We start from the raw sequence: 144179 nt of genomic DNA on the forward strand, positions 1-144179 counted from the left end.
GTGGTGGAAGCCCACAGTCAGCTGCTTTGTGTGGTGCATTGTGGGAGTGACACGCATCAAAATATAGTCTCCTGTGTGGATCTGTGCTCCTTGCTCGTTGTCTGCAACACGTGTTTCTGTAGCTACCATCCCCATTAAGATAGTGCCCTGTGCTTGTGTGTACTGTCTGCTGCTGGAGAGTGCCAAAATTGTCTTGTAAAAATCAGTCTGGGGGTCAGTGCAGCTGAGGTCTTGGAATGCATTTGTATTTGTTACATTGTAAAGTGGGTTCCCTTTAGGCAAATTCAAATTATACACCATTTTCCAGGAATGCATGTATAGCATAAAGCAAGGGAAACCTGTATTTGTCATTTATTTGTAATTTCACTTTAACTTCTACAGATCTCCTGTACCTCTTGCTTTAATTAAGTGCATTTGTTCTTAAAAATCATTTTTCAAACAGTTATTTATAAGCACAAATCATCCTGTTGTTTGTCTAGCTATGCAGGAAGTTGGACTTGATTATAATAGTAGTCCCTTTTGGCTTTAAAACCTATGATGCAGTTTTCCATTTTGTGTTTTAAGCTCCATTTGTATATATAAAACCTGGACTAGACCACGTTCTAGTCATAAATCATATACATGGAACTTAAGGAAACTGTTTATTTTAAGGCAAGTGTCTGACTTTTTAGCTTTGCATACAAGAGTAGAATGTTAACCCACAGGCACAAAACAGAAGTTAATTGGACAAACTTGCAGTGTCCAAAATAGAGAGTATGGGAAACTAAGCTGTGCAACTCGCATCTAAGTCATATTCTTCAAGGCTGAACTACAGACTGGTTAGTCTAACCTCTATACCTAGGATGTTAGTGGAGCATATACTAAGGAAGTCCATTTGCAGGGATCTGGAGGAGAAAAGGATGATAACAAGCAGCAAATATGGATTTGCTAAAAACACATTGTGTTAAACAAACTTGTTCTCCTTCTTTGACAGAGTAACTGCATGGGTGGATGAAGGGAATGCTATGGAAATAATGTATCTGAACTTCAGCAAGGCTTTTGATAAGGTCCCACAGGAACTTTTCATAAAAAATTGGAAAAATGTGGGCTGTACACAACTACTACAAGAGGGGCAGGCAATTATTTTGGGTGGAGGGCCGCTTCCTGAGTTTTGGCAAGCCATTGAGAGCCGCATGACAGGAAGCCAGGGGCAGATAAATATTAATTTTCTAAATTTTTTAGGGGCCTAACGAGCTGGTCAGAATGGTCTGGCGGGCTGCATGTGGCCTGTGGGCCGCACTTAGCCCACCCCTGTACTACAGGTGGTTAGAGAAATGGGCCAATAGCTGCAAGTAAAGGGTAATTATAAATGGATCCATGTCAGAATGTCAGGAGGTTTCAAGTGGCATCTGTTCTAGGCCCAGTGCTGTTTGGGCTGTTTTTTAGTGATTTTAGTGCTGGGATAGAAAGTTTCTTGAGCAAATTTGCAGACACCATATAATTGGGAAGGACTGTGAACATGCTGGAGGATGGGAGTGTAATTCATAACGATTTTGACAGATTGAGAAGCTGGGCTGGATCCAAGACAATGAAGTTCAATGCTGACAAATGCAAGGTGCTATACCTTGGGAAGAACAATAAAAATTAGAGCTGTCAAATGAATAAAAAAACTGATAGCAATTAGTTGTGTGATTGCAAAAATTAATCACAATTAATCATGATTTAATTGCACAGCTAAAACCGTAAAATTACGCATTGAAAAACTCAAAATTATGCAAAACTATGCAGGTACTTTGTATAGTTGGGGGGTGGGGAAAGTTTCCTTCTAATCTATGCGCATGCATGGCTGCGCACAAAAAAAAAAATCTTGTCACGCATTAACTTTTTAATGCCTCACACACGGCCAAAGAGGAGCTGGACTGAGGCTTCCTGGAAACTCGGAGCATGGTGAAGGCACTGGGAGGCACTGGGGCTGGCACGGGACATTTACCACTCCTCACCATGCCAGCATCCTCTTGGGGGCGGGGTGAGGGGGTGGAGTGGCTCCTCCCCAGTGCGAGGCAGGGGTGGGGACAGGGGCTGGGCACTACATGGGCTCCGCTAGCTCCGGAGAACTGCTTCACTCCCCAGCCCCTTCGGGTGATCTTTGCCCTGAGCCCCGAGGCCATGTGCCTCCTTGCTGCCTGGTCCACCCAGCGGCCGGATGCACATGGCTCCATGCTGCTTTCAAAGGTTACGGAGGCAATGTTGATCAGTTTTGAAAGAGTGATGAAATCTGCTAGATAGGGAAGAGGAGTAGCTAGACATATAATTGTGATATTTCTCAATAATACATTTCCCAGTGTTTGATCCAGTCTTGATTTAAATGTCCCAGACAACTGGACTGTATATAGCGACATACTATTCCATTTATTCTATTCTGTTCCTATATACTTTCAATGTTTCACAGTACCTGAGAGCTTTACAGAGTATATTAAATGATGTGATTTATGTCTGTCACATGCAATCCATTCTCTTTTACATGCTTTCCTCAGGTGGAAAATTATACATAAACTTTTCTGTTTTGGTAGGGTTTTATATTTTATTTTTTTACTGTACACTTTGTAACTATTGGAGAACAACCATTGCAAACAAGAGAGGCATGCACAAAAAAAAATCTACTTAAAATTATGCAGGTGGAAGAGAGCTGCTTAGATCAGAGGCATAAATAAAATGTTAATTTTTTTATCTAGTTTAGTGTGTGTGTGTGTGTGTGTGTGTGTATGTATATATATAGTTTAGTATTTCAAGACTCTTTTCTCCCAAATAATGTTGTGAGAATAATTTGTTCAGTATGCTGAAAGGGGGAGGCAGGACCAATTTGGGAACGGACCGAAGCAGTGCGCTCACAGACCGAAGCGGCGCACTCACGGATTGCTACACCTTAGAGGGAACACTGGTGTGGGGGGGGGAGGGTGTAGGGGGAGAATTTGTGAAGGTGTTGGGGGCTGCAGGGGTGTGCGTGGGGTTTGGAGCCCAGAGGGGGGGGGTCCCTGAATGCCCAGGCAGGATGTGAGGCACTGTGGGTCAGGAGTGAGGGGCAGCAGCAGGGCTGGGGGAGGCTATGGCTTGGGAGTGAGGGGGCAGACACAGACACACACAGAGCACCCTGCAGGTAAGTCTGTAAGAGGGGAAGGGGCATGGGGGAAGGAAGGCATGGGAGGGCAAGATAAAGTCCCCCACGGTAAGGAGGGAGTGGGGCAGGGGAAGGGGCTGGGGTGAATGAGGCCCCAGGGTTGGGGAAGGTCATGGGATGGAGTCATGGGTGGTTTGTCCAGGGCTGCAGGGGGGCGTGGCTCCCCACTGCTGTGTGCACCCCCAGGGGAGGCATGGGGAGCACTGCCTTGTTTCTTTTTGGTGTTAATGACATCATCTTTTGCAGAAGAAGCACATGTGGCTTTTTTTGTTGGGTGGGGTTTTTCTTGAGATCAAAATACCTAACCATGGTTTATCCACAGGTAGACATCAAACCATTTCAGTGTCTCTTGAGGTGATATAGCAGACTCAAGAATTTTATTCCTAACAGATTGGATGTTAATGTGATTTAGTCAATAGGAGTATGTGATCATTAATATTTCTTCCTTCTTGAAGAGCAAAAAGTGACTAAAGTGCATTTCACAGGCCAAATTTTGGCCACACGTACCACATGAACTTAGATGGACTACTGCATGCTGGGCTTGTGCTGTTCACAAGCTTAGCTGAATGCTAAATAGAAATCTACTTGAGGGGCTTGTTGGGTTGTTTTCTGTAGATTAGTTGCAGGTCACAAGCAGCTGGCAAGTAGCTAAAAAGTGCTTCATTAGAGTGGGTTGTCACTAAGTTACCCTTGTTAGAATACACCATGAATCAGTTTATTTTGGTCAGTCCTACACATGATTATGGTGCAAGGACAGTAATAAATGTATTTAAGCTTTTGAAAAGTGCTTTCCTTACAAAACCTATTCATAGTGTAGAATTTAGGATTAATTCTGGAGTAGTACGTTAACCTTTGAAACTGAATTTTTCCTGTGTTTCTTAGTAGCTTGAAAAAAATCAAAGTTAATTGACACTTGATATTTATTATTGCAATTTTGATGCAATTTTTATCCAACCTCTAGGTCATACACATCTACTGAAGAAAACTAAGCCAGTGGCCACTGTGGATAATGTACAAGTGACAGACCTAGTGGCAAAACTGATGTGGATATAGGTAAATGTTCCTTTTCATTTGCATCAACCCTTTTCTTTCTTTTACTTTGTATTGTCCTATTTTACTTGTCAGGAAAATCCAGAAGCTAAGTGATTAAGTGTAGATGCTAAGTGACTATAATGAATCACTTTGATTCTACATCAAAGAATAGTTTCAGGTGCCTCTATTTATGCAGCTCAATATGTTTCTAAGTGCTATACTAGATCTCTTTTATCAGATCAAATGAGACATTGCAGTTGACCTCGCAGTGACTCTAATTCTCAAAAGCTTGTTTGTAGTGAGATAACTGAAACAGGACATAAGCATCTCTTGATGTATTTTTTTATTGTCTAGATTCCCACAAACCTCTTTTTATTTATCTTTTACCTGTTACACAGATATTGAAAACCTCCTCTCTTCAAACGTTTTTTCTGTATATGGAAAGCCTCCCTTCAACAAGAAACAGAATACCTTGAAACATTATGGGACATGATTCAGTATCAGCTCAAGTTATGATTTAAAGCTTTCTGGCTTTGTTTCAGCTCAGCTAAGCTCAGTTTATGCTTGTGGGTTGAAGAATATATTGTTGACTAGACTATTCCCCCTTTTTCAGATGCAGTTTGACTTTTTTCCTTCAATTGGGATTAGAGGACAGCAGAGCAGAAGTCAATGTATTATGCACTGGGGCAGGCCAGCTTCTGCTTTTGAGTACTGCTGAGACTAGACCAACACAGAGTTAAATCCTGGAACCAAGAACCTGAATTTTGATGAGGTTTTAATCTTGGGTGCTCCTGCCCTGTTCTGATTGGAATACAGCTTCAGTTTGCTTCCTGGGTTATCTGAGGAGGATCGCTTCATGGTTTTGTTGTGGAAGGAGGCCCCTTAAAACACACTTTAATTTTAATAATGGCTGTGCAATGCTATTAACAGGAACAGCTGCTGAAAGTGCCGTTACTACGCAAGTTCTTCAAGCTCCTTTTCTTCAGGAAGCAACGGATCACAGTACAGATTTCCTCTCACTCCTGCAGAGTCTCCCGAGTTACTCCCTGAAGGGATTTTGCTCTTCAGTCGTTTTCACCAAAAAAAACAGACAAAGCCAGGTAATCCTGTTGAATCTGATGCTGTATTCTTTAACCCAGTGTATATCAGTAGCCATCACTTCCATGTGAAATTAAATTGCTCATGCAGCAGGTTGGAGTAGTATGCAGTATGAACAAGCTGAGGTGCTGGAAATGCCTGAGTTCTTTCCCCATTTCTGTTACTAATTCAGTGTTGCCAACATCACAATTTTTACCATGAGCCTTGTGATGTTGGTGGTCTTCCTCTATTGTAGCTTTTAGAATAATTAACAATCTTGTCCCCCCCCACCCTCCCTTGCTAGTTTTTTCCCTAAAAACTATTCAAAGGTAAACCTTAAAGGTTAAAAATGTAGAAAAGAAATAAGAAATAATAACTTAAAACAAATTACTGTGTTTAAAACAATATTTTTTCATGATTTTCTTCATGATTTTTAAATCTACTATCCTAGTTTTCTGTGGTTTGATTCATTGTTTTGGGATGCTTGCAGCTGCCGATACAAATAATCCTTTGGCTATTTCCCTAACCAAAGCCTCCCTTGGATATTTCTACTTTTATTGGTCTTTGAGAAGATGAACTAGTTAAATAACTGTCAAGTGGCATGAAAGTGAGAAGTGTTCAATCCAGTGTGCTCAACACTGTACTATTCATGTAAATACCCCTTTACTCTAGGTGGGAGCAGGCCCTATCAGGCAGGCGCATGTGAAGCAGGAGGCCACTTGATTGGTGCAGAGGGCTGGGAGCCTGGGCATAAGGCTAGGCCTCAGAGCTGAGTGAGCAGTTGCTGCGGGGGGCTGAAGGTGCTGCATCACCCAGCCGGTTGCTCCCAGAACATCCTGGAGGTACAAGGCAGGAGCTACGGGGATGGTGGAGGCCCCTGCCCCTGGGGCATGACCTAAACCTACACCCTGCTGGGGAGGATGGTGTGATGGGGCTGCTTGTGGCAGGGCAGTCCCCAGGAAATGCCACACCTGGGCCTCCCCAGTGAAGGGTGGGTACGGAGCGCCAGAAAACCTCAACCCCTGCCACCTTGCAGGTAACCCTGTGCAGGGGAAACCTTGTGCAAGGGAGAACACCTTGAAGATATAACACAGGGCACAGGCTCATGGAAATGAGGCCTGAGGCAGGGTCTAGGCTGAAGAAGGGGGCCTGAGACAGGGCCCAGGTCCTCAGTGAGGTCTGAGGCCCAAAAGCAGGGGGAGGGGGGATGTTGTGCATGTGGGATTGAGTAGTCCCAGTGTGGGGGCACGTAGGATTGAGAAGTCCCAGTGTTGGGGGCACAGGGGGCCCAGGCAGCTCTAAGGATGCCTGAGGCCAGGGTTAGGCAGGGTGAGGCTGAGTGATGGCCCAGATAGGGGGCCAGGGTATAATGCTGTAGATGTATGCCAGCTGTGAGGCATAGCACATGATATAAGGGGAGGTTTGGAACCGTGTATATGCCCTTGGTATCAAGGCAATTAAATGGGCAGCCTCCCACCTGGGAACAACATAATGATACATCAGCGGCATGGTAGGTGAGGCAGGCGGGCAGATTGCCCTAAGACAGGTGGGCAGGCCAGTGTCTAGACCGGCCCCGGGACACTCACTTGTTCCAGAAATGCACAACAATATGGGGAGAATATTTCTTGTTGTATAACTGAGAGGCAGGAATTCAGATCACCACTGCCATGAACGTGTCCTGTAGCTTGTTTAGCAAGGAATTCTGACAGGGTCTTGAGAACATTCAAAGGCATAATGGAACCCGGATGTTGAAAGTAATTATATCATGGTTTAACACCTGGAGGGGCCCCACCATTATCTTTAGCATGTCATGCTGAGCTCTTTTTGGTTCATCTCCATTAACTTCCAAGACTTGCTCTTGACTTCTACTGGGACACGTATAATTGGAATCAGGCCCGTGGAGTGGTGTTTTGCGTTGTAATGAGATTTAATGTTAAGTTGTCATTTGCATCCAAAGTTTGCTGGCTTTAACTTAGAATGAGTTATTGCTGCTGATTTCATCCCCTGATTCTGGAGCTAGCTCTATGCTAGCTGTGGCCAAAGTCAGAGCAGGCTGGAAGTTTCTTCAGTTTGTAAAACTCTGTATGTCAATGGTTAACAGCTGCACAGTAGTACTTTGGCCCAACTCACTTCTACATCCAACATTATGCTACAGCATCAGTGGTGGGTGTTGTAGAAATGCCATGCCTTGAACTACTGGGGACTGCCTCCATTCTAGGGAGAGAGCCCGACAGCTTTTAAACTCATTGGTGCCATTCAAGAGATACAAAGACAGACTTGGGTCTTTAGTCATCGTAAGAATTTGTTGATAAATCTGTCGATAAATTTCAAATGAGCAGCCCCTTCATCTTCATCTGTGACTCAAGTAATTATAAAAGCCAGGCAACAGCTCCCTCAACTGGGGAGTTATTAGAAAGCAGGTATGTGTCTGACACTGGCTCCAGGCTGGTCTAAATAGCCAATAGGGAAATCCGTGAGCCCCTACAGCCAGCTCTGGCTAGAGAAATATTTTTATTTTATGAATGGTATATTTGAAGACCTGACAGAAGGGTTGACCTGTATAATCAAATTTTGGGTGTGATGGTAACTCTTCCTGATTCGAGGAGAGGCCAGCAGCCTGCAATATGCAAGTGGCAATGTTATAGGAAAGTGTTCAAGTTGCTGTGGTTTATTAAAGATTACATTCCTTATGACTTAGCTGAGTGTTTCAGGAACTGCTACTACATAACACCACAAGCCTATATAGATCAAGTAGCACAATATGCCCAAAACATCTAATGGGGTCATTTGCAATTTTTACAAAATACTAATTTATCAAGATCCCAGACTTTTAATTACTGTTTTCATGAGAACTCGCCTTTAAATCATACAACTTTCCTAGAGTCTTATCTTACTTGATATTCCTCTCTCGGATGGGATCCATATCAATTTAAGGATGTTAATGGCAAGATTCTTATTAGAACCTTGAGCTGTGTGTGTATGAACTTCTGGTTTCCAGCCAGAAGGTCCAAAATACTAGATCATTTTCAGACTAAGACAAAAGAGGGCACAATGTAGAAAAATTGTCATTACTTTTCTTTTGGTATGTACTATCTTAGCAAGATTGATTTTTGGAGTTAATTAAAACATTCTAACAAGTCATTTCTGAAGACAATGAAAGATAAAACCACGTAAAATGAAGATCAATTTTCTACAGCTTCTGTGCCCTCTATGGCTGCTTCAGAACATTGTAGTAGACTTATTGGCAACAAGGATCACATACAATGAAGATAAAACTTTTTTTGAAAATTAAGGAACAAGACTCTAGAGCAGATTAAAAAAAATATTGGAAAATATTGAAACTATTTTTTTATACAGTAGAAGAATTTAACTTTGTACTTTATCATTTGAGCTCCAATATTGTGTTAGTATAGATATAAAAGTCAGAATACTAAAGGTGAAACAACATTTTTGACCTCATCTCAAAAATAGTTTGTGAAAAGAATATTTTGTTGCGTGAAGAAAACCCAAAGTTTTGATTCTCCCTCTGCCCAACATTCTCCCCCTATCCCCCAACTTCTTTCAGATTCAGGACTACATCAAACTGTCGAATTTAGCGCAGATGAGCAATCCAAATTTTGACCAGCTGTATGTAATAATTCCAAATCTGCAAGTGGTAAGGGGTGATTTGGGGCACTAGGGTGCCCTCAGGTCACATTTTCAGTCTTTTTCCTGCATCCAAGAAGTGTCCATACTTACATCTTCTCTGTGTTAGCTAAAGCTTAGAATTTCACATAATCACTTTTTTCCAGGAGGAGAGGTTTTAAGCATAACTTCAGATACCATATATCTCATGATAAAAATCATGAACTTGGCAAGAGAAACCTAGCTTTTCCTTGAAAGTTTGCTTAAGGCACCTGTCACTCTACAAAGCAAACTCTGTGCCAAATTTCACATTACTGCTTTAAGCATTTGGGCATTTACCAGATTTCTAGAATTTAGTTTGGCCAGTTAGGGAATTTTTTTTAACGTCATTCTCAAAAATGACAGAACTACTTTTTGTACCTTAAACACAACCAAGGACAGAAAATAAACAGAAAATCTGACCATGAATGCTTAGTTTGGCAAAGTGAAAAATAAAAATGGTTAGACAGTTGTTATATAGGGTGCCCCGTATCATTTATTCTTTCAATTTGTAAAACCCCAAATGTTTATATATTTCTGTAGCCTGACAGTAATCAAGACTGCAAGTAGTAAAAACATTGCCCACCAGACAAGAAGTTTCATCTCCTCCAGTAAATACAATAAAAACAAAAATATTGGAACCCTTATAGGAAAATTGCATTCTGAGCACAGCTCTGGCATTCATATAACCTTGCTTACCTTACTAAATAATTCTCTGTTGATGAAAGCAACAGGGGAAACAGAATGCATTTCCTTTTGCTTAACCTTGTTGGCTCTGTTGTAACAAGAAGAATAAAGAACAGCTAATTTCTCTACTATTAAAGTCAACAACCATCATATAACAGTGAATACACACAAGAATCAAATAAAGAAGATACCATTCTCCACATTCACTCTCCAGAATGGAACCACTCTCAAAGGATTTTAGATTGGTGGTAGCAAGTGGTTCATATTATATATAATTTTATCAAGTAACAAAAAACCCATAGAAATATACCTAGAGATGCAATGAAGAATCATGCTGTAAAGAAGGGGCAGGCAATTATTTCGGGTGGAGGGCTGCTTGATGAGTTTTGGCGAGCTGTCGAGGGCTGCATGGGTAGCTCCGCCCCTTGAGTTGCCCCACCCCCTGGTCGCCATCTTGGGACCAGACATCCTGCTCCCTGGCCCCTGACCTTTGCCACTGGAAGTCCCTCCCCTTGCACAACTTACCAGGTAGCAAGGGGTTGTGACCTCTCTAACATCCTGCCCCAGCAGTGGAGTTTGCGGGGCATCAGACCTCCCCCAGAACTTTCTTCCTACCTGTGCCAGCTGGTCCCAAAAGGAGGAGGCTCCGCCACCACTTCTGCTGGCCAGTGATGACCCAGTTGGGATCGCCCTGTCCTCAGCAGCACCTGGGAAGCCGGCTTCAGCCACATGCTGCTCTGGGTGGGATGGACCTGGCCAGGTCTGCACCAGCCAGGAAAAGTGGCACACAGCTGAAGTTGGCTTCCCACGTGCTGCTGGGGATGGGAGGAGCCGCTGGTTCTGCTGTCCAGTGCTGACCTGGCCGGGCTCCTCCCATTCCCAGCAGCATGTGGGAAGCTGGCTTCAGCCACTGCTGCTCCAGATGGGATGGGCCCAGCTGGGTCTGCACCAGCCAGCAGAAGCGGTGGTGGAGTCACGTGCCACTTGGGACTGACCGGTGCAGGTAGGGGGAAAATGCAGCTGACCCCCTGCCACTCCGGCTGGGCTCATCCTGTCCCGAGCAGCACATGGCTCTGCCACCACTTCTCCTTCCTGGTGCTGACTGGGCCAGAGCTGCAGCCCAGCTGCTGCTTCCCCTCCCCAGTGCAGGCCCAGCCCGACCCTGCATGGCCCGAGCAGCACAGCACAGGGAAAGCCTGCCCAGCAGCTGCTTTCCTGGGCTTACCTGCAGGGCAGAGCCCTTTCTAGTCCTGTGCAGCAAAGCAGAACCCGGCCCAGACACTGTTTCCCCTCACCGGCGCCACAGGTTCTGGCCCAGCCCCCCCGCCCCTCTTAAGCTGCAAACGTAGCCTGAGCCAGGGATGTGGCGAGGCTAGCTGGGCCAGGCTGGGGTCAGGGTTGGTTGCCTCGCAACCAGAACCCAAGGAGCCTGAGGTGCTGCAGCCGGCGGCTGGTGCCACTGGAGGCTTTTAGAGAGGCAGCTGCCATTACATGGGTTTTGAAGGGGCTCTGCGGGCCGGAGGGAAGTGCTTGGCAGCCCGGATCTGGCCCACAGGCTGTATTTTGCCCACCCCTGCTGTAAAGTCAGGCTATGTTACTCAGCATATTGCCTGAATTTCTAGTTACAGATGAACACAAGGACTGTGTAAGTGTTGGGGAATCATCTTGAGTCTGATCAATCGCAAAAAGGAGTCACTTTTAATAAGAGCAGGCTCCATTCCTTTAAAATAGACTAATGCCAGCACTGCACAGAGCTTGTTTTTAAAGCATTCAGCACTCCACAACCTTCCTTCCCATAGGGTTTTACAGCTTGTTTATCAACAAGCAGATTCCCTTCTGCCCCCAGGTATTAATGCTAAACCTACCCTCTGTTGCTGTGATGTCTACTGGAAAGCAAAAACCCTTTGGCAGGCAGACCTGCAAAGAGGAAGTAGATTAGTGGATTGATGCATTCATAGCCTGCAGCAGAGAGAGAAACTGGGAGACCTGATATCACTGAGCACTTTCTGCACATCCTTTGGTCTTCTGATTCCTAGAGCCATATTGGCACATCTGGGGCAGTCACTCACCAGCAACCTTCATATGTCAAAACAGAGAAAGGGAGAAGAAAAAGGCAATAAAAGCATCTAAGAATCTATCATTCATCCTCCATTGCTTTCTGTGTACCCATTGGCAGATGTGCACCATGAATAATCAAATGCATGCAAAGCTTTTTGATATAATGTTAGCAAAGTTTGATACATAAAGCAGCCCCAAATGGTACAGATTTCTTCTGGGAAAAGGTTGTACTTTGAAGAATGGAAAAACTGATGGCTCTGTTGCTTTTGTACATCTATAGTTTACATTACTCAAATGAATTTCTCCAAGTTCTATAATTTGGAAACTGGCATGCTTTACGTTTAGAATAAAAACTTCAAATTGTGTATGTCTTTCCCACTACAGCACAATGTACAACATTGAATCCATCTGAATAGTTAACATGCTGACTCCTTTCATGTTTCCCTTAAAAATGTGAGGGAAAATTAATAGGAGGACTGAAATAACTTATAACTGAAAGCAGACTTGGCCACAGAAGTGAACATCAAAAGTGTTTAACAAATTAAGTGAATGCTGAGCAGGTGCTGAGTGCACTGCCAGGTTCCTCTGGCTTTGATGATAAACCTCAGCTGGGTATTGCAAAGCATAAGTCATGCTAGGGAGCATAAGGGTTGTCTTTCTGACAGGTTTGGGTAAGGGTTCACTTTATTCTTGCAAGCCAGCATATTTGGGGCACAGATCTTCAGCTGGGGTAAACTGAGAGCTCTATTGACTGAGATGAAACGTACAGCAATGTAGACCAATGGTTCTCAACATTTTTTACAGTCGAGACCTTTTCAACATTTAGTAGCATCTCATTTAAAACTTAATATAAACACATTATGCATATTATAATATAAACATTAGGATTATATTATACATTTGTATACCATATTTATTCAAATCTAAGATGACCCTGAACTTAAGATGACTCCTTGATAATTAGACCCTTTACATGGAAAATGTTGATATTTGTTATAATTTTCCCTGTACAGAATCTAATTATTGGAGGATTGTCTTAAATTTGTGATTTTTACCCCCCCCCCCCACAGGGGGGTGGGCATTGGGATGACAGGTAATGTGAGGAAGTTAAGCAGCTTGACCCTTGCTTGTACCTGCCCCTCTCCTTTCTCTCTGCCTCTGCTTCCCATCCTGCCTGTCCCCATCCCTGGCCCCCTTGGCCTCTGCTCCCCTCTTCCCCCTTCTTATCCTTCCTCTGTGCCAACAGGCTCTGTCTCATTTCTAACCTGGGACATGGAGCACAGAACAGCCCAGCTCCCATAGTAAATGTGCAGGATGTGCACTACTGCTATGGGGCTGGGCTGGGGCTGTGCTTATAGTGCTCCAGCCTAGAAAAAAGATGGAGCCTGCTGATGCAGAGCAAGGGCAAAATGGTAAGGTTAGGGATTATTTTGAAATGCTGAACAGATACAAATTCATGGGGCCGGATGGGATTCACCTGAGGGTGCTGAGGGAATTTGCTGATGTGATTTGCAGAGCCACTGGCCATCATCTTTGAAAACTCATGCTGATTGGGAGAGGTCCCAGATGATTGGAAAAGGGCAAATATAGCACCCATCTTTAAGAAGGGAAAAAGAAAGATCCGGGGAACTACAGACCAGTGAGTCTCACTGCAGTTGCTGGAAAAATCATGGAGCAGGTCCTCAGGGGATCCAATAACTGGGCTTATTTAGTCTAGAGAAGAGAAGGCTGAGAGGTTGTGGAATCTCCATCTTTTGGAGGTTTTTAAGACCCAGCTGGATGAAGACTTGGCTGGGATGATATAGTTGGGGATGGTCCTGCTTTGAGAAGGGGTTGGCCTAGATGACCTCCTGAGGTCTCTTCCAACCCTAATTTTCTATAATTCTATGGGATAGACCAGGGGAGCAGAGGCTAGTGGGGAGGAGGGGGGATGGAGGAAAGAGGCTGCAGGGGGGAGATGGCAGAGTGCAGAGGCGGTGGGGAGTTGCAGGGAGGAAGGCAGAAACTATGCTCTGGCTCCAACCCCATGTAGGGGCTGGACCCCAAGCCACAGCAGCTGTCTTCCCCTGCCCCCCCCCCCCACAACTTCCCCACCATACCCTCTTACATGAGTCTTAGATAAGGGGCTCTTTCCTCCATGCTGAACTGGGGAAAAAAAAGGAGTCTGGAGGTTTGGGAAGGAACTATGAGAGTGGAGGAGGTTCCTGGGGACTCAGTGTGGTGTTCAGAGCCCTGAGAGGGGGCTGAGTGCATGGGGGCCTATTGAGAGGGTCGAGTGAGCCCAGAGAGAGGGCCTGTGTTTATGAGTCCTACTGAGGGGTCTAGGTGAGCCTGGAGAGAGAGGGAGGCTGAGTTTGAGAGATCTAGGGAGGGGCCAAAGAGGGCAGACCTACAGATAAGAGAGGTCTGGCAGCCACAGGACTGACCCATAGAATCCTGACTGACCCATGTAGGGCCAGGGCCCAAAAGGGGTCAAAAGATCCAGGAGGGACCCCTGCAGAGACTGCCGGAGGAGCCTGGATATCTCAACTAGCCCAAAGCGGGGCCAGGGCCTAGGATAGGCCAAAGGCCTGTACATGACCATAGCATGAAAGGAACAGCACAAGGGGCATGTGGCCCAAGATGAAGATGCCTGATGCAGTACTATCTGAGGAGGTGGGTTTGAGAAAAGGGGTCCAAGAGAAAAAGGGCCAGGGGTGCCTATAGTTGAGATTGAACTGGGGCTAGGAGGCCTGGAAGTCTGTATCCCAGGAAGGGCAAGGACTAGGGTTGGGAGCCTGCCACCCAGGAGGGGTGTATGACATCAGGGGGGAGTCAAGGAGAGGCCAGGAGAGCTAGATCAGGATTGCCTAGAGATTGGTCCTGGAGAAGACCTGAAACTGCACCCTGTTGGGACAGGTTAGCATTGTGGGGTTGCCTGTGGAAGGGGCAGCCTCCACAAAATGTCACAGGGAAAGGCAAGCATGGGGCACCTGATAGCCTGAGCTCCCACTGCCTTGTGGGTAACCCTGAGGAGGGGGAAGGCTAAGGGAGCATGTCCTGACAGAAAAGGAAGGGATGAAGTGGCACCAGAATGGTCTAGATGCCCAGAGAGGGGCCAGGAGAGAATGGGATAATATCAGCTGAGAGGCTCAGAGTTAGGCTAAGAGAAAGTGGGACAAGATCAGTTCAGAGGCTCAGTGTGGGGACAATAACAGAAGAGTCCAGAGGCCCAGGAAAGGGCTGAGAGAAAGAGTTACTCCAGAAGGGTCCAAGGCCCAGAGAGAGACTTGGAGCAAATGGGACCTGATGGGTCCAGAGGCCCAAAGAGGTGCTGAGGAGTGAGGCTGGAAGGGTCCAGAGAAGGGACAGAGCAAGGGACCAAAGGGCCTGGTTGCCCAGGAAGGGGCCAGCAACATAAAAGAGGGAAAACATCACTAGCTGATGACATCTGCAAGGCTTGGTGCATGGTATAGGGGCAGAACAGAGCTACACAATTAGCCCATAAAGCAGAGACCGGCAAAAAATGGTCCACAGGCAAAATATAGTCCATGGGCCAAATCTGGGCCACCAGACAATTTCATCTGGTCCACAGGTGGGCATCCATCAATTAATTGCATCTGGTCCAGCCTGCTGCTGCCCCTGCTCTGCTCAGCATAGGGTCAGGCCCCACCCACTCCTGCTGGAGCAGCATGCTGTGCTCCTGGCCTCGGCCCAGGCCAGTGCACACAGCTTCCAAGTAGGGCTGCTGCAGCAGCTGCTGCTGCTGCATCCACCTGGGAAATTTCTCAGCTCCCCCAGTTTCCAGTTGCTCCTCCTACTGTCACTGCTGCAGCATTCTGGGCAGCAGGTAGGGAAGTGGTGGTGGGAGGAGGGGAAACTGTAGCTGGGTGGGAGCATGGCACTAGGGCTAGAGGGAGCACAGAGCCCTGGTCAGCAGGATCATGGGGCCAGGGCCAGCCCAATTTCATTCTTTGGAGCTCCCCGTGACTCACATGGTGCTCCCAGAACTTGTGTACTGCAGGGGGAAGCTTCACACAATGAAACAGCCTTCTCTGCTCCTTGCTATCATGTTCCCTGCAGTGTGTGGAGTGTCAGGATGCCCTGCATGATGGATCTAAGCCAGCTCAGCACTACTTTCTGCCTGAGTCCCAGGAATTGCATGTGGTGGCAGGGAGCAGGGCACTAACCATTGGTGAGCTGGTGTCCCTCCTGTGCTTGTCTCTAGTCCAATTTGGAGATATGTTATTGTCTGTGTTCAGGAATACTGATGCAAAAAACTCATTGATGAGCTCAGCTTTGTCCCTCCTATCCATCACTAATTGCCATGGCCTGTCCTGTAGGGGTCCTGTGCTACCACGCACCTTCTTTTTGCTCCCTATATACCTGAAAAGGGCCTTTTTGTTGTCTTTAATTTTTGTTGCCAGCCTGAGTCCCATTGCTGCCTTGGCCTTTCTAACGGACTCTCTGCAAGTGCAAGCCAAGTAGGTATAATCCTCCTTGGTGGCTACCCCCCGCTTCCATAGTCTGTATGCTTCTTTTTTCATCCCTAGGCTTTCCTGGATTTCCCTTGGTCAGCCAAGAGAGTTTCTTGGCCCCTTTGCCCCCCTTTATGTGCAATGGGATTATTGCCTTCTGTGCCCAAAGGATAATTCCTTTGAGGAACAACCACCCTTCCTGGACTCCCATATTACCATCTCTTCACCTCTCTGACATGGATTTTCAGTGAGGAATGGTCTCCCAGGTATTATGAATCCTATGAGTGATCATGTCAGTTCCTGGAGAAATCAGGCACTGTATAGAAGACCACACCAGAGCTACACAGACTGAGCCATATTTATGTGTCCAGTACTCAAAATATCTACGATTGGTTAGACACACATGTTAAAAACACTGGAGTCATCTCTTTGCTAATCTCCAGGGAAGATGTACAGCTGCCCCTTGTGAAAAGGTCACTTTCCTAAGGTAGACATTCTTGAAACTGGTTTAATGGCCACAGTTTGTTTTCCATTATGTACATTTCTCTTGGGGCCCTGTAACAGGGAACTCTAACCCTGCCACTAGAAAGCAGGTCCACCCCTTTAAGACCAGAACTTTCTGGGCACAGAGTGCTGGTGAGGAAGGGGTTAAATGCTGAACCTGGCCAGCTAGTCAGCTGACTGGATGGGGCAGGACTATAAAAACCCTGGGCAGAACGGCAGTAGGGAGAGCAGCAGCTGAAGGGGAAGGAGTGCCTCTGAGAGCTCCATGAAGAAGCGTGGTGAGCGGTCCAAAGGCTTGAATGGGGGGACAACAGACACACCAGAGAAATGGCAGCTGCACCACAGCAAGGATGATGGGGAACCGAAGCTCAGACCTGGTTCATGTCAGCTGACATGCTGCTTTTCTTGATCACATTTTCTGGTGGCAGTCATTCCCCTCATACAGGACTGTTTTTGTTTTTTTTTCTTTTTTTGATTATTACATAGGAAAGGTGCTTTGGGTGAGGCTATTAGGGGATGGAGGAGGGGGGACCCTGGCACCAGTGAGGGTGCAGCATTTGGGGGGAGCACAGGCCCCGGCACCAGTGAGGGTGCAGTTTTCAGGGCACAGGCTCCGGCATCAGTGAAGGCGCAGCTTTTGGGGGCACAGACCCTGGCACCTGAAGGTCGATCTTAAAAAGGCCAGGGAGGTCTGGTGCATCTGAAGTGCAGTTATATTTTGTTCTTTTTTTGGACTGAGAGGGTGTGAGTTTGGGGTTACACCCTGGTTTTGAACTTGCAGCCGCTGACTGTTGGGCCGGTGCCCAGTCCCCAGATGGCAGCAGAAAAGGGGGCCACGAGCCCCAAGACACCGGAAAAGGTAGAGCCTTGGAGTCAAGCCCTGTTTAGTGGGTTTGGACAGGGAGGCCTAGCTAGAGAAAAACAGGGGTCAGGCCCTCATAGAAAAAAAAAAAAACAACCCCCACCCAACATACCCAATGCAATAGGCAGTCTCCTGCTCGCATAATAATTTCCATCAAGACGTGGCAGACGAGTATAGGGCGGGTCATAAGAACCCCGAAGAAGGCTCCAAAGGCGCCCCACATAAGGCACAGATTACCAGGAAGATGGCACTGCCGAGGGTGACCTGTTACAGGCACTAACTTTGGACTATGCCTGCATCTCTTCCCATTACATCAAATATAATACTAATTGCACACATTGTGCCAATTAAAACATTTTTTTTTAGAAAGCAAGTCTGGCACTCTATGGAGACTGGTGTTACTTAAATTCCCAATTTATCAAATCAAGAGCAAAACCTTATAAAGGGGGATAAGGCAAAATGCCGCGTTTATTGATTACATGAATTAGATATAGAGGTTCAGACACACCACTCCTACAGACACACACAGATCATCCTACACATCATTATGCTCAGATATATACAAACACAAAACAATGATTCCGTTCAGATGTTATAGTTAACAGCACCAGTTGTTCAATGGGGGTACTGGGTGGCCAGCCCAGGCCTATTGAGAGAAGATGCAGATAGCTGGCTGGAGCAGGGTGAACAGATGCATCTGTGCTCTGAAAAAGCAGCAGTTGAGACTCACCCAACCCGATATATTCCAGAGTCCTCTTTTATGGGGATTGGCATCCTTTGTTTTGCACTTTGGGGTTTTTTCCATACCCAATTTCTGTTTTTGTAGTTGTTTCTCATCCATCTTCTGCTTATCTCAGCCTGAGGTCAGTTTGGTTGTAAAAGTTGGTATCTCAGTCTTGGAGTGTCCTTGCTGCCCATCTGGCAGGATGTGTACATTCCTCCTCTTCGTTATCTCCTTTGTGCCCTAAGCCTCAAAGGGATTCTTCAGCCATCTATTAATTAGTTTACTGACTGGTAACTTACACATTTGGCACCTTGTTGCTTACAAACACAGTTAAATCTTCTTTTCCTGTCTCTATGCCATTCTCTCATCATTCATCCTTTTACATACACTCATACATAGAGGGCATGCAGAGTTCATTCACTTATGTCAAGCAAAAGAATACAAAATTGAGTTTTCAAGTTACAGGACAAGACTAACATGGTTACAGTTCATTACTATTAGACTTTATGTTAACATCAGCTACATTAGTTCAGTTCATGCTACACTGGGAGGACTTGAATTGTTCTATTGCAAAATAGAAACGAATGACAGTGGGGTTCCTCCCGCATCTTCAAATGATTTGACCAGATGCAACTAATTCTTCTAGGATCTTTTAAAGTTAATGATTAGATAATGGGAAGTGACTTGTCTAAGTTCAGAGGAAATAGGTTTCAAGCCAGAATTAGAACTTGTCTGGCTCTGGTTTCCTGCCTAGTGCTCAGTCCATTCAGCTGTACTATTTTTTCAAAATGTAAATGGAATTGATTAAAACCCTTACCACTTTATTATCCAGTGGAGTTAGTTTGGAAAGAGTTGCAGAATTATATTAGGATTCTTGAAACCTGGGGTGCATTTCCACTTTGGGAAGCAAAAGGATGTAGAAAGTTCAGAAGAGCTTTAAAGTTCCTGATGAGGTATAAAAGTATCTTTCTAGCTAGACACTTACTTTAAATAATAACTGATATGATATGGTTAATAAAATGATGACATGGCTATATAAATGTATGAGCAAGAATCAAGATATTCTTCTATTAGTTCTGAACATACCAATCTTTTAAAAAAAAATCTGAATCCAATCCTAACTCAGTACTTTGTTTGGAAAATAAGACTTTGTGTACAGCATGTTGTCAGAAACCATTAATTAGATGCCTATAGCACAGAGGAGAATTGGTATAGCCCAGAGGAGAAATGACATAGCACAGAGGAAAATTCCATGGGTTCGATACATATGGCATAGTTTTGCTGTCAATCATTCTGGTGGCAGTAACTAGGTCATAGAGGAAAATTCCGCTATGCCTGAACCCAGTAACCAAATGCTACAATAGTGGAAAATTACAGTTTAGAAAAAAGTTCCCGCCACTCATATGCAAATTCACATTATTATTGGCCAGTTCTAAATTATTCCTACGTGGCGACTAGTGATTGGCTTGCTAGCCGTATAAGAGGTTGAAGCAGTTTCCGCCCAAGTTGGAGAACTCCACATACATCTCGTGGAGAGCTCTGAGCACACTGTGGAGCCTAGCAAACTCTGCGTGTGTCTTAGAGAAGAACTTAGGGGCCTGATCAACCTCTAATCGCTCCCCATCACCGACCTAGACCTAGACGTAACCCGACAACTGCCGGCTCAACACATTTGCAGACCGACCAAACGAACTCTGTAATTTCTGCCCGACCCAAGTTTTGTTTACAACCGTAATCGAAGCAAGCTTCTGGCCTGCACTGTACGAGCAGTGTAAATAAACAATTCTTTTTGTTCAATCAAAACGCTTGAGTACCTGATTCCACTCCAAGCGTCACAAGTACCCGCCCGCCGACTAGGGCTCCTAAGGCCCCAAACCCCGCGCCGTGGCTCTCGGCGGCGACACATGTGACATCAAACTATTTATGCTTTAAGAAAGCTCAAGGAATAGCTGTAGCTTTTTCTGCTGTAGTTGTAGCTTTTTCTGACCTAGTACATACAGTCACCTGGTACTGCTGCCTGGCAAGAATATAAAATAATTAACCTAGGTCATTTCCCAGAGATATAAGGCCCATAAACAAAAGTTAAGTATGCATTAAAAACATCTTCTCCAGAGCATGCCATTCATCTCAAAAGGAGAAAAAAAATATTTTATTTGAAATAAGTATTAGTAAGTAATTGAAAAGTGGTATAAATGTAGGGCCCTAAGAAGATCTAGAAAGATAGCTTGTGAATCTTGACAGTTACTGCTCTGGGCAAATATTCAAACATAAGTACTATCCTCCTATTTTCTTTAACAAATGCAATTTTCAGCTACAACAAATAAATGAAAGATTCATCAGTCTTTCTGATAAATACCAAAAATATACCAAGTCTACTGAAGCCAGATCTGGGTATCACTGACTGCTACAAGGCAGAGGATAGGGGATTAGATCATTTTTAAAAATATGCAAATATGTATATTTATGCAGTGGAATTGTTTTTGGATCTTCCTGCCAAACGTTTTGCAAGGAGTATCTGATAAAGCAGGTTTGCCTTTCCTGTGGTAACGGGTTAAGACCTAGCTGGGGCAGAGCCAGTCCTAGGCCCCAGCTAATGGTAAAGGATCTGGATGAGGTTGTGCTTGCATGTTAGAAGCAGCATGTGCTAATGTTAAGGAATGTTAGGTTGTTGTTCAAGTTAGCATGTGCTGTGAGCAGCTTCATGTTGGGGTTAAACCCCTCTGTAACATGCACTGCTGTGACCTGCCACTAGAGAGCAAGGACATGGCTGGGATCTGACAAGTCTGCTTGCTCAGCTCTCTTTCAGGAACACATGAACACTCCAGCCCCAGACTTGCCTTTGGCTCTGCTGTCACCAAGAAGTAGAGCTGTGCGAGGCTTCGGTAGCTGATTCGATTCAGAGGAGATTCGGTCTGATTCAGGGACTGAATCTCCAAATCTGAATCAATTCAAAGCATCCAAATCAATTCAGAAAAGATTTGGCCACTTCAGAGATTGAGCCATAGACTCCACCTGGTAAGTCTGTTGGGATTGGGAGAAGGTGGAGGGAAGGGAGGGATTGGGGCTGGGGCTAGGACAAGCTGCCCAGCTGGGGTGGGGGGGCATGTTACTTGGGGAGGGGGAAGGAGGGGGTGCAATGTGGGCATGGCAGTGCTGGGAGCGGGGACTCTGCCCTACTGCTGCTTACTCGGCAAGGGCGGAGGTGGGATGCAGGTGCAGCTCACTCCAGGCAGAAGGGGGCAAGCGGCTCTGGCAGTGGTGACTGGGGCCTCTGAGGGTTCATGTCAGAGCCCCCCCCGTGCAGCAGTCAGCCAGAGCCTGGCACCACTCAGCCCCAGCGGCCCCAGCTCTTAGACAGCGCGCGATGGCGCTGCGCCCGCACCATGGGGCAGCTTCTGCATAGGTGCCAGGCAGTGGGGGGCAAGTCCCGCTGTCCCATACTGCATAGAGGGGCTCTGCCACAAGCCCTCAGAGGCCCTGATCCCCATAGCTGCAGCCAGTGAGTGCAGGGCTTTTTTTTTCTTCTTTTAAGTGCCGGGAGGCTGGGCTGGGCAGGGAATGGGGCTGGGCAGGGCAGCCTTGGGGGCTTCTCCCATGGCTCCCCCCACCCAGGGAGAGGCAGGCACAGCAGGAGGATCCTTAGGAGAACCTTCAGCCTCCCGGCTGTGCCTGCCTCTCCTCAGCCAATCTGAATCTTCAAATCAGTGTCGAATTTCCAATTCTGATTCGGCCGAATTGAAGGGGACAGTGATTCAAATCACAGAATTGAATCACTGTCCTCCAAATCCGCTGAATCTGAAGCAAAATCGAATGTTTCCCTATTTGCACAGGCCTACCAAGGAGCACAGCCAGGGCATGAGGACAGCAGTGGCAGTGAGGGGTGACACACGTTCCTGACTGCCCGGGGATGTGCAGGGTCTGGGAGCTCACAGAGGATTCTCCTACCCCTGTAACCAGTGGAAGCCAGAGGCATGTGCATGCACCCCATCCCCCCCATCTGTGCTTATGCAGTGATGGTGGGGAGCAGGGTGCTCCCAGGCTCCATGCAGTCAGGGATACACACCCTGCTGCAGCCCCTATATCCTGGCTGTGCTACTTGGTGGCAGTAGCATCCAAAGGCAAGTCTGGGCCTGGTGGATGTCTGTATATGTGTGTCCTGCTGAGGCCCCCTGCAGCCTGATAGCTCCCTGCCCCATTTCTCCCCTCCCCTGCTTTTCCTGCATGCCCCTTCTAGGCTCTCCTGTGCTGTGGCAGCTCCCCACCCTGTGTCCCACTCTCCACCCGCCTTTCCTCACTTACCAGCCAGTGTTCTGCTATCTAGTCGGTCATTGTGGGGACACTGAAGTCCAGGAGGACAGCTAGGATGCTGGGGGACCACAAATTGGTTTTTTAACTCCATGGAACAGTGAGAAGTTATTCTAAATCATGATGCCTAGCACAACTCAAAGATAATTCTTGCCTCAAGTGGCATAACTAAGACACCTAAAGGGAACTTAGTACTAGCTAACATGTTTGAATATGCAATTATTCAAGTTTTAAGTAGCCTTAACAAGAGTTAATGGTAATGTGCAGTCTCACTGTGAGTCATTCCACAGTAAGAGGCCTCACCTAGACTGGTTACATAAGCTCAGACTGGACAGCAGAGAGTTCTCAGGGTAATAGATCAGTGATGATCACCTTGCTGTGCCACTGGCATGGTTGGAACTCTTAAACCTAACTTCATGCTTGGAACTTCTAGCTTAAGGGGTGCAGCCCCTGCCTCAGTGTCTGCATTTCAGCAGTCTGTGACTGAAAGAGGTCAGCATACACCATTGACACGGCTTGCAAAAACTCTTCCAGATCACTCAGTAGGGGGCTGGACCTTTCTAAGTGTATGGAGGCTTCAGCCAGGACACTTCCTGTTAGCAAGCTAATCATCAACCCCACCTTGATCTTGTCCATGTAGTAAGCTTAGGGACACAAGGGCTGCATCCACATCAGCATGGACATTTGGTTCCCCGGAAACAACTAGCAGCGGTGCACCTTGTGCCACTGCTAGTCATCCCTGGGGAACACTTGCGCCACATGCCCTTTGGCGCACAGCAAGTGTGGCTCTGGCCAGCCCGCTCCAGTTTTGAGCAGCACGTACTGCTGTTCCATGCACTGCTCTGCTTTTTTTCCTGTGGCCTTTTTTTACTCTTGGATATTCAGGGGTCAAAAAAAGCTCTTCACTTCTCCCTTGCAGCATGGAGAATACCTGAATATGTGGTATGGAGCACTGTAGACATGTCTGTGGTGCTGTGTACCTCATAGCCATGCTCATCTGGACATGGCCAAGGTGCACAATGGGTAGCACTAGTTCAGGAACCTGCAGAACCTTTTTTGGGTCTCCACTGAAACATTCTGGCACCGGAGCTTTAGGTTCTGCACAGGGCTGCAGGAGGCAAGGGCATTAAGCTTGCTCTTATGGCAGAGCTGGGAGAGGAGGAAAGCACCTATCTCCTCCACAGAGAGAGAGAGGAAAAGAGAAAATGACTAAGGAACTGATGTATTTGTCTGTCTATTTATTTTATGCACATTTTATTTTGTTTCATTCATACCTGTGAGGCAAATGATGTCACTATTCCATAAACAGCATGTGCCCCATGGTCCAGTTCATTCACTGGTCTAGGTCAGTAGAGCCCATTTCAAACCACAGAACAGATCAGTTAGTTGCAGCTGCCCAAAGCAATGCAAGTCCATTCTATCACCCATGCTTTTTTGTTTAAAACCCTACTTAGCCCTACTCACCCCCCGCCTCCCTGCCCTCTTGCTATTGTCATCCATAGGCAAGAGGAGCACACTGTTAAATAAGCTCTCAATGTGAAAAAAGCCCATTAGGTAAACTCCTCTGTCTTACTGATAGGGAAGGCTACAGGCCAAGAGACAATTCATGGGAAGCAGCTGAGAATTTGAATGCCCCCAAGTTGATCCAAGCCACTACACCCACCTGGAGAAGCCTGACCCAATGGTGCCCTGGGGGAAGGTAGTGACTAGTCAATGCCCACCTCAGGCAGATCTACGCCCGAGCTCTAGCTGGAGGTAATTACAGAATCAGGCTGAGATACCCCTCAGTAAGATGCCCCACCCACACTGACTACATAACTTCAGACCAAAGAACATAAAGCTGGCTGGGAAACAAACTACCTTGATGTGCTGCTGGCTTTCATAAAACCCATTAATCTGGCTTTGTGTTCAGAACCTGCAGCTGGCCTATATCCTGGTGCATGAAGGGGGCAGAGGGAACTCTGATTTTCTATCATAAAAAAACCAAATCAAATGCCAAAATATATAGGTATTTAGAATTTATGATAACATAATAAAGGGCTTAGTGCATCTGTCTATCTGTAACCACTTGGAGCACTCTGACTAGTTACTGAAACAATCAATTGGAGTGCACCAAGAGTGTTATGAACAGGAGGCCATGACGGTGGGGTGGGGCCAGAGCAGCTGGCTTCATTTCCCCCTGCTGCTTGGAGGCAGTAGTGACGCATTGGGGGGATTAGGTTTAGCAAGTTCCCCCCTCCATCCTTGCCTGCCCACCCCCCCATCATTCTTGACAGACAATTCACTTTTTTTTTATCATAATGATTGAGGCACTGGTAGACTCCCAAATTGCTTTAAAATTGTTAATATATCAGTAAAACATTGTGTTCAATTGATACCTATATATAGTGGCATTTCATTTTAATTGCAGAAAAACATGGATTTTGGGAGGTTTTATTAGAGAATTTTGGACTTGTTTTATCAGAGGATTTGGGACCTTTAAACAGAAAACCAGGATCCCTGCTGATCACTCCTGTTTCTGTCTTGGATACCAAGGCCTGGATTAACTACTTGCCTTGACCATGATCTTGTTTTGACCCTCTGCTTGTTATCTTGGACTAGGACCAGTACCCTGCTTGACCTTGGCTGCCACTCTGGTAACCCCTGACCAAGCATGATCCACTCAAGATCTATTGCCTACACCTGAGTCTCTTGCACCTGATCTTTTTTGACAAACCCCACTACACTGTAGTGCCTGAACACCTTACAGTTATTTAAACATATAACTAACAATGACAATCTTGTTTCCAAGCCGCAGAAAAACTATTTTGATAGGGTTTGTGGTCTACGTATGTGTGACAAAGCTTTACTGGATGAAAGGTAAGATGAAGTGGGATTGCATTTAGTTCTGAAAGTTATTAGCACTGTGATCATTCTCTTCTGTAGTAGGCATTAGTTACTTTAGTCCAGGGGTGGGCAAAATGGCTGATCCAGCCAGCAGCCAGACTCCATTACCCAGCAACCCCGCCCTCATGGCGGGGACCAGTCTCCATGGAAACCCCAGCCATAGCTGTGCTGTGAAAGCTCAAGGCTGGAGTTGCCATGGAGCCTGGCCCCAGCTGTGCTGGTGCGGTGTGTGGCACAGCAGGGCAGGGGGCTGCTCTGGAGCCGCCAGGATCTTGTGGTGTACCATATGGTGTCTGGCTCCAGTGGAGGTGGAGATAAGCATGCTCAGAGAGCTGGCAATGAACTGGAGAATGGACTGTCTTCAGTGGCTCCAAATTAAATAGCGAATGGAATATAAGGAGGAAGGCTTCATGAATCTTGGTACCACATAAGCAAGTGTGCTGCTGCATCTTGTACCAGCTAGAACTTTGGGCAGGGCAGAGGGTGTAGCTTTGCTTCTCAATATGAGTGCAGAAGTCATGGCAATAGAGAACCATGCTAACTGTGTCCAACAGGATGAGGCACAATATTCTGATCAGTCACAAATAGAAGTAAGTGATTTGCTGTCATTCCTATTCAGGCTTGTAGGAGCACTGAGACGTTGGAAAGAACTTCAGGGTTGTAGACCAATTTAACTGCTGCAGAGCAGTGATGCTTTAAGATCCCTCAGCAGCAGGATGCATTTCAAAAGAGGCACGTTCTTAGAAGCATTTTGTTTCACTAATAGTACCAACTCATTCTTGCCTGAATCCAACATTAGTCAATTTTGGCTAGGCATTGAAAGGCTGGGAGATAGTGTTCTTAATTTTTTTATTTGAAGGAGGATACACTGTATGGTGTTTTCACGTGTTAGTGCATCCTACGCAGCACTCCCAACAGCTATACACAGATGTTGGATAGTCAGAGAAGCAGACTGAGTTTGTGGAATTTGACCTTTCTCTTCCCCATGCAACTCCCTGGTTTCAACATCCGGTACAATTTGAAAGGCAGATGCAGAGTTTCTTCTGGAAGAGTGCTTCACACTCATGTTGGCCTTGTGCTACAGTTCTGAGGAAAGCTCTGTAGTGGAGGAATAGAGCCTGGCCCTTGGAGAAGGGTTGAGTCAACTTTCCTCATGAAATATTGATCCTGGCAAAGGAATATATTGGGAGTCTTCACTGAAGTGAAGATCTCCTTGTAACATCATGGGCATGGTGGATTCTCCCTTGTTTTGATACCACATTTTTATTTGATTTGAAGGCCTCTAAGTTCCAGAAACCTCCTACATCTGGTCAATCATTCTCATTGCCTCTCTCTCTAATTCTGCAATATCCTTTTATTAAAACAGGTGTCCTAAATTGATTATAATAGTCAACACCCTAATCCTGAAAAGCCTAACTTTTGTGTTTACCTTATTGATGGCTGCTAGACATTAAACAGAGGTCTTCATAAACAGCCTGTTAGGACTTTTTTTGTGAGCTCATGCGGTTAATTTTGAAAGTTTAAAATAGCAGTCAAAATGGCCTTTCATTTTACTGATTTGTTCAAAAATTGCAACAGGTGGGTAAGGCATAGCTTTTCTTGGCAGAAGATATGCCAGTTAGAGCCTATCATTTTGTGATCTCAACATGTTAAAGTAAATATCTGTAAACTTTTTTGGCATTGAGAGCTCCTTAACCTGACATCTCCAAAGGAAATGATTATCCGTATGTATGTTCTCTCCTCAAATAGAATTGTCTGCCTTTAAACCACACTTTTTAAAGCAGGGATGTATTTGGTATTTGGACCCAGAGAAAGAGACTTCCATCTTCAGCTTCCTCTGTGCAACAAGTTAAGTTTATTTCCTACCTATGAGGACTTTTTACCATTTCTATTTTTCCCTGAGCCTGAGGAATGGTGTGTGAGCCTGAAAGCTTGTAGAAAAAGATTTTTTTTTTTTGGTGATTCTTAGTTGGTCTAATAAAAGGTATAATCTCTGAACCAAGAGAGCTAGAGTTTTGCATTACTTTTTAAAGCAAGAACTTAAGGCTTATTTTTCTTGGTTTCCCTGCTCTTCATTTTCCACTTCTAGTTAAATGCTAGATGGGCACAAAGACTCATTAATTCAGCTTTGGTTCTAGTGGGCTGATCTGCTGAAAAGAAGGTAAGCAATGATCCTTAGTAATCACAGTTCTTTTCTCTAATGGGAAGAGAGAAGAATATGCCTTGAGTTCTTTGGGCTGATATGTCTTCATGATCAATGAGATGAGCTTGTTAAGTAACATTTCTGGAAGGATAGTAGCAGTTGAACAGTCTTGTCTTAACTTACTTCTGATGTTCAGATGATTTCAATTTAGATAATAGAGTGAAAATGAAATTCCCCCCCCCTTCTTATCTATCCTGTGTTCACAAAATAGAGTTATTCCTGAAACGTTATAAAAAATGCTTTGCTCTCCATATTTTCCATATACTTTAGAAAACGTTGTGTCTTTGATTTTCTTTTCAAATATCACTGCATGCCTCTTTTATATTAAAATTCATTACCAATGGTAACCTTCTGGTAAAAATATATTTCTTAGAAACTTTTCTGAGCTAGAAAGGTAAAAAGTCTTACTTCAGAGATGTGTGGACCTAACAGTGTGTTGTTTGTTTTAAGTGATTGCTAGCCAGAATCTTGCTACTGACCTCAAGCTATTCTCAAGTTAGACTGGAAGAAAGTGAATTTGAAAAAGTTACTGGGAAGAATGATAGTTAAGAATCCTGTTTGATTTATATATGACTGGATCTCATACACTTTTATGTTTAGCTTTGGTTTTTTAGATTAAACTTCTATTTCTTTCCTTCTGTTTAAAAAAAAAAAAATCATTCAAAGACATTCTGTTTTAAATCCCAAAGCATCACCTTTCTCTGAGAGAAATTACTTAAAATGACACATCTTTTCAAGGTCTGGGCATGGATATGGCACCAAATAGACTGAGACCTGAGGAATTTCAGAGGCTAATGGCGGCTGGGCTTATTATGGTTTTCTTCCCTTTCCCATCCTATTGATTGATTGAAAAACAGTTGTCTAGTTTTCCTTTCTCTGTGCACATTCTTCCCTAGGCATACCCCACGCCCCTCCAAACCTAATTTTCTTCTCCCTGGATGTATGGCCAGATACAAGGAATGTCCATCCTTGGGGGTTTTCAAGACCCAGTTGGACAAAGCTTTGGCTGGGATGATCTAGTTGGGGATGGTCCTGCTTTGAGCAGAGGGTTAGACTAGATGACCTTTTAAGGCCCCTTCCAACTCTAGCTTTCTATGATACTTCATTTGTTTCTCTTCTGTACATTCCTCCCTTTGGCCTAATTCTTCTGGTGACTTTGGTTTATGAAAGAGGGTTCCTGTCATACTCTTACTAAGAACAAGTGGCTATGCTGGTTTTTTTAAATCCCTGGTTAGTCTTTTAAGCCTTCAGGCTCTTTGCAGCGAAGAACTTTAGACACCTGTAAAACAGCAGGAGGCTAGGTAAATCAGCTGTCTGCAACCAATCAAGTATCTATTGTTGACCACAAACAAATGCCGCTTGGATCATATTTGGAGAACCTTTGAGCATTAAAACCTTTGAGGTTATCCACCTCAAATATTTCTGCTAAGGCCTGATCCTAGTGGAGATGCTCTGTTGCGCACAACTTCAAATAAGTGGCCATTCCGTACATGCTCTGCCTTCAATGAGAGCTTCAAAACATACTTAACCATTGCAGAACCTGGACTACTTAATTCCAATCAGTCTAACATTACCTTTCTTTTCTTACCTTTAGTGTTACTAGACAGACACAATTTTGTTCTTTACATTTGTAAGCTTATTTTTCATCTGAAGATTTTTTTAAAATTTATGTTTTAAATAGAAAAGTCAATAGCACTCCATTTAATGTGATAGCTGTTACCAGGGAACCTGAATACTTGATATTCTGTTATCTATGAATGGAAAGCACATTGTGCCAAGTGTTTTAGAAAGGTGGAAAAGAAAAATAGTTGGTGTTCTGCAGATGGAGAAATGGGATTTTGATCTGCTTGGGGAGGTCAATGAAGTGGCTTTCTCAAAGGCAAACAGCTGACCCCTGGCAAGACTAGGATAATAGTTAGGACTCATGACTCATCTGGTACCAATTCACAGGATTAACATGATAATTGCCTTTCTATTAACCTGTTAAGCCAAAATATGACTCTCTTTCAAAGAAGGAAATGCTTTTTCTAAGGCATTTAAGGTTGACAATTCCTCTTTTAGCATCATGAATGTAGCTACACAATTAGCAGGCTTATTTGTTTCCTGCTGGATGTGTAGAGCAGGGATCAGCAACTGTGATGGCCCACAGGCTGGTCTGGCCCATGGAACTGTGGCTTCTGTGGCATTCAGTACTGAATGTGTCTGGGTCTCTAGTAAAGGGGGAACTGTCCCTGCACTGCTGTCAGCCACCTGGGCTTGGTGGAGGGGAAGCTCTACCTGTGTTGTGCCACAATCAGGTGGCATAGGCTTTGGTACAGGGGAACTTTTGCCATGCCAAACTGCAGATGAGCAGTAAGGAGAAGCAGCAGCTGGGTCTTAATGACCACTGACCTACTACCTGAGCTGGGTCATTCCAGCTCCCCTGCCAGAAAACCTTGTTGACCCCTGACCTAGAGTATCAGACTTGGCTTTTCTTAAGAGTAATAGTAAAAAGTTTCCCCTGCCCCACAGGGGTGGTAAAATTCATTAACAAAACACAGCTGTATTTCAAACATTTATAAGCCCTTTCATTTTTAAAATTGTTCTGGTTGCAAAGTTCTGCCTGTTTCTTTTTCTTGTATGGGTTGTAACATTAGCAAAGGTGAAACTTCAGGCATAGGAAATCAACAAGGAGTCAGAGAGTTATTTAAATGAGGGACTGAGGAAGAACAGGCAGGTGGTGAGGAGCATTCAGTTCAGACCAAGGCATCAACAATACCAAGAAGTTCCTCCTAAGCAGTATAGAAGAAGACAGAATATACAGGTGAAGTGGGAGAGAAACAAATTGACACCCTTTCTTTACCTCTGTGATCTCAGACTAAGTTGGTAAATGAAAATAACTATCAGTGTCTACACACCAGTGTGAGAACTGGAAACTACAACCAGGGGAACTCAAATGCTTGGCAGCTAAGGAGGATGTTGATGTAATGATCATTGATGAAGTATGAAGGAATGACAGAAATGGATGGGAAACTGGAACAGCTGACTACAAATTGCATAGGCAGAACAGATTGGGTCATAAAGGTGCAGGAATAGTTTTTCGAGTTATGGAATTTAGAGAAAATACATATGCCAGGTGTGATCGCCAGTTGAACACATTTCATTGGGTATCACACCTTACAGGCACTGTGCATTATCATGCATGTGAAGGTGGAGGTCAGGTTAAGTTTGTGCATTTAACCTTAATTTTTTGCACTTATGGAACTTTGAGTGCAAAGCATTGCAACCTTTATATTCAATAGTACCATTTGGGGGTATTTTTCATGGATTTAATGTGAATTCTTGCTACAGAAGTCTATAGAGGAAGTCTGGGCTAGTGAAACAAGGTTTCTAGTCTACATATGGCTAAACCCTTTTGTTCTATATCAGGTAAAGGATTGCAGACAGTGTTCTGTATCTCTTAACTGAGTAGCTAAATCAATATTTTATTGTCAGGGGAACCCTTCTGCTTTTACCACTGAGTTTAATGAGGGCGTTCTGGCAAGAGAACTTTTACCCAGCTGAAGAGACAAAGATCTGATATTACAGTAGGAGTTGGGAGAAGGGGGAAAGAAAGGAGTGCTGATTAGACATTTTTGGGCAGAGCATGGTAGCCAGAAATGGGAGATTCTGCCATATATAAAGTCATCTTTTCAGAGATGTTCCATATCCTACAAGTAGAATAAGAGGTTGTGTTTTCTCCATGCTGCTGGGGATCCTTGCTGGAACATCTTTCTTATCAAGTTGAACCCCCTTTTTTTACTGTTAAAAGAGCAGTGAATGAGGAGAGATAAAATTGGGTTACATCTCACTCATCCAGTTGCTGAATGATGAGAATGCAGACCTCATCAGAAAAGGATGGGAGTTGAACTGAATCCTTCTCTCCCTTCTCCATAAGCCTAGTTGTTTCTTATTATTTGTTTTTAGCTGTATTTTAGAACTCTAAAATCGTCTTGGAACCCAACAGGTTTGGATAAACTGTAAATAAGCACCTATTGCTGGTATCTGGGATGGTAAGGAAAGGGAACACTCTTAACAACGTAGCTGTCCCCAGAAAAAAGAGCTGGCATTGCAAAGGCATAGCAGGGTCTCCAGCTATGTGAAATGATCTATCTTTAAACTCTATCTGTAACTGAAAATCTGCTAGAAACGAAGTCATTTTTTAAGAACTGTTAACCAAACAACAGCATTTCTAACATATCCTTCTCATATCCTGGGTAGGATGTTGCACTGAATAATTTGAGATACTGTTGCACAATGGAATTTGGAACACTGTCGGAAATTAGTCATTGTTTGCTGCTATCTGAATATTGAGGTAAACATCCATTAATTGGAGGCAAATCACTCTTCACCTCACTGGAAATTGCTCTAAAAGAGCAAGAAGAAACCAGGAATGAATGCTGTGCCCATTGCGCAGTACAACTTCCTTGCAGACTATGGCAGGGGTTATGTTTGATATTGTATAGTGCAGAAGATGCTATGTGGTATTTAGAGTAATCACTTGTGATCCAATTATCTAAAAGAAAATAAGGCTGTTGATTTAGCTGAACATAGAAATATGTGTGCTGAGTGAAATCAAGTGGAATAAAAGGAGTGGAAGCAAATGACATTGAAGAAAACACAACAAAAGAATGAATTAGCATATGGCCACGGCTTATTTGTACCATCTAGCAATTAAGAAAGAATGCCAATGAGTAATTTTGTATAAGAATGAAGTGCACATATAAGCTATCAACCATTTTGTGCAGAAGACAATGGATTAAAAAAAGAAGGCAAGAGTTCAGGAAAGGCTAAGAAAAGCAAAGACAGGGAGTATAATTGTCCTTTCACAAGAGGTTAAAATAAATATTCAAAGTACCCAAGAAATAAATGTGACTGTAGGGGCGCATCCAGATGAGCATGCATGTGGCTCTTGTGGCATCTCAAAGCAGTTTGAGATGCCACAAGAGACACGCTGGGGACAAAAAAATGTTCCCCATGCTGCATATTTGCAGTTCAGGCTCTAAACTTGATACCTGCAAATCCAGGTAACAAAAGAAAACCCATGGAAAAAAAAATCTCTCTCAAGGCAAACCAGAAGTGGGTTCTCCAGAGAGATGCTCTGGTTTCTGGCCAGAGCATCTCTATGGTGCTTTTGCTGCCTCAGAACATGGGGCACACTCCCTTAGCGTGCTGGGGTAAGCAGAAGTGAGGCAAGGCTACAGCATTACTGGGACCTGGGTGCTGTCCTAGGTAAGTTAGTGACATGGGGGTGGAGGGGTTATGGGGGTGGGTTGTGTGGGGGGTGTAAGGAGTGGTGGGGGGATGTGGGATGGTGTGAGGAGTGGTGGGGAATATGGGGAGTGGTGGGGGGTGTGGGGGATGTGGGATTTGTTGGTGGGTTCGTGGGGAGGCTTGAGTGGGATCTGCCACATGCCTGCCCCCTAACCCGCCTCATACAGTGCCGGCAGCAGCAGCAATGAGCGAGGCCATGGCCCGGGTGCAGGCACAGCCCACGGCAGTACGGTGCTGCCTGACATGGGCTTTGTACATGTTGAATGGACCTGGCCTGGCCTGCGAGTCCACGGCTTTGGACAGGACTGGGAAAGCAGTGTGCTAGTGGAGCGGGGGGGGGGGGGGGGGGCCGGATTGGGACCATTAAACACAGCCTGCATCATACAGTGCTGTGCTGCTGTGGGGCTGTGCCTGCAGCCAGGCCACAGTTCCATTTGCTGGTGCCACTGGCACCATAGGGAACAGGTGGAGGGGCAGGCATGTGGCGGCCCCTGCTCAAGCTCCCCCACAAATCAATCCCCCCATATACCCAGTGCTAGCAGCCAGCTGTGGTGTGTCCACTGCAGTGCTGCCTCACCCACGGTTTGTGCATGGAGAATGAGCCTGACCAGGCCTGGCCTGCCCCGCTAACATGCCTTTGGATAGGACTGGAATGGCTCCTGCCACCACCTGCAGGTCCTGTGCAAAGGAATGCACTAGCAGGGTGGGCAAGGCCAGGCTGGGTCAGGTTGGGCTGGGCCCATTCTCCATGAGGGTAAGGCACCTATGCGTGGCTAGAGGGCTGTGCTGATGGCCAGCCATGGCCCTGACAGCCCAACAGGCTGCTGGAGCCAGCACCAGGAGGTGGGTGGGAGAGGCAGGTGAGCATGTGGCACCCCCCCAAACCCAACTTCCCCACCCACACACTCCACACTCCCCCCCTGCAAACCCCACATCCCCCTACACCTACCCACACACACCCCATATCTCCTAACCCCCTCCTATAAACTCCATATCCCCCCACACCTACCCATACACCCCACACCACCCCCACATCCACCTACACACTGCACATCCCCCCATCATGCACCCAGCATGCCCAGCTGCCAGACAGGGCAGGAGCTATGGCTGCAGGGGTAGGTTTCCCTACATCCTAGTTAGTGAAGGTGTCAGGGGGAGCTCTAATTTTTCTATGATAAGAAAGCCAAAGCAAACATCAAACCATATAGATATTTAGAATTAATTTTATTTTGATGATCGAGGCACTGGTAGGGTTCCAGTTTGCTTTACAATTGTAAATATATGAATAGAACATTGCTCAACTGATCTAGTAGTCCTTTGTTTTAAGTGTGGAAGAACATAGATTTTGAGTTAATTTTAAAGAGTGAATTTGTGAATTTACCAGAGAATTTGCAGTTTTTAAATAGGGAACATCAGGATTCCTGCTAGTGAGGCCAGTGGCAGGACCCAGGCAGAGAAGCCTGCTTAAGGCTGGCACCCAGCTAGAAGGCAAATGAGGTGGCTGACCTCCTGGCCATTTGGGGACATGTTCTGACAGTTCAAAGTAGGACACCACTCTGAGAACATCTTCCAGGCAATAAATGCCCAGATGGCAGGGCGGGGTCACACATGGCAGCAGTGCCACACAAAGGTCAACTGTGCAGCCATGCCCCACTGGCAGCTGGCTCAGAAGTGCAGACGGTTCTGTTGCAGTGCCTGTGCTACAGCCCAGCTTGCTATGTGGTCCCTGCCCAGGTCTGGCAGGTGTGCAGACATGGAGCTGCAGGTCCAAGGGGGCAGATATCGTCACAGGTGGCAGCACTCACTGTCATACTGCTGCAGTGGGTAGAAGGTACAGGGGCCACTGTAGGTTAGGACTGCTGCAGCAGTCCAGTTGGCACAGGAGGCTGGTGTCCCCATATGTGAATTGGCCAGGCCTCAGAAACTCATGCCTATTTGTATCTTACAGTGGACATGGGATTTAAGGCCCACCAAGTTAACTAATAGCCCCACTGTGTGGTGCCAAAGGGTGAACAGTACAAGTAATAATTTTTTTTGGTGGGGGGGACAACTAAGGGGGAAAAAACAAGATAGGAGTGATGTGGGGGTAAAAATATGAAAATAAGGGCTCTGGAGGAAGACACTGAGCAGAGCACCCTGGGTGGTACCCACTGGTCCTCAAAGGCATCCAAGGAGCCGGTGGACAATGCTGTGTGGTGCTCTGCCCAGAAATATGCATGGACAAGTGACAGGAAAGTGGCTCCACACTCCCCAGCACCCCCCCCCCCCCCCCCCAGCCAGAGCCTCCTTCCTGGTCAAGTACAGGGCCCACTTGGCTAGGGCTAGGAGGAGTTTGACCGGGAGGTCCCAGGACTTGGTGGGGCCACGGATGGGGTGCCCAAAAATAAAAAGGTGGGGGGTGAAGTTCAATCAGAACCTCAGGAGGAAGTTCTGGAGGTAGAGGGGTTGCACCCCTCCATGTGCACCAGGGTTTCCCTCTGCCCACAAAAGGGGCAGGAGACCAGGGTTTCTGTAAAGCTCACCACATTACACACCTGTGGCAATGGCTCCATGGAGGAGCCACCAGCTGAGGTCCCCAGTGGCTCATGGGATGAAGGTGGAGTATAGACTCAGCCACTGAGGTGCCTCAGCTATGCCCTTATTTAGCAAGTCCCTCCACTTGGTTTCTGGGTGGGACGTGAGGGTGGCATGATGGATCATGTGGCACATGAGCATGTATAGGTGGCAGTGATGGACAGTGGAAAAGTGGACTGGTTTGGTGTCCTCCAGCCAGCTCAGGTGATGGAGCAGGTAGTGCCATGAGCCCAGGCGAGGTCCTGGTCCCACAACAAATTCTGGTGGGCTGGAGGAACGGGGGCAGGGACTGCCACCATGCAGGATCTGGTCAACAAAGGTAAGGGCATTGGGAGGTGAGGCAGATTTTACCTTCTGGACCAGGCGGGAGGTCACACGTGTTGTGGGTAGACCCATGCGCTGGGCTAGCACAGCAGGGTCCACCCATGCCTGCCTATCATAGTCCAGGAAGCCTCCAATATGGGTGATGCCACCCAGGAATAATCTTTACTGCAACCGGGGTGCCTCTGCCGTTGGTACCTCCAGCAGGTGGTTCCAGAGGAAGGGCACAATGAGGAGGTCAGCAACCTGGGCAAGTGTCACAAGGGAACTGGAGGCAGAGACCAGCCTCCAGGCTTGGAGGAGGTCCTGGTAGAAACCTGGCAGCACTTGCAGGTCCTGCAGGGAGAAGCCCCACAGGCTGCAGAGCTGCCAGTCATATTGGAGTCCATGGAAGTGATAGAGGGAGGCATGCCCCAGATGGCTCCATGCCACATGGCTACCGACACCGTATAGTAGTCACTGCAGGGCCTGAGGGTGGAACGTCAGGACATGGCTGTGCAGGCAAACCAGGCCCTGGCTGCCCTCCCACAAGGGGAGGCTCAGGACTTCTGCAGTGACCCAGTGTCATCTTGGACAGAAAAACTCTAGTGCCCATCTCTGGAGCTTGGCCAGGATCTTGGGGGGCACAGGCAGGATGTGTAAGCAGTGCCAGAGCATGGACAGGACCAGCTGGTTCAACACCAGTCGTCTTCCATGCAGGGAGAGACATCTCAGGAGTCCTGCCCATGTCTGTACCTGATCCACCACCCTTGCCTCCAGCTGGTGACAGTTTTTTGGCATGGAAGGGTTCATGGGGGACAGGTAGACCCACAGATAGAGCAGCGAGCCTGTGCTCCAGTGAATCTGGTGGAGCGCAGGTGGGAGTGATCCCACCTGCCACCTGTCACCTATCATCAGACCAAACCTCTTGACTCAGTTGACCCAGGCAGAGGAGGCGGCCAAGTACAATGCCTGGCAGGCCTCCACATGTGCCAGGTCGCCTGAGTTCTGGACCGTGAGGAGTATATTGTTAGCATATGCTGACAGGACCAGCTGCACCAGTGGCTCCTGAAGCATCAACCTGGAGAGGTGTACAGCACCTGGAGAGCCTGCACAAAGTGGGGACCAAAGCCAAAGGCTCACAGCATGCCTGTGGGCCAAATGTGAGCCACCCTGTCAAATGCCTTTTCCTGGTCCAGGGACAGGAAGGTGAAAGGCAGGCCTTCCTGGCTTGCTAGGTCCAGGAGGTCCCGAACCAGGTATAGGTTGTAAAAGATGGAATGTCCGGGCACCATGTACATCTGGTTGGGATGGATCATGTCCACCAGCACAAACCACAGGCGCAGTGGCCTTTGCTGCCACCTTGTAGTCCGTTCAGAGGAAGGACATGGGACACCAGTTTCTCAGGTCACGGGGGTCACCCTTCTTCAGCAGGAGGGTCAGCATGTCCCTCCAGCATGACAAAGGGAGTTCCCTACTTCCTTTGGATTCATCCCAGGCTGCAGCAAAGTCAGGCCAAGGACACCCCAGAAGGCCCATTAGAACTCCACAGTCAGCCCATCAATGCTGAGCACCTTGTTGCCAGGCATGAGGCGGAGCGTGGCCAAAAACTCAGCTAGGATGAGAGGAGTCTCCAGCTGGTCTGTCACCTGCACCTACCGGCAGAAGTCGCTCCCACAGGGTCTGACAGGCTTCAGTATTGGTCAGATCCTTTGTGAAGAGCTCTCCATAGAAGGCTTGTGCGCACTGGTGTGTCTCACCTGGATCCCTGAGGGAGGTGCCATCGCCCACCAGAAGGAAGGTGATGTACAGTAGGCTGACCCTGGATGCCTAGGCCCTAGCATGGCCTAGGCCTAGACAAGGTAGTGATTGCTGAAAGGGGTCAGCTGGATGCCAGAGGAGTGGGCCTGGGCAAAGCGTGGTTAAGAGATATAAATTTGGTCCAACCAGAAGTGGCAGGACTGCTCCTCCCCTACCTTTATGTAGGTAAAGATGGGGGGGATCGGTACGGCGACAGGCACACAGATATCCATCAGGGAGTATTCTGTCAGGATTTGCCTGAGGACATCCACGGCAGCCTGGTTCTGCTCCCTGCCTGACCGGTCTCATGTGTCCAGGGTGACATTAAAGTCCCCACCAAGGACCAGGCACTCACGAGGGTTGAGGGTGCCATTGTAAGTGGGATTGGAAGAGTTCTGCAGCCCCTTGGGATGGGGGTGGAGGTAAGGGTTGGGGTGGGGCTCCCTCATAAGATGGCAGGGTAGGGCTGGAGCTCCAGGGGGTCTGCACAGGGTCCCCAACCTGACTGGCCAGTTGATCAGCGGACCCGACCTCGACCCCCTCTGGTATGGGACCAAGGGGCAGCTGGTAGTGAGGTTTTTCTGAGAGTGCAGGGGAGGACATCCATCAGGCTCCAGGATCTGCCTCAGGGTCCTGGGAGAAGGGGACCTTCCTCCTCAGGACTCACTGGGGTGAGCCCTAGGGCCACTGTCTCCCCCAAATCATCAGAGGGGGAGGGCTCTGGTGACGGACCTTTCATTGGTTCAACCAAGGTCTCAGCCTCAGTGCCTGTGGTCTTCCAAGACCAGCGGAGTGGAGGGGTCTCCTCCATGGGCTCCTGTTTGGGACTGGCCAGCAGCCACAAAGCCCTCTCCACCGGCATTACCCATTTGATCTTTTTGGGGATAGATTGTCAGGCACAGCTGGGAAGGCCACCAGAAGCTGGGCTGCTCTTTTCCCCCGTGTGGTAGTCTTGAATAGGTAAAAGGGGTCCTCCACCTCAGAGGGCTCCAACTTTGCCCCGGCCTTCCTCTTGGCCTTGTGTCCAGAGGGAATCTGTGCCCACCCAGCCTTGGTGTGGTCTTCAGGTAGATAGGCTCCACTAGAAGAAGGTGAGGATTGGGGGGGCAGTTACAGTAGGGGCATGGCAAGGGGTGGGGGGCCCTGCTCCCTCTCTTCCCTTGACTGCTGCCCCCCTCCTTGGTACTCTGCCAAACATGGTTGGGGGGCGGGGTCCCCAGAGATCATGGGGGGGGCTGGGAGTTGTGGCTGAGGTGCCAGAGGGGCCTTAAGGGGAGGGGCACCAGTGATAGGAGCACGCCTCCCACCAGTGGGACCCACAGATGCCTTCCTCGCCTGGCCCATGGGGCATTCATGATGCACATGCCCCAGGGCATGGCACCAGAAGTATCACAGGTCCTCCGGTGTATAGAACACCCTCACGCTCCCTCCGCCAGCTGTATCATAACCTGACAATGGAATGAACACATGTAGCAGAGGCCGGGGTCTCGGCACCTGAGTGAGAGGGCCACCACTGGGGAGATAACCCTCCCAAAGGTTTGGAGATGGGGGAGCAGGGCCCAATTAGGGATATAGGGTGGGAAGGAGCTGAGGACCACTCGGGTCCCCAGCTCTTCTTGGGGCTTGAGGGCGATGTACTCACCCTCCACCATGAGCCCCCTCTCCACCGCCTTGTGTGGTGGCCTCTGAGGCAAGAAAAAAAAGAACCCTTAGCATGAAAGTGGGAGGCCAATCTTGGGGGGCCCTACACCCGAGTGAGGGCCTGCACCCAGGTTTCAATGTGCAGGTTCTCGCACTTGGGTAGTTGGCACTTTACCCCATGCCTGCAGGTGAGTGCCAGAAAGGGGGGCCCTGCTGCCTGAGCTGGAAAGGCCAGTGGTGAAGTGTCCAGGCCCTGCAGCTGTGGGTCACCCTGCAGCCACCTGTACATAGCTGCAGTTCCCCCACTGGGGGACCACGCTGGTAGGGCCGGGACTAGGTCCAAGGACAGGCTGAGTGGATGTGCTAGCTGGTGTAGTGCACCTGGTCCCCTCTGGCGCTGGTGGTCTAGTCTTCAGGGTGGGGCTCTTGCCCTTCCCACCCCCAGCTGTGGAGGAGGCTGAAGAGGAGCCCTTCCCACTGACCTTGCCCTTGGTCCCTGATGGTGGGGAGGGGGTCTCGGGAACCTCTCTGGGAGAGGCCTGGCCAGGGGAGACCCCCTGGCTCCCCTCTAGAGTCCTGCTTGCCCCTGCAGCGGGGGTTGCAGGGTTGTCTACATCAGGAAGGGGTCAGTTAGACTTTGCCTTTAGGGTGGGTGTTGTAGGGGCATGCGGTCCCTTGGGAGCCTGGCTGAAATCTGCCCTCATAGTGGGGGTGCAGGAAGTTCTGTTGGGGCATCTGCTCCCTCCCCCCTGAAGGTTCCTGTCCTGCCATTGCTTCACATGGAGGAGGAGAAAACAATAAAGAAAAACAAAATATACAGTGGGGCTGTGAATCCAATAGAGGCAGGTTGGAGCTACAGCCCCACAGGGGGGAAAAAATGGAAGGGCTATGTTTGGGGAAGGTGGGGGAGGGGGAACACGCACAGAAGGGCTGGGGAGATTCGAACTGACCTACTCAGCCACACAACAGCAGGGCAGGGTTAGTGGACCATGGGACTTACCACACAAGGGCAAAAACACACAGGAAAGGCTGCTGAGGCATGTGTAAAAAATGGCTGGAGCAGTGGAGCTTTGTTGAAGCTCAGTCCAGGAGCCCCTTAAGCCTCCAGCCAGGCACTCAGCAGCAGGCAGAAAACAAAGTAGGATCAGATGTGGTGAGGCAGCTGTGGGGGAGTACAGGAGCAATCAGTCAATTAGGGAGTAATCCAGTGCAGGTTTGGTGTTGGGTGGTGCAAGGTAGTGCAGCAGGGAATCTCCCTCTCTCCTGAGAGGGGGCTGCAGTAGTACAAGTGGCGGCAGCAACAGGAGCAGCAGCGGTGGTAGCAGCTGTCCTAGTCAGCCACTCAAGGCTTAGTTCAGGCAAAGGTGAAAATTGAGGTAAAGGTAGGGGTTGGCCTGCAGAGGCAGCTGGGGCAGGCAAGGCACCCTTAGGTGCTGGCAGTAATGGTGGGGGAGGCTCCCACAGGTAGTGCAGGCCTCCTCCCCGAGCTGCCCCTGACTGCAGCTTGGTGGTGGGCTGGGCAGCAGGCTGGAACAGAGGTGCAGAAGCTGGGGTGCAGTGCTGGGGCTCAGTGGGCCTCTTCACGGGGGAGTGGCAGCAGGAGCACCAGCAGCAGCCTGACGTAGGAAGAGGCATGGCCAGCTTCCTTCCAGAAGCTTCTGAGGGCAAGCTAACATCAGCAGTAGCAGTATCAGCCTGCAGCAGGAAGGGGCATGGTCAACTTTCCTCAGAAGCTGCTGAGAGTAGGCTAGCAACAGCAGCAGCAACAGCCTAAGGTAGACTTCCTCTAGAAGCTCCTGAGATCAAGCTAGCAACAACGTGGGACAGGAAGAGGCATGGCCAACTTCCTCCCAGTAGCTTCTTCCTCAGAAACTCCTGTCTATTTTAATCCTTCAAGTACTGTGGGCCCTTAGACTTTAGGAAGAAGGCCTTCGATACGGTATCCCACACCATACTGGTAAACAAGTTAAGAGGCTGTGACTTGGATGACTACACAGTCCGGTGGGTGGCGAATTGTCTAGAGGGTCGCAGTGGATGGGTCATTATCGACCTGGAAGGGTGTGGGCAGTGGGGTCTCGCAGGGCTCGGTCCTTGGACCGATACTCTTCAATGTCTTCATCAGCGACTTGGACGAGGGAGTGAAGCATACTCTGTCCAAGTTTGCGGATGACACAAAACTGTGGGAAGAGGTGGAAAGCTGGAGGGCAGGGAACAACTACAAGCAGATCTGGACAGGTTGGACATATGGGCAGAAAACAACAGAATGCAATTCAACAAGGAGAAATGCAAAGTGCTGCACGTAGGGAGGAAAAATGTCCAGCATACCTACTGCCTAGGGAATGACCTGCTTGGTGGAACGGAAGCAGAAAGGGATCTTGGAGTCCTAGTGGACTCCAAGATGAACATGAGTCGTCAGTGTGACGAAGCCATCAGAAAAGCTAATGGCACTTTATTGTGCATCAGCAGATGCATGACGAACAGATCCAAGCAGGTGATACTTCCCCTCTATTGGGCGCTGGTGAGACTGTAGTTGGTATACTGCATGCATTTTTGGGCGCCACACTTCAAGAAGGATGCGGATAACCTGGAGAGGGTCCAGAGAAGGGCCACTCATATGGTTAAGGGCTTGCAGGCCAAGCCCTATGAGGAGAGACTGGGGCACCTGGACCTCTTCAGCCTCCACAAGAGAAGGTTGAGAGGCGGCCTTGTGGCTGCCTATAAGTTCATCACGGAGGCACAGAAGGGAATTGGTGAGGTTTTATTTACCAAGGCGCCCCCGGGGGTTACAAGAAATAATGGCCACAAGCTAGCAGAGAGCAGATTTAGACTGGACATTAGGAAGAACTTCTTCACAGTTAGAGTGGCCAAGGTCTGGAATGGGCTCCCAAGGGAGGTGGTGCTTTCCCCTACCCTGGGGGTCTTCAAGAGGAGGTTAGATAGGCATCTAGCTGGGGTCATCTGAACCCAGCGCTCTTTTCTGCATATGCAGGGGGTCGGACTCAATGATCTATTGAGGTCCCTTCCGACCCTAGCATCTATGAATCTATAAGGCCCACCTAGCTAACTAAAGCCCGTACTGTGTGGGACCTATGGGTGAAAGATACAGCCGAATTCTTGGGACAAAGGCAAAAAACAGGAGTGACATGAGGGTCAAAGGGTCAAAATGTGAAATGATTGTGCCTGAGGGGGACACCAAGCAGAGACCCCTGGGCCGCACCCACCAGTCCTCAAAGGCATCCAAGGAGTCTGTGGGCACCACCCACTGGTGCTCTTCCTGGAAATGTGTATGGACAAGTGAGAGGAAAGTGGCCCTGCAGTTTCTGGGCACCTTCCTAGCCAGAGCCTCCTTCCTGGTGAAGTACAGGGTCCACTTGGCCAAGGCCAGGAGGAGGTTGACTAGGAGGTCCCAGGTTTTGGTGGGGCCACAGATGTGGTGACCACAAACAAAAAGGTGGGGGGTGAAATTCAAGCAGAACCTCAGGAGGAAGTTCTGGAGGTGAAGGGGCTGCAGCCTGGCGCACTTGAGGGTCACGTGTGCAAGGGTCTCCCCCTGCCTGCAGAAGGGGCAGGAGACTGGGGTATCTGTGAAGCTCACAACATACTGTGGCACTCAAACTCCTAAGAGCAAGTAGCCCTGAGCTGCTCACCAGGGCAGATTTTTATACTGTTGGGGCCAGCACAGGTGCAGCTTCCCATGTGCTGCTGGGGACGGGAGGAGCCCGGCTGGGTCTATACCGGCCAGCAGAAGTGGCAGCTGAGCCATGTGATGCTCGGGACAGGACAAGTCCGGCTGGAGAGGCTGGGGCTCAGCTGCATTTTCCCCCTGCCTGTGCTGGTCAGTCCCAAGTGGCACATGGCTTCGCCACTGCTTCTGCTGGCTGGTGCTGACCTGGCCGGCCTCCTCCTGTCCCCAGCAACCCATGGGAAGCTGGCTTCAGCTGTATGCTGCTTTTCCTGGCCGGTGCCGACCCGGTTGGGTGGGGCAGCAAGCGGCTGAAGCTGGCTTCCCACATGCTGATGGGGATGCCTGGCTGGGTCGGCACTGGCCAGCAGAAGCGGTGTTGAAGCCTCCTGCCTTTTGGGACCAGCTGGCACAGGTAGGGGGAAAGTGCAGCAGATGTGTTACTAACAAGTTATTAATTCAATAGAAGTAAATCTTGAAGATTATTCTCAAAAATGTCCATATTTTGTTGCTTTGATTAGTTTCCACTCTGGCTGATATCTTTTCCACGTTTGATCGGTCAACTGGCGTTATGCTTCTTTCATTCACTGATAAGTGAGTAGAAGCGAAAGTATTTATTTTAGTCAAGTGTTTGGTATTATTTCATTCTTGCTTTTATATTGTTTTTATTTTGGATTTTAAACCACATTTCCAGACCCATTTCATTGTCACTTCCTGCAACTTTATTGGTGTTAAAGGTCACGTGACGTCACTTCCTGATGTGATACTGCTTCCTGTGAGGTCTTTGAATATGGCTCGCGGGCCCACGGGGTGATAAAAAGTTCCTGATCCAGCCCCACATTCAAAAAGGTTGGACACTCCTGCTGTACAGACAGTTATAAATAGACTGGGACTGAAAGAAATGAAATGCAGTTGTTAAAGGATAACCAAGTGAAGATCAGATTAAAGAAATGGGGCATGGATCTGAGGAAAGAAAAGACCAAATGCTAACTACATATGGTTGAAATTTGCAAGCAGCACAAGAAAATCTTGAGCAAACTGTATATCAGTGAAATCCTTTTCTGTAGGGTAGCAAAGAGGAAGACCCTGGAGTGCCAATGAAGTGGAAAGAAACCTTTCCTAATAATGGGGCATTCTACAGATGATCAAGAAAAGGAACCCTTCTTCCCATCTCTACTTCTAGTTCTATCTTAAATCCTTCACTTGGACACAATCTACATACAATACAATCTTGATTAATTTAGTCATAGTTAACTGTTCAGCAGCAGGAGTCTACCTTTTGAGAGCACCAAAATGGTTAAGTTTTGGACCCCTACTGTTTACTAGTCACCAGCCTAAACAGGGTCCCTGACCAGCACAGGGACTTTGTGTAGTTGCCCAATTTCCACTGCCCTAATACCTTCCCTGAGCAAAGGCTTTGGTTGTCTCTCATGGCTGTGGTCTCAATTCAGCCATTTTTGGCTTCCTCTGTGTACTTTTGACCCTCTCCACTGGTAGAGATGCAAACATCTGTGAAGCCCCTTGGTATTGGCTCCTCTTAACTGGATTAAACTGCTCCCTGATTTCATCTCCATGTATCTACTTCCCTCTTGCTATTGTGTAAACTTGAAACCTGTCTTCTGCAGTTGAAGGTATCTGAGAATGGGCAGAGATGGTCTGGAACAGGGAGCCCTAGCCCTGTTACTAGAAAGCAGGCCATCCCCTTTAAAGACAGAGTCTTCAGAGTGCAGTCTGCCAGTAGAGCAGGGGTTAAAGGGTAGCTCTGCAGGGCAGTCAGCTGACTGGGGCTGTCCCATGACCAGGAGAGTGCTCAGGCGGGTGCTATATAAGCCCTGGGTTGAGGCAGCAGGGGTCAGCCAGGTAAAGTGGATGTGTGGGCTCCTAAATGCCCAGGAGACTGAAATAAAACAGCTCTGCAGGCTGGGGTGAAAAACAGAGCAACCTGGAGAGGAGGAGCCAGGGGGTAAGCAGACACACTGTTTCTGTTATTTTTCCTTTGTGATAGCCCCAGTGCTTAATGTTCAAACCAGAGGTCTGGGATGAGGCTTGAAGGGGAGGTTTGGAGACCTCATTAGTGCCCAGAGGGACATAACTGCCTTGAACACTGCCAGGGCAGGCTAAAGGCTCCAGTGAGTATTGAGTCATAGTGGAGCCTGGCAAATAGTGCAAGGCACAGAGTGACAGGGGCCAGAGAGCCTTGTGCCAGAGGTGTGCAGAGACAGAGGGGACAAAGAGCCCAGCAGCACAGAAGACAGGGGCCAGGGACCCAGCAACAGGAAAGGAGGGAGTGGAGCTAGTGCCTTGAAGCCAAGTCCAACACAGTGGGCATAGGATAGAAGGCCTAGCCACATTAAAGGGGCAGTGGCCTAACAGGAGTGCGGTCGTGTAATACCCGTGAGGCATGGGGCATGGTGCGGGAGTGGTATGGAGCTGTGCAACTAGACCTTAAGGCAGGAGCTCCTCACCTCTGAGTGTTCTCTGGAGCGAAGACCCAATGTGGGAAGCCAAAAGAACCAAAAGAATCAGCAAGATGTGGCAGGTGAGTGAAGGGAAGACGTCCCAGAAATGGATTAAAATAAAGGGGACTCTGGGGTGCTTCCAGGGGTTCTTAACCACCCTAGGGATGGTGCCCTGTTACGTGGTCATACCATGTCACACCCCTATGCACCCATGGAACTACACTATTCCTTTCCCCCTCTGTGCAATTAAGAAGCCTCTTCATGTGTTCAGGGCCTCTCTGACATCCTCATTACCTTCAGGTGGGCAAAAAGTATCATGTGCCTTTGTGGCTGTATGTGCCGTATCATGTGCCTTTGTGGCTGTATGGAGGCTCTCTGGGGGGGTTCTGTTTATGATGTAAGAATTGCCTGTGAGTTGTAACTTGTAAATTCTACTTGTTGTCACACTGATGTAATGGAAGAATCTAGCCCGTTATATTTAACTGTTGAATTGTGTAGATGTCACCACATAATTGTCTGGGGAAGCCATGGGAACCATAAACTGATACTCAGCGGAACTTAAAATAGAGCTAGAATGATGGCAAAAATGAACAGACCAAAATAACTCTTTTGTGTATTCTTGCATTATTCATATGTCCATTAAACAATAACAAATAATTTGCTGAACACACGCAATTTGTGGATAAATGTGTGAGTAATGCAAAAGCCACAGGCAAGTAGCTTCATACCTCTAGCTAGCTACTCAAACATGAAAAGGTATCTTCAATGCATTTTGTTCTTGTAATTGAAGTATCATTTTCCAAAGGATTCTTATTTGAGTATTGGTGAGAGGGCTTGAAATTGAGAAGGACCTACTTGGATAGCGAACAATCCTCCCAGCAGTATTAATACACGGTAGCTAACAAGTCAGAATTCATTAAGCACATTAACCTCCATTACTTTAATTAGTCCACAAACTGGCAACAACAATATTTTAAATATATATTTCTATTTTTTTTCTTTTAACTTCACCTACAAGTAGTGGTTAGGAAGTCCAGATAGCTGCATCCCCTTCTTGTCCATTTTCTCTGGTATCAAATTGAGGAGAATTCCTTGTACTGGTTGGTGAACACATGGGTCTCCTTTGAATGCCAAATTGAAATGACACCTAAATGAAAAATGCTGCTAAATAAAATTAAAAGGGTGGAATGCGACATTGGTGTGAATCTGATTTCATGTGCTGGGTTAGACACACTTGTGCTTGAGCTATGGAAAAAGACAAAGGAAAGATGACTAGAATAAATTGTCTCCTTTTCTCTGGACTTCACCATCTTTACAAGAAACCTACAGAATATTTTATACCTTTCTAGCTCTACTTGACCCAACCACTTTCTAGCTCCACATGAGACAACATTTGCATACAAGGAAACTGCATTAAATACATCCCCCAAGGGGATGCAGCTATCTGGATTTCCTAACCATGATGGTAAGTGGACACTTGTGGTGGGACACAGGACAGGTGGTCATGATTCCCTGATTAGTCGAGGAAACTTCTGTTAAGCGTATGCCATTCCTTTTGCCCTGGAAGAAAGACTAGTGGGGTCTGAATGGAGGGGTGTGGGACAGTGCTACTTCTCCTGCAATCACGCAGTGAGAGGGATTTGAGTGTGCTTGCCTGAGAGCAGGTAAGCATCAAGCCATTTATAAATTAAGAGGAGAATAATAGCTGCATGCTGAACAGTATAGCCTGCTGGATTGGTTGGATCCAGCAATGCTGGAAAACTCTCTCACAGTGCTTCCCATTTGGAAAGGGCAATTGGAAACTCAATAGTTGGTCCTGGAGAGTTAAATGAAGTGGTGTGGTTGGGTCAGGTGGAGCTAGAAAGGTATAAGGTAATCTGTAGTTTTCCTTTTGGAGTGAATTAATGAAAAAAAATTGTAGAGATGTTTCTAGCAGGAATCCAGGCAAATATGTAGTGTAGTGTCTGGTGCTGCAAGAATGCTGATGGGAATTCTCACATTGGCATACAGGCAGAGTAACCCTTGAGCAAAAGGAGCAGGAATGTGTGCTTCTACTAAAAGGGATTAGAGAAGGCCTAATTCAAGATGAAACCTCAAGTCACAGGAGAGGTAGCTTGGATATTTCAGGCCTTAGGAATGAATGAACAGGCTCGGGAGTGAAGCAATTTGCTAGTTTCCTATCAGTTACCAAGGCCAAAGGTGTTTCTGGGTTGGGTCATTCTCTGTCAAGAATGGAAGCAGGGAGTAGCCTCGGAAGCTACCTGAAGACAACCAGGAAACTCTTGGTTGGCCCAATACAGATGAATATGGTTGGTGTTTCTCTTACACTGGGCAGCTTTAACCCAAATTTCTACAACCTTGAACAGAATATGTGCTACCAACATATTATGGGATGGGACATTGAGGCAATCTGTGAGGAATGAGTACAGGAGTAAAGCTCTAGAATGGCATTATGAACAAAATAGAGGGGGCAAAAAACCTGAATTCCTTCAAGGTGGATCTTGACAAATTTTGTGAAAGGGCTAATATGATAGGATTGAAGCATGTGATGTGGGGCTTCCAGTGTTTGATGTCCCAAGAAGAGTTTAAAAGGAAGCTTGGCTTGGATGGTATACTGGTATTCCTAACGTTAGTAAGGAAGTTCCCAGTGTCTGGCTAACAGGTCTTTGTCACACATCAGATTTGGGATCAGGAAGGAATTTTCCTCAGATCAGATTGACAAGAATAATTGTTAATTTTCCTCTTCCTCTATAGCAGAAATATAGTCCTCTTCCTAAGTTTACCCAGGCATATTTTACTTAACAACTGCTCTGCTATTATAATGACATAATGGCATTTGTGTCTCCTTCTTTAGGTAGTGGTAGAGTGATGTTGTAGCTGTGATGATCCAGGAATAATGTGAGGCAAGGATTTTTTTTTTTTTTCTGGGGAGGTGGAGCAAGGCGGGGCCAGGACCAACTGATAGTTTCCATCAGCATGTTTGCCCAATATGGGCCAAGTGTTTCATAGTCCCGCTCAGTGTTGGCTGTATTTAATCATCCTCATAGTTGGTTTCCCATTAGTGAACATACGTAGCTTTTGGCAGAAGTTAAATGATAGCCATTGTATTTAATGCAGTTTCTTTGTATGTGGACATAAGACGAGGGCCTTTTTTACCCTAGCTAATTGGAGAAAAAAAGCTTGTCTTGTATTCAAGTAAATAGGGCACTTTTGTTTACTTTCAGAGGCATATTGGGTAAGCAGCCTCAGATGCTCACAAAGGCAAAGTACACACAGTCAAAAAGCCCAAGGCTGAATCTATTCAGTCTTTGCAGGTTAGTCTAAGCTGCACAAGTTAAATTGAAACAGAAGTGAACAGACTTTGATTCAGGAAATGCAGCCACATGCCTAAAGTGGCTCACGCCAGAAGCTGGGGGTGCTACAGTATGGCTCTCTGGCTGTGTTCCCTTCCTCTTCCTGCTGCCCCCAAGGTCTCTGGGATTTCCAGTCCAAAATTACAGCAGTAGGACTCTGCAGGGTTGCTGATCAATTCCTCTTTCTGCTTCCAGGTGCCTCTGGGATTTGTAGTCCACAGCTGCAGCCAGCATTAAGTTTGAGAGGGAGGAGAGGTGTTTAACACCCCCTCCCTAGCCCCAACCCCCAGCCAGAGTTTGCCTGGGGAGGGCAGTCCCCCCCTGTAGACTGGGCTGCATCCGCAGCTGGTCTTGCCTCCCACCACCTCCTTGCCATTCAGCCCTCACTGCTCCCAGCTAGGGAGCAGAGGGGTGAGGCCAGCCCTGCTCTCTGGAGCAGAAAACACAGGCCAGCCCAGCATGCTGGGCTCTGATTGAACTTGAACCAGGAAGGGGTCTTGGACAGAAGTTTCATAAACCGGTTTGACCCAAATCAGTTAAGTCTGATACTACATTCAACCAGGTTTGTCTTAAACCAGTTTCAAAGTGGCTGAAACTGTTTTATGTGCACTGAGCTTCTGTTCTGTTACAGGTTTAAACCAGTTTCTGATCACTTAAGCTGGTTTATGTGTAACTTGTGTCCTAAACCCAAAACAGGAAACAAGTTTACTGATCTATACAGCAGTTTAAAAAGAACAACTGCCACATGTAAGAACAATCACTTTTGCTTTCTACATGCACATTCTCATTGTGAGTGTCTCACTCCCTGGTCAGAGACATTTTGCTTCAGTAGTACCTCTACAGTCTGCTGTAGGCCAATCCCACCTTGTGTTCCTGAGCAGAAGGGGAAAAAAATGCTCCGCTCTACCATGCAATTACTCTCTTCTTTTTAGCTGCAGAGAGTGAGCACCTCGATTCTTCCCTGAAGCATTAGCACCTTAAGGCATAAGGCCTTCTCCCTACTTCAGTAGCATGATCCCTGCTTCATACAGGGCAATCAGTTTCCTGACCTACACATCAGATTTAGGAAATTGGAGAACTCATTATAGTGCTAGTGCTAGTCTCCATTGAATTACTTCAGTCTTTCCAAGGGCCACCCAGTTATCCTATACCATCAATACTGAGCCTGTTGACAGATATCCACCACTTTGGTAGCACTTCTACACACACCATTTTCATTTGGAACCTATTCTTCAGTGTCGCCAGCACTACCTGCTTCAGCACCATAATCTGAATTGGTTTTGACTGATAGCCACTGTGGAGTGCATCTATACATCCTATTAATGCACAGTAAATTTACTGCACATTTTTAAAAAAGAAAGGGTCTACATGTGCCCTAGGTTGGGAGCAAATTTGCTGCCAACTGGAGTGGGTGTGACCCGGGATGTTCCTGCACCCCTGCCCTGCTCTGCCCCTTTGCAGCAGCTGGGGGAGCTTCAGGCTCCCCTGGGTGCCAGCCCAGGGCTGGCACGGGGCTGGTGGACTGCTGCATCCCAGCCACCTGGAGATTGGACCCAATTTCCATGTAGCTGAAAGAAGCATCCCTGCCTGGCAGGGATGCTTCCTGGCAGCCACATGGGGATTGGGAGGGTCCCAATTTTCCATGTGGCTGTTCCTGTAAGGCAGGGACACCTCTCCCCACCCATGGACCTAATCTCCACCTGACTGGGGGGCAGCAGTTCTGGCTGCTGCCTCCCGGCCATGTAGTGATCAGGGTGTCCTGATTCTCCATATGGCAAGGAGACAGCTGTCCCTGCAAGCAGCACAGCTCTGACCACATTAAGCTTAGCCAGGCAGCAGTGGGCCCTCTGCTGCCTGGGATGACCAGGAACAAATTGTTTCCAGCCAGCATCTACACATGCCCTACTGCGTGGTAGCTAATGCACAGTTAATCTACTATGCATATTTTCAGATAGGCTAATGTGCAGTTATCTACTATTTTACTATGCAGTAGCCTACTGCATGATTGCATAGTGACACTTTACTGTGCAGTTGATTAGTCTACTGTGCAGTAAAACATCTTATATAGATACACCCTTGTTCATACTCCAGTGGTGTCTTTCTACTGTGTCTGGCACTGCCTTATAAAAGCTTGATCCGTTAGGCTTCTTTGGGTCCATTCAGGGACAGTTTCAGGGCTGACAATTGAAGGTCCTTGGTGAACTGGCTATTCTTATCCAGTCATAGACTTTTTCTCAAATTAAGTCAACAGTCCTACTGCTCCTGTGGAGGTGTCAGCCTCAGCTTTCTCTCAGATATAATCCAGGTAGCCTGGTCAAGAAACTAGGTTTTCCTCCCAGATATCTAACCCTACAGACCCTCTATAGGGACCTGGCCCCAAGAAACTTGCATGGCTCAGATAAGTTTTGATATCCAGACCTCCTGCATTTCCAGGTGAGAGATCCCAAGTGCACCATTAGTCGGGAAAGCGGGGATTTTTTTTACCTAGACCTCCCCACGCTTCATCTTAGCCTGGATGCTGGATGGTTCTTGCAAGTAGAATAAACAGAAAAGATGGACTTTATATCAGATACAGATGGTATAATAGGTAGGTTTTCTTCCTGTGTCTGGCAAAGGACACTAGCCCAGTCAGATTTTCTATCCCAGATATACTGGACTATCTGATGGAGCACAAACATCCCAATATCTCCATCATTTCCATCTGTTGTGTACAGAAGAAATTTAATGGGTTTTTGATAACCTGCTGGTTCTTTTAATGCTTATCTCTTCAAACTTGACTTCCCTTCTTCAGCTATTTACCCATAATCTGCTTCTTGACTACTAAACATCTATTTTGTTCCCAAATGGGATGAAAGAGTAAGCTCTCAGTTATGTGCAGCTAGAACACTCTTCTGTTTGAACTCATATCTATTTTTTCATATAAATATATGTCTCCTACCAGAACATCAATTCAGTGTTTTTAAAAATGGGATTAGCCATACTCTTGTGTTATGAGGCTCCGAAAGAATGGTAGCTTAAATCTACTCTTCCTGTGGGTCTGCTCAACAAAAGACCCCGAGTCACAGCACAGCAATCTCTAAGGGTCACTGCCTGTTGATCATGAAGCTAAAGAAGCAGTTTTGACTTGAATATTGGATGGTGACAGCAGAGGAGGAGGAAGGTAAACAGCAGGCTGCCACCCCCAAGAGGAGGTGCAAGGTAGTAGTGGTGGGGAACTCCCTCCTGTGGGGCACCAAGCATCCCCTCTGCTGTCCAGACCCCTTAGCCCGGGAGATCTGTTGCCTCCCTGGAGGCCACATCAGAGACATTGTGGTGAGAATTACCAAGCTAGACCAGCCCTCAGATTACTACTCCATGTTTCTCATCTACGTGGGAATGAATCAGCCAGGAGCAATCCAGACTGGATCATGAGTGACTACAGGGCTCTGGGAGCTGGGTTCAAGGGGTTGGGGGCCCAGGTAGTCATTTCTTCTGTGCTCCCAGTTGCAGGCCATGGTCCAAGGAGGGAAGGCTGCATCAAGGAAGTCACCCAATGGCTTCAACAGTGGTGTCACCAGGAGGGCTTCAGTTTTCTCAACCACAGCGCACACTTCTGGGATAAAGGATTTCTCGGAAGGGACAGCATTCACCTCGCATGAAGAGGTAAGTTCCTGTCCTCAGCCAGGATTGCTGATCTTCTAGATAGGGCTTTAAACTGAGTTCACTGGGGGACTGGGAAACACTGACTAGAGTAGGCAATGTTTTTTGGTCAGAATGCCAAAACCTCCCACAATGCTTACCTTGGACAGTGCTGGAACGCTAGCATGCCAGAAAAACAAAATGAGGGCAGGAGGTATGTGGCAGGATGCCCTGCTTGTTCCCCTTGCCCCCTACCCAGAGCCCCTGCCCTCCAGCCCTGCTGCCCATTGCCCCCCAGCCCTGGCTCTGTGGCTGGCAGCAGCTACCCAGAGCCGGGGCCGGCTGCAAACAGCTGTGCTGGGCTCCGGAGCCCAGGCATCAGATCTGTACTAGCACATGCACCTGTGCATTGGAGCAGGCAGTGAGGGAGGGGCCTGAGGCAGCACAACCCTGGTCTCTCCCCCTGCTTCCGGCACAGAGCTGGTGACTGGGCTCTGGAGCCCACTGCAGCTGTCAGTAGCTAGCCTGGGCTCTGGGCAGCTGCAGCAGTCAGACTGCAAACAACTGTGCTGGGCTTCCCAGCTACAGCATCAGCTCTGTGCCGGGAGCAGGGGAGAGACCACGGTTGCGCTGCCTCAGGCCCCTTCCTCACTGCCCGCTCTGATGTGTGGGTGCACACACCGGTACAGAGCTGATGCCAGGGCTCCAGAGCCTGGCGCAGCTGTTTGCAGCCTCCCGGCCACAGCCAGCCCCGGCTCTGGGTAGTTGCTGCCAGCCGGGAGCCTGGGCTGCTCCCAGCAGGCAGCTGGGATGCTGCAAGCCCTGCTGGGAGCAGCCTGGGCTCCAGCAGCTACCCAGAGCTGGGACTGGTCATGATGTGCTGAGCAAAATGGCCTCACATGCCATACTCGGCATGCGTGCCAGGGTTTGCCGACCCCTGGACTAGAGCTTACCTGGGGATCAACATACAAGAAAGTTCCATAGATAGGGACACTAGGGAGAACAGCTCCTGAAAGAGCTGAGGGAATAACCTTCCTTCAGCATGACAGAAAGCTGGGGGTCTCAACAGGAGGACTCAGGTGCCTGTATACCAATGCTAGGAACATGGTGAACAAGCAGGAGGAGCTAGCCCTCCTGCTCTCCGATGGGCAGTATGACCTAGTAGGAATTGCAGACACCTGGTGGGACTCCTCACGTGATTGGAGCGTAGCCATCGAGGGCTACACCCTGCATAGAAGGGACTGGGTTTTGAGGAAAGGTGGAGGTGTAGCTCTCTATATAAAGGAGAAATACTCCTCCTTGGAGGCTGACATCGGCTCCAAAAAAGAGCAGCTTGAAACCCTCTGGGTCAAGCTGTGCTGGGGTGCAGAGAAAGAGACCTAACTGTAGGTGTATACTACAGACCACGAAACTGGGGGGAGAAACTCGATCTGGAGTTTGCCCAAGAACTGACAAAAACTGTGCATGCATGGGACATGGTAGTCATGAGCAACTACAATTATCCAGACATCTCTTAGGAGGAATGCTCAGCCAAGTTGGACCAGTCATGTTCCTTCCTGACCTTCATTGAAGGGCTCTTCCTGGCTCAGGAGGTGCACTGACCAACCAGAGGTAACACTCTGCTTGACTTGGTCCTGGACAAAGGAGATGACCTGGTGACCGACTTAAAAATAGAGGGTAGCCTGGGTGACGGTGAGCATGAAACCATCGTGTTCACCGTCTGCAAGACAGACAAATCAAGGACAACAAGAAGTCCTTCTTGAGGTACATAGGGAACAGGAGGAAAACAATGGGGAGTGTGGGGCCATTGCTCAACTCAGGACAGCTGGTTACCAACACAGGAGAAAACTGAACTTCTGAATGACTACTTTGCCTCGGTGTTTCACTGGGCCATGGGGAAAATCAAGCCAAATAGGGTAGAGGATGAGCAGGGCAGAAATGACTGCTTCTTTACTGTTGCCATAGAACTGGTGTGTGATCAATTAAAGAAATTGGACATACATAAGTCAGCAGGACTGGATGAACTCCATCCTAGGGTGCTGAAGAAGCTAGCTGATGTCATCATAGAGCCCCTGGAGAAACTGTTCCCAAACTTGTGGCACTCTGGAGAGGTCTCTGAGGACTGGAAGAGGGCCAATGTTGTGCCTATCTTCAAGAAGGGGAGGAGGGAGGACCCATGTAACTAAGCCAATTAGCCTAACTTCTATCCCAAGGAAAATCCTGGAAAAATTCATTAAGGAGTCTATGTGTGATAGGCTTGCAGAAGGTAGGATTCTGAATGACAACCAAAATGGCTTTGTCCCAGGCAGGTCTTGTCTAACCAACCTTATCTCCTTTTATAATTGGGTGACTTGTTACCTGGATAAGGGAGAAGTGGTGGATATTGTATACCTTGACTTCCATAAAGCCTTTGATCTGGTATCCCACGATGTTCTTGTGAGAAAATTGGAAGATGGTGGGCTTAACTGCAAGATGGTTAGGTGGGTACAAAGTTGGCTGTGGGGTAGGACCCAGAGTGTCCTAATGAACGGATCTGTGTCATCTTGATGAGAAGTGGGCAGCAGTATCCTACTGGGATTGGTGCTTGGTCCTGTACTTTTCAACATCTTCATCAGTGATTTGGATGAGGGAGTGAAGAGCTCACTGACCGAGTTCACAGATGACACCAAGTTATGGGGAAGCGCGGTCACACTTGAAGATAGGCTACAAATATAGGCAGATCTAGACACACTAGCAAGATGGGCAAGTTGGAACCAGATGAAGTTCAACATCAAGAAATGTGAAGTGCTCCACCTGGGGACAGAGATTCCCCTGCATACCTACAGGCTTGGCAATGCCAACCTGACCAGCACTACAAATGAAAGAGATCTGGGGGTAATAATAAACCACAGCATGAATATGAGCCAGCAGTGCAACTCTGTTGCTATCAGGGCAAATAATACTATGGCATGCAACAATCGGTGCATCTTCAGCAAGACCAGGGAGGTGATTCTTCTGTTCTACGTGGCACTGGGTGAGACCCCAACTCGAGCACTGCATCCAGTTCTGGGCCCTGCACATTATCAAGGATGTGGTACAATTTGAGACTGAGAGTCCAGAGAAGGGACACCTGTATGATTTAGAGGCTTGCCTGGCAAGCCATATGAGGAAAGGCTGAGGGACTTGGGACTCTTCAGCCTGAAGAAGGCTGAGGGGGGACAAGATAACAGTTTACCGCTACATCAGGGGAGTACATCAGGGGCTCAGTGAACAACTATTCACCAGGGCACCCTTGGGGAGAACCAGCAGTAATGGCCAAAAACTCCTGGAAGACCATTTCAGACTCAACATTAGGAAAAACTTCTTCACAAGCAGGGTGTCCAGACTGTGGAATAAGCTCCCTCCAGAGGTGGTGCAATCACCCACCCTGGAAATCTTTAAGAGGAGACTGGATAGACATCTTGCTAGGGTTTACCTGACCCCACCTGTCTTTCCTGCCTGGTGCAGGGGGCTGGACCCTATGATCTGCTGATGTCCCTTCCAGCCTTACAATCTATGAACAAAATGTTTTTTTCAGAAAAACAAGACATTTTGAAATGTCTTTTATTGCTCTGGCAAAAAGCAGCCCTGAAGTTCACTGCTAGTCTATGACTTTCTCTTGTAGTGTTTCTGTAATAAATTAATTGCACTTCTATTGGATGTGAGAAAATTGCAGAGGTGGAAAGGCTGCATTTAATCAAGAAAAAAGACAATAGTTTCTTCCTATTTTGGAAGGGCTGAGGCAGAGAAGTCTGCATCTTTTCCCAAGCTCCTGGCATTATGCCTAAAAGTACCTAGTTCAAGCCCATTTGGGGAGAAGATGTCACCATAGACATTTCATGGAACTAAGTAGCTATGTCTGTGGCTTCTGCCCCTTCCTGACTTCGACTGGTCTTCAGACACTATTTCCTTGTAGCAGAAAACCCCCTTTGTACATTTTCTTTTCCTTCTGGACATTGATATAACAGAAGCCCCTTCTTGCCTGCATCCCCCCGCACCCCCATATTTTGTGCATTTCTTTTTCCTTCTAAGTATTGGCAGAGACCTAGCACACTCATTGCATGGGTTTGGCAAGGCTTGGAGCAAGCCAGAAAGCTGAAGTGATGTTCTGTAGGAGAAATATAAAAACTACATCTACATCTCAATTAAGCTCAGTGTCACCTAAAGAAAATCAAATAACTAAAATATCCACTTCGAAGACTGTAAATATATCCTGGTGCTAACCTAGCTCACTTACTGTCCCCAGTAGCCTCTGATCCTTACTACCTCACATTGCATTTTTATATATTTCTCACAGTACATTTTTATATTTCATCTGTCTCATCCTTACCATGGCATCTTGTATTTTATATTTTATACTTTTAAACCCTTATGGTATGTACTTCCTGTAAAATGAAGTTATACCCTGGATCATTGTTAAAAACTGCATTGAAATTGTAATTGTAAAGTGATAAAACCTGCTATATTGGGTGGTCCCTTGAATGAATGTGAGCATGAATTACAAACCAAGTACCTCTGACCATTAAGTGACAATAACCTAGCCAGAGAAACTTATCATTACAAAACTCTACTCTAAAAGCCATTTTAAGCTAATCAAACCAAGGAACTGATTCTTAGAACTAAGCACCCACTCTATTGACTATTCCTGTAATCCATGACAATACAGTCAATAAGTCAAGGGTAGACTCCTGAAACTTCAGGTACCAGCAGGTAGAGACCACTGTGACTAAGAGCTGTCATGTACTACTCAACCCATGTGGGACAGCGACCTCCAGATTGGGTCGCCAAGATGATGCTGGGGGATCACACAAGTCTGCCAGAAAGGGATAAAAGTCAGTGAAGCGTGACCCTCAGTGGCACCCTCTCATCCAGCACCTGACCTACCGAGACAGAAGGACAAGCAGGCAACCCCCTTTCTGGAGAAGACATCACGTTGAAGGAAGCTGACCTTTGGCAGCAGACTCCAGGGCCTCAGGTAGGTAGATATACTGACACCAGTGCTCCCACAGTTGCTACAGCAGCTACTATACGCTATACTACATGGGTGTGAGTGAGTGCATGTGTATGTGCTAAGGTGACCAGCACCACCCATGACTCAAACTTTGCATTTATGGTTCTATTGGTAACTTCACATCATGTCTAATAAACTAGAATTTATTATGATCCCATCAGTTGGTCTTTTGTAGCCAACATCCTCAACTTCTGGAGCCCACGTAGCTCAAGATCAAGTAAATAACTGGATCCATTTTTTATTGTGCATTAGTCTTCCTTGTTCCCCAAGTTTTAATGGATTCCTTTCTTATGTATTCAGTTAACATGTATGTTACTTCAATAAGGAATCTTTCAGATGTCATTTGCCTAAGGCCTAACAAAAGTTTTTGGCAACCTCCATATGTAAAGGTAAGAGAATTGCAATACTTTCTCCAATGTACACCCAACACCATCAATTAAAATGAAAGGTGACCTGCAGTTGTGTTTATATACAAAAATAATATTTCTTTTAGGCCTTTAGAAATATGGGCTAAGTGCCCTAAATCTCCAGGGAACAGAAGAGGCATTCAACACACTTGTCCATAAGATTATATTTAGTTTTGTTTTTTGAGGTGTGAGTCATCCTGGTCTGTAACAGATCACTGGCTTCAGCACTTTGGGATGTATCCTTGCTATTTCAGACTGTTCATCACATCATTTTAAGATTATTTTTAATTTAAAAACTCCCCACAACTGTAGGCAGGTGGTTTTGGTAATGGGATATGGATGGGCTCTTTCACCTCTCAACTTTTTTCTTTTTTTCTTTTTTTTCCAATTGCAAGTGACTAGAAGTTTGCCATATACTGCCTTTTCTGGTGGTCTGTGTTGTTCTTAGTTCAGTTCTTTGCATAGGTGACTGGTGCCTCCTGAGTATTGGGGGGCACCAGCGGGGCATGACTGGGGGTGGGGGGAATCCCCCAGCGGCCAGCTGACAACCGGGGTGGAGGAGGGGGTTCCTCAGTGACTGGTCTCCGAGTGAAGACAGTGTTAGTGGCAAGATCAGCACAGAGGTAAGGTATGGGTTGAACCACAGGTGACTGATAAGGGGAGCATGTGGGGGTATGTGCCTCCCCTGAGATTGGCCCCTGACTCAGCACCGTGTGAGATGAGGCAGTTTGGTTTTTTTTTGCTGCATGGGCTGCTGGCATGTTGGTGGGGGGTACAGTAAGCTGTGGCGCAGAAGTATAGGAGTGGATATGGGGCTTTTGGCCTGCCCCTGGGCCTGCCCACAAATTGTGCCCCCCAAACTCAGGAGGCACCAATCACCCCTGAGTTGAACTGTCTGCTAGCTCCTAGGGATGGCTTTCAACTCTCTACCCCAGTTCCTCTCATCTGTTAAGGTAGGTACCTATTAATGGGGTAGGCTTCATTCTCCAGGGTCATTAATCTGTTACCTTTCTGAGCACCAAGTCATTGTATAGGCAGATGGCAATCTTTCTTTGATTCGAGCCAGTGGTCAGTTTGTGCCCTGGAGCTCTATACTGGACTGGTAACACTTCCAGTTTTTGGTAAACTAGAGAGTATAAATGATAGTATCTTCTAAGGTACAATTTTGAAAGGGCTCAGCCTGACCTAACTGCTGTCCTTAATGCCAATCAATGCCCATTGACAAGAAATTGAATATTGCAAGTATTGAGCAATTTTGAAAAAAAAATCCCCCATCTCTTCTTTTTCACCTGTTTGCTACCATTGAGTTCCACACTTAATTTTCCATTCACAACTTATTTAAATTTTCTCACATTCTCCAGTGTTTACTACTTAAGTTTTGAGGGACATGTCCTGCCCACAATCTATTTATGTACTTTTCCAGAGCCAGGCAAAACAAGAACATTGATGTGGTCTGATTCTGCACCTATTGACATCAATGGGAGCTTTGACATTAGCATTAATGGGGACAAGACTGATGCTAGGACCCTGCAGACAGGTCTGTATCTCCATCCAAATGTCAACACCTGGCCAAGATGGTCCAGAACACTCAGTGGCTCCCAAAGGCAAGCTCAAAAAAATGTGCCTGGTGAAGCACCCTTGAGCCCTTAGTCTCTGGTATGCTGGAGAGTGACTGCTAGGAACAACCCTGAAGTGTTGTCTACACTGGTGCCTTCCTATGTTTTATGGCCAGGGTATCCTAAGTAGATATTTCCTTGAGTGTCCTGTGGTTTTTGCATTTTGTGATTGGGAAAAAAAACAAAACTTGAGCAGGTGATTGGCTTTCGCTCTGATCATTATTACATATCACTCTTTTGTATTTTCCCCCTTGCATTTGTTCTTTACCCTTAACTCTCTCATTAAAGTTAGCCACAATGGTGGATAATGCTGGTCCCCTGGTAAGGAGACTGAATTTCTGTGCTGCCATAATGTTCACATTTCTTTTTAGAAAAAGTTTGTCTCAGTTTGGGAGGAAAGGCCAAAACTTGAAAATTTTTCACAGAACCTAAAACTTGAAACACTTGAAAATGCTTAAAAGTGTTTTTGGAACAATTACCCTGGGGAGTGTACCAGTATATTTGGCAACTGCTGACTGAAGCTGACAAGAATCAGGTCAGTTTCTGTCGGCAGCTGCCAGAGCTTCCAGCTCTGGAAGCTTCTGTCTCATACAGACTGGAACTGGACTTCTGGCTTCTAGGCTTGCTGGTTCCCCACATCTGTAGGAGTTCAGAGATTTCTGTTGGCCCAGACTGCAGAAGTCCCTGGTCCTTTGGCTGCCTGTGTGGTAGGACAGCCCAAAACCTGCAGACACTCAGTACTGTGGAATTCCTAGCAATCCTCCAAGCAAATTGGCAGGAACCTGTGGGTCTGATGGAACCATGACCTACAACAGAATCATGTCAAAACCAGGATGATGCTATAAAACCTTCTCTGCTTTGAATTAGCATTTTCTTAGGGAAACCTATTTTTAATCAGAGGGCACTGACAGAAGTGAAATTTTGTCATGTGATTGGCTCCTTGAAAGCGCTCTGCAAGCATGTCCTGACAGAAGTGCATGGCTACAGAGCACTTTAAAAGTGCCTGATAGCACAACAAATTTTAACCCTCATGTAATGAGGGTTCAGATGAAGGCGCTCTGAAGCTGAGATGCCTTCCTTGACTTCTGTCTGATCAGGTCTGGGCTGATGCAGCCTAGCCCACCCTGGTGCTGTCTTCATGACGAGAGTGGGGACAAGGGAGGGGAGGAGCTTGTGCTGGGCTTTGCCCAGCCTGTGCTTGGCAGGCAGGGTGGAGAGGAGGGGGAGTGGATTGGAGCATCCTCAAGGCAGGAGGCTCTAATCTACCTGCCCCACTCCAGCACAGAATGGGAAAACCCCAGCCTGAGCTCCCTTCCCTTCCTTCTTCCTCCACCCATTGTGCAGACAGCACCAGAATAGAGGTGAGGGAGGCAGGGCAGTGAGGGGAGGGAAGCTGCAGATATGGAGCTCCCTCTGGATTGGATCCAAAGTGGAGCTTATTCCCTTATCCTCCCAACCCCAACACTGAACTTTTGTTGGGTTGAGGGGGTTGCTGTAATGCATGGCACTTTATGTGAAGTGCTGTGAGTTACAGCAGGGAGCTTCATGTCTGTCAGTGCCCAGAGCATTCCTAACCAGGTCTTCTCCTGTACTTTCACGAGTATAAAAAAGCTCTGTGGAGAACAGTGACTTCAGTTGCTTCAGTCTGTGTACTTGTTTTTGTCTAGCAATAGAACTTCTGTCATTCACTCTTCAGCCAGTACAATTATGCACGTACCTAGTAGGGCTGTGCATGGCTTTGGTCATTGATTTGATTCAGAGGAGATTTGGCCTGATTCGGCAGCTGAATCTCCAAATCCCAAAAGGAATTGGGAGACCCTTTAATCTCTCTGAATTGAATCAGAAGCCCCTGATTTGATTCAGAGAGATTTGATGAGTCGGCCATAGACACAGCTTTATATGTTTTGGGGTTTTTTTCTACATACCTCAAGGTACCAGGTGTGACTCATGTCCACTTCTGGGTCCACCACCGAGCACATGGGCAGGGGGCGTGGGGGTGGCTCCCCATGCTCCTGTGGGACACTCTATCCGCCCCAGCATCTCAGTGTTCACGAATCACACCTGGTACTTCAAGGTATGTAGAAAAAGCATAAAGCTGCAATGGTCGAGTTGCTGATTCTCCAAAGCAGAATTGAATCTTCTGATTTGGATTTGGCCAAGTCGAATCGGGACAGTGATCTGAATCAGCAAATCAAATCACTGTCCCCCAAATCAGGCCAAATTCGAATTGAATACAGCCCACTTCACATACCCCTAATACCTACTTATCAATACTCATATGTTTTCCACCTTAGAACAAAACCTTTCACCCTAAAACACTGGCCATTGAGAAAGGAGGAGGCAGGTCTGTGGCAAAGGTGCATAATGCATTGTTTGCTGTCAGAGCTGGCATTAAAGATGCATGAATGTTTTCTTTTACATGGGGGGCTGAGAACAATTTGTTTGTGTATGTATGTATAAAATGTAGTTTTGTGTGGGTTTTTTTGTTTGTTTTTTAAAAATTATGTTTACAATTATAAAATCAACAGGTTACCACATGCTAGAATTAAGGCTGTCACTTCATTATCTTAAACCAATTTTGTTTTTGTTTTTTTGTTTTTGTGCAAGTTGTGACTAGAGTTGTGTACATCACTGATTGTTCAGTTCTTTGAGCACACCAAAGAACTTAGAAACACTTTTCACAAGTACCTTGGTCAATCCAAAATAAAACATGTAATGTGGAGAAAGAGAAGATAGTTTTGGGATCATTATAGAGCTAAAAAATAGTAGCAATTGCTTTGAAATGATACATCAAAATGTGTTTTTTTTTTTAAATATTGAAATCAAATACCTTGACTTTTTCACTTCTCCAGTTACTATTCATTTTAAATGATTTAAATAAGATCACTACAAATTGGAAAGTTGCTTCAATCAATCTGCATATGTTCTCCTTTTCTCAAGCAAGTAACCCCCAAGTTGCCTAGTTTTAATTTTCTTAATTTTCTGGGTGCCCAGCAAGAAATTCTGATGACTGTACTTGCACATATGAAGTGCCATAGAAAGCTAAATACTCTGAACAATCGGGTCCTGAGGTGTCTCAGATTTGGAACCTCAAATTAGTGGACACTTTTGATCTTAATCTCTCTGTGCCACAGTACCGCATCTGTAAAGCTAGGATACTTCCATCTCTTCATCTTATGGGGGAGGTGTACCCATAAATGAAGTCCTCAGACTACTACAAGACTAGCATAATAGAAAAGCCTAAAAGGAAAGTAATAAATCGGAGGTCAGAAGCAGATATAATAAATAAGGCCTATAGCCAGCAGGTAGGCTTCATAGCGGCTCATTAAGTGAGCAGTATTCATTCTGTGCACTGAGGCAGCGGTCCTGTAGAAGAAATAGTACGGAGTCATATAGCAAAAGACTATATCTTATGTGTACATGTTAGGGGTCCCCATTAAGGTTGCATAGGCAAACTTTATTCTGGCATTTTCTAGCTTTTGAACGTTTGCTTTTTCTACTTTAATGTTCTTCTAACATACCATTGGAGCTGGTACATGGAGCTCTGTCTCAAGCTGAGTAATGGATGGCATAAATCAGTAGGCTCTGTATTTATGGTTTCCATCCAGTGTATTTTATGTGGGGCAACCCTCACTGAAACCACAACACTGGCTGTCTGTCTTAAGACCTTGAACAGGACAACCCAGGTTGCCTACCTTTCCCACCTTGTTCTCTGCTCCAGAGGCTTTCTGTGGCTTTGCTGTCATTTATTAGTCATCAGCTGTAGCTTTTTCCCAGTCGGGCAGACTATCAACTGCTAACCTACTGCCAGTTCTCAACCCTTGAATGCTGAGCACCTCCTTACAGATTTGCCATAATTCACCCATTTTCACTCTTTTGGTGGGTAAGAACTGGAGATGGGGAGATACTTGGCCTGTGGGTTTCACAGATGTTTGACAGCAAAACTGAGCAGGTTCAGGAATCTGGAAGGCCATGTATACTAGGAGGCACTGATTCTTCTGTTTGCCCCTACTGTTTCCCAAGCCTGACCTCATCTTCCTTTTTGTTCTTCAAACTGTCCCTGTCCTAGTCCATTCTGTTCTCCAGTTATGGCCATTCACCCCTGTCTTCACTCTTCTTACTAGTGTCAGACTCCATTTCTCAGGCTCCTTATTCCACTCCTAGAAGTCGTCCCATGTGGACATTCAGAATATCTGATGAGACATCCTCAGCTTTTTTCCTTCACCTCTTCCCCATCTTCTGTCAGCTCTACAGCCTGGAACCCAGGGCTTTGGCCTGACTAGGATAGTCACCTACCTGAACCTGCCACACTGCTGCTATTTCCAAAGGCTGGATGAAGCCTCCCTAAAATCTGCATCAGCAGCTGAGTCTCTGCTCTCCTCCTGATACCTGAGTGGCTGGGAGAGAACCAGGAAGTGTCTGGGCAACAGGGTTTCTTCTGATCACATGCTGGGAAACTGCTCATATCTTTGTAGCAAGAGAGTTTTGATCTAGGTTTATAAATAGGTAAGAGTGACATCATTGAGCATGCCAGTAAGTGTTGTCATCTGAAGGCTCCAGAAAAGTAACTTTTTGACCTGCTGGCTTAGATTCCCAGTTTGGACATGTGCAGTGATGAGAATGGGCTCCTATACATGTGTGGACCCTGCTCCAACGTATTGGATTTCCAGCTCATCACAGCAGACTGGATTAATTGAGTCTGCTGGAGTATGGAAATTGATGCTGTCTGGCAGCCTTCCCCATTGTGTTTATCAGCATCCCTGTGCATCTTTGAGCTGAAAAAATGGTGGTGGGGCACTTTGAAATAAAACAGTCTATGACCACCACCATATTTTCAGCGTGGGGACGCTGATACACGTGAAGCATGGGCACTTTTAATTAGCGCAGCTTGCTAATTAAAGTGCCCAGCGCTGTGTCTCAATGCACATGAGGCGCATAAACACCCCAGATTCTGGCGCTGAGGTGTGTGTGTGTGTGTATCCTGTGCAGTTCGTTTGGGTGATTCGGTGTCCATGTGTTGGATGTTCTAGTGATGAATCTGTGGGCCGAGTGGTGTGTGTGTGTATTGTATTCATGTAAGATTTGTATTTGAGTACACTTGAGTCTCAGTAAGACTGTGGCTCAAAAGTCCAGTCATTTAAGAGATTTTCCAGCAATTTATATTTGGATTTTGACCTTCAGAGTGCTTATTGGAGTTATTACTGGATTGCCATGCTAATCTGTTTGCTGCCATTGCTGTTTGTAATTGTGTTTGGTGTTCCTGGATTGATATCTCTACTGTCATCCCGTTGCTGTGTGAAATACATTGGTAAAGTATAAATTGTATTTGTGTATTTCTTGTTGTCATTGTTATTCACCCTTCTCCCTTGTAAATATTCCCTATAGTTAATTAGTTTGTTCAATAAATCCTGTCTGTACCACACACACACACACACACACACAGAGTCAAAGTTAAATCCTGTACCTAACAATCAATGTGGTAAAATCTAGAGCTGGCACATCCACCTCTGTATTGAGAGTGATCCTGGCACTAACTTAACCCTTGCAGCCTATCACCCAGCGGGTCCTTTCCTAAATTTATTTCTTCCCACTACTCCTTAATCACGTGGTTCCTTGACTCTGCTTTCTTGTAGATTTCACTCTCTGATTTGATTTATTAGTTTCCTAACTTGGCTCAGACCATGGATCTTGCTTGTCTGTTGACTCCCTGGTTTTCTGACCTGGAACATCCTTGGATTTGTGGCCATGTCCACATGAGCAGGGGCATGTATTTGGAGCAGGACAAATAGTAGCAGCACAAATTTGTGTTACACTGCAGCACAAAGTAGCATGCCCCTTCTCATGTGGTTTGCAGTGGGACACATTATCTGCTGCTCCATGTACTGCAGGGGGGGCTGGCTGGGGTACAGGGTGCCTTGGTGCCAGGCTAGCCAGCAGGAAGCCCCCCTGCTGAGGCACCCTGTACCCCAGCCAGCTGAGGAGCGGCACATGGAGACTCGCACTAAGGTAGCCTGCACCCCAGGCAGCTGGGGAGCAGGGTGCCTTAATGTGGGGGCTTTGTGGCATGTGGAGATGGAGAAGCAGGCAGCTCAGGGCTGTTTCCCAAACCCTACTGCTCCCCCATCTGTGTTCATGGGCAACTGGTGCCACCTTACTTGGGGGGGGGGGGGACACATGCCCCCTCAGCAACCCGGGGGGGGATTTCCCCCATGGCTGATCTCACTCACCAGCTTCCGAAAGTGATTTGTGGCACTTCCAGAACTGGCTGTGGTGCTCCCACTCCCCAGCCAGTGCTCACAGGGGGGCGCATTGGTACTCCCGCCAGATCCCCTGCCCATCACCTAAGTGGGGAGTGTGGCTGGTCAGGGGTTGCACCCCTTACGCGTCACTACTTTCTGGGTTTGTCCCAGCACACAGCACTTCGGTGTATTTTGTGCTGCTTGCTTTTTTTTTCTCCAAAATTTGCCCCAGCACTGCTAATAAGCAGCACAGCACATGGTTTAACTTGCAACACGTGCAGTTTGGTACCACAAAGAGGTCTGCAGCACCACAAACTGCACATGCCTGCATGTCTGGATCTGGCCTGTTTGTCCTTTTTAACTCTGGCTTTTATCCCAATCCAGTATCTGTAATTGCATCCCAGGTCTGGATGCTCACTTTCCAGTATTAATAGTTCCTCATATGGTCTGTCTCTAATTACCCCCATGTTCAATGGCTTGCAGTCTTATCCATATCCAGCTCCTCACACAATCAGTGTCCTCCCTCCCTTACTTCCAGTTCTTTGTCCCAGTTTCTTATCCCAGCCAATCCCAATTCTTTCATGCACCCTGGCTTCTCATGAGATCCCTTTCCTTCACTCCTGTTCCCTCCTTAAGATACATCAACATTACAATCAAAGTGCAACTGCAGTTCATGTAGACATACCCTATCTAGCCTTAAACCAGTTAGGTCCAGTAGTGCTAATTGTGTACCTGCAGCAGCATGGATCTCAATATGGAGTTGAAAAACCTGCCTCAGAAGCTTGTTAAATAATTAGCTGGTTAGCCCATGTTGAACTCCATGCTGCAATACCTATGTTGCCATCAGTACTAGAGATAGCTAGCTTCCGGCTAGCCAGAGGATGTCACACTCATGGATGGCGTATAGACATTTTTTTTCTCATCTTTATCTCCAGTCAGTCTCATTTTCTCACTATCCTCTGTGTGAGAGATTAACCACCCCCACAAAATAAAATCACAGTTTCTCGTTTGTTATGAACTGGGTCATTTCCTTTATTTCTCACCCGCCATGACTTTTTGATGGAAAAAAGTATGGAAATAAACACAGTCCTGAAAAACAAGGTGGGTATCATGTCTGTGGTTCAAAAGGATAACTGTTCTTCACAGGGCTCCACCATCCCCATCCCTTGTCCTTACCACACCTGATGTTCCAGCTTCTTAATTATTATGTCTCTCTTAGAGAATCAACACTCTAGGCATACTTGGTTCCCTCTTTCATTTGGAATGCTCTCACTCTAGGTTGCTTGCCCCATTCTTCTCCTCACGGATCCCAAGCAGACAGCAGTCCTGTACAATCTTGTATTTATCTAAATGTAAGGGGTCACCTCCTCCCCTCCTCCTCCTCCTCCCCCCCCCCCCCCAGCTCATCTTCTCGCTCAGTTTCAGCTCTTTCTAGGTTTCCAAGAAGATGCCCGACGTCCCCCAGTACTGGACTCACCAACCTGGCCGTCTCTGCTGTCGCCTTTCTCTGGCTTCTCGGGTAAGTCTGTCTTGGCTTCTCAGGTAAGTCTCATGCCCCCGCTGCTATCTGTTTGTGTTATCATCCAGATCCTGCTTTCTCACATCTGGGTGTCTCTGTCCCATTCTTTGCTCACTGCCTCCCTCCTCCCTCCCTGGGCTCATTGACAATGTTTCTTGTCACTCCCTCGGAGCTCTGTGATGGATCAGGCTTGTTGTCCCATCACACTCTGTACCTCTCCAGGTCCAGCTATTGATCTATCTGCATTCAATTAAGGAAGCTTCTTTCTCCTTACTAATCTGGCTATCAGCAATGCAGGCAGTGAAGCAAAGGAGAGATCGTCTTAGTTCACTTGGGAAGACACCAGATAACCCATACAACCTAAGAACTGCAATTGGAGGAAAAGTCCAGTTCAGCCCTCTGTGGACTTTGGAACATATTCGGTGCAGTTGAAACCTTCAGGGAGTTGTACTGTAAAACTCTAGCAAATCTCTACTGAGCATATAGAACCGAACTCTTCAAAGACTTTTTCGTAGTCAAATCCAGGTAGGTATTTATTGAGATAATGGAAGATGCATCATTTCTAAGCATGCCAAATTTCAAGTCCCTGCTCCAGCAGAGCTTCTTAAATAAGAAAGCCATGTAGATGAAATGAGACATGTGTGCATGACACTTTAAAGCAGGTTAAGTGCTTTTGCACTGCTTTAATGGTGTCGGTGTTTGCACGCCTCAGCGGCGTATTGCGCATTGATTCCAGCCGCTGCAGGAAATTCGGCAGCACAATGCACCTTAAATGACTCGAGGATTTTTAGTTAAGGAGTTTTACTTTGCTGCCCCTACAGCTGTGGAGTGAAGCACCAAGCTCCATGCAGCTCTGTGGCTCTGCAGGAAACCCTGCAGGCAGCCTGGCATGCAGGCAGCCTGCAGCCTGGCAGCAGCCCAGGAAAGCAGGCTCTGCCCAAGAAAAGCAGGGAGCCTGATCTTTTTTTTTCCCTGCTGGAGCCTGCCTGCCTGTCTGAGCTGCACAGGGGCCTGGTGCTTCCCTTTGTGGTTGCAGTCCCCCCTGGGACCACCTGAACCAGGTGCCTGCAGGTGGGTGCTGCCTGGTGAGGGGGCTGCCACTGCCATGGAGGGAAGCACCAGGCCCTGCAGCCCAGGGACTGCTCTGCCTGCCAGCAGCTTGCCCTCCCCTCCCTGCCAGAGAGGCAGGGAAGCCACTGGGGTGTGTGCACGACACGGTTTAATTAGCCCTAAACTGAAGCAGTGTTTTTTAAAACCCACTACTTCAATTTAGGGCCCCTGTTTTGTCTATACCAGCCCAAAGTTTCCATTTAAAAAAAAAAAAAAAAGAGCAAAGAAAATATTTTTCCATTGCCTGTTTGTTGGGAATTATTTTGATTTATGCTGGCCATTAAAAAAAAAAAAAAATCAGTCTGAGGCAGACAAATGGCATGGAAAATTTCCAATTGAATGTTTGATAAACATAGAGGGAACTGAAAATTAGCATCTTATGGAAAGTTTTGGATAACCATAATAGGATCTTGTATTACTAGCCTTGCCTATAATGTCAGCAGTATTGGGAAGCAATTCCTGACTTTTATGCCTTTTGGATGATGACTAGTTTAATTATACCTTTTTAATAAATCACTCTCAGGTAACTGACACAAATGACCAGGACAATGACATTTATTGAGCATATCTGAGCTGCAGATAGTGAAACATGGTTGACGGTTACATAGGTAATAGAAGAGAAAATGTGCATATGCATGGATTGTGTTTAAACTGCATTTGAGAGAGTACTTTTTGGACTCAGCACTCCAGCATATTTTATTTGCTCTGACCTTTGCTGAGGTTTCAGATGATTTGACTAACCACCTTCTGCTAACAGTGTCATTAGGCATTTTGGAGAGGTTTCCATTTGAATAACAAGATGTGAAAGGTATGTGGAATGTCTTAAATTCTGCAAACACTTTCATGGAATATTAACACCATGACCTTTTTCATTCACAGGTGATAACTAAAGAAATTTCACTATAGATTCTACAGTACAACTTCAGTTTGATTTGATTCTTTTTTTTGTTCTAAAAAAAGAACCTAAAAACATAGCTCAGTCTTTAAGGTTAAGGTAGTCCTCTCCATGGTTTTATAAATTGTTGGATTTGGGAGTGGAGGGGGAGGTTACTGGAATGTGAATACTAGCTCTGCACAACTTTAGGAGAGAACCAGAAGTAGAAATATTTGGCTTTCTATACACAACCCCTTCCATTTCCAGTCTTAGTGTGAACCAAATAACCCATGTGAAACACCAGAGAGCATAGTTATTCTCCTTTTACTTTCCACAACTTCCCTTCAAATAAAAATGAAAAGAATAATTTATTGTAATGATAAAATGTAAGATTCTGCCCTCAGGTACAAGCATGAAACCCACAAGTCAATGAGCTCTTGTGACAGTGAGGGCAGCTTTTTGGCTCCAGGGTATATCATCACAGTAGGCAAGGCAGTGACTTCCACTTACCCATATTGAGGATTCTGAGACTCAGGTTTTTGTTTGATCTACTGTAAAGGAAGGATCTAGTTAGGAAATGTGGGTCCAGCTTTGGATTTCGGAGAAGTATCAGAGTTCTGGTTCAGGAGTCTCTATCTCTCTCTCTCTCGTACCCTGAATATCCTTCAGTTTGGAATCATCATCACTCATAAGTTGAATATTAACTTTGGTTGCAATACCATCCAGAAGCCTCTGCTGGGCCTTAGCTCCTACAACTTCCACGGTAAGCCATTGGGGCTGACTAAGGTACATTGACATGCGAAACTCCACCTAGGGCAGTAGTTGCCAACCAGCAGATCACGAGTGACTGGTCGATCATGAAGCCTCTGACAGTTAATCTTCGTCTCAGTCCCCTATCTCGGGGGTTTTTCTAGCTAAAGTTGGGCGTACAACAGGGATGGGCAAAATGGCCGATCCGACTAGCAGCTGGACTCCATTTCCCAGCAGCCCCTGCCTTCATGGCTTGGGCTGGTCTCCATGGAGACCCCAACCACACCTGCACAGGAAAGCTCAGGCTGGGGTTGCTGTAGAGACTAGCCTGAGCTGCTCTGGCTGTGCAGGGGGCTGCCCTGGAGCTGCTGGGAACTTGGGATGGGGGGAGCTTGCTCCGGAGCCAGGGCAGAGCTGCGAGCTGTAGCTTGCATTCTCCAGGCAGGGTGTTCAGGCAGGAGATTGCAGCTCTGCTCCAGCTCCTTGCAGTGGTGACAGCCTGGTCTGGAGCAAGCAGATAGTGTGATACTTGTGACTGCACATCAAGGCTCGGTAAATAGGGACAACATATAACTATGTATATTAAGCACTTGATCTCAGTTTTATATAGCAAATATATAAACTGTTATTTCTATATTTTTATTTGAGGTAGATCCTGTGTTGAACTTTAATTTAAAAAGTGATTTTTGTGCTTAAAAAGGTTGGAGACCACTGACCTAGGGGATGGTCATCCCCTGCCCCCCACCCTGTTGTCAGTGTTACACAAGGGCAGAATGGGTTCCCAAGTGTCCAGGCAGCAGTGCAGTTGGAAATGAAAAGCCTGGGGAACCAAAGCAGCATGGGCATTTATAGACGTGCTCTGGGACGCAGCGGGAGGGGTGCTTTAATTAGCACAACTCCAAGAGCCACGCTAGCACCCAGAGCATCAAGTGTATCGGCATCCCCACACTGAAACATGGCAGTGAAGTGCTTTGAACTAAAGCTCATCAAACGAGCTTTAAAATGCCCTGCCACCACTTTTCAGTGTGGGGATGCTGATACACATGATGCTGGAGTCTGCTGGAGCATGGTACTTACTATGCTCCAGCAGACTCGATTAATTGAGTCTGCTCCAATGCACTGTTATTACAACACATCGGAACAGCCTCCCTGTACATGTATAAGAATCCCACGTGCCCAAGAAGTGAGCCTGGGGTCCAGTGAACAGGAGCAAAAGCAGGGAGAGATGCTCAGTGGGAGGAGAGGTGGTGTGACAGAAGGTGGAATCTGTTTCCAGTCCTGTCAAGCCCTGGCAATATGAATCAGGATGGTTTACACGCTTCTTAGTTTTAAATATTTACAAAAGTGGTCTTTACAACAGCAAGCTATGCTTAACTATAAGCAGAGCAGCTTCCCTGTTTTAATGAGGTAGGGAGACTATAAGGAAGGGTTGTGAGGATTACTGGGTATCTGGATTAAAGTATTTCTCTGGATTTGAGATGTTTAAGATGACTTTAAATTTCACTCTGACATTCAGGCTTTGAATAAAGGAGGAAAGTTCTATATTGCTGTATTCTGTTTTAAGCTTTTTCAGACAGCCTGGAGAGGAATGTCAACTCAGAAAGCAAACACAACAGCCCTGGGAGCAGGGCAAAAACTCAGTTTTCTCACAGAATAAATAGTAAAGGGCTCACGGCTTTTCCATCTCCTTGGGGTATAGGGTTATATTTCCTGCTAGCATAAATTGGTATAATGTCAGCAGGTCCTAATTCCAAGTTTGCTTTTCTTTCTTCTCTATAGCAATTTAGCAGCAATAGCAGCTCAGCAGGCTAACAGTCTCACAGGGCAAACTGCAAGAATTTTAACTGGCCTGTTCAATCCTCCACTCTCAGGAGCAGGTCCCCCATGGGCTGTGCAACAAACAAGTGGGAAAATACTTTTTTTTGAACAAAGAGTTTAAAATATACTAGGTCCCTGCCTCGGTTCACAAAAGATGCCCCGTCCATGCTCAGGACATGTGTATGGTCTTATAAAACTGCTGGTTAACAATAGATGAGACCAAACTGCAGGATTTTGAGGCTTTGATCCTGTTTGTTCTTGTGCAGAACTTCAGGTTGCGCTATGGTGCAGACAAAGCTTGAATGTGTGCTTAGTAGGACTGAGTGAAACATAAGATAAACTGCAATACATGCAGAACCCGTGCATTCCAGTTAATATTGTACCAACCCTGAAGCCCCAGAAACTGGCACAAGAAACAAAGGGGAGTTCCCACTTCTCTATCGAAAATCATAGGGGTAGGGTCACAAGCCAACCAACCAAAGGGAGAGAACAGCTAAAAGATAATGACCATCAACACTGTGGTAATATATACTTAGCACCTTAATTCCCAACCCCCCCCCCCCCCCCCAGCTCCTCTGGAGGTGTCCTCAAACAAGCCTTTAGAACCTAGAGTGCTCAAACAGCTGTGTGCCGCTGCTCCCAAGTCTGAGCCCACAGTCCTGGCTGACTGAGCCGGTGAGATCTACATCTCCACTGTGCACCCCTCTGTGTGGGGATGACCAGGCTCCACATGCATGCTACTTTCCCTTCTCCTTACTCCAGCCTCAAGCTGTGTCTTCCATTTCCCCTTGCCCCCAGCCCCTGGAGTTCCTGGGAGCTGAAGTCCAAATTGGGAGTCCGTGGAGTTGTGCTGACTGCTCCCTGATTCCACCTGCTGTTACATGTTACATTTACATTAGAATACCTCCACCATTAGCTGTCAAGACCTTTATGGCACTTTCCATATGCTCGGGGGGGTGGGGAGGACAGTACTTTAATTAGTAATTAATTGCTCCAAGAGCCACTCTAATTAAAGTGCCTAAGCATCCCTGCACTTCAAATGTGGGGCTGAGGGGCTTGAACTGAAGCTCGTTCAACAAGCTTCAGTTCAAATGTCTCCACTGCTGTTTTGAAGCATGGGGATGCTGACACATGAGAAATGGGAGGTTGCTTGAGTGTGGTAATTACCATGCTCCAGCAGACTGTAATAGTGTATCAGAGCAGCCTCCACACTTTTGTACAGGTACACTTTAGTTTGTATCCACCAGACCAGGGACAGCGGAGAGCACTGAACTTTACTAATGGTGCTTTGCTATGCGTAATGCAGTGGGAAAGCAAGCTGAGTTCTCCCAGTCTGTCTGCTGGGAGGGGGCTTGGGGCCCACAAAACCCTGAAGCAGGACAAAGGAGCCTTCAACAAAATCAAATGTAAAATGGGCCCTGCAAACTAATCATCGTGCTCCTGTGGCAAAGGAAATCAGACAGTGGCAGTGCAGCATATTAGGGCTGTGCGAAGTTTCGCTGGCTGTTTCATTTCAACTCATTTCAAGCTTGAAACAGTGAAATCAAAACAAAGCAAAAGGCTTTGAAACAGCTTTGAAATGAAACAAGGGCAGTCAAAATGTTTTGAAATGTTTCGAGTTTTGAAGCTAGGCTTGCTTGCAGCTAAAGAGAAACTAAGGAGAGGGAGGAGGAAGAGTGGGGAAGGACTGCTCTCATTGACTATGTAGCTGGCCAGTGACTGTGATCCTTCCCTGAGGTCACTTCCAATCTCAGTGCTCTGGGGAAGGGATGGAAAAACAGGATAAAAAGGATTGTTTGAGCTGAGCTTTCTCTGTGCCTTCACACTTACAAGTGGCACAAGTTTTGCTTTGAACAGTTTGAGGTGCAGTTTCCCAGAAACCCCTACACCCATCTCCTTGAAACTTGACAGGTTTCATGGCCTCAGCAGGGGCTACCATCCCTGCAGTTTTCACCTTGCTGCACCTTAACACACACACAGTCACCCATCATGAGTTTTGTTTGTCAGCAGCCTGAGGTGCAGTTTCCCAGAAACCCTTGCACCTATTTCCTTGAATGCTGGAAAGCTTTATGGCCTCAGAAGGGGCTACCATCTCTGCAAGTTTCAAGTTTCAGCAGCCATGCTAAGAACTCTCAGAGAAGCTGGACCTTCTGAAACTTACTCTCTCTCTTGAAACTCATGGTCAATGAACTGCTTGCCTCCAGAGGAAATCTCCACTGGCCTCTGGATGATACTTGGGAGTAAGCTATTTGAGATCTAACTAGATATATAGCTTGCAGTAGCACAGATGTGTAAGCAAAGGCTACCATGACACTGTTTGCTCTAACGGATTTCTCTCATATAGCTCTACCCTATTCCAAACCTACTCCTTGTAACCAATAAAGCTCTCCTTTGTACCTAGCATGGGAGACTTATTGGGAGAGGGTCTAGATAATGCCTTGGGGTCCCCTTGGTTCAGCTAACTAAGGGAGACCACTATTTGCGCTTCAGACTGAGGGAATAACCCAAGTTCTTGCAGTGAGTCAAGTACCCTCAAGGGCTACTAGGCCTATGTTTCCCAGAGGGCACAGGTCCAAGATCAGTCCAGGCTCTTGGTGGTGGCGGCGTTACCCCCAGGCTTGCAGGTGTGCTCCAGGAAGGGGGTTGGCTGGACATAAAGTGCCCCCAGGGAGGCACTCGGAGCCTGGAAGGTGGTCAGGTGCAGTGAGATGGGTGGCTCGATGCAGGAGCACCCCCTACCGGCCCGCCACACAGCATATACTGACTGCCATCTATATGGTCCACCAGAGGGAACAAACCGTCAGAAAGATTGCAGTAATATTGATGGATCTACTCTTAAAAGGTTGGAGGAGTCAACTTAATGAAGTCCTCCAAGAAGAAGAAGGACAAGGGAACAGAGGGGGGAATAGGCCTTTTGAAAGGTTCATAGAGAAAACAAAGGGAGAAGTAGCACAAAGTGTTGGGCAAGAAAGGGAAAGAAATCAACCTGGAGGTTGGGAGGGAGATGTGATTTAGCTGTGCAATAGACCAGGGAGAACTGAGCTGGAAGGACTTTATGATGGAGAAGGCAAGCCATGAGCTACATGGAAGGCTTCTGGATCACCCAACAGAAACTGGCACTATCCAAATAAAATAGTGAGGATAATGTGGTTTTTCATTCTTGCCTAGAACTGTGTGTTTCTCATGCTGTTAGTTAAAGAGCAGTGGTAGTTTTAGGACCCTTGTGCAAAGCCTGGCTGTGCTCACTTACCCTGAGTCTCTGAAGAGTTTCAACTGTGACTCACAGATAGAGAATTACGAAATTTAGCTGTCCTTTAATTGGGTATCTTATCTCAAAGAGAGTTTGCATTCTCACTCCTTTGGCCGACTCAGTTTCCCAATCAAAAGAGGGAAGAAAAATCCCATCCATTTTCCCATCACTTTTTAACCTCGCCAGAGTACCTTTTTGAAAAAAATGCAAGGATGGGAAATAAAAAGAAAGTTTGTTCATTTTAGGGGAAATGCGGCATTGTTTTGTCATAGACAAGCCAACATTTCAAACAAATTGAAAACTGTCTGTTCTGTTCCTCCCTGCCCCCTCCCCCCCCCCCAAAAAAAGAAGTGAAAAACAAAAAACTTCAACCAAGTCTAGGAATACGCAGTAGTAATAGGAAACATACTGTAAACAAAGACATAAGGTCTTTATTAAACAAGGATGCTGGTCTTTAAATGCAGAGGCTAAAGCGTGAGAGTAAGAGTGTCTAAGGAGGTGCAGCCTTATGGGAAGCTTCTTCAGGGCAAGGCCCATAACTAGAAAGTCCCTTCTTAAATGTACTTTTGGTACTCTTGCTATTCCTACCTAGTAGCAAGAGTACATCTTGGGAGTAATGAGTGTTCTGTTCTCATTAATGCAGTACTGGTCTCTTTTTTTTTTTTTTACTCCCCTCCCCGCAACCTTTTTTTAAAACTTTTCAATTAAACACAACACAATACATCTGTGCTGTGCATGGTCAGTCCAGAGTCAGCAGTGCAGAGTAAACAGGTTTTAGAATCCAGCTTACACACAGTAGTTAAGAGGGTTCTTTATATATAAATATGATATTTAGTATTGGAAATAACCTTTGCCCATAGCAGTGCTAGGACAGGGTGACATCTTTTTTTTTTTATTGTTTTACTGAGTTACGACATGTTGTCAAATAACAATGGAGGGACTAAGACAGAAAGACAAGGCTAACATCTGAGAAAATTTGTTTTACACCAAAGTATCAAGAATATTTATATATGTATAACATAGACATAAATAATGTTTTTTATTAAAATATAAAATCATATATGTATAATGTGTATGCTCTATATATATATACTGGGTGAGAAAAGGAAAGGAGAGATGGAAATTGTATCATTCTGAAAACAGTATAGAGAAAGGAATGTGTTTTAAGAGAAAAATTAAGCCTATATTTTGAAGGCATTTAGACATGCAACTTCCATTGGTTGTCAGCGGGAAATGCGGTACTAGAACTTTTCTGGATTTGTCCCTTTGTTGATGGAACTACTAGGAATCCCAGGATTAAGTATTTGCTAAGCCTTCACAGTGTCAGGATGCTAACTGTAATTTTTGAAATGCAACTAGGCTAAGGGGAAGATTGGATATGGCAGTAAGTCCTTCCTTGTCTATGTGACAAGGTATTTAGGAGAATTCAGAGATTCATTGGAATTTGACAGCCACACTGTGGGCACTTCTGCTCTGGTCTCAAACGTGCAACCTCTGGGCTGTTAATTGTGTGCTTTAGTAGGTACACCACCCCATGGTAGTGGGGGAAGAGGAGAATGAACGCGACAATCATAATTCTTTTCTCAGTGAAATCAATCTATGTTTCATGTTTAGTAAATGTCCCTCTGTTTAAATTGAATGGATTTCCTGGAATGTTTTACATATAAATAAAGTTTGGCTGGCATTTCCATGTACCAGTAAGCAAAATGTTTCAGAGACAGAAGCTGTTGGGAATTTTTGGATAGATTGGGGATATTTTGCTGTAAAATACTAAGCCCTAGAAATTGAAGCTTTTTGTGGGAACATGTTGATTTCAGCAAAGCTTCCGGAACTGAGGAAACTTCCAAACATAAAGAAACTTTTATCAATACTAAAGCTTCATGGGGGAAAAAAACCCCTAGAAGAGATATTTGAAAGGAAAAGATATTCTCAGTAAGCAATGGAGTATGAATCTGAGAATTCAGTTGCAATCTTTGCTCTGCCATGTCTTCATGATCTTGGGTAAGTCTTCAAAAAATTCCCCCCCTAAATATGAATTCTTTTTGATTTTTGGGTGACCAGTTATGGGCACTGAGACATGAACTGCTCAAGCCTTTCAGATGGAGCCCAGAATTTCTCATGGTGCATAATTAGGAATAGGGAGAGACAAAAAAATAATGGTCACAATTTTTGAAAATGTAGGCCTAACCCCCCCCCCCCCCCCCCAACACACACCTCTACCTGAAAGGACTTACAAAAGACAATGAAGATACAGTAGGAGACGCACCTAAAGCCCTCCAGACAAGGGTGATAAGAATGAAGCACTCCCCTGGTCTAATTTACATCGCAGATGGAACCAGATGGCAACTCATTTACATGGGAGATGGGACAGAAAAGCACCTTCATTAGCGTTCAGGATGGAGAACAGAGATTCCAAGGTAAAGACCACACTGAACTTTGGGACCAGAGAAGCAAAGGGGCACTGCATGATGGGGGATCTCTTCTCCAAATGCTAATCAACCCACAGCTGCACACACCCAGCTCAGCATTTATCAGACCAATTCTAGTAATGACTCCTTTATTGGTATCCAAAACACTGAATCTGCCTGTCTGTATTGTGAGCTCCCTCAGAGTAATGCCACCCATAGCCAGGAGTGATCAGTTCCTATTATCCAGCATATGAGCCATTATTTACCCATAAACAAACCTAGTGTTCTCCCTTGAGCCATTGTTAGTTCTCTACAAAAACACCTACCCAAGCTCAAGTTTCTGTCCCGGTGCTTGGATCCAAAAGCTGCACCAGTTCCACTCCTTTTCTGCCTGGAATCCCTCCACTGACTGTGCTGAGGACTCTGCCTGTCTGCAAGCTCCAACAAACACCTGGGAACCCTGACTGGTTCAAGCTTTGCTGAGTGGTGAGACCCCAACTCTTTCTCTGTCTCTATGACTCCAGGAACCTGACTTGCTTTCTTACTCCAGGCACAGCTTTCTAAACCTGAATTTTTCTGATCAAACTTGAGTTAAACTTCCCCAAATACCTAATTGAAACGATGTAATATTGTAACTTTTATTTGTCTCTCTTGTATGGCTATTACTACTGGTATCATTGTAAGTTTATATACCTGGCAATAAATAACTTTTATGGTCAAGATGGTTGCTATGCTCTCTTTCTCTGAACCTCACTTATTATTCCTTCCCCTTGAGCTCCCCATTTGCTCTGCAACAACGCTTCTTTTACCTAAGCCAAAGATCCCTGTAATGCCCAAAACTATGGTGGGGTCTGCTCAGCAAGGGAGTTACTACTAGGACCATTGGGACAAGAGATTGGGACATACTGAGTTTTAAGGCACATGAGGGTATCAGCTGAAAGTGCTGATCAGGCCCAGCCTGCTCGGACGTATTTTGTTAGCGTGTGTGTCTAACTGCATTTATTATTGTCCTGCTGAAATAAGGGATGAACTGAGTGCAAGGCACATGAGGGTGTCAGCCTGTCAATGCTGAATAACCCAGTCTGGCTCACGCATACCCTGTTAATCTGTGTGTGTATGCGTGTATATGTGTTTGACTGATTCAGTGGTTGGAGGAACCCAGCCCCATTGAAATTGAGTCCTGCAAGATAGCTCCATTGGGGGTGAAGACTTGCAGAAGGGAGAGAGACAACTCCATATAGAAACACAAGTAACACAAGCAGCACACTGAAAGAATTGCAGAGACCTCAGAAACGTACTCCTAATAAATGAGCACACCCCAAAGTGATGGGCAAATCTAGTGACACAGGGCCAGTTTGTACGTGGCAGTCTGTGCTTTTGTCTGTGGTTAATGTTTCAGGGCCTATTCCTGTTAAAATCAAAGGAAAAGCTGCCTAAGTCCTAGCAAGAGTGATGGTATTTGTTTTGGTATGCCTAGAATTGTGTATATATTTGCTGTCACTACTAATGATTCCCAACCTTTAAATAGAAAAGAAACAAACAAGCAAAGGCAAACTAGCTGTTTCAGTTTCACTCTCCTTAAATTCTCTTTGGCCTTGGTGAGACCTCACCTGGAATCCTATGTCCACCCTTGGGCACCACATTTCAAGAAAGACATGGGCATGTAGGAAAGAGTGCAGAAGAGAGCTACAAAATCATTAGAGTTCTAAAGAACATGACTTACAAGGAAAGGTTGAAATAATTAGGATTATTTATTCTAAAGAAGAGAAGGCTGAAGGAAGGATTTGATAACAGCCGTCAAAAATAGTTGTTATAAAGAGGAGGATTTTACCTTTCTCTGGGAGAGGGTTAGTAGTAATAACTGTAAATTGCAACAAGATTGAATATTCAGGAAGAACTTTCTAACTCTGAGGGTGGTTAAGTCCTTGAGTGGTGACCTAGAGGGGATGTGAACATCATTAGAAGTTCTGAAGTGTATGCTAAGCAAGCACTTGACTAGGATGGTTTAAACAGGGATGGTTCTGCTTGGAGCAGGTTCCTTTCAGCCCTATTTTTCTATAGTGCTATGATCCTCCTTTTTTCTTCTAGGGTTGAACTTTCCCCATCCCTGCCTCCCAAGTGGAAAAGGTCAATTTTAGTAAGACCTGTTGGTTTCTTTGTCTCAGAATTCAACATCCTACATTCCAACAGTGGCTGTCTTTTTTTCCTCCAGTGCTGACCAGAGAAATAGTTTTAAAACACTCAGATAAAATGTGCATTTTGTTCTGATGACACCAATGCTCTTGGCTAGAAATTAGTTCTGCTGGCAGGGGATAGCTGCTGGGAAAGTACTTCTGGTCCACTTTCAGGTCTGCCGGGGAGCACACTGGGGAGTCCCCCATACCCCCTCATCTTGGCGATTGGCCATGGGGGAACCCCGGGTGACCCCCCAGACCCAGGAGGCACCACTTGCTGAGCCAGAGGGATGCAGGGGGTGGGGAGTGCACTCTCCAGGAGACTCAGAAGTGGACTGGTCGGCTGTCAAGCGCGCTGGGGAGCCCCCCGCACTCCTGTGGGACATTCCGTCTGCCCCAGCATTGATCGCAGCACTGATGAGCTGCTTGCTACCTAGAGGTATGTAGAAAAAAACATTTAAAGCTGTCTCTATGTCTGAATCTCCAAATCTTTCTGAAGCTCTCCAAATCAATTTCGAGGGTTCCGATTCGATTTGGATTCGGTGATTTGGCAACCAAATCGGGCCGAATCTCCACTGAATTGAATCAGTGACTGAAGCTTTGCACAGCCTTACTGAATACACAACGGCAAGGTTGCTGGAGTGTTCCAATTAGAGTGTGTCAGAGCAGGCATCCCGGACATGTACAATAACAATAATGGCAAAATGTATAGCCTGCTCGTAATGTGCAAATAAACTGTCTGTAATAAAAATATTTAACAGCATATTTCATACATATTTTTCCAGTATTTTTATTTTTATTCATTACAAAACAAATTTGTTTTAATGAAATGGCATTGGTACAATCTATCTACCAATTTATGTATGTGATAGTAGCAAAGAAATTGAAAATAAATCTATTGGAAAAATTTGAGGGAAGTAGAGAGTCTGGAAGCAAAGGAGTTGGAATTATTTCAGATGACCTCTAAGAAAGGGCTAACTACTCAGTCAGTTTTTCCTCACCCTACTTATTTTATTAGGCATAATTTGAGTTAAAAGCAGATCCTAGCCAAAACTGAGGTTCACTGAGTTTTTTATAGGTCAGTAGTTGAGCCCAAAAAGAAAAAAAAAAAGTTCCAATATAAGACTTCTTAGTGCTAGGTCTAGCTATTTTGCCCTCTTGGCTAAAGTTTAAATTTGCAGATCTTCCTCTTCATTTGCATAGTTAATCACTGAGCAATTGCAAGCTACATGAAGGGTGGTCATTTATCAAGGACACAATCCTCAAAGCACAAAAGAAGTCCATTCCTATGTGAAGGAAAGGTAGCAGAAGGGCTAGTAAGCCCTCTTGGCTTAACAGGGATATCATGGCCCTCTTGAAAAAGAAGAAAGAGGTTTACAAACAATGGAAGTTTGGGACAGTCCTCAAGGAGGCCTATACAACAATGGCCTGCACCTGTAAAGAGAAGATCAGAAAGGCTAAGGCAACAACTGAATTTAAACTACCAATGGAAATCAAGGACAATAAGAAGTTCTTCTTTAGGTATGTAGGGAACAGGAGGAAAACAAGTGGAAGTGTGGGGCCATTGCTTAACAACTCAGGACACTTGGTTACTAACAGTCAGGAGAAAACTGGATGCAGGAGAGACTTTGTGGGAGAGAAGTCTAACTTAACTGGCAAGGAGACTGAGGTGTTAGATCATCAGAAGTAGTTACTGACTGATTAGCAGGATCCTGATTTTTCTGTTTAAAAATCCAAAATTCTCTCATTAAAACACTCAAAATCTGCATTTTTCTGCAGTTAAAATGAAACACCATATATATATATGTGTGTGTGTGTGTGCATGTGTGTATGTATATATGTGTATATGTATGTATGTGTATGCATATGTACATGTATGTATGTGTGTACGTGTGTTTATACACACACATATACACACAAACATGCATGTATACACACGTACATACACGTGTATATGTGTGTGTGTGTGTATGTATATATGTGTACAAATATACACTAGGGCTTTTCGAAATTTGCTGACAGTTTTGATTCAATGCTGTTTCGACCCATTTCGAGGTTGAAATAGCAAAATCAAAATGGAGCAGATAGAGTCAAAACAGCCTTGAAACAAAATGAGGCAAGTCAAAAAGTTTCACCGTTTCGACGCTGTTTCGACATTTTGCCCATAGGCTATAATGGGGAAGGTTGAAACAACCTATAACTTTATCATTTCTGGCCTGATTTGAATGAAACTTGCAAGAATTGTAGCCCCTTCTGAGGGCATGAAGCCTGCCAAGTTTCAAGAAGATCGGTGTAGGGGTTTGGGAGAAACTGTACCTCAAGCTGTGAACAAGCAAAACTCATGACATGGGTGACACCGTGTGTTAAGGCGCAGCAGCAGGGTGAAAGCTGCAGGCCTGCTAGCCCCTGCTGTGGCCACGAAGCCTGCCAGCTGTCAAGGAGACAGGGGCAGGGGCTTCTGGGTTCTGGGGCCCTGCACCTCTAGCTGCTGACAGGCAAAACTCGTGTCATGGGTGCTTGTGCAACTGTGTCTGTCTTGGGGCACAGGGGAGAGGGAGAAACTACTGGAGGTCTGGCCTGCCAGCTGTTAAGGAGATGGGTTCAGGGGGATTCTGTGGCCCTGCACCCATAGATGCTGACAGGCAAAACTCGTGACATGGGTGCTTGTGCAACTGACTGTGTCTGTCTTGGGGCAGAAGCAGTTCCTGGCTTTGTATTGATTCTTTCCTCTCCTTAGTCTGTGGTTTCCTAAGTGTTAATCCTTGCTCATTAACTCATCCTAGCTAGCTACTGTGTATTGAGCTGGTCCCTGAGTGAATCATGATTGATTGTGTAACACAGTAGCCAGCTAGGATAACGAATTAATGAGCAAGGATTATATGTGTATATGTATATATGTATGTGTATATAAATGTGTGTATATCTGTCTATGTATATGTGTGTATATATACGTGTGAGTATATTGATATGTGTGTATATATACGTGTGAGTATATTGATATGTGTGAATGTGTGTGTATATGCTTGTGTATATATGTGAGTGTGTGTGTATATATGTGTGTGTATATACCCACACACACGTATATATCTGTGTGAATATATATGTGTATGTATATATGTGTGTATACACACACCAACACATGCAGATACACACACATATACATACACAAACACATACACATATATATACACACATATACACATGCACATACATATATATATATCCACATATACATGCACACGTACATACACACACACACACCTACACACACACATATACATACGTGTGTATGTGTGTTTGTATATGGGTGTGTGTAGGTGTGTGTGTGTGTTTTTATATGCGTGCGTGTATATGTGTGTGTTTGTAAATGTGTGGCAGAGCACCACTGGGGCACTCACCACTTAGGGAGGTTACAAGCTCTGTGGGGGCTTGTTGGCTGAGCATCAGGGAAAACCCTCCTCAGGAATCATTTTAAGGGGGAAGGTGTGTGTCAGAGCACTCATGGTGCTCTGCTACTTTAAGAACTGGGCCAGGCAGCAGGCAAGTGTAACCCAGTCCTGGTCATCTTAAGACTCAGGCCAGCAGGGCTGGAGTGGACAGTTGCTGCCTGGCACTGAGGAAGGAACATCTCCTGCCAGAGCTGCTGCTCCAGAGACAACACGGAGGTAAGGGCAGGAGCTATGGGGGTGTCTTGGAGGCTTCTGGTTCTGGGTGACTCGAAACTAGACCCTGCCGGGGATGGGTGGTCTGGTGAGGCTCATAGTGGTGTAGGAGTCCTCAAGAAATGCCAGACCAGTTACTGCCTCGGTGAAAGGCGAGGAGAGGTTACTTAATAACCCCAGCCCCCGCTTTAGGGTGGGTAATGCAACATCAGAGAGAGTTAGGTTCAGGCATGCCCATGTAGGGCACCTGACCCTAGTGCGGGCTAGGCCCCACAGAGTGGGTAGTTGGGCCAGGCATGGCTGCGGCCACCTGAGCCCGGTGGGGTGTAAGACCCTGGGGAGAGAAAGAGAGTTGTGGGCCAGGCATGCTGACAAAGGGCACCTGAGCCTGCAGGGATGTTTGGCCCCTGGCCCCAGAGAAGATGCAGAGTATTGAGTTGAGGCCCTGCAAGTAGGGGGCATGAGTTGAGGCCCTGCAAAACAGGGGGCTTGAGTTGAGGTCCTATTAGCTTGGGGGACCAAATTAGGTGCAGGTAAGCCTTCAGGTGCCTGAGGCTACAGGTGGACCTGGGGCTGATTGGCAGGTGGCAGAGAAGCTGCGAAGAAATAATGGGGTGAGTCAGCAGCCCTGTATGGAGAGCAACTGGGGGGAGTTACCTGGCTGAGGCAGGGGCAGAGTCTGTGCAGTATTTTGCAAACCACTCAGTGCTCACTCAGATCAGGGTAGCGGGAGATGCCCAAAGGGCAGCATGCTTGCTGGCTGAGGATCGAAGGGAATCAAGCCTGAGGACTCTTTGGGATAGCTCAGGGTGAGTGTGGCTCTGGGGAAAGGAGGGGTGGTACACTTGAGGCCCAGCAAGGGCTGTATGAGAGAGACTGTGTGAGAGATGGTGGAGTGCAAGAGGCCTCAGTGAGGGGGAGGCAGTGTGTGTGTGGCCGGTAACAGGGCAGGTCGTGAGAGGCCTAATATTGTAATGAGTTGGGCCTGGCCTCAGGCCAGAGCTTTACACAGTTGTTAGAAAGATCTGTGGGGCATGGGACACATAAGGGAAGGTCGGAGCTTGTACATAAGGCCCTAGACACCAGGGCCCAGAAAGGACATCTCCCCACCTAATTAAGATCATAATTACTTAACAGGAAGGTGTGGCAGGAAAGATAGGCAGGCGGCATGCCCAGGGGTAGTGAGAGACTAGCACTGTGGCTGGTTGGGGAGCTCCCACGTTTGCCACTATGTGTATATGGGGGGGGGGGGGGGGGGAGTGTTTGTGTGTGTGTATGTATGTATTAGGGCTGTGCAAAACAGCACCATTTTGTTTTGAATTCTGTTTTTCCATTTCAAAGGGACAGTGTTTCTTTTCAGTGTTCCGTTTTGCTCTTTCAATGCATGTCAACATTTTGCCCGTAGGCTATAATGAGGAATCATGAAAATGCCTGTAACTTTGTCATTTCTTGCTTGATTCAAATACAAACAGCAGGAAGGGTAGCCCCTGTTGAGGCCATAAAGCCTGTCAAGGTTCAAGGAGATAAGTTCAGGGTTTCTGGGAAACTGCACCTCAAACTGTTCAGAGCAAAACTCATGTTGCTTGTAAGTATGAAGGCACAGGGGGTGAAGACATCAGACATGGTAGACCCTGCTGAGGCCATGAAGTCTGCCAAGTTTCAAGAAGATAGATGCTGGGGGTTCTGGGAAATTGCGCCTCAAGCTGCCGACAAGCAAAACTCGTGGCATGTGTGACTTTGTCTGTGTGTTAAGGTGCACCCTCACTGGTGCTGGGGCCGCTACATGACACAATAGTGTATCGCAATGAGGTCTCCTCTGCCCCTACAGCCTCAGTCTTGTCCATCACTTTACATAACAACAGGTAATAATTTAGTAAGTAGCACTAGCAGCATCTCAGGCAGCCAAACTGTCTCAGAGCCTTTCTTTCCTTTCCTCCAAGAGCTTCTTCTCCAGCAGCTGCCAGAGAACTCTCCCTGCCAGCCCCATCCCTGGTGAAATTTCGCACAGCCCTAATGTGTGTGTATGTATGTGCATATATGTATGTATTTGTGTATATATGTATATCTGTGATATATGTGTGTGTGTATCTGTATGTATATGTGTGTGTGTGTATGTATGTACCTGTAGAAAACAATGTTTTATTGATATGTTTACAATTTTAAAGCAATTTGGAAGCCTACTAATGCCTCAGTCATTATAATAAAATAAATTATAAATACCTATATATTTTGGTGCTTGATTTGTTTTTTATATTATAGAAAATCAGCGGTCCCTCTGCCCCCTTTGCAGCCCAATGCCTGCTTTGGGCACACAAATCTGGGGAGGTATGCCCCCCCCTCCCATGTCCCTCCACCACCTGATGCATTGCCTGTGCTACCCCCCAACACTTTACCTATGCAGCCCTTTTCAGGATTTCTTCTTTAAAGGAGAAAATCTGCATTTTTCCATGGCAAATGGAAAACCTGGATCCCTGCTGATGAGTGATCTAGATAGTCAGCTTTTTAGATCAGATTTCAGCAATTTCACCCTTGTAAGAGTCAGGCTAAGAAGTGGTTCTGAGGACTCTGTTGGTTTGGCTCTGCTCTGTGTAGTTAAAGTGCATTGCATGGTTTGTGGTGAAATTTAGGGGTTTTGATTTTTTTTTTTTTGGCGGCCGGCGGGGGGGTTACAGCTGGCAAATGGCACGTTAACCCATCGAATTATTCAGAGAATACTTGGAGTGAATGTGTTTGACTGAGCAAATTCTAAGATTTCTTTTTGTTTTTCAGTATTTATGGCATGTTATGCCATGGAAAAATCTGGCTAAGTAGGTGTAAATACAGGCAGTCCTTGACTTACTACTGTTCGAGTTATGGCAGTCAGCACTTATGACCTTTGTAAATTATGACACTGTTTCAAGGTTCCAGTGGGGTTTTGACTTTATGACGCTGGATGCAGCTGCCTCCAGCTGGTAAGTTTGTTGTGGTGGGGCATGGGGGTGGTGTTGCAGATCAGTGCCCCTACAGCGAGGGAGGGATTGAGGCTGGGGCTGGGACAGGGACTGCCCAGCGGAAGAGGGGAGTGAGGAAGGGGTGGGGTGGCTCCTGCCACTGTGTAACGCCCATGTGGGAGGGCATGGGGTGGGCATGTGCCTCTGGATCTGCACGGGGTGGGCGGGGCCAGGGCTGCACTGACCTGTATTCCAGGCCAGTGGCAGAAGGTTCTGGGAGCAGGGGCAATGCTCTCCTGCTGGTTGTCCAGGTGGGGCAGGGAGGAGCCACTTCACTGCCTCTGGACAAGAGGCGTGCAGTGGTCAGAGCAGCCCCAGCCTCCCCGCACCTCCCAGCCCCGCCCCACCCTGCCCTGGCTGGACGAGCAGCAGCAGGGCACGGGGGGAATATGCTCTCGGATCTGCGTGGGGCGGGTGGGGCTGGGGCTTGGGCTGTACCGGGCTGCACTCTGGGCAGGCAGCAGGGGTTATGGGGAGGCTATGGCTGCCCACCCACTCCTTGTGCCCCCCTGCCCCAGCTTGGCAGCCTTTGTCCCTGCCCCAATCCTTCCCTTGCTGCAGAGGCATTGATCTGCCCCCCACCCCACGACAACAGACTTACCAGCCGGAGGAAGCTGTGTTGAGCATGGTAAAGGAACCAATCACCCATTTATAACATTGTTCCTTTGGGAAAATTGGTTCTAAGTTTCAATGTTTTGACCTAAGACATGGTTTTCAGCAACCAATTGCATAGTAAGCCTGAGGACTGCCTGTACTCCTTAATTTCACCCACAAAAAAAAAATGATGCTCGGCCAATGTGTCCTAAAGGTATAGATATATACCTATATATATATATAGATATGCATATAGATAGAGATATATAAAGGTCCTTTACTGTATCATGTTGGGGAGCAAGAAAAATAAGGCATTCTTCAAGCATTTTAGCCAAAGACACTGCAATTCAAGGACAAAATGGCACTTCCAGATACAAGTAGCCTAAAGACTTGAGAGAGGGAGAGAATGAATTGGTGGAACTTAAATGTTTTGTAGGTTTTAGAATCCAGGCATTCTTTTTAAATGTAGTGAAGCTGTGCACTTTACACAATAAAACCTGCATTTTTTTGGACATTGAATTAGTGTAAAAAAAAAATCTAAACTTGTATCAGACCTAACATCTGCTGGTGCCCCAGGATACTCAGGCAGCAGTTAATGTTAGAAAGCCAGACATATGACAAAATACTGGCAAATTGTTTTATCTGATTGGCTTGTTTTGCTGAAATTGTGTGTTTAAATGTACTGATAAATAGTGAATATATTATAGCAGAAGGAAGCAAAAATTACTGACAGTCAGTGGATGAGATCTCCTTCATGCCTTTCACTTAGCCTGCCCTGCAGCAAGGTGGTATGCCTGATTGAAATGTAGCATTTTGAATCAGTATGGTTGTCTGTCTTGGCATAAGTGAGGCATCTGTTCCTCCCTAACCAGTGAATGGACAAAAAAGCCACCCCAGGCAGTAAATGTATAACTGTTATACCTTATGTAGCATTTGGTTTCTTTCTCAAGAGCTCAAGTGAAACAAACTTGAGAGCAAAGCCCTTCTAAATGGAAGACTATAACAAGCTAAAAAATGAAACCTGGTATTTATTACAAGATCTTATATAAAAAGCCTCATTTTCCACAGTGCCCTGCCAAGTCCACAGGAGCCTGTTCCCCCTCAGCTATATGGTGCCATAAATAGATGGCATGTAGAGGCTATTAGTAGGGAAAGGCATTTAGGCTGTAGTATCCTCCATAGAGTAGCTGCATTTCTTCTTTTCACATAAGTAAAACATTCAGGTCCATGTGGTAGGAAGCACAGGAACATGGGGTTGGAAGGGGCTTTTCAGGCCATTGGATCCAGTCCCCTGCATTTATAGGTAGCCATTTAGTGAAGAATCCTAAAAAAATAACTACTCCAAATGCTCATGTACCATAACAACCAGTGTGACCAAGGGGACAGAGGAGTCTAGAGAAAAGGCACTCGGGGTCCCTTTTTGCAAAGCTTCAAGCAGTGTGGGAAGCAACTGCACACACTACAAAATAAGAGCAAAGCTCAGCCCACAATTACCATCAGGGATGAAAGGGATGAAGGAAAAGGCTGAGTCATGGCTGTGTAGCCTGAGTGAGGTTGCAATAATGGCTCTTGGAGTGGAATGCATTGCATTGGTAAATGAACCATCAGATTGTTGGCCAAACGGCTAGTTTCGTGCCCCTGGAGGCCTTTCCAATCTACCTCAAGGAGAGAGTCACATGCTCAGGCTGGGTCCATTTCAAGTTTATTGTTTGCGCAAACAGATCGACAAAGGGGCTAAGCTGCCCAAAGCTGAGTCGACCCCGGGTTTTGCCCAAGGGTCCCTTTTATAGCTTACCTAAACAAAGAACTTTAGCATGTCATGCAACTATTGGCAGTTTTACAGTTTCTACTGTTACGTCTGTTTCCACAGGATGTCAAAGTTTCCAGGGTTACGTCTAAGTTTCCACAGGATGTTTAAGTTTTCAGGCTATACTCAACTTATTATGGGTTATATTATAGCACCTGTGTGTTTTTAACAGGGGGAACTGTGGTAAACTTAATGTCCTCTAGTAACCCCTCATCTTCGTGTAACTCTAGGTCACTGAGAAGGTATGGTCGTGAAGTTCTTATGTGCAAAGCAGGCTTCAATCTATGTGCAGAAGCTAATGCAGAAGCTATTTGTAAGTCATCTTGAATACAGAAGCATTTTGCAAAAAGGCATTATGTCTAAATTCTAACGTATTTGTACCACAAGATTATGAACTTTTTAGGGGCAAGGGGTCATTTTTGTTACAAAAGTTTTGTAGAACAACTAACTCACTGGAACCTGATGCTACTGATGTTCTAGTCACTACTACAAATAATGCTGAGATGTAGAGGTGATGTTTTAGTATGCATTGCTATTTCTGTTCCATATCTTATAGCCCTGTCCTCTTCAGCTGTCCTTCAGCAACATGGGAGACTCCTGGGTGACAGCCAGGTGGTGGAAATGCAGCAGTCTCTTGCACTGAAGGGCACCCCTCCACGCTGTACCACCGTAGAGCATAATCTATCTATGAAAGGGCTCTGTCTTGGCATCCTGTCCTATCCTGTTTAGTGGAAATGGGAGATTTTTTTAAGCAAGTGGTAAAATTGCTGAAAAAACTCATTTCAGGTTGCCCCCAAGCTAGTGAATTCAGTTTAATTAATTGTTTGGGAAATACAATTCAGGGCTGTATTCTTTTTTGAAGAGTTGGTGCTGGGGATGGATTTTCAGTACTCATGAAATTTAGAGCCCTTCCACTCCTGCCAAAAGTATGGCCTAATTGCACAGATAAACTCTTTCTAAGAGTGTAAATGCTCACTAGTAGAGACTGAACCCAGGGTATCTTGCCTCTCAGGTGACCATCCTAAGCACCAGATGAGAGACTGAGAGCCATTCTCTTTCTGGCATGGTAATTAAGTAATTTAAAGTGAAGGTATGTTGTGAGGAAAGAGATCTTTGTAGTATGGTGCATAGGATATTCAAGGTTGGAGAACTTGGTTTAAATCCCTGCTTAGAATCAGCAGAGAGTAGGTTTAAGTGTGCACAGGAGCAAGCAATTTCAGTGTTTTCTCCCACAGTTGTAAGACTTGAGATTTCCTGTATTTAAGGCAGGATGAGCTGAACTGGTATGTGATGAAATAATATCACAGGGCATTTTCCTTGAATGACTGGCTGCCTGAGTGGATGAAACACCATCTGAAGGAGAAGACAATTGGACCATTTACAAAGACCAGGGCCCAGGCACACATAGGGAAGGTAGAACTTTTAAAAGAAAGGGCTTTTCCCTGAAATAGTGACTGTCTGGGATGGGTACACACTCAGGAACAGGGATGGCCAACCTGTGCCCCAGGTGCCACAAGTCTTGTGGGCAGTTTCTGTGTGTGGCTCATGGCAGATCAGGGAGGGGGGAGGCAGCACAGTAACAGGTAGGGAAAGAAGCAGAAGGCAGAGCGGTGGACATATCAGGGAGAATAGGGCTGCAAGCAGAAACCAGAGCAGCAGACAGGGCAGGAGAAGGGGATTTGCACTTGGGGAGGGTGTGGGGCTAATTTGGCACACCTGGCAAAAAGGTTGGCCCCCACTGCTCTAGAAGAAAAATGAGATAAGGTTGGCTCCCAAAGAACGGTTAGCTTCTAGAAAGAATAAACTGGGCCTGTTCTTTACCTGTAGCTTGAAAAGCTGACCTAGCAGCCTGCAGTGGCATATAAGGTTAGATAAAACCATAAACATGGAATTTAGTTCAGAAATCATTTTCTCTAATACTCCATTGTTTGTCAAAAAAATACTTGTCATAAAAAGGCTGTTGATCACAGGCTTCTGAAGGGTAGGGAAGAGACAAAAGTGGCATAGTTGAGGAGTTGTACCCAGATCCCAGTTCAGGAGTAGAAAAATTGTAAAATTCTACCCCAACACAATGGAAGAAGTGGCAAATCATATCAGAAACGGGGAGTGACCAGTTTTATAGCAGTGACTTTGAATATAATGGGAGCAGGGGGATTTACTAAGTATTAAGTATTACTGGGCTGTAAAAAGCTAGTGTCTGAGTTTTTTGGGGAATTGTCAAAGCAGGAAGACTTGAAAAGAAAAAAATAAAATAATGAATTTTGTATTTTTTTACCAAATTCTTCTCTCTTTTTTTAAAATTGAATTAGACTCTTCCTAAAGGTCTCCTAATGTCTAAGTATATGCTTAAACTTAAGGGTTATGTGACTTATTTCAATAGGACTACTAAATTGGTTGAGGCCAATCAGGTGTTAATCATGTGCAGGATTGTGTCTTTGGGAAGGAGACAATTTGAGGGATGATCTAACTACTCTGCTCCTTCTCTTAGTACTGCTGGGCAGGGGAGTAGTGCAATATTGGCTGACTGCAGGAAAATCCTCTTTTGGGGCCTTCGAAAGCTAAAAGAAATATATATATATTTAAAAAGTCACTGAAATACAAGAAGGGGAAAATCCATAATTTCTGTTGTTATCATTAATCTTTTTGACTCCTAGTTGTTCTTTCCATCCCTAATATGCATTGATCCTTTCCAGGCTAGAAAGAAATTATATGATGGTAGGCAAACATGGCTACAGCAGTTTATAATGTATTTCTTACTCTCGCTCCGGAAACAAAATATTTCAGCTAACTTATTATAGAATTATACACAAGATACACTAATATTAAACATATTTAAACATAATAGAAAATAATTACAGTATTGCTTTTAGTTTTTTATTATTTTATTAGCTCTGCACAAACTTTTCTGCACAAACCCTCTTCAAATCTAAATGAACCCTTTTTAGATCAGTAAAACATTCACAAGGCAGAGGTTGATATTTTCCAGAAATTGTAATCTTTAGCCTGTCTTGTAACTCGGAATCATCCACTCATTGTATTTGCTCCTACATATAAATTAACTATTTTTAAAACCAGAATTCTTCTATTAAATTTCCTCTCAAAAGGTTAGTAGTACAAAGTGACACACACACACACACACACACACACACTGAAGAAAATAGTGAAATGACTACTTTTTATCATACTTTTGTAAAAAGCTATTTTATAAAAGCAGTAACATTATTAAGAATGTGTAAGTACTTTCTACATTGTCATTAATGATTCAGTTGAATTATTTTCCCTATACAATCTTACGTCTTTCCTTCTGTTAAGATGCACTTTGTGGCAGGTGAAGAATTGGGCACCTTGCCTCCAAACACCCTCTACGATCAGCATTCTTACTGAAATGCTGAACAGCTTCTAAGATGTGATTAGTCCTGCCCTCCATAAGATTGAAATTGGCTTCCTTCCTCCTCATTAGCCTATTAAAGATATCATTAATGTCACCTGCCATTTGTTCACTGGCCATAGATACCTTTTTGGATGCTTCTGCCATTAACTAAAGAATATATTCCTTAGTTATTCTTTGAGTTGTTCTATAATTCTGTTGATGCTGATCATTACCAACTGCTCTTGATGATCTAGGAACTACAGCTGCAGTAGTAGGTGTAGCTGTGGCAAAGAGACAATGAAAGCTCTCATGAGGTGTTCTGCTACTTTTAAACATTTTAAGAAGACTCTATTTTAAAATATTTTAACAGCACACACTCTCCACAAAATTACAAGTGAAACCCCCCTACTACCCAACCATATTATGAACACTGCCCCCAAAATATTCTGACCAGTCTCAACGCATCCTTACCGGGCTGTACCTGGTACCCCTCTGTCAGGAAAAACACCAGCAGGGAGTAGCTTGGATTTGGTTAAGGGGACCAGTCTCCCCAACCCCTGTAGATTAAGGACACGAGCAGCAGTAATATCTTAGCCCAATGTCTAATAGCAATGCTATAACTTACAAGTCACTGTTTGCGAGTCTTGTGGGGTCTCCAGCACAGAACTCTCTTGGGAACCTGAAGACTTCTGTGACAGAATATTGGTGGAGTCAGAGTCATATTTGTCATCATGAACAGAAGAGTCGTTTCTGGTCCCCTGCTGCTGATCACCTGAAGCATCTGCTGACATTCTGTGGTGCTGGGGAGGTGTGGATATGTTTTCAGGCTTCTTAGCCATGAAGTCTGTTGACCCAAACTCAGGCAGGCAAACCTCTGAAACATCTCTTTTAAGGATGGTAGACAGCTTGTCATAGAATGGTATAATTCTCTGTGAGGTCTCCAAATGAGAGTTATTGTCCTTAACATGATGGAAGGCACAATTTAAGGACTTGATCTTACTGCAGTACTGTTCCCAGTCCTGACAGTAGCCATGTTCCATTAATTGTTCCACAATAGCCACGTACACCGGCTTATTTCTTCGCTTTTTGTGTGCACCTTCCTTTCAACCCAAATATTAATCAGTGCCTCAACTTTTTCATAAGCCCAGTTTGGTTCCCAGCCTTGTGAAGAACCCAGCATGTCTTGCAAATTTTGCTTTTTCTTGGTTCCCCTCCATTGCCAACAATAAGTGTGCTAGCAGAGCAGATGAGACAGTGATGTTTGCAGTACAGCCTGCTAGGACCTGTTCCGGTGCATGTCCAAAGACCTAAGACCTGTGAACCTGTTATGAAGAGATGCATAATAACAGTGTGTGATTTGTGCAATCTCAACACATTTGTGGCAATTTTTCACTTTAAGAGTCTAGCCACTGACATTCAGAAACATACTCACAAAACTATTGCACTGGAGATAGGTGAAAATGGTGGCTAATCACTGCAGGTGAGAAAATACCACCATGTTAGAATTGACCTTGATGGAAAAACATTTGCATTAGATATGCAAGCAATACAAGCCCTGTACAAGCAGTTTCCACAGGGTGATCAGCTTTTTTACAATGTGGGAGGAGGTGCAATGTGGGAGGGGGTGGATAATGCCATTTTGTGTGCAGAGAATACAAGAAGTTGAATATTCCATGTGCTTGGGGGTAAACTGTGGAATGGAAACCCCCTGTGCCCGGGGGCTGGGTGGCTGTCAGGGTACAGGCAGGCAGTGAGTGATAGCTTTTGAATGGTTTGCTGGCAATGTTTTCCTGGCAAGCCTTGGCAGGCTGCACCCTTTCTGTTGCTTAAAACAGCCATCCATGACTTGGGGAAATGGGAGGCTGTCCATAATTTCAACACTGTTAAAAATCGTTTGCTGCTGGGCAAATCGACCTATCATGCTTGCAGTGATGAACCTGTACAGAGAAAGATGGGGTGGATGATAGTGGGATGCCAGGGATCAGTGGAAAGTAAGCGTGATGCTGTGTTGGGGAAGACTGAAAGGCTGGTTTTGGCCAGCCCTAACCTTCAGCTTGCAAGGGACATCAGGGAAGCCTGAATTTGCAGACCATTTCAAAGTGTTCAGCACTGCATTCAGTCCAGTGTCAGGCATGCAGAGGGGGAGGTGGTAGGGAAAGAAGTGGTAGGAAGGGGGCTTCCTGCCCAGACACTGTGCAAACTTGCTCTGGCACTCCAGGGGGAGGGGGTGGGGTAGAGGGGAGAGGGGCAATGGAGCCTGGTCTGTGTCTGGTTTGTGTCTAGGCCTGACCTTCAGGTGGCAGGGAACACCAGGGAAGCCTGAATTCATAGACTGTTTCAGGGTGTCCAGCGCTATGTTCAGCACAATGTCAGGCATGCAGGGTGCAGGAAGGAGGGGAGGTAGTAGTGAAGAAAATGCTGTTAATTGAAAAGGGGAAGCTGCTCTTACATTGCAACAAACAAAAAGCTTGGTTTCAAAAGACTATAGTGGCTTCCTGTCCATACATTAATGGCAAGCCTCATCAGATATGGGCACACGTAAGCAGCTCGGGCTGGTGGGAAAGAATCATCATGTCAACCTGGAATGATGATCAATGGCTGGAAACATTAAGAATAAGCAAAAAAAGTTCTTCCACACAGTTAGTATGCTAGAATCACACATTGAGCACCAGACAACTGTCATGTGGAAGCCCATCAGCCCAGAGAAGCATGTTGCCATGGGCATGATGAAACCAGCCACTCCAATAAGCCAGCACCACATTTTGAATCAGTTTGGTGTTGCTCCCTGCACTGCTGGGAGGGCAATTGGAGAGGTATGCCAGCTGCTGCAGGATCTGGCAGCAAACAAATTCATCTGCCTGAGTAACCCCCAGGAGATGGTGGAAGGATTCTGGGTGATGGGCTTCCCAAACTGTGTGGGAGCACTTGATAGCGCACACATTCCCATCCTAAAACTGTCCCAGGACAACCAGTCATTCAGAAAATGAAAATGATTTCCTTCAGTCATTCTCCAAACTGTGGTGGATAACCAAGGAAGATTTATTAACATTTACACAGGATGGGCAAGAAATGCCCACAATGCACATGTTTCAAAATTCACCGATGCCTGGGATGACGGAGAAGGGCCAATATGCCCCAGGACTGGAGGAGGTTGCTATCTGGGGTGTTTCAGTGCCACCCCTCATAATTGCTGATGTGGTTTACCTGTTCCTGCCCTGGCTCATGGAGCCCTACAGGGGGCAAATGACTGACCTAGAAAAACTATTGTTCAACCAGCACCTAAGCAAGTGCTGCATGAGTATAGAGTGTGCCTTTGGTTGCTTGAAAGCCCGTTAGAGGTCCCTGAACTACAGGCTAGAGGTTGATGAGGAGAACATCACCTCTTTCATAGTGGCAGCATGTGTGATGCATAATATCTGTGAGACAAGTGGGGAGGTTTTCAGCTAGTCTTGGAAGGAACACTTAAGGAAAGCAACAGAAGCTGCAAGACATACATGGGGAGCAACAGGGCAAGGGAGGGTTAGAGATTCAAGCAAACAGTGGAAGGGGAGCTGTGATCAGAAATTGCCTGGTGGCTTACATCATGGCTGCTGAGGTGGGGAAATGTGCTCTGTAATTGTGTGACTGGACTGTTATTATATTTCATTTTTATTTCCTATTAATTTGTAATTGAATAAAATATTTCTGAGAGAGCGTTTTGAATACATGGTTCATAACGGGCTCTGGGGGAGGTCTAGGTAAGGGATGGGAAGAGGACATCCTCCATGCAGGAGGGAGGGGGTGCTGTGGGTGCGGGGCATAGGGGTTAGTTCTGGGGTGCTTTAAGGTGTTGAGTGAGGCAAGCAACTTAAGAAGAGAGTCTTTACAGAAAACCAGGGATGGGGTGGGTACATGATTGCAGGCAATGATCAGCGATGCAGGAAGAATTGACATGCAAATAAGGTAACTGATAAGACAATGCCTCTGACTGAGTTGAAAATACTTCAAAAAACCTCCCAAAAGATTGTGCTTATGTGAGGTGTTTGCCAACCAAAGAACCCCACCTTGCTGCCCTAAGGACACCTGAGCATGCACCCTGCGTTTTTCTGTGGCCAGGGTAATAGCTGCAAGCCTCCAAAGACACTTCACACAGCAGACAATCATTCCTTTTAGTGTGAGAATTCGGGGCTGTACCAATCAAGAACCGATAAGCTATTTTCATGGTTTACAAATGTATTGCCTGAGACAGAATTGAAGTTTGTTTTTTTTAAAGCATACAAGGAGGGTTCCTACATTTGGGTGCTGGAATCAGGGGCGCAGGGAGAGTGCTTGCCAAAAAAGAGCAACCTCCCCCCTGCAAATGTTGGTGCCTGGCTCAAAGTGGCTTTGCCTAGCAGGGAACAATATCTTCTGGGCTGCGAATTAGGGGCTCCCCTGGAAAGCCCAAGAGCAGTGCACGTGATGCGATTGGGAAAAAGGGATACCATGTACATTATGTCAGGGAGAGGACCAGGAGACAGCAGTCAACAGTGAAGAGGTGGCTGAAAGGGAGACTGCTTATTGAACTCCAAAGCCCGGAGAAACCATGTCTCTCAAGCCAAGCCATTGACAATCCTCCCAACAAAAGCAACCTGACCTGACCCAAAAAAATAAACGAACCAATCACAATTCTATCCTAAACTGCCCCCTGCTGAAACTTAGTACTGGGAGGTAAAATTGTTATGAGGCGCACCCCTAGTGTCTTTTGCTAGTAATAGCATATTAACCCATAATGAGACTTAAACCTGCTACATAACGTACACATTACTTTACATAACGTACACATTACTTAATTCTTCATGGTACATTACAGCAGTGAAAAAAACGCAGTCACATCTTTAGCTAGGAAAAAGCCAATACCATGGACAAGTGCCCCAAGAGTATAACTCATTATGTTGGCACAATGGAATAAGATATGTCCTAAAAGATCATTAGTTGTCCTACTTTCATGATGGCTGGGAAATATATGGCACAAAAACTTCAACTTAAATTAATGAGTGTAATAAAATACGAAAAAGTTCTTTTGTATTTATTAGCTAAGGTTTTTAAAAAAATATTTGCATTCCCCCTTCAGCATTCCCTCTAACACTTCAATGTCTCCCTTTTAAAATGAATAGAACGTTCCTAGATTCATTAAATGATATGGTGAGATGGACAATAGCAATACATTTCAACTCTCTAGAAAAAGCTCTGAAAAAACTGATCTGTGTCTAGAGAAGTATAAGGTCTAGAGGCAGGGAGCAAATGTTGAGCCCAGCTCACACCTGCAGCCCACCCTTGCCCTGTGCAAAGATCAGGGGGGGCTATGTGCCCCCCCCCCTTGGCTTCTCAGAGCCACACTGGCTCTGGATGAGCTGCCAGGCTCCAATTGTTCCATGACCCAGCCTAGCTGGGGCCCCATTCACCATGAATGGGGCACCGCCTTGTCTGGGTCACAGGACAATCAGAGCCCAGTGGCTTGTTGAGGGGTGTGGCACAGGGAAGCCAAGGAGGGGAGGGAATTCCTCCCCCTTGGCTCACCGCAGTGCATGCATTGGCAGGAGCCACCCACCCACACCAGTGGGGCAATTGGAGGGGTGCAATTGGAGCCCAGTGCCTCATCCAGGGGTGTGGCACTCATGAGCCAAGTGGTGGCAGTGGGGCTCCCCAGAGCTCTGGCCCAGGGGTGCAGCTGAGGCTGGTCCTGCTCCAGCTCCAGCCCCCCACTGGGCGGTGTGGAGCCAGGGCCAATGTGGGGCTGGGAGGTGGCAGTTCACAGGGCCTGCTGGCACTGGACAATGACCCTGGGCATGGGGGAAGGGGTGGCTGCATGGGTGCAGCAGGCCCCAGCCCCGATCCCAGCTCTGCTCTGCTCCCTTGCATTTCCTGCCTGGTCCCAGGCCCACTTCCTCCCACCCCAGGCCCTTTCCCGTCCCCCTGTCCCTTCCCTGAAGATTTTCCCATGGGAGGGGGGTGCATGTACGCATGTGCTCAGCCCCCCAACATTTTTTTTTCTCCCTCTGCCTATGATTCTTGTATAATTCTGCTTTCATGGTGTTTGAAAGTCATCCTTCAGAGGTCAGTTCTTCTTAAGTAGCTAAGTTGAAGAGAAAATTCAGTACAGCAGCATTCCTTCTACTTCTCAAAACTCTTATTGTTCCCTTTTAACTCCTTTTTCTCTATGAACTCCCTTGGACTGCTTCCTCAATAAGAAATATCTTCCTGACTGTAATTATAAAAGTTGGGGGTTTTTTAAGTTTAAGATGCTGCCTATTTTAGAGTTGGGAATTGGAAGATGATCCCTCAGTTAAGTAGGAGCAGTTAGTTATTTAGTTTAGTTATTTAGTTTAGTTATTTAGATTAGTTATCCCCACAAGATCATCCCTTGTTGCTAAGACTAAGTCTAGCAAGGTGCTACCCCTGGTGGGACTGGACACCACCTGGGTTAGGTGGAGGTCCTGCACACAGTGTAAGAACCTCCATGGGTGGCTTATTTTGGCCACCTGTTCCTCCCAGCAGATGTCCGGGTAATTTAGGTCCCCCATGACCACTGCCTCCCTCGCCTGTATGGCATCTGAAAGCTGCCTGGAGAATACCTCATGTAGCTCATCATCCTGGTGAGGTCTGTAGTAGAGCCCCACTACCAAGTCCTTTTCCCCTGGCCCCCCCTGGATCCTGACCCACAATGCCTCAATATTCCCCTCCTCCACTCCTGCCTTGATGATGGAACATGTGTACTGCTTCTTAACATAGAGAGCTTTACCCCCAACTATTTTTCACACTCTGTCATGTCTATACAACCTGTACCCCCCAATGCCTACTGCCCAGTTGTGCGTAGAAGCCCACAATGAAAAAAGCAACAGGCTGGAAGGCAGTGCAGACAGAAGTTACAGAAGGTGCTATGTTTTGAAATGTCTTTATTTGACCTCTCATGAAATGAGGATTCAGATTTTTGCCCTATCAGCCATTTTTGAAGTGGTCTGCAGTGCCCTTCTGTTTGGTCATGGCTTTAGACTGCTTTCTATGGTCAGATTGGCTGAAAATTGTCACTTCTGTCTGCACCCCAAGGGTCTGCAGAGGATACCTACTGCTCCACAATGAAAGTTCATTGTTATTTCTTCTCATTTATCATATGCCTGTATTTATTGAACTCTGTGATCCTGCCTATTGCTCTGCTGCTGAATGCCTGGCTGGAGGCCTGAGGAATTCCTGGACTGATCTTTAACAAATAAAGCCCTTCCACCACTCCAGCCATCTTTTACATCTGCCTCAGCAGCCTTCCCTGTGTGTTTTTTTTCCCTTGTGTGGTAAGTCCTGTGGTCTATTCCCCCTGCCCTGGTGTTTGTTGTATGGCTGAGTAAGCCAACTCAAGTCCCCTCAGCCCTTGTATGTGTGTTCCTCTTCCCCCACATTCCCCAAGCATAGCCCTCCCAATTTTTTTTTTCCTGTGGGGCTGGAACTCAGTGAGCTTCAGCCCCTTTCCCCCTCCCATTTCCCCTACAACCCTAGCCTGCCCCTTTTAGATTCACCAGCCCCACTGTATATTTTAATTTTCTTTATTGTTTTCCCCTCCCTCATGTGAAGCAATGGCAGGGCAGAAACCTTCGGGGGGGGGAGGCAGATGCCCCAACAGAGCTTCCTGCAGCCCCCACTATGGGGGCAGATCTCAGCCAAGCCTTCAAGTGGATGCATGCCCCTGTAGCCCCCACTCTGGAGGCCGAGTCTGACCAACCTCCTTCGGGGGTAGAGAAACCTGCAACCTCCACTGCATGGGGCAGGTGGGACCCTTGCAGGGAGCCAACGACCAGGCCCCCCACGGAGGGGTCCCATGGCCCCTGCCCCACCATTAGAGACCAAGGGCAAGGGCAGTGGGAAGGGCTCCTCTTCAGCATCCTTCACAGCTGGGGGTGGGAAGGGCAAGGAACCTGTCCCCAAGCCTAGAGCACCGGTGCTTGAGGGGACCAGGTGCACTACACCAGCCAGCTTACCCACTCAGCCTGTCAGGAGAACCTGCACTTTGAGACCTGGGTGCAGGCACTGGCTCAGGTGGTGGGGGCCCCCCAAGATCATGGCGGCCTCCCACTTTCAGGGCAAGGGGGTCTTTTTCCTTGCCTTGGAGGCTGCCACACAAAAGGCAGTGGAGAGGTGGCTCGTGGTGGAGGGCAAGTCCATCTCCCTTGAGGCCCCTAGAAGAGCTGGGGACTAGGGTGTTTCCTCAGCTCTGTCCCTCCCTATATCCCTAATTGGGCCTTGATCCCCCAGCTCCAAACCCTGGGGAGAGTTATCTCCCTGCTGGTAGCCCTTTTGCTGGGTTATGGAGACCCTGGCCTCTGCCACATGTGCTTTTTCCATCGCCAAGTTACGATCCAGCTGGTGGTAGTAACACAGCTGGAGGATGTGGGATGCCTTGTGATTCCTCTTTCAGGGGGCCCTTGTGAGGGTTTTCTATATGCTGGGGGACCTGTGATGCTTCGGGTGCTGCACCCCAGGGCACTTGTGCCATGAGTGCCCCATGGGCCAGGAGGAGCGGGCATCCACAGGTCCCTCTGGCAAGAAGGGTGCCCCTGCCATCTGTACCCGTCCCCCCCTCAGGCCCCCCTGGAACCCTAGCCACTTCATCCAGCCCCCCTGTGAGCTCATGGGACCCACCCCCAAACCAAGTTTGATGGGGTTCTGGGGTGGGAAGCAGCAGCCAAGGGGAGAGAGAGTATGTATGTATGTGTGTGTATATATATGTATGCATATGTGTGTGTAGAGAGAGAGAGATCAGTTGGGCAATGTTTTATTGATATATTTACAATTCTAAAGCATTTTGGAAGCCTACCAGTGTCTCTATCATCATAATAAAATACATTCTAAATATCTATATGTTTTCATGTTGTTTTTGGTTTTCTTATCATAGAACAATTAGACCTCCCCCTGGTCACTTTGCTAACAAGGATGTGGGGACAGCTTCCCCTGCAGCCACAGCTCCTACCAGCCGGTCTCATCCTGCCTGATAGCTGGACATCATGAGTGCATGATGGGGAGATATAGGATTTGCAGGAGGGGTGTGGGGTGATGTGGGTGGCTGTGGGTGGCTGTGGAGGGATGTAGGAGGATGTGGGGTGTGTGGATAGGTGTGGGGGCTTCTCAGAAGGGATGGGTTCCTTGCCCCCCACAGGGCCCCTCCCTGCAGTGCCTACAGCTCATCCCCACAGCAGCAGCCATCAGGCACTGAGGGTCCACTGAGACCAGAGCCTCCAGTGGAGTGGCATAGCCCTGGCCACCTCAGGCCCTGCACTGCCTGTGCCACTCACCGTGGTGCGGTGTGGTATTGGGCCATGGGCCTTCAGGCAGCCCTGGGCCACTCAGGCTGTCACCCAGGGCCCTGCACCCCTTGCAGGGACTGAGTGTCACACTAAGCCGGGTCTGCCAGACCCATGGCATGTGCAGGAAGAAAACACATGCTGGGACCCAGCCTGGCACAGCCCACTAGTGCACCTTTGCACAAGACCAGGATGTGCAGTTCTGGGATGCGAAGCTCCTATGCAAAAGCATGATAGCTGAGCAGCCTGGGCTGGGTTGGGTCAGGCTGGCCAGCTGCATTTTTCTTGAGGCTCAGGCACCGATGCACTATGGCCTGTTGTAGGCACAGTGCAATGACTGTGCATTGCCACCTGTGCCTCATGAAAAATGCACCTGGCCCACCCGACCCGACCCGGCTCAGGCTGCACAGCTAGTGCACCTTTGCACAGGAGGCATGCATTCTGGAGCTGTGCCTCCTGGTACTGTACAAAGGCACACTAGAAGGCCGTGCTGGGCCAGGCTGGGCCAGGTCAGGTCCTGCTGTGCGCTTTGTGGATGGGCTTGAGCAGGCACTGCCATACGCCTGTCCCCATGGTGCCGGTGGCAGCAGCCAGTGTGGTTGTGGCCCAGCTGCAGGCACAGGCAGTGGTGACATGGCGTTGTGTGACCTGGACTCTGTACACGCTGAATGGACCCAGCCCAGCCCGCTAGTGCATGGCTTTCCCAGTCCCGTCCAAAGCCGTGCACTATTGGGCCAGGCCAGGCCAGGTCCGTTCAGCATGTACAGAGCCTGGGTCACACAGCACCGTGTCACTGCCTCCTGTGCCTGCAGCTGGGAAACTTCCATGCTGGCTGCTGCCACTGGCACAGCGGGGGGCAGATAGGGGGGCAGGCATATGGTGGACCCTGCTCAAGTCCATCCACAAAATGCATGGCAGGACCTGACCTGGCCCGGCCAGGACCAGTTCATTTGGGCCTGCTGATTTGAACACATCCAACCCCTCCAAGTGCCCCTTCACTAAGTCTGTGCTAACAGTTGGTGGGCTAGTGTTCCTCCTGTGTCTATCTATGATCAAATGGGGAGATTTGTCTTGGTCTGTGTCTAGGAATACAGATGCAAAGAACTCATTGAAGAGCTCAGCTTTGTCCCCTCTCTCTGTCACCAATTGCCCTAGTTTGTCCTGTAGGGGTCCTATGCTACCCTGCACCTTCTTTTTTTTCCCTGTATACCTGAAGAAGGACTTTTTGTTGGCCTTATTTTTTGTCACCAGCCTAAGTTCTAATCCTGCTTTGGCCTTCCTAACTGATTCCCTGCAAGTACGAGCCAGGGAGGTATACTGTATTTTCGTGCTTATAGCCTGCCTACGGATATAAGCCTCACCCACATATAACCCGTGGAAAATTGTATTTTCGTAAATTAGTCCATGTAGATGCTGCACCCATGTATTCCCCGCGGTGGCGTATACACGGGGAGGTGGCGCAGCCTGGCCTGCCCCAGCCCCCGCAGCACTGGCGATGCAGCCCAGCCCACCCCGGCCCTGGCCCCGGCCCCCACAACACTGGCAGCACAGCCCAGCCTGCCTGGCCCCTGCAGCAGCGGCAGCACAACCCGGCCTGCCCCAGCCCTGGCCCCAGCCCCCGCGGCAGCGATGACACAGCCTGGCCTGCCCAGGCCCAGCGGGGAGGCAGCGCAGCCTGGCCTGCCCGTGCCTAGAGGGGAGGCAACACAGCCCGGCCTGCCCCGGCCCCTGTGGCAGTGGCGGCACAGCCTGGCCCGCCCTGGCCCCCGCGGTGGTGGCGGCGCAGCCTGGCCTGCCCCGACCCCGGCCCCTGTGGCAGCAGCAGCGCAGCCCGGCCCACGATGGCCCCCATTCAAAAAATAGTCTGTCCATAGCCTGTACCCTTGTATAGCTCACACCCATCCTTTTTTTTTGTAAAATCACAAATACCCTGCAGGATATATGCACAAAAATACAGTACCCCTCCTTGGTAGCTACCCCGTTTCCACAGCCTGTATACCTCTTTCTTTGCCCTCAGGCTTTCCTGGACTTCCCTGTTCAATCAAGAGGGCTTCTTGGCCCCTTTGTCCCCTTTTATGCACAATGGGATTGTCTCCTTCTGCGCCTATAGGATTGCTCCCTTGAGGAACCATCACCCTTCCTGGACCCCCGTTTCACAAATGCTCTTGAGCTTTAACACCTCACTAACTAACCTCCTGAGCACACTGGAGTTAGCCTTTCTTAAGTCTAACACTTCAGCCCTGCTAGTTAGTTTACCCACCCTTCACTGGATAGCGAATTCAATCAATTGCTGGTCACTATTCTCTAGGTTACTTTGTACCTGCAGATTCCCCACCAGGTCATGCCCTGTAGCTAACACCAAGTCCACCATGGTGTTTCCCCTAGTGGGATCGTGTACTTCCTGCATTAGGTAGAGGTCTTTTATGCAGGTTAAGAACCTACTTGAGTGGTTAGATTTGTTTGACTGCTCCTCCCAGCAGAAGTCAGGGTAGTTTAGGTCACCCATTACAACCATATCTCTCAACCATATGGCCTCTGAGAGCTGTCTGAAGAATTCCAGGTCTAACTCATCCTCCTTGTGTGGCAGTTTATAGTAGTCCCCCACTACCAAGTCCCTTTCTCCCCGACTCCCTTGTATCCTGACCCACAGTACCTTGGTTTAGCCCCCCTCTGATCCTATCTTGATTATAGAGGATGTATATTGTTCCTTAACATAGAGAGCAATACCCCCACCCTTTTTTCCCCCACTCTATCCCGTCTGCACAACCTGTCACCCTCAATGCCAACTGCCCAATTATGAGTAGGGTTCCACCAGGTTTCAATTAGTCCAACCAGGTCAAAGTTGTTGCTTGGAAGCAGGAGTGCAAGTTCCTCCTGCTTATTCCCCATGCTCCTAGCATTAGTGTAGAGAGATTTAAGCCCCCTGATGAGTGCCCTTGGTACCCCCCTGTCCTGATTTTACAGCTGTGATCATGCAAACTGCCCTCAAACTACTAAAAACTACTGAAATGGAACAGAGAAATGCTGAAAAGCAAAATAAGTACATGAATCTTTTTCTCCTTAAGGAATTATCCACTCACAGCATGGAAGACTTACTACAGAGCATGAGGTAGATTCATATGTTGCCAAAGACTGATGCACAGCAGCTACACTTCCCTTATTTAAGGATTCCAGACAGTGGTTCAGGGTAGGACAGCTCTGTTGTAATAACACCTCTGGGTTATTGTAGGGTACAGAGTGCTAAAGAACATTGACTTTTTTACTTTACATCTGCTGTCCTATTTATTGTTTTATCCTACTGCACATCTGCCTTTTGGACTTTTAGCATGTAATTAGAGCACTTTGCTGTGCATTTTATACCACTTTTAAACATCATCTCTGAATACAGCTTGAGATTTTGATTAGTTTCCTTAGCCTTTTAAAGAAGAACTCAGCAGAAATAAGATAGTGCTAATGATCATATTTACAGTAATTTCTCTCTTTCTTTTTCTTTTCCAGTTTTTGCTAAACCTTTATACTTTAATGGAACTTTTCTGGATGAACAGAATAATCTGGGATTGACTGATTCTTTACATATAAAATGAAGTCACAATTTTTTATTTTCAAGGAAAAAAACAAAATTGCCTGGCATATATCTTTTAAGCTAAGAGAGCAAATGATTACATTAATGGAAAGAAATAAAACCTAGATTCCGATTGGCATCTTCTTGAATTAATGACTTGGCTGTTACCTTGATTAAAAATCTTAAAGTAACAGTTTCTCCCTTTGCCAATCTTTTCCAGTGGGATATACATTGTACTGGTATTATTCTTGTAATTTGCAGACCTGAATTTAGATTATATCATTCATTTAAACTTAAAGTCATTTTACCTATAAGTTTAAAAAATGTATCTAAGGTCAAAGCCAGTGGAGGAGATGTGATCAGAAGTAAGGCTTTGCCTGATGCCAAAAAGTGGATAGGAATTGACAGAAAATAAATTACTTTGGCATTCTGCAGTACAAGGTTTGCCTTCCATACAGCCAGGATAACTAACGTGAGCCAAAGTCACATTTCCATTTCTTACCTATCAATTCTGAATACATCAACATAAACTTATGGAAATTCAGTTTAGAAGCTTACTGGACTTACCAGTTAGGTCTAGAAATATAGCTAGAAAAACAAGACATTTGTAGTTATATATCAGGAACCTTGATTTCATCAGTGCTCAATATCCCAGAAAGCAATATCAGAACATTTTTAGCATTCCTGAATCTGGTTTTGGCAAAACCTGCAGTGTGCAGATGTCTGCACATATTCTATCATGACATTTATTTGGTGGTTTCTAAACTGAAGGTTTAAGCTAGGTTGGAGAGGTGGGTTGAGAGATTCTTATTAGACTACACCTGAAATAAACCCCTGTTACAAAGTGCAACTGCTATTCTGGAACAAACCCTTAACCAGTTGTCCTGGAGTTGTGGACTAGTCCACCCAGTAAAACTGGCCACCTTTGCCATGTGACAAGAGTAGGCCTTAACTTTACAATGAAAGCATCACTGATAAAAGCTTATCCCATAGTATTAAAGATAAACATGCAGTAACAAAATGGGCAGTTCTTGTTCATTGAGTCTGGAGAGGGCCTTAATGTGTTTGCTTCTCACCGTTGTGATTACTAAATGTCTTCTGTAGCTTCTGTTCTGGGACTTCCTGAATGGTCTTTGGAAAGTCCTAATAAATCATGATAACTCATTGACTTTCATAGAATCATAGAAAATTAGGGTTGGAAGGGACCTCAAGTCTAGTCCAACACAGCCTAAACCAGGACCACTCCCAACTAGATCATCCCTGCCAAGGCTTTATCTAGCCCGGTCTCAAAAACCTCCAAGGATGAATATTCTACAACCTCTCTGAGTAGCCTGTTCCAGTGCTTTACAACCCTCCTTGTGAGAAATATATGTTTTCTAATATCTAACTTCAACTTTGTTTGCTGGAACCTTGAAACCATTTCTCCCTGTTCTGTCATCTGTCACCACTAAGAGCAGTCTAGCTCCATTGTCTTTGGATTCACTCTTCAAGTAGTTGAAAGCTGCTATTAAATCCCCCCTCAATCTTTTCTTCTCCAGACTCAATGAACCCAATTCCCTCAGCCTCTCCACGTAAGCCATGTGCCCCATCTCCCTAACCATTTTTTTTGTTCTCTGCTGGACTCTCTCCAATTTGTGTAGTGGGGGGCCAAAACTGGACACAGTATTCCAGATGTGGCCTCACCAGTGCTGAATATGGAAGAAGAATCACTTCCCTTGAGCTGTTGGCATTACTCCTACTAATGCAGCCCAGTATGCTGTTAGCCACTTTCACAATAAGGGTACACTGTTGACTTATATTCAGCTTACTGTCCACTGTAACCCTCAGGTCCTTCTGTGCAGAGTTGCTGCTTAACCAGTTGGTCCCCAGCCTGTACTGGTGCATGGGATTGTGCCATCCTAAGTGCAGGACTTTGCACTTGTCCTTGCTGAACCTAATGAGATTTCTTTGGTCCAATCCTCCAATTTGTTGAGATCTCTCTGTAACCTAGCTCTACTCTTTAGCAGATCTACTACTCCCCACAGCTGGTGTCATCTACAAATTTGCTGAGGGTTCATTCCATCCCATTTTCCAGGTCATTGATGAAGATATTGAACAAAACTGGCCCCAGGATCAACCCCTGGGGCACTCCACTTGGTACCAGCTGCCAACTAGACCTTGAGACATTGATTATTACCCTTTGAGCCTAATGAACCAGCCAGCTTTCTGTCCGCCTTGCAGTCCTTTCATCCAACCCCTACTTCCTTAGCTTGTTTGCAAGAGTGTTGTGGACGACTGTATCAAAAGCCTTGCTAAAGTCAAAGTACATCATGTCCACTGCTTTCCCCCCATCCATAGAGCCAGTCATAGAAGGCTCTCAGTTTGGTCACATGACTTGCCTGGTGAATCCATGCTGACTTCCTAATCACCTTCTCCTCCTCTAGGTGCTTAGAAAGGGATTCCTTGAGGACCTGCTCCATGATTTTTCCAGGGACTGAGGTAAGGCTGACCAGTCTGTAGTTCCTTGGATCCTCCTTCTTCCCTTTCTTAAAGATGGGCATTGTATTTGTCCTTTTCCAATCACCCAGGACCTTCCCCAATCACCACAAATTTTCAAACATAATGGGCAGCAGCTCTGCAATTGCTTTATCTACTCTTTGATTGGCATGGTTAGAGAATTCTGAGAATGTTGTTGTCTTGTGTGTGGGAAAATTTCCTGTGAAAATGGACTCTATAGCAAAGGTGTAACTACACAGATTTGTGCTTTCAGTGACGGTGTCAACCTGTAGGGCCAGCTGTAGAAGTGGTAGAAGCTGGGTTACCAGTGGCAGTGGTTGCTGCTCTTGCACCCTCTCTACTTAGGGCCTAGTGCTGGTGCCCCAATTATCCATCCCTTGTTACATTACTGCTCAATAGTGTATAACAACTAGTAAGCAGAATTAATGTGGAGAAGTAATTGTTAACTGTCCTTATCAACAGTGACTTCTATGACCTCTATTCGTATCTTTGTATAGTGCCCAGTTGAGGCTGGAGAGAATAATATAGCTATTAGAGTATGGCAGGAGTCTTGCCTGTATATAACTACTGGAATTTTGGATAAAAACAACATGGTTTGGACTGAGGTTTTGAGAAACTTAATTCTAAGAATATGATAGCTCCAGGCCCTTTTAGGAATAGTGAGAAAACTGAAGAAGAGACTGAGAGAAAACAGCTTGTTTTTGAGAGATTTATGTCTTCACATTCAATAAAGAGTTGATATTGGTGCCTATGGTATTTGGACTAGTTAAATTTATTCATTTATTTATTTGCAGCTTTTGCTAAAGCAATGCAATTAAATGGGTAATATTATATATAATAAAAATATACAAATTACAGTTTTTGCTAAAACATGCAATAAGATTATATATTCTATCAGGTATATGATAATGAAAACAGAATGTAGTGTTTACTGGTATAAGAAAAAAGACCATATACAATTGTAAACTACAAGGTGTTTTCTGTTTGATTTTGGTCCTTATTCTTTTTGCAAGTATACAAACTAAAAAAAGGATCTGACTGAGAAGGAACATTTGTGACAGGTTCAAAGAATAAGATAATTGGCTGACTGTAGGCTGGCTGTCATGACTACTAACAACTTATAATTGTGCACTAGAAAAATAACTGAACTGACCCATTGGAATATATATTCAGAATGTTTCTGGGTGATTCATTTGTAAGAAATAATTATGGTCTGCGCACTTCTAAAGCTGGAGGAGGATGAAGGGCAAAGGTGACTTCAAGTGAAACATCAGGCTGTAGGAATATTTTTCTGGTAGGAGGGTCCCATCTGGCCCATTCCTATGCTGATAGATCCAGAGGAGGCTAGTGATATCTGAAAATGGGTAGGTAAACTTGACAAGTGAAGTTGTTGCTGTGGGCTTACTGCAGTGTATAAATATTGGAATGTAGATGAATCCAAAAAAAGGCTGGCCCTGGCTGCTATGCAGAGCTGTTGTTGAGCAGATCAGCACTTCCTGCTTTCGTTCACTAATAATGAGCTTGTCTACACTTGCACTTGCATGTGCAATAGCCTATATTACTGTGAATTAAAGTGTCACATAAAAAAGTGCAATTGCACTAATGCATAGTAAATTGGATACTGCTCATTAAGTGTCACTTAAACTGTGCGCATTTATTACTGCGCATTGAGGCAGCCTAATGCAAATTTGTACCTCAGGGCATTTATACATATACTTTTTTGTCTTGCGATGCACCAGAGATTCACTGCTTCAGAGCAGACTTGATTAAGTGAGTCTGCTCTGCATGTGAGCTGATGCAAACTGCATTGTGCCGCGTGCAGTTGTACAAGCTGTGTGGAAAATGCCAGTGGTGCACTTCTGAACTAAAGTACCTCTGATGTGTTTTAGTGCAAAAGTGTGCCACTGCCATTTTCTCATCACTGACATCATTTCACCTTTTATACAACTGCAAGTGTCACAGCACCAGGTGCTTTTCAAAGTGCCCTGTGCTGTGGTGCTTGCATATGTAAAATGCCCTCACATTGGAATAACTACATTAAATGCGCATCAGGAGAAGGACCTTAATGCACATGTACCCAATGATTGTCTGTCTCTGTCACTACTGTAAAATAGTCTGAACATATTTCTGAAAAATAGAAATAAAGTTTGATATTTTTAAAGATATAATATATAGACATTCTTCTGATTATGTTGTATGTAGTAGAAAAACAGTCTTAGAGGATCTAATTTCAGCAAGTGCTCTATGCTGTAGTAGCTCCCTCAGTTTTTATTTAAATAACATTCCATGGCTTAAGATTCTAGGGACTATGATAATGCAGATTTTGAATTTTAAGTCTCTGATCCTTATAAGTTGTGAAACAAAACCATTCTGAATGCATATAGAGACAAGGCCTTGTCCTTGAAATTGTAGATAGCTGCTAAAAAATGTTTTGAAGGGGTAAAATTATTTTATTGATCTGTTAATTCTGCCCCTTGGGTGAGGGCTGAATAATTTTTTTTGAGGATTATAAATATCATCTACCCAGCTCTGTTTAATTTCCACCCTGTATAAAAGCAAGGATGTGGTTCCTGATTGGCTGCTAACTACTCCCAGCCTTTCTAGCCACTGGAAGACCAAGATTTATTGATTCCACTGGTATTAGAGCCTGAGTAGCTTCTCTAGGAAGTACTCAGGGATCCAATGGAGCCCCCTCTTTTTCCAATAATGTATTTCTTTTAGGTAGCAGTATCAGGGAAGCATACCTCCTTTGGGGAAATGAGAGAGCCTGATTTATCTCATTTTCTCACAAATGTCTTGTACTATTCTTTAACAGTTAGTGGTTTTAACCAAGAGGCTGTGAAGGATTTCTTCTCACCTGCTAACTGTACTCTTATAGAACTGATATTTATATACTTCAAAATGGGGGGAAACTGCATTAAAAATATGCCAGAAATATAGTTATTCACCAGTCATGTAGCTGTCTTTGCCAAAAATCAGTGGGATATACTTTTATTAATTACATGACATTTAAGATAAGGAGGAACTCTCAATATTAGCCTAATAAATCACCATAGTTCTGTCATCATGTGGAAATCAACCACTTCCAACACCTCCCTTTAGAGAATTGCCAAACATTTTTGGCATCTTCTGGACAAATGGAAAAAATGCAATATTTTTTTCTCAGCTGTGCTGGAATTTTTTTTAAATCCCTTTTCCTCAGTACTTGAATAGCTCCTCAAATTATTTCAGAGAAGATAATGCACATGCAACTTTCAAAGACTTCACAGTTGGTGTCTGGATCTGAGGGCAAAACTTAACACTCATGAGACTATATGTGAAATAAATAATGAAATGCTGTATTATTCTCATGCAAAAGGGTAAATAAGAATCAGTATAGTATCAAGAATATCACCTCTAGTAGCAATTATATGTAGCTCTCCTTTCTGCATTGGAATTCATTGTTTCACAAAGTTGGGTAGCCATAATCCCCATTTAAGAAAAGGGGAAACTTAACCAAAGACTAGAACTTGGAAAGAGTTATGACTTGCCCCAAGTTTCATACCAGTGGTAGAGCTGGGAGCAGAACCCAACTCTCCTAATTCCTTATTCAAAGAGCTTTCCATTGACATGGCTGTTTATTAAGGCTGTGCAGAGCTTCAGGTGCTGATTAGATTCAGAGGAGATTCGGCCCAATTCAGCAGATGAATCTCCGAATCTGAATCAAATCGGGAGACCAATAAAGAGGTCCAAATTCATTTAAAGCTCTCTGGATCAATTCAGAAAAGATTTGGAGAGCTTCATAGAGTTGAGCAGTCCCCACTCACTGCCACAGGGAGCTGGATCCGTACTCCATGCTGGTAAGTAGGGGGCGGGGGGGGGAGGATGTAGAAGGGGGAGGCATGGCGGGACTCCTGCCAGGCCCCAGCCCCTAACTCCTCCCCCAGCCCCCCTGAGTGACCACTGACCCCCACCCACTCTCTCAGCCCCGTCAATGGCTGCCCCACCTGGCCCCAGCGTGCTGGCACTTAAAAAAAAAATGTCCCGTACTCACTGGCTGCTGCAGTGGCCATCGAGGCCCCTGGGGGCTTATAGCAGAGCCCCTCCATGCAGTGTGGAGCAGTGGGGATTTTTCCCCCTCCCACTTGGCAGCATCCAGTGAGTGTGGGGCTTGGTTGTTTTTTTTTAAAGACCCAGGATGCTGGGTCCAGGTGGACCAGCTATTGGGGCTGGGAGAGTGGGCGAGGGATGGAGGCTCATGGCAGAGCCCCCCATGCAGTGCAGGGCAGTGGGGGGCAGTAAGGATCACCCCCTTACCTGGCAGGAGCTGGTGAGTGCGGGGTTTGGGGTTTTTTTTTAAGTGCCAGGATGCTGGGGCTGGGCAGGGAAGCCATTAATGTGGATGGGAGAGCAGGCAGGGGATGGGACCTGTTTGACTCAGAGATTCTACCAATTCAGCAGTGGCCGAATCTCTAAATCAGATTTGGATGAATCGATTCAGGACAGTGATTCGAATCACCTAATTGAATCACTGTCCTCCAAACTGGCTGACTCTAAATCTATAGTAAATACTAGCCACTTCACAAAGGCCTACTGTTTATTATGTGAATGGTTGTTTGAGGTGTTTCTATGTACAGAGACCTTGTAGTGGTGGAGAAGCTTGTGTTTTCCAATGATCCTCAGACCTGTGTCACCTGGAGTCCCACACTCCTGGCAGGGTTACCCATGGTGAACAAGCCTAAGCAGAGTTTCCAGGGAATTGTGTTCCAACCCAACATCTTCAATGGCAGATGAGGTCGAAGATGTCAGGATGTCAACAGCTGTAAAGACAAAAGAAGGCTGCAGCAAGATGGAGGTCTCCTATTGTCTAGGGTTCTCTCATGCCTCAGGTTTAGATCTCCACCTTGTCAAGACTGTGTGGTAGAGGTGCACCAGTACATCAGTCCATATCGTATTGGCACTGATAAAAAGAAAATTGACATTATCGGCAATTGGCTTTTTTTGGCTGATGTGGTTGATAACATTGCCGATACATGCTGTGTGCATTCCACAGCCACAGCACAGCATGCAGGCAGCCAGGAGTGCAGCCTGGCAGCGTGGAGAGTAGTGACTGGCTAGTATATCTGTTATGATGGCAGGGGTGGGGGAAGGGATAGGGCATGGCAGGGGGGCCGCCTGAGGTCCTTGTGGTGAGGGAGGGAATGGGACTGGCACTGGGGCTGGGTCTTGGGCAGGCACTGCACAGATGGGGCACAGCAGGGTGTGGGATGAAACTACAGCTCGTCCAGGGAGCGTGGGGTGGGGGGTGACTTCTGCCACTGCACACACTCTGGAAAGGCATGAGGGGGCATGTGCCTCCTGGATCTGTGCACAGGGTGAAGGTGGGCTGCCACTGTGAACTGGGGCCAGGGGAAGTGCTAGGCTCTTCCAGGCAGGGGGGCTGGGCCAGGCTGCTCTCAGGGCAGGCAGCAGTGGCACTGGGGTGGGGGGCTACAGGGTGGGCTACAGCTACCCCAAAATTTGCTGTAGCCTCCACCCCGTAGCCCCCCTGTCACAATGCCCCCACCACCTGCCACAGGTGCAGATCTGGCCCAGCCCCACCACCAGGAAGAGCCCGGTGCTGGCCCCAGCCCACAGCAGCAGCCCACCCTCACCCCACACACAGAACTGGGGGGCACACCCCCCATGCTTTCCCAGGGTGCCTGCAGGAGCTGGTATGTCCACTGGTATCCAGCAACTGGATGAAGGTCAGATGAGGGAAGAGGATGAAAACTGCGCTTTCTGGAAAGGGAAAAGCAGCCTAGGACAGATGCATTCATAGCATTGGTTTTACCATCAAGAATTGGCCTGTTAGTCAACATCTGGAGCTCCCTGTGGGCATCAAACATCTTATGGCCTTCTGTCTTTAGATCAGCAACAGCCAGCATGCCACTGTCATCACTCATTGCATACGCCCCAATGCTTGATGCTGACAAAGAACAGGTTTACTCCAACCCTGATCATGTTCTGACTTATACTCTTAAGGAGGACAAGATCATTCTCCTCAGTGACTTTGGACATTTTATAGACATGATGTTTTTCAAGGTTTAATCTGGACTACAGATGTCATTATATATATGTGGATGTCTGTAGTATGAATTAAAATTGGCTCCAGTCTGAATGAACTAATCCTCATTCAATGAGGATTAAAATTAATGCAGACTAGGGTAGTCTGAACTAAGCTATTTAAACTGTATTAACATATATATATGGTGTTGCTTTTAGGAAAAACAGTCCTTAGGAACTTGGCAGATAAGCATTGCAAATATCAGCCACCACAAGGGAAACTCAGTTGGGTTTCTGCAACATAACAGAGGCTAGCAGGCACAAAGTTAACACCTTTACAAAGTCAAATGTGCCAACAACACCTTACCATGACTAAGTATCAGTATCCTGACTAAGCCCCTGGCCCTGCCCAAGCACACAGGATACTGGTCTGTGAAGTAGGGGGCAAACCACCTTGTCTCCCCACCCCCCACCACAACACATTGGCTGAGATGGTCATCAATACTCAGGTCAATTGCACCCATTACAGCTTCTGGAACAGCACTTTAGATAACTGTTAGTAGGTTTGCAACAATGTAGCAGACTTGTGCTTAAACAGCCTTATTATTGCCTCCCAAATACTCCCAACCGTAAATGCCAAGCATGTAAGTCCATACTGTGAACTGGGTCTGTTAAGGGACTGATGATCAATGATAATCTATTTAACCCTTAATTTGAATATTTGATTCAAACTGTTTGATGTGAATCAGTTAACATGGTTTAGAAAATGGTGAGCACATGTACAAATGGCATACAACACCAGAGTTAGATGTGACCTGGAACTCTGGAGTATCATCACTGGGAAGGAAGGAGTGGGGAAAGCCAACTCCAGTGCAATTGCTCTGAACAAATGTGGAAAGCACAGTGTTGTAATTATGAACATCATCTTCAGACAGTGACAAATACAAAACTACCTGGAGACACCCTATTTCTAAGCACTGGCACCTCCTCGACTTTGTTATTGTTAGAGTGTGTGATCACGTGGATGTGTATATCACATGAACTATGCACAAATCAATAACTGCTGGACAAAACATTGTCTTGTCAGATCCATTATGAATATATGGCTTGCTCTGAAATATCAAAAACAGCCAAAAGCAATGTGAAGGTCTCTCAATACCAAAGGTCTGAAAGGATCTCCAACAGTGTGTTCAGCAAAAGGTCTCTGCCTTGCCCACAACTGAAGGCAACACTGAAGAACTTTGTAATGGGTTTAAAACTGCCATTCATATGCCAAGTGCTGAATCCACTGGCTATACCACCTATCGACACCATGCCTAGAGATCCCCAAGCCCTCCTTGATTGGAAGAGAAGGGCTTATTCTTCTTGGTAAGATTACACTTCATCTCAGCAGAAGGATTGGCTCCCTCAAAGCTGAATATCAGAGGAGGATCTAAGAAATCAAAAACGAGTGCTGGCAAAATAAAACCAAGGAGTTCAGTTCTGTGCTGACAAACATGACATGCATAGTTTCTTCCAGGCAATGAAAGCCATCTATAGGCCAACTTCCAATTTTTCTGCCATTGCAGGATGGATCAAAACTCTTCAAAGACAATTAATCTATCCAAGCTAGATGGAAAGACCACTTTGGGGCATGCCTGAACCATGAATTGACTGTGATGGATGTGACCATCTAGTCCAGGAGTGGGCAAAATGGCGGATCTGGCCAGTGGCTGGACTCCATTTCCCAGCAGCCCTTGCCCGCATGGCTGGGGCCGTTTTCCATGGAGACCACAGCAGCAGCCACACTTTGATTGTGTGAGGCTGTGGTCTGTGGAGACCAGCCCCAGCAGCACTGGCAGTGTGTGTGGCAGGGTGAAGAGCTGCTCCAGGGCCTGGCTGGGATCCTGCAGCAGTGACGGTATGGTTCAGAGCCAGGGCAGAGCTGCAATCTGCAGCCTGCATGCCCCAGGTCACATGCCCTGCCAGCAGAGGCAGCACTAGGAAGCACTTTGGGGAGCTATAGCCACCCCAAAAGTACCTGTAGCTCCCTGTAACCACCCCTCACAGTGGCACCACTGCTGCAGCTGCCCACTGCACACAGGTGGTGGCAGCTGAGCCCACCCCACTCCCATCTACAGTAGAGGCCCAACCCTCAGCACCCAGACCTGGAGGAGGCTTGTGGTGCTGGTGCCTGCCAGCACTACTGGGGCCAGCCTCCATGGAAACCCCATCCCCATGCTATCACAGCATGGCTTCTTCTGGGGTCTCCATGGAAACTGGCCTGAGCCACATGGGCAGGTGCCGCTGGGAAATGGCCCATGGACTGGACTTTGCCCACCCCTGATCTAGTCCATCCTCTACCACCCTGAAAAGGGATCCCTTGCCAACCCTCTTGTCCTAGAAGAAGTCTGGCGTGCCATCAAAGAAACCAAGAATAACAAGGCTGTTGGACCAAATGGTATACCTGCTAAAATCTACAAGGCTGGTAGCAAGGAACTGGTGCTGAGACTGCACAAATGTATTCTTTGAATTTGGAACAATGGAAGATCCCATGGGACCTGAGGAATGCCAATATCATGACTATCTTCAAGAAAGGAGATAGATCTGTGTGTGGGGAAATTGAGATATCACCCAATTTTCCCTGGTGCGAAAAGAACTCACCTTCATCCTCTTGAACTATCTTCTACCTCGTGCTGAGGAAGTCATGCTGGAATCTCAGCATGGCTTCAGACCATTCTGTGGGGCAACTGACATAATCTTTGTTGCCTGCCAGCTCCAGCAAAAGTGTTGGGAACAACATCAGGACTTGTATATGGCCTTCATTGCCCTTACTAAGGCTTTTGATTCCATCAATCACAAAGTTCTATGGAAAATACTGGCCAAGTTTGGATACCCTGAAAAATACATCAAGGTCCTGCGGCTTCACTATGACCAAATGACTGAGACCATTTTTGTAGTTCCTCAGAGTCAGATCTATTTAACATCCAAGCTGGGGCCAAGCAAGGCTGTGTCATAGCCCCAATTCTATTCTCCTTTTTTTTTCACTGTCATCCTGGCTCTTGCTAAGGACCTCCTCCCTTCGCAAATTGACATTAAATAACAAACGAATGAAGGGTTTTTTTAACCTGGGATGTTTTAACTGTAAGACCAAAGTATTCCAAATAGTCATCCTTGACCTTCAGTATGGTGATAACTGTGTCATCCTTGCACACACTGAGGAAAACTTCTAGGCCTTCCTGGACCTCTTTGCAGAAGCCTACTGAACTTTGGGCCTGTCTCTCAACACTGAGAAAACTAAGCTGTTCTATCAGCCTGCCCTTAGCTATGAATGTGACCCCACTTTCCTACCACTGAGGGAAAGACCCTGGAGGTAGTCAAGCACTTCACTTACCTCAATAGCCACCTCTCTGAGTTAACATTTTGATGAGGACATCCAGCAAAAGATCTGTTGTGCAAGTGCCTCCTTCAGGAATTTGCTTGTCATATTTTTATTGATTGCAAATACTGGAAAGACACCAAAATCTAGGTTTACAATACTATCATCATGCCCACTCTCCCCTACAGATTTGAAAAGTGGGTGACCTACTATCGTCTTCTTAAGAGCCTGGAGAGATATCATCAATGCCTCTAGAAAATCCTCTGCATCAAATGGGAAGATCACTGCACAAATGCCAGTCAATGTTATCAGCACTGTGTTGGTTATCCTCAAGCACCAACTTTGGTGGGCCCGACATTGTGTGCTGGTGCCTGAATCTCAACTCCCCAAACAAGTGCTCCACTCCCAGCTTAGTTGCAGCCTGAGATCTTGTGGCAGCTAGAGGAAATGCTATAAGGACACATTGAAGGCGTATCTCAAGAAAATGGATGCTGACATCAAGAGCTGGGAGGAGCTCGTTGCTAACGAACTGCCGTCATGCTGCAACCCCAACCAAGTGGCAGCCTGCTTCAAGGTAAAGCAGCTTGCCCTTGAAGCAGAGAAGAGAGAGAGGAAGGAAAATGTAGAAGAATCCTAGCCTATGGCTTACTCTCCCCTGCAGATAGACCTCCAGCTTCTGTGGGCACATCTGTGGCTAAAGGATTGGGCTCTTGAGTCAACCCAAGACCTATCAATGAGTCGGAGTAGAGATGATCCTCAAATTGAGGGATTGCTGATAATGACAGTTGTTTGAGAGTAGATTCAAATAGTTTGAATAATGCTTAGGTAGCTATGGTGAATCACTAGACAATCTTTCAGAATGAGACGTCACAAGTTCATCTACATCAATATGAGCCATTTACACATAGAGACTAGCCATTGCTCTCTCAGCTTGCATGTTATTGAAGTGCAACATCAGTTGTATACCTGCACCCACATAACTTGCAACTCCATTGATTTAAATGGAGTTTAGAGATATTTATCTGAAAGTGAATCAGACACAGATAAGGGGGTCAAATTCTGCTAATACACATTTAGTCAGATAACTCATTCTGTAAAGAAGAACCACGTATTCAATTAATCTTTGAAGACTGACTTAATATGAAAAGAATGCCAAATCTCTCTATAAATCTCACCACCTAATATGTTTTCACAATATTTATTGAAAAAAGAGGAGACATTTTATCTTATTAATAGGATATATCAGCAAACTTTTTTTGAGCAGTGAATACTCCAAAAGAATAGGTATGACAAGTAGCTTTCATTTAATTCCTCATAAATATTACCACCTTAATTAGATAGAGTTCCTTTCATTCACAAATATCCAAAGAGTATTCTAAATAAAAAGAAAAGGGTTTTGTAGACCTTATTCACCAAGCATTGAAATTATGTCACTCTTGGGTGACAAGTGGCAACTATTTAACAGCAACACTACTGTACTGTGCAGAATGGTTGTTGATACATTTTGTGTTGTTTTTAATACTTTTTTTCTGCTGAAAGCATTTGCCAAATTGGATCCAAATGTGCCGGTTACTTAAGTTAATTTCACTTCACAGTCAGGGTGGCTAGGATCTGGAACCAACTTCCAAGGAAAGTGGTGCTGGCTCATACCCTGGGGGTCTTTAAGAAGCAGCTTGATGCCTACCCGACTGGGGTCATTTGAGCCCAGTTTTTCTCCTGCCCAGGCAGGGGGTCAGACTTGAAGATCTACAAGGTCCCTTCTGACCCTACTTCTATGAATCTATGATTCTATGAATTTGGAACTTTGGTGAAAATTTAGGTAAGCCGAGTGTAGCTGTGCAAAAATGGAGTTTTGCCAGGACAATAGATTATTAGCTCTATGAAGAGCACAAGGAATCTTTAAACAGCAGTGACCAGAAGTTTAGTCATACATCTTAAACAAAAGACAGCCTCTTTGATGTCTCAGTGCATTCTACAGATGATTTGGTCATTGTTCAATACTTACTTGAAGGGGATGGTTTTGCTTCCTGAATCTCCAGTTTGTTGAAATACCTAGCTCTCTGGGAATATCCCCCATGCAAACCTATGTTATCTTGTAAAATTTAACTTGGCTGCTATTTCAACTTGCACAACCACCAAGGACCTGAAGGAAGCAATAGTTATTTGATCAGTGGACTGCTTGGGTGCCTTGTGCCGTGATTGGTACAAATTGATGCTGCTCTTGGATCATAAAGGTTGCAGCATCCCTGGAGCACCAATATCTTTTGATTATAGAAAAGCTGGTCAGGGAGCAGTTTCTCAGTCAGCCAGCACCAACTGTTTTCCTCCTCCTCCCCTCTATTGACTTTTCTTCCCTATGTGGCAAACAGAACCTGGTCAGTCAGCCATCAGTGCACTGCATTCCTCTCCCCTACAGGCTGCCTGACGTATAAAGTTGCCTCTTTCCTCCAAACTCTTATATCTCTATTTTAGTATTTCTTCTCTGCCTTCCTTCCCAAGTTCCTATGCCTTTTCTCCACCATCTCGTGGTCTGCCCACTTCTTGTTCTTCCCTGCTGCTGCTTTTGTCCTTCAGGTACTTTCCCCATCACCATCCACAGACATCCCTACCTCCTCCCACATTAGTCCCACCTCCTTTCCTCACTCTCCAGGGTGCCTACCTTCCCCATTTTTCCACCTCCTGAATTACAAAATCAAATCAGGAAATGAAGGGCTAACATAATTTAGGTTCAACTGCATTAAAATAATCTTCCATGGTTATTAATCTAATCATAGGCGCAAACAGTGTTGGATTAAATGAAGAGGGGAAGAGGTAGCTGAAAGTTATTTATACTGTTGAAATGGGAATTAATGAGCAAGGCCATTAATCAACATGCAGAAAGCAAAATGTCTTCATGGGGTCAAATGGTTTCTTCATTTATACCTATCATCCTGATTTTTTCATAGTCTGATATAATTGCAAAATTGAGATAGTAATTCACTCTGGTCTAAAAAAAGCAGCATTTTCCATTCCATTAAACATTTCAAATTCAGTTTATGAAAAAATCTTTTTTTTTTAATTTCTGATTTACACATCAGCAAGTTTAATTTATGGCTGATGTAAATATGCTCTGCTTGGGTTGGTCTTCATAGCTGATTAAGACATCATTAATAAGTATTTTTTATCAACCATTTATAGTTCAGTTCCTCCAGGTGCTGAATAAGTTAAACATTTTTGAGTGAAAAGCAGTTTTCTAAAAAAATGTAGCTTCAGCTTAATTTAAACAACTAGTAAATGAGGATCAAATGTGGCTAAAGTTTCAGCAGGAAAAAAATAGAAAAAATTAGCACAGCATGTTTCAAGTTTTCATTTCAGTATGGTACTGTACTTTAAAATATAGGCAAATTGAATTTTAAACCACAATATATTTTATTTTCACTTGAAGTGTGTGTGTGTGTGTGTGTATGTGTGTGTGTGATGGGGGAAGGGTGAAAAACCTTTGTTTTTGATCAACTTGAAGTATTTTTATTTCTATTCAGTGATAAAGAAAAAACAAAGAAACCCCCTGCCAAAAAAACCCTAAACTAAACTAAAACATTAACTCTAAGTACATGAACTTTGATATTTAAAAACTTGTGTCATTGAACCCTTGAAACTCACTCTTACAGAATCCTGTGGCAGTTTTGTGAAAAATAACCTGATTTTATTAATATTCTCATTGGCTAAAATCTTTCCCTTGTCAGAAAGAAAAAACATCAGCCAGTTTTGTTTTAGAGTAGGAACAATGGCACCATCAGCTTATGTAGATGTTGCACTAAACTTGATTGATTATACATATTATATTTACGATTTGCTGCATGCACTTGAGACCAATAAATTATTCTTTTCTGGATATTCTGTGTGTCAGTTATGCAGGTGGCAAAGAATGCTAAGAAGGCAGTGCCATGCTTATCAGTGTGACTTTATGAACTTACTGATGTGCTTGCTAGAATGTGATAATCCTGCTACATTTTGGAGACTAGAACATGATGTTTGGAAGATAGGAACTTTAATTGTTTTGTATTGTTAGTTTTAATTACTAAAACACTTGCCTAGATAGGGAATAAAACAGTGCAGCTTTCTAATTTTTAAACATGTTTTTCAAAAAAAGAAAACACTTTTTTTGTATTTAATTTTTGCTATTGCTATTGATTTCAAAGAGATCATGGGCCTCAACAAGAGAAACAAAGATATTGGGAACTAGTTTGTTAGTAAATTTATTTTATTTCATTTTATTTTTAATTTCTGTTTTCAAAAGTAGCTTTTTCATTCAAGAATCCAGGTGGTAAAATTGCACCCAAAAGGCGTGTCTAGACGAGTGCGCACATGCCTCTTGCAGCGTCTCAGACCACTTTGAGATGCTGCAAGAGGCACGTGTGGGAACAAAAAAACGTCTGCGCTACAAATTTGCAGTGTGGGGGCAATATTAGACCCCTGGATATCTAGGGGTCCAAAAAAAAAAAAAAAGCAGCTCTGTGAAACAGTGTGTCAAGGCACAGTCCTGGACCATGCCTGGAGGCAACCAGAAGAAGAAGTCCTCCAGAGAGACACTCTGGTATCAGGTCTGAGCATCTCTATGGCTCCCCCTTGCCCTGTCAACTGAGCATGCCCCTTAAGCATGCGCAAGTATAAAAGTGGGACAAAGCTCATAGCTGTCTTGTGGATAGTAAGAGGTAACAAGGACCATCTAGAGGAGTTCCAGAGTCTGGAGGACTTGGAAGCTGAAGCCATGGGAGATCAAGGTATGAAGGGGCTGGGGGGAATGGGAACTTTCCCCCTAAAAGGGAAACCTAGGTTTCCCTGTTTGCAAAGGGCTCTCTGCAGCCTGCAAAAGCCACAAACTGGGGAGAAGTAAGGGGCAGAAGCCATGGATCCCACTCAGCCCAATGGCTTGTGTGGGTCATGGGGTGGGGGACTATATGGGGTGAGCCACGGGGTGGTGCCACATGCCCCACCTCGAGTAGGACCGCACCGGTTTTTGCTGCCACCTAGAGCTGCAAGGCATGGCAAGATCCATCCCGGTCCTGCCAGAGGTAAAGGCACGTGGCATTGGGTCAAGTTGGCACCCTGCGCCATGTGTAGCAGGGAAAGAAGCGGCAGCAGGAACCGTTGGGAGGCTCTGCTGGGAGCAGAAGGAGAAAGGTGGGTGTTGGGGTGGCCCACACTTCTACCCCTACTCCCACCATGCACAGCCCCACAGCTGCCTGCAAAAGGCAACCCCAGGACCATCCATCTCTGCTGGAGTCACCCTGTGGCTCCCTCCACCACTTGCTCCCTCTGCACGTGGTGCAGGGTGCCAACCCAACACAGTGCCATGCTCCCTCACCTTGGGCAGGACCAGGTGACAGGAAGAACCATCACGGTCCTGCCCGAGGTGGGGCATGTGGCATTGGGCTGGGTCGGCACCCTGCACTACATGTAGGTCCATAACTCACTGCTCACAGTCCCACAGGTGGCTTTTGCAGGCAGCTGCAGGGCTGTGTGTGGTGGGGGTGGGGGCAGGAGTGTGGGGGGCCCTGCCTACACCCACCCAACAACACCCCTGGACTCCACACAAGGTGGAGCTGGGCCCTGCCAGCATGAGCCACTTTCAAATGTGAAAGGCAAGCTGCAGCAGGACCCGCCAAGTGACTTTGCCTGCAGCAGGCAGCAAGTATGCTGATGGTCCTGTGGCCACCTTGCGCAGGCAGCTGCAGGGCTTTGTGCAGTGGGGGCGGGTGTGTGCCACCCCCCCTCCCCCCACCATGCATCCAAGAATCCCTTGTTCCCCACACAGGGCACAGCATGGTCCCACTAGCATGCACCAGTTGCAAATGTGAAAGACAAAGCAGTGGCGGGAGCCGCCAGGTGACTCCACCTGCAGCAGGCAGGAAGCATGCCGATGGTTCCATGGCTGCCTTTCGCAGGCCTTGTGTGGCGGGGATGGGGTGGGAGTGTGGTGGCCCCTGCAACACACACCCAAGAATACCCTGGTCCCCACATGTAGCAGAGCCAGACCCCACTGGCATGTGCCATATGCAGTGGGGGAACACAAGTGGCAGCTGGAGCTGCTGAGGACTCTGGCAGCAGCAGGCAGCTAGCTCCATGAGAGTTGAAGGGAGGGAGCAGAGCCGTGTGGCTGTGAGAGTTGAGGAGAGGGCATGTGTGGCCGTGTCCCCCCACCCATATAAAAATGTCCAGATGTCATTAAAGCACTGCCCAGCTTGCCTGCTTGCTTTCTTTTTTTTTCTCTCAGGAGATGGAGTGCCTGCCTCTCCAGTGACAGGTGCAGGAGATGGCAGAGGGGCCTGCCACCCCCCCACCTGCTCCCCTGACCACTGAGGCCGATGCTGAGGAGACAGAGTCCCTGCCCTCTGAGCACCACAAGCAACCCCAGGAGCGGGATGACATTTGCCCCACAAAGCAGATGGGGATCAATCTCCCAGAGCTGGTCCTTGACCTGGATGCTAAGGTGGGCCTGCTAGGGAACCTGGCCATCAAGGGCACATTCACCAGCCTCACTGATAGGTCCCCTCCCAGTGTGAGGCCCCACCAGTTCTCAGTCAGGAACATCCAGCTCCTGCTGGAGAACCCACCCTGGGTGGCCCCCAGCTATGGAGGCCTCCTCAACCTCTTGGAGCAGACCAAGGGGCAAAGGAACATAGCAGAGAGTATCCATCAGTGGTGCCCAGACCCAACACAGTTTGTTTGCACCGCCAGTGTCACAGCGAGGCTTATGCGCCGGGATCTAGGCACGCATCAACATGCCCTCTGTCTTGAGAAGCTGGTGACCCGGGTGAGAGTGGTTTGGGGCTGGGGTGGGTCCACAGAGTAGAATAGGGCATGATAGGCCTTTTTCTGTCTCTGTGGCCTTACTCTGCTCTATTGCCTGCTCTCCCACCTATACCCTGCCTATCCTTCCTCTCTATTCTCTTGCTCATGGTTACTACCACAATTGCTTCACTGAATACCAATGGCTGCAGGGACCCAGTGAAGTGGACGGCTATCCTGGAGGGTCTGCGACAGAAGTGGCTGGTGATCTCTTTCCTCCAGGAGACGCACAGTGACATGTACAATCAAGCCAACTGGCATGCTGCCTGAAGAGGCCTCCTGTTTCTAAGCCATGGTACCAACCTCAGTGTCAGGGTGGCAACCCTCCTGTCGCCGCAGCTGCAGTATGACTCAGCGGTGGTGTGAGAGGTCATCTCTGGCCATCTGCTGACCATCCACATCACCCTGGCACACCAGAGCCTGCTTCTCATAAATGTCTACATGTCCACCGAGGGTAGCCTTCTTAGAGACTCTGGGCAACCTCCTGCATGACGCCAATGAGAGTGATGACCTGCTCCTCATGGGTGGGGACTTCAACTGTACCATTGATGTGCAGCTAGACCAGATGGGGCGAGAACTGCACCTGCCTTTGGCCCACAAGCTGCGAGCCATGCTAGTGGACCGCATCAATGCCTGGTGGGTCCTCCATGCCAATGTGTGCCAATACACCTGGGCAAAGATGAGCACCAGTGGGATCGCCATGGCCCACCTCCACCACCTCTACATCGCCCAGCACCATCTGCCGCTACTGAGCAACAGCCGCATTATTCCATCAGGCGTCTTGGACCATGTCCTGGTCTGCTGTGAACTCAGCCTGTCTGGCAGGGCACGCACGTGGGCCCCTTACTGGTGCCTCAACATCAGCCTGCTGCAGGACGCCCACTTCCAAGACTGCTTTACCTACCTCTGGAGGAGCAGAGAGGCTGCACGAGCAGATTATACCTCCTGGTGGCTATGGTGGGATTTAGAGAAGATCCGGGTCCAGGTGTTCTGCCAGCAGTATTCCCAGCCGGTGGCAAGCAAGATCCACTGCCATGCCCAGGAGCTGGAGGAGGACGTGGTAGAGCTAGAGGCAGTCCTGCTCCGCACTGGCAACAACATGGCACTCCTCAAGAGCCTCCGGTCCCACAGGAAACACCTGTGGGAGCTGGTGGAGGGTGTGGCCCATGGTGCGAGGGTGCGTACTCGCTGCTAGGAGCTGGCAGAGGCCAACACCCCAACCCACTTCTTCTTCGGCCTGGAGAGGCTGTGGCGAAGATCTTGGACCATCTCAAGACCCTGGAGGGATGGCTGCTCATGGACCCAGGCGAGGTGCAGGGGCACGCCATCACCTCCTACCAGGACTTGTTTGTGGCTGACCCCACCTGCTTAGAGGCCATTTGGTGGCTGCATTTGAACCTGCCACACCTCTGCACTTCGTAGGCCGAGGCTCTGGAGCACAAGCTCTCTCTGGCAGGGCTCAAGGCTGCTATGGGGGGGCTTGCCTTGGGCAGGGCCTTGGGCCTTGATGGACTGCCCATGGAGTTTTACAAAGCCTTCTGGCCCTTCCTTGGGCCCCGCCTCCTCCGTGTCTTCTGTGAGAGCTTCACCGATGGGTCACTGATGAGCAGCTGCCACCAGGCAGTGCTCACCTTGCTGCCCAAGAAGCAGGACCTTGGCTGCCTTAAGAACTAGTGTCCATTCTCCCTTCTGTGTGCCGACTATAAGATCGTAGTGAAGGTGCTGGTGAACCAGCTCTCCATCATCATGGCCTCTGTCATTGGGCCTAATCAGACCTACTGTGTACCGGGCAGGACCATCCAGGACAACCTGTTCCTGCTGCAAGACCTGCTCACAGCTGCGGAGCAATTTGTCCTGAACATCAGCCTGGTCTCTCTGGACCAGGAGAAGGCCTTCGACCGGGTTGAACACCAGTACCTGCTTGGCACCCTCAACGCTTTTGGCTTCAGGCCCCTTTTCATCTCAGCGCTCCACGTCCTGTATCATGATGCCTCCAACCTGCTGAAAATGAATGGTGTGCTGTGTGCCCCATTCCTGGTACATTGAGGCATCCATCAGGGCTGCCCCATCGGGCATGCTGTACGCCTTGGCCATCGAACCATGGCTGCATATTCTGCAATGCTGCCTGACTGGCTTAGCCCTGCCACTGGCAACAGGCCCAACCACCCCCCCCCCGATCTGGCTGACAGCATACATGGATGACATGACAGTCTTCCTGGGCAGCCAGGAGGATGTGCAGGCCCTGGTAGACTTCCAGCACACCTATGAGCTTGCCTTATTGGCCCGCATCAACTGGGGCAAGAACAACACCCTCCTGCTCGGAGTGTGGGCCAGCACACTGCCCCCTGCGAAGCTTGCTGGGGGGCCTTGCCTGGCACCGGAAAGGCCTCAAAGCCCTGGGGGTGTTCCTGGGGTCACCGGCCTTTGTGGCCCATAACTGGCAGGACCTAGCAGAGGGGGTGGAGGCCCACCTGCAGTGCTGGCGCTGGTGCCTGCCCACCCTTTCCTACCATGGCCGGGTACTCATTGCCAGCAACCTGGTGGCTGCAACCCTGTGGCACCAGTGCACTGTGCTGGACACCCCGTTGGAACTGCTCAAGCAGCTGCAGTGGCTCCTGGTGGACTTCTTTTGCGATGGATGCCACTGGCTCCTGCGAGCTGCCCTCTACCTGTCCACCACCAAGGGGAGCCAAGGCCTGATCAATCTGGCTGGCAGGGTGGCTGCCTACTGCCTGAAAGCACTCCAGTGGCTCCTATACACTGAGGGCCACCTCCTGTGGTGGCAGCTGGAGTGCCAGTTCCTGCACCAAGTGGGCCTTGGCTTTGACCGGGAGCTGCTCATGCTGGACCTTACCTCCTGAATGGGGTGTCCTCCCCCTGTTCTACTGCAGCATGGTGCAGGCCTGGTGGGACACCTTCCACCTTTGTCCCCAGGCCAAGAACCTGTGGGTCCCCCAGCTGCTTCAGGAGCCCCTGATCTACAACCCAGCCCTGCAGCATGTGGTGCCAAGTCTCTCCACCCTCATCAAGGTGCACACTACCCACCTGGGGCACCTGGACCCTGCTCAGTGGGGCTGGCTGTTGGCCAAAGCCCTGGCTGCCTGGTTGGCCCTGTGCTCTGTTCTGCACTGCGTGCCAGCTTTTGCAGGCTGTTAAGGCCGCCATCCCAATGGAGATGGCAGTGGCGGCCACCCTGGAAAGCTACCTTCAGGTGCACCAGGCCCTCCCCACTGTGGACGCTGCGGGCGATGCCTTCCCACCTCTGCCAGTCATCCTAGCGGTGGCCAGTGAGCTGGCCAACTGGCCTGACATGCTGATGAGGCTCCCTGTGCCCCCTGGCAGCAACATGGGCTGCCCCTTCCGCACACTGCCCCAGAGGGACCTCTACATGTGGGTGGTGCGTACTCAGCATGCTCAGGTGCTGGCCGGCCACCCCAACACCATGTGGTGGTGACACCTAGCATCGCCAGAGGCCCCAGCATGGTGCACATTGTACAAGGTGCCCACCGCCAAGGACAGTGGTGACATCCAGTGGAGATTGGTGCATGGGATCCTGGCCACTGGCACCCTCATGCGCCACCTGGAAGTGGTGTCCTCAGCAGCCTTCCTCTTCTGCCCAGGGGCAGTGGAAGAGAAGGAGGTCTCCTGGCCACATCTGGAAGGTTTGTGTCCAGTGCGCATCATCCCAGGTGGGGAGGACTATACACTCCCACCAGTGCTTACTGGTAGCCCAGGCCCAGGTGCGGCAGTAGATGCAGCGAGTGATGACAGCGTCTTCATTGTCAGCCACTCCCTCTGTTGGGTCTGGCCTGGCAGTAGTGGGGCAGAGGGTAGAGAGGGCAGCAGCTGGGGCCAGGGCCTTGGGTATGCTCCTCCCCTTCAGGGCCAGCTGGCACTCTCAGCCTCCAAGCTAGGTGAGTGACTCTGGTCCCAGACCAGGCTGTCTGGATGTAGTGATGGTGCTGTGCAGCCACAGCCCACTGGCAGCTGGCCCATAGGTCCAGGCGGCTCTGCTGCAGTGTCCATACTAGAGTCCAGGTGGCCATGTGGTCTCTGTCTGCACCTGGCAGGTGTACAGCTATGGGACCACAAGTCCAAGGAGGCAGATACTGTCACAGGTGGTAGCAGGTCACAGCCAGGCAGCAGTCCTCACTTTCTGACTGGTGCAGTGGGTAAAGGGTTCAGGGGCCATTGTAAGTCAGGGCAGCTTTGGCAGTCCACCTGGCATAGGGGGCTGGTGTCTCCAGATGCCAAGTGGCCAGGCCTCAAGCTTCTGAGGGCAAGTAGCCCTGAGTTGCTGGCCAGGGCAGGTTTTTATACTGCTGGGGCCAGCACAGGTGCTGGCCCTTGGCTCTAGCCCCCCCGGCTGCAGATCTGGGAGGAGCTGGGCAGGGTTATTTTGTCCCAAGTGGCACAATTTGCCCCACACCAAAGTGCATATCTGGGCATGTGCACAGAGGCAAAAAGCCCCAGCTCAAATTTGCACTGCCATTTCAGCTGCTGCAAGCACACGTGCTTGCATGTGTGCATGCACCCAAAGTGTTGTAATCTAGTATGACAGAATTGGGGTACTGCATTTATGAAAATTTTTAGAAATATGATACTGGAACAAAATAGAACTCATTTTAGTTGGCAAATTCAAAGATGGCTTTTTAGTAGAGTTGAACTGAACATTGCTGGTTCGGCAGCTTAATGTAATGAATTTAGCTAACAGCAGAAAGCCAGTGAATCTTGAAATCTGTTTTTAGCTTTATTCTTTATAAAGCACAGGGCTTTAGGGTTTAAGCTTCTTTGCCATTAACCCTGTTACATGGTGATCATAGGTCCTGTTGGTACTTGCCTCTTTCACTATGGGTACATGCAGATGTTCCGTTTAGATCAACCTAACCAGATTGAGGTAGAGCTAAATGTCCACTTATGTAGTCATAAGTCACTTATGTAGTCAGGGTGAGGGGAGGCAGGGATTTAAGTTGGGCCAAAAAATGGCAAGCCTGATCTAAATTCACCTGTGTAGGTGAATTAACATATCAGGAACAAATTAACATGATTTAGCAAGCATCTGCAGACATGGAGAGTGTACCCCTGGGGCTGGGAAAGGCCAGCTGCTTGCTCCAGTGCTAGGGCTGCACTCTTTCTACCTCTCCCAATCCTGATACAGCTTTTTTTACCCCCCTGACTTCACCTAGCTCTTCCCGCACCCCAAGTTACTTGCACTAGGTTCCCTGCATAACTCCCAGCACTAGTGAGTGCTTGTACATGACACTCTATAATCATGCCACTTAAAGTAAGCTGCATGAACATACATTGGATGTAGAGAACATTTGTGTGCACCCTAAATCTCTGAGGGTCTTGATTTTACATTGTACAGTGCCTTGAATGAACAGTTTTGTGTTTATGTGGCTACAACAGACCCTGATGACCATATTTTGATGTAGAAAGGTTTATGCCTCCAGAGATTCTTCATGAGTTTTGTGTATATTTTGAATCTGGACATTCCCAGGGTTCAAATCCTAGGGATTGAAATATGAAACTGAAGAGCATTGTGATATCTGTACCCAAGTCTGCACCCTAAGTTCACCCCTTCAAATTCCACTTCAGATCAGGCACATTCTTTTGAACCTAGAACTGTCTGTAGGCAACTGACTTGGCCTGCTTTATCCTGAGTGTTTTTGTTGTTTTTATTTTTTTGAGAAGCAATAAATACGATTTCTGTCTACAAGTCCATTAAAGCTCTAGGTGGGAGGCAAAGTGTACTAGTTCCCATCCTATGCTGGAGAAAATCAAGGCTGGAATTAGTTCCCCTTCAACCATTTCTGTCACTAAATTCAGTCTGGATCCTGTCCTGAAGAAGAAAGTGGCAAAAACAAGTCATAGTAGTCCTGTGCAGGGAAGCAGGACAATCTAGAACAGATCCTTAGCTAGCCAAAGTCTTGTGTGAACGTCTCAGTCATGTGTTTGTCTGTAGTGCAGTCCTTCAGTAATGATTTTTTTTTAAATTAGTAGCTTAATGGTGCCTACATCTTCATGAGTTGACTCAAGAAGGTCATTAATATCTTGGATTAAGCAGGATTGAATTATTTTGTGGAGGATTGAGTCTAAAACTGTATTGCAACTGAAATTTTGTTCTTTGTAGAGCACTGTTGGGAGCCAGAGAAACCTGGCATATACCTCTGTCCTCCCTTCTGCTCTTTCCTATAAGACCTGTGCGGTGGGCTGGTAAGGGGTGCTTCTGCATTGAGCCATCCACCTCACTGCACCTGACCACCTTCCAGGCCCCGAGTGCCTCCCTGGGGGCGCATTCTCCAGCATAGGATGGGAACTAGTACACTTTGCCTCCCACCTAGAGCTTTAATGGACTTGTAGACAGAAATCATATTTATTTCTTCTCAAAAAAATAAAAACAACAAGACATTCTCAAGGACTACTAGATGTGTGTTTTCCAGGGGGCAGAGGGCCAGGATCAGTCCAGACCCTGGGTGGTGGTGGAATTACCCCCAGGCTAGTGGGTGTGCTCCAGGAAAGGGGTCATCCAGATGTGAGTGTCTCAAGTGCCTACAGACACACACACTGCAAGAACTTGGGGTGTTTCCCTTAGTCTGAAGCACAAATAGTGGTCTCCCTTAGTCAGCCAAACCAATGGGACCCCAAGGCATAATCTAGACCCTCTCCCAATAAGTCTCCTATGCTAGGTACACAGGAGAACTTTATTGGTTACAAGGAGTAGGTTTGGAATAGGGTACAGGGTAGAGCAATATCAGAGAAATCCCATAGATAAACAGGGTGGCTGGGTAGCCTTTGATAACACATCTGAGTTACTGAGAGCTATATATCTAGTTAGATCTCAGGTAGCTTACCCACAAGTATCATCCAGAGGCAGGTGGAGATTCCCTCTGGAGGCAGGCAGTTCATTGATCATGAGTTTCCAGAGAGAGCAATTTTTAGATGGTTCAGCTTCTCTCTGAGATTTCTATCATAGCTACTGCCCCTCCTCCTGGGCAGTCCTTCACTTATATAGCCCTTATGACCTCATTTACCTGGTCCAATGAAGGCCAGCAACTGTTGGCTGCCTGACAACCTATTTGAAATGCATCACTGGTTGCTAGGTAGACTGGCAGGGTCTCTAGCCCCCTCCCAGTCAGGTTGGCAATAGGGAGTTTAAGCCCCCCACCCAGGTATGTGATGACAGTCACATAGGAAGAGGGAGCAGGTTTCCCCCCTCCCTCAGGAATATATCCAGCTCAGGTTACAACTCAGGGTCACCTGAAGAGATGGGGCAGAGGAGTCTGCCCTTTGCAGTGTCCGTGTTAACCGAATTGTCACATAGCAGAGTTTTTGGGGAGAGAAAGAGGTGGCATTCTGCCACAGCCTGCATGACTTTTGGTTTATTGTAGTGCAGCTTTTTCCACTGGCACAGACTAATGCTCACACCCCAAAAAGATGAACACCAAAGCAGACTGCTTCATAAACCTGTTCCTCTTTTATTATGCCTCAGCAGAAGATGAAGGTATCATAAACTAAGAGAGGCACTTAACATATTTTACATTGATTATTGTTGTTTTTCAGCACAAACATGACACTACAGAAGGAAAAAATAACCATGAAAATTGTTGACTTCAAATGATTCTGTAACCTACAGCATGGTGTTAATGTACATAGGTAAAACCATTTCCAGTAGTCTGAATATTAAACAATGAAGGTTAAAGAACTGAAGCTTTACAACCAACAGAGAGAGACTATAGATGAGTCAAGGAGGAGGAAACTGAAAGAAAGAGACAGTCAAAAGAAAAACATGGGCAGGGGAAGGAAGTCTTGGGTTATCCTGTGTGCTGCTGAGTATCCTAGTCAAGTGTTTCTAAAATTAACTAAAAATTTCCTTGAAACTCATATTTTGACCACTTCCATGGAAGGCAAACCTTTCTTTGGTCACTAGGTCAGAATAATGTTGTCCTACTCCATGTATTGATTTCATTTTTCAGGTATCTAAAATTATTGATTTGATGATCCTGGCTGCTTACAGTAATTGTGAGCACTGTGCTGTTGAGTGGCCCTTATTTCTGAGGAAGCATGATCAATGCATGATGGCCAAAGCCGCAGAACATTCTGATTATAGTGCAAACTGCTTTCCATAGATGTTTAAACTGGAGGACATTTCCATCACATGATCCGGAGTATGCCCTTATTTTTCCATCAGCACCACCAAACATCGCATGGTGTCTCTTACCATATCCAATACTGTATATGTAAAAACTCTTGTCTTGAATTATGCATAATTATAGACTTATTCATTCCATAACACAGTTGACATGTGGGGCCTTTAAACTGCTCCAACTGTTTATCCCAGCTTTCATAATATCTTCAAGGCTACAAAGAGTCCTTTCTCCTGAAGGTGGAATATCTGGGTCTTGTGGGCAAGAGGAGCTTGCGGAGTATTTCTACTACACCCTGTGCTTCAAGACTTAAAATATTGATATTGGCAGACTCAGTTAGCCTCCCTTTTCCCACTGAAATTAGGTTTCACATTTATTATAACCCTTTGCCAAGTGCTTCTCTAATTTTTGGCTTCAGTGCTTGTCGGCATGCTATGGTGCAAACTATGATCAAGATTATCAGACAAGCACTTCATAAACACCTATGTACATTCCTCCTAAATTGTTTTTATATGTTCTCATTTTAATTCTTAATGATTATTCAATTAATGTAGGATAGCTTATATAAGATTTTATAGACAATGAATTTACTCTAGTTGGAAGCTGTGTGGATTTCTGTCCTTAACTGGTCATGCTTTGTACTGGATCCTATATCAAGAGTGAGAAACATGTAATTTCTTTTCTTCCTACAATATGGAGGAATCCAGTAGTCTCCAGTGACCTAAAACTATGGAGAAAAGAGCAAAATGTGTCCCATGGACAAGATCCTGGGGTCCAAGCTCTATCCCTGAAACACTTGGCACAAATCAGAGGGGTGCAAAGATAACTGTAAACTCTCTTCTGTTGCCCCAAACTAAAATGTATTTGATCCTTTCCAAGCTAAGAGTTGTGATCCCCAGAGGGATCACACAACACTTACAGTTAGGTCACAAACACTTACTAGCTTTCTATGTACTGCATTTAATTGAAAGGACTCATTGAGTGATATTATTTTGCTGGTGGAAGAAGGTTGTAATCTGAAAATCTTGAGGATCCACTGGACTTCTACTGGGAGAGGTTTTTGCGAATGCTCTATCTAGTGCTCAGTCTCCATTCTCAAGATATTTCATCTTCTAACTGAAGGCTAGACACATTTCCTGATATCTGCACACTTTTTTCCTCTTTCCTGGTTTCAGATCACCTCTCCTGTTGTTCCTCTATATCACATAGATTTACTATCTCCCAGGATTTTCTTGTATATTTTTGTGTCCTGAATTCTAACAAGAATGTGAGGTAGCTTTAATCTTATGTAGCTTTCCTTATCTAATGACTGCCCTTCTATACCTTCTCTTCAAACCCCTTCATGTTTTATACTTTGGTTCCCAGCTGAACCAGGACAAAAACATTTTTCTTCTCAGAAAAAAAAAATCATCCTAAATGGTAAAAATAAAGTAAATCAATTCAAAACTGTTTTAGAAAAAGGAGTACTCATGATCAAGTCTGTATTGAAAGAAGCCAAATGGTATTTTTCAGCTTGGTCCCAAGGTAGCTTACTTCCAAGGGAGCCAGAGAACTCAAGGAGGCAGGAACCAGGGGAATGTGGTTCCTGACCTGCCAACAGAAGACTGGTCCTGCAAGCAGCCAGGAAATTCTAAACCATTTATGCACTTGCTGAGAGCAGAATAACATTTTACCCTATTAAAAATGGTCAGGTTAGTATTCAATCTTTTAAGGTGGCATTGGAAATGGTTTAGAAATGATGCCATGGAAAGGGCTCTCTCTTGTCCCATATCCCTAACTTTGTAAAAACGATGGCTTAGCTCAGCATTGTCCTATTGCTTTTCCTTTGCAGGACAGACCTGGCTGGAGCTTGGTTTGTCTTAACTGTCTCCTAAAACAGAAGGCTTTATTTTGTAACATTGCTGATTCTACCAAGAAAATGAGGAAGCCTAGAACAGTAATTCCTAGTAAAGAAACCTGTCAGAAGAATGGTGCATTGACCACCATAGCTAATGATGTTCTATTTATGAAAGGAGAGCATTTCAGCTTGGTGCTAAGGGGTGCCTCCATCTTTTTGCAAACTTGTGACTGCAGTCTGGAAGGGAACATTTTGAGTAGTTTGCTGTTTGTATTCATGACTGTAATCTATTGTTTCTCACTTGGCTGACCTGGAAAGAGTAACTGCTCAGCTTTTTGTAAGGCCTGCTGGATGTGGGCATCACTGCTTTTGAGGAGCCACACTTGGGAGACCTTTTGATTTGATTTAGAGTACGTTGATTTGATTTGCAGAGTATGTGCCTTTTCCATTGATTTTAAGTGGGGAAGCAGTGGCTTAGCGCGTAAAAAACAAAACAAAACAAAACAAAACAAAACAGGCCTAAAGCCCTAACCAATGTATAATGCTCCATCCATACTGTGGTTATTGCTGTAGTCAGACGTAATCTAGCCTTAAGCGAGGTGCTTCAGTACCAGTAGCAGTCTAGTCACATGAGCATAAAGAAATGGTAATTCAGCTGCACCTACCCAGCAGCTACCATCGTGAGATAAACAGTAATTAAGGTCTCTCTTTGTGCATATTAAACTCTCAGGGGATTCACAGGAATGCTCAGCATGCTTAAAGACTACAGAAGAGGACCCTGAGCAGAAAGATACTCTATATATTATATGTGAATAGACAGCACTAACAAGCATTTTATGGGAACCTACTAAATATGGAGATTCATTTTTAAATGAATTTTTCCAGTCTCTTAACCTCAGGAATTTACTCATGTTGTCTTTATTATCCTTCTGTCTGTGTATGTAATTTTAGTTCTTTTCTTTCTTTCCCTCTAACCAGCACCCAGTACACAAATGTCCCCTGCCAACATCCTTCAAGGGGGTCATGAACCCAAGGGGACTGCTTAGACCGAATATCAAACCTTAAACTCTGGAGAACTGCTAGGATCAAACGCACATGAATAAACCTATTATAAATTTTGCAGGAGCTAGCTTCTCTGCCAGTATGAGTGCACTGACCCTCTGCAGCAGGAGTTGTACTATAGTTTTAGTCCAAGCTAATTGAAATGCTGAAAGCTGCAGCACTAGGTTACTTGGAGAGTGCCCACTTTCTGCTTCTCCCTGTACTTTGCACCACAGTGAAAATACTTCTGGAAATATTTGGTTCTTTAACCAAATGTGATTCAGTGTACATGCACAATCTCACAGAAAACTTTTCTCTGGAGTGCCTTGAAAAATGAATTTGAAAATATTCATTTTACTATAAGAATAAATACAAAGTAATTATAAAGCTGACAAGATTTAAGTCTCCAAGCTAAAAGGCAGTTTTGGTGTCATTCATTTTTTATTAAGTGTCTGGATAACTTGGCTATTTCAAAATGTTATTTCTAGCCTGTGAATGGAATTCTTTACAAGCTAACTCTGTTTCAAATGCCAGGGAATTGACTTTGTTGACATCTTTTAATGATGCATTTTCAGGCTTACAAAAAATCTTTAAAACATAATTAAAATATAAGTAAAAATGCCTGTTGTTTTCCAAATCTTGTCCAGCCTCATAAGATATATTATGCTTTGAGAACTGTTTCCCAAAAGTAAAATAAAACGTGCCCTACTAATTATTAACTGACAATATTCCCCTTGTAGAAGTATAATTTCATGGATCGCTCATAGGTTAACACCATCTAAGAGAAAAATCTATCCAGATTACCTACATAAAAAGCCTTTAAAATTGTCTTTTTTTAGCTTAATTTATAATACAAATTCTTAATATTAATCAAAGTTTATTGAGGTTTACCTCAGAGGCTGAGATAAATAAGCTTTTATTGGAATGTGAACCTCTGAGACTCACATTTGAGAGAGTGATACAGCATACCTTTATTGCCAAGTCCAAGGAAAACAGCACAAGGCCCTAGCAAAGGAGAGAAAAGCAACTCCAAAATAGCAAGCATTCATATTTTTTACACAGTCTTTTAGGGGAAATCTGTTACTATTATAATGTTTCTTTCTCTTCTGCCTCCTCCCCTCCAATGACACTGTTTCAGAAAGCATCATTTATAGAGTGTTACTCAAGGACCACTTCATCTTTTAAATATATTTATAATTGGAGTATCCCCTTTTCTGTATTTAGCCTTCAAAGTTTTCATATATTAATTCTCCATTTACTTCACCATTGTTAACATTTACATCAATTAGCTGCTATGACATTATTGTGTTTAATGCTTGTGGCTCTTAGGTACACATATGGCTTAAAAAAATCCTTGATTCACATCTGTGGTTTCTTGCTCCATACTAATTGACTGGATGATTACATTTATGCTCAATCTTGTGACAGAAGACCACTTAAGGATTATCTAGTCATGGTAAATTTTCCAGAAATAAGCCTTATTTTTGCAAGCTTAGCCTAAAAGGGCGTGTCCAGACAAATGTGCCTCTTGCAGAAACCCAAACCAGTCTGACACGCTGCAAGAGGCAAGCTGGGAACAAAAAAAACCATTTCCTATGCTGCATATTTGCAGTGCTGGGTCAGAATTTTATACCTGGAAATCCAGATAGCAAAAAATACCCCAGGGGGAAAAAGCAGGGAAGAGCAAGGTCCCAGATCATGCCCTGAGGCAATTGGAGGCTTGGGTCCCCCACAGAGATGCTCTGGTAGCCAACCAGAGCATCTCTATGGCTGCCCCTGTCCTGGTGCTGCACAGCAGTGCAGGCTGCTGTGACCTGGACCTGGACTATGTTCCAGGTAAATGCAGGGATGGGGGAGAGGGCTGGAGGAGAGGGGGGAGACTAGTGAGGGTGCAGGGACCATGGGGGGGGCAGCTTAGGATGGGTGTGTCCCCCATCTGCCCCCTGCATGGCCCCAGCCCCCAGCCTGCCCCCTCCTCATGGTCCCAGCCCCCACAACCACCTCCTTGCCTGGCCCCAGCCACCCTGCAGCTCACCAGCAGCAGCAGTTGGGGCGCTTGGGGCCTCATAGCACAACCCTCACACAATGCGGCGCTGGGCAGCAGGGGGCAGCACGGCTCAGCACTGACTGCCTGACGCCTGCACTGCCTCTGCCACATTGTGCAGGTCCAGCCCAGCTCAGTGTTGCACTGTGCAGGGCCATGCATTTTGGGGCAGCTTGGGGCCGCTCAGACTGTCACCCGCGACCCCATGTGGCTCACAGAGACTGCCTGTCACACCAAGCCAGGTCCTGTGTGCATGGAAGCATCCCAGCCCAATAGCGTGTGGGGCCCATGCATGCAGGACCTGGCCCGGTGCAGCAGGCATTCCCCATGAGCGGCACAGGGTGGCAGCCCAAACAGCCCTAAGCTGCCTGAAAGCACACAACATCACACGGCGCTGCACCAAGCCAGGCTGCACCTGTGGGTAACAGGGAGCTGGCAACAAGCCATGCTGCCCCCCTGAGTGCCTCAATCACCGCTGCTGCTGCTGGTAAGCTGCAGGCCATGCAAGGGCCCAGGTCTGGGTGGGGGGCTATGGGCCCTGTTGGGGGGGGGCTGTAGCCCCTGAGGTGGGGCTTTGGCCCCTGTGGGGGAGCATGTGGCCCTTGTTAGGGGGCTGTGGCCCCTGTGAGAATAGCTGTGGCCCCTATGGGGGGGCTGAGGCCACTGTGAGAAGAGCTTTGGTCCCTGTTGGGGAGCTGTTGGTCCCTGTAGGGAGGGGCCTGTGGCCTCTGGGGGAGAGGGGGCAGTCCATTAGCTGTGTGGTGGGGCTGTGCCCTGCAGGGGGCAGGGGACCCACCCTTCCTGAGCAGACCCCCCATGCAACCCCCCCACCTCCACAGTCCCCCCACAATCCACCCACCTACCCCACACCCCCAAGCCACCCCCCAAACCCCTCATCCATGTACCTGGCCCTGTGGGTCAGGAGTGAGGGGACTAGGGTGGGGGACAGGCTGTGGGTTGAGAGTGAGGGGTAAGTGCAGGGGCAGGGCACTTTCATATCAGTGCTGTTCAGCGCCACATGTCCTGATGGGCAAAGCGGGTAGGGGCAGCTCTGATTTTTCTATGACAAGGAAGCCAAAAGTAAATGCCAAAGTGTATAGAAATTTACAATTAATTTTATTATAATGATAGAGGCACTACTAGGCTTCCAAACTGCTTTAAATTTGTAAATGTATCAATAAAACATTGCCCAAGTGATCTCTCTCTCTATAGTGGCATTTCATTTTAATAGCAGAAGAACACTAACACTGGGGACCCAGCTGGAGGGCAGTCAAGGTGGCTGACCTGTTGGCCATTTGGGCCAAGAGGACACACTTGGACAATTCAGAGTGGGCCACCACAAGGAGTACATCTTCTGGGTGATAGCAGCTCAGATGGCAGAGTGGTGGTACCCCATCTGGGTCTGGAAGGGGCACAGCCATAGGGCTGCAGGTCCAAGGGAGTGGATGCTGTTGCAGGTGGCATCAGGTCACAGCCAGGCAGCAGCCCCCACCACCAGACTGCTGCAGTAGGTAGAGGGGGCAGGGGTCACTCCAGGTTAGGGCTGTTTCAGCAGTCCAGCTGGCACACAGGGTAGTGTCCCCAGATACCAAGTGGCTGGGCCTCAGAAGCTCCTGAAGATAAGTAGCTCTGAGTTGCTCACCAGGGCAGGTTTTTATACCCCCTAACTGCAGATCTGAGAGGATCTGGGCAGTGTTATTTTGCCCCACGTCTGGGGCACGTGCACTGAAACAAAAATCTTGTGTTCAGATTTGTGCTACTCCTATTTGAGCTGCTGCAAGCGCATGTGCCTGCATGTGTGGATGTGCCCAAACAGTCTTGCTGCTTGTTCTGCTTGCGTTATAGCAAAGCAAAAACCAATTTAATCTTTGAATTGTACCCATGAGGTACAGTTAACTTGAGGCATATAATTCTTCAGTGTCAAGGGGGATAAAAAGGCTTCCTTTTCCTTGAGATAAAATGTGTGATACATGCATGAGCCAAGATTATTAGGCTTGAGATTCTTGATTGGAAGCAAGTCAACTACTGCATCTCCAGGAATCTTATTTCAACAATTAGGGATCTGAATTATGGAAGTCCATAGTATCTGCAGCTCCAATGAAGCCCTTGGTTAAAATCCCAGGCCACTTAAAAAAAAAGAATCGACTATATGTTTTGATTTGTGTGTCAGGGCACCAACCCCTAAAGAACAATATTCAACAAGCTATCAATAATGATCAGAGAGTGTTTTGCTGGAAAAGCACAAGATTATGTTCCCAGAGAACAACTGGTGTTATCCAAGCATGCTAACATGAGGGGCTAATCAAGGTAACAGGAGGCACTTCTGTCCTTAGGAAACATTTGCTAATGTCATGTATTTCTGCCTGTGGGTTTTCAATTTTTGTTTTTCTGGAAACATAGTATCCTCCTTTCTTGACATCAGAATGTACACAGCTTTTTATAAGTAGCTTTCTGTTGGGCTTAAATGTGCAAGGTACCTCCCTTTACCCAGTTTGTCTGTAGAATAAGGAAACTTTTAAAGAGGGCACCAACAGAAGGGGAACTCAAAGGTAAATGCTTTTCAACTTCTCCCCAGATTCCATCCAAGAGCTATTGTGCAACAGAAGCAAGTAGGTCAGTTTAAAATGAGTAATACTGAGAAATAATGCTGTCTGCTAGAGTTTTTGATGATCATAGTAGTTGTACTCTAAATTTCACAACAGATACATCTGTCTTGATCTCAGAGCAATGACATGAAGATACGAGCGTGGGCACTGTATTATTAATCTGCCAAGAGCTGAATGCACTATTGTGCAAAGGATAATGTCAACATGTAGACGTCTATACAGAACCGATTGAAGTGAATGAAAACCTTCACACTGATGTCAGTGAGTGTTACATCAGGCTGTTGAAGGAAGTTGCTTTTACTCACCAGTGACGTGGCACCTGGAGAAAGAAAAAATAAATGACCTTTTGAGGATTCACATGAAAAGGTCATCTTCCATGAGCAGACATTTCTTATCCAGGAAGGAAGGGAGAATGATTGCCCCTACTGCAGTCTTCTCCTTCTTGCATCCCTTGCATCCAAGATTTGTGTATGGAAAAATGCAGGTCAGGACAGGACTAGGTGGTGCTATCCCTTGCAGAGACCTGGGGAAAATTCAGGAAACTTATAACATCCAGAGGTGTTAATAGCTTCTGTGAAGCCTGCTTTTATGCAAAAGACATCTTGTTGGGTTACAAGGTCAACCACAGCCTGGATTCTGCTCTAAAATGGTTTCCCCAGATGCCTCTGGAATGTACCACCATTCTCTTCCCTTCCCAGTTGTTTAAGTGCCCAGATCTGTTCATTTGTGTGGCATTGTTGACACATGCCCAGAGGAATTCTGTTCCTGGCCACGTAACCCTGCATGTGTGGACAACTGTGTACATATGGAGACTTGGCACACACAGTAGTAGCTGGGGCAGGTACATGTGCTTCTGTGGATATGTAGCAGCCTTAGAGACTCAAAAATGTAGTTGACCAACACCCATGACAAGCAGGACTTAGACTACAACATGGATGAGAACTGAGAGAGAACGTGTCCCCCCGGTCCTTTTTCCAATAGTTGAGTGGCCAGTGCAGTCATCTGAGAGACTGGAAAACCTGGGGTGTGTACACACATACTAATTTTCTGAGAGTTAAGCCAACTTAACTTTTTTAAGTTGATTTAACCATCAGAGCGTACACAAACATGTGGAGCAGAGTTGAAATAAATTCAGTGCAAGATAATACACCTCCAAGGTATGTTATCTTGAGTCACATTAGTTAAGTTGACTTAACTTACAGGATGGCTGTCACCATGTCAAGGAGCTGTACATGAGTATGCTTGGATGTGGCTTAAGTTAACTTAGTTAAGTTGACTTAGCACATGTTTAGACACCCCCTCCCACCCCCGAAGTGGGGTTTGAACCTAGGTCTCTGTCTTCTAAGAACGGTACCCTAACCAACCACATCATAGATCAGCCATTATCCAGTCCTTTTGTTGGTCTTCTTTTTGAAGCTGTATCCCTTGGGGTCTGCGACTGGGGGCAAAAGACAGAAGGTCAGTCAGTCACTTGCCAGTGCTCACGCCCAGTTCGCATGCATACATTGTTGCATGCATACATTGTTGCCCATGCCCACAGGTTTACATGATGAGGAATAGAGTTTTCCTCTGGGCACACAACCAAAAAAATGACCACTTAAGACAGCCAAGGAGGAACAGAATAACACCCAATGTGTGTGAGCTGGATCCAGCCTTCAAGCTACTTCTCCATTGTAGAAGGCCTGTTCTTCCCCAGTGACAGAATTTTGGTGAAAACCTTCAGTCCTTCAATGATATTGTTCTCTCTAACCACCAGACTCTCTCTCGAGAGTGTCACTCAGTGTTCCAAAATGTTCTGTTGTATAATCTACACAGCTGATTTGCTGTTGTGGTGACACAGCAGTGAAGTCTGAGACCCCTGCCAATACATTAGTTTCTGACTCCCTACTCATCAAACTGTGACATGGTTTTTTTATATATGAACAGTCCTTTTTCTTTACTCTCTCATTTTAAAAACCTCCAGGTCTGTTCATTAGGTCAATGAACCCTGTTGAGTCTTCTGACAAATTTGGCCCAGCTCTCACATTTTTCACAAAAAGTGAAGCCAGGTGAGATTTGTGAGGTTTCAAGTTTCATTGGGAAACTTTAACACAGCTCCTAATGCAGTGCCAGAGGTGAGAATTAATTCACACACAAGTCAGGTTCCCACAGCAAGATTTTTCTCTGCACGCTTGCAGTAAAACAGTCCTTTCATTTCGAAGTACAAACATCCTGATAGTGGTATACTATCTAGGAAATAATGCAATATTAATATACAAAATTATTTCCTGTAAATGTAGATATATATGCAATGTTTATTCATTTACATTATACCCACATATGTCATAATGAGACTATGAAAATCTGTATTGTAGTATGCCTGATCCTGTTATGCATTACAGAGGGCCCTAAGTTCTACCTGCAAATGTCTATATGGCGATAGTTAATTCCACGCAAAAAAATGCTGTTCTGCATATAAAGCAGGAATTATCCTTAGTCCTGCTTCCACTGTCCATCCCAAGATACTTGAATTACTGGAGCAAAGAGAAATGTGCACCCCCAGCAACTTTCCAAGGCTGGGTAAACACTTTGCAGAACCTAATCCCACCAGCTGGTTAAACTATTCTGCCTACACAGAATGCCAGAGGGTGGAGTGTTGTTAGATTCCCTACTCTCCCTTCTTCCTCAGCCTGCTTAATGTGACACATGCGCACATGCACATGTGTGCACCACTCGGGAAGCCATCACATGCCACTCAGGGAGTCATCACAGGGTCCAGGCATCATATGCTCTCCAGTTCTGTTGCTATGATTAGTCACAGTGCCTGGGCAGGTTTTCTTTGTGACTGTACAACTGTAGGCAGATGTTTTATGCATGTAGTCTCCAGTCTTTGTGAATCCATGCATATGAATTTGGCTTCATGTGCCAAAAATTTAAAATTTAAATTTTAACATTATTTTAACAAAGAATCCATTTATTCAATCCTTTGCTCTTCTGGAAGTCAGTAACATTCCTCTAATGAGTACAGATTTCTTTGCATGAGTGAAAATATGTGTCAATAACAACATCATCAAACATTTAGATAGCACAGGAGTTGAATGTGTATAGTATATATAAATGGTAAGATGTTAATATTGCTAGCTTTTCCATGGAGGCATAATTAGAGGACAACAGGGAATTTATGTAAGTGACATATACAGTGACATATGTAAGTGACATATATTATGTAAGACATATACAGTCTGACTATAGGTAGCAGGTATAGCAGAGTATAGTATAGTAAAACAGGAATAGATACATCATTTTGTCAATGTCAAATGAAGGTACAAAGCATATGTTAGGTTTGTTTTAGGAACCTGCAAAGAGACTGGGTGGCGATGCAGGGAAATAGTCAGAGTATATATGGAAACTTAATGTTGTATTTCCATTGTTTTCACCCCTAACTAAAAGGGTTTCTATCTTTGCAATAGCTGATAAACATGCATAGATATATATAAATATAATATGTAGTATATATTTTTCTAAATCTATATTTTTCCTCTACATACATATATATTTGCATATCTATCTACCTGCCTTTTCCATAAGGTGTGTGTGTTGGAAAGTTTAGCACTATAAAGGTTATTTTTCCTTAAGTAAGGCATCTTTACTTACAACATTACATCTCACTTAGTAGCTTATTTTCATCTAGAAATTTATTAACAGATCTATAAAAAGCTTTACCAGTTCATTGGAACATTCTGAATATTCACACTGCTGATAATGAGATAAGCAGTCTTCTAATTATTACCGAAAGAAAATCAATGAACAACCACAGCATATATATCCTTTAGGAAGTGAAGATCAATGAAATATGCAAAGAAATGTTTCACTACCCAGTACTAAAACCATGCGAAGTGTGTATACCTAGATGACACACTGAGAAACTAAAGTAAAAATGATTGGACCATGTATATTGATGCTGTCATAAATAACTTGTCTGTCTGTACATGACAGAGACAAAACCATTACCATACTGTCTACATCAAATAATGTGATGTGCAGAAAAATCTCACCAGGAAACTACCAACTTTTCATTAGTAGCAGGATGGCAAGCTGCATTTTCTAAATAATAGAATCATAGAATAGAAGGAATGGAAGGGACATCATACAGTAAGATCATACAATCCAGTCCCCTGCAATGGACAGCAGATGATCGGGCTCAAACGAGCTCAGCAAGGTGTCTGTCCAGTAGGGCTGTGCAAAGCTTCAGTTCATGATTCGATTCAGAGTAGATTTGGTCCAATTCAGAAGCCAAATCTCTGAATCTGAATCGAATTGCTAGAAGCTTAATATTTTCTGAATTGATTAGGAGCCTTTGAATCAATTAGGAAAAGATTCAGAGATCCAGAGATTTGGAGGTGGTGTTTCAGGGGAAACAGAAACTTAGAAGAGGGAGGGGGAGCAGGGGAGGAGGGGGAACGGGGGGTGGGGGGGGGAAAGGACTGACACCTCTACCTGGCCAGTGAGTGTGATTTCTCCCTGAGTCCCATTCCATTCACAGTGTCTGGGGGAGGGACATAGAAACAGCATAAAAGCCTCTGTCTGCAGCCTTTCTGTGCCTTTTGTGAGCTGCTTCTGAGCGACAGCATCAGAAAGGTACTGGACTGGCTTGGCTTCCTAGTCAGTTGCCTGCTCCTTTTTTTTTCTTAGAAAGGATTGGATAGGATATAGCTTATTTTAGCTTATCTTAGCTTAGAATCCCTCTACTTTACTTATCCAATTAATTTCTTCTGATTTATATTTGTTCTCTCTCTCTCTTTTTTTTTTTTTTACAATACTTTTAAAAAAGAAAGCTCAGTGTTTTCCCTGGCAGTGTGATCCACCACTGTGCAGGGAAGCAGCACACATTACACACACTTACACACACACATAGAAGAAGAAGAAGTCATAAAAGAAGATGAGATTATATAAAGTTATTACTTATTAATATTATTAGTTATAATTAGTTTACATACAGACTAA

The 144179-nt window shown here is 46.3% G+C and overlaps 1 long non-coding RNA gene across 1 annotated transcript; it reads left to right on the plus strand.

The window, feature by feature from the left end:
- Positions 1–3270: 3270 nt before the first annotated feature.
- On the plus strand, positions 3271–78071 carry LOC106740490 (uncharacterized). The gene is made up of 4 exons (XR_009462486.1): positions 3271–4207; positions 5117–5286; positions 52197–52355; positions 67058–78071. It is a non-coding gene; the product is annotated as an uncharacterized LOC106740490 (long non-coding RNA).
- Positions 78072–144179: the final 66108 nt, after the last annotated feature.

This window comes from Alligator mississippiensis, chromosome 5 (genome assembly GCF_030867095.1).
Source record: "Alligator mississippiensis isolate rAllMis1 chromosome 5, rAllMis1, whole genome shotgun sequence".
In the NCBI taxonomy this organism is placed as follows: Eukaryota; Metazoa; Chordata; order Crocodylia; family Alligatoridae; genus Alligator; species Alligator mississippiensis.